The 144,179-nt window shown below is 36.7% G+C and overlaps 1 protein-coding gene across 2 annotated transcripts; it reads left to right on the top strand.

Moving 5' to 3' along the window:
- The first annotated feature begins 54,559 nt into the window (after positions 1–54,559).
- Positions 54,560–143,621, top strand: MMS22L (MMS22 like, DNA repair protein). Of its 2 annotated transcripts, none has more exons than XM_038133081.1 (25): positions 54,560–54,794; positions 56,050–56,109; positions 58,185–58,310; positions 61,491–61,543; positions 64,389–64,476; positions 64,578–64,755; positions 65,807–65,900; positions 67,862–67,992; positions 71,830–71,943; positions 73,014–73,193; positions 78,582–78,644; positions 83,968–84,087; positions 84,509–84,729; positions 87,118–87,627; positions 118,487–118,677; positions 121,067–121,217; positions 123,961–124,103; positions 124,873–125,015; positions 125,163–125,322; positions 128,330–128,499; positions 135,182–135,393; positions 137,702–137,868; positions 139,273–139,369; positions 140,476–140,643; positions 142,905–143,621. In XM_038133081.1, the coding sequence occupies exons 3-25, from the start codon at positions 58,267–58,269 to the stop codon at positions 142,987–142,989; spliced, it is 3,483 nt and encodes a 1,160-aa protein (XP_037989009.1). In that variant the 5' UTR covers positions 54,560–54,794; positions 56,050–56,109; positions 58,185–58,266; the 3' UTR covers positions 142,990–143,621. The 2 variants fall into 2 exon arrangements, with proteins under 2 accessions (XP_037989009.1, XP_037989008.1); XM_038133080.1 differs by having other exon boundaries at positions 55,922–56,109.
- The last annotated feature ends 558 nt before the right edge of the window (positions 143,622–144,179 follow it).

The following is a 144,179-nucleotide window of genomic DNA, read 5'->3' as shown; positions in this document are numbered from 1 at the left end:
AGAACTGAACATCATATCTGACCCATTAAAATACATTACATTTTCTTAAATAACATTCTCCTATTTCTCAAATAAACAAAACAGAAAACATAGAAACTAATTTTCAAACAAATTGATATTCATCCCATGAAATTTATGCAATCCAAATGTAAAATATTTAGGATAAGTTTCCAAGATCTACTGAGAAGGCAGCAAAGAGAAACATGGCAGTGCTGAGAGAGCCCACTCTACATTTTGCACACCTTCGGGATATTACTGATCTGTTACCATTCATCTCTTTTCACCTTCACTCTTTGTCTTCTGGAGAAGTTACATATGAAAAGACTTCTTTTTGGTAGTTTTACTTTTTTTTTTTTTTTCATGTTCTTAATTTAAATTTTGATCAGTTTTCCTTTGGAGTTGGTGGGACAGGTTGCCCTCTGAAGATGCCTCTCTCACTCAATTGCTCGCCTGCACGCCTTAAGTAAAATGTTTAAATTTGGGTAAGCCACTAAGTTGTAGCTAATCTGACTCACTGACAAGTGCAATAGTTCTTTATTAAGATTTTAAATCATCAAATAGATCAAATAATCAATATCCAATGCTGGGTTAAGTAAATGCCAAAAGAAACAGTAAAGAAATGGTTATTGGCCACATATCACAATATTTTTAGAAATAATTTTCAGGAAATTGAGCTAACAGTAAAGAGAGGTGTGTAGGATGATAAACAATGGGTTGAGTGAAACTCAACCACTTAGCTGAAGGGCTGTAAAATATACAGTTACAAATACAGTAATTTATGTAGTCTAGTGCATCAAAAGAGGTAACTGAAGCAAAACCCCATAATTTTCTTTGAAAAGCAATACTACAGGAAATTATAAATATCTATCTCAGTATAATTTAATTTCTTCATGTAGTACTTTTGTCACTAACAAAATTTTCATATACCACAAAATGGAAGCAAGGAATAGTATCTCTGTGTTCAAAATTTCAGTGAGACCACTCTTGTAACTCTTACTGAAATTGCAATGAACATGTGAAGTAAAAAATTTAGAAGCAAACTATGTAAGTGATGCAAGATCCTAAAAAAAAAAAGCAAAAATATGGGACCAAAGGTGCTCCAACTAGCTTATCAAAGGGAAAGTCAAAATTGTGGGCATTTACAAATGGAAAAAATACATCAGAGAAATAGCTGAACATGTACTTCATAAAAATTTTAAGGGATGTTATTTCATGCATGGGGAGTGGAAATAAATTCTTCAAGAGCAATCAGGCAAGCTAGAGATGAAAAGTTAAGGAATAGGAAAATCATCACTAGTGTGATGCCCAAATGTGGGAATCAAAAACTGCAACCAAGTTGGGTTTCTCTTTAAAGTTAACAGAAAGAACCAAGCAGCTCAGAGGACAATTCATCTCATCCTAAACAGAACCCTTAAATTACATGGAATGCATCTGGTCATACCTGTTTCTCTCCTCAGTAGAACAGGGGCAAAAATAACTAGCTCAGGCTGAGACATCTATGCTTTTTACCTCCAAAGTTAGGTGAGATGTATCCCAGCATGTATTGCTTTTTAGAGCCAGACTATCTTCAGCAGTTGCACTGTTATCACCAGAGAACTGATAATCTGTATTTTTCTTTCTCCTGGGGAGGAAACCTTATCCCTTTGCCTGAGAATGAGTGTAGAGGAGAAAGAAAGAGAGAAGTAGCTTAGGGCAGTAGTGCATAATCACTAGATTTTTCATTTCAGCTTTCAACTTGAAATTACAGTTCTAACTTCCATTTGTGACTGCTATGACTGTACTGAGATTAGCATCTACCATACCACTTTCTACAGCTGGTATCAGTGAAAATATTTATGCACACAGTGAGAGAAGAAAGGTATCTGCCAAAACCTGTGGGTGCCACTAAAAACATTTATTTCAAATCTGTGGGTTTTTGCAGTGCACAGCACAATGGTTTTCTGCTTTATTTCAAATCTGTGGTTTTTTTACAGTGCACAGCACAATGGTTTTCTGCTTACAGTTGGAAATACCAGGCACTTCCATAATACAAAAAAAGTAAAAATCATTTTTGCCCTGTAGTAGTAACTGTCCATCGCCCAAATTAAGCACTATAGATACAACAGAACTTCAGTTATGCCACCTCAGCAGCGTGAGAAATCTAGACTAATGAAGCCCCCCTGTAAGAGACATGGCTGTAAAGTCTAGTCTTAACTTTAAGCTCCCTTTAGATTTTCAGTAAACAGATAGAGTGCACATGAAAATAAAATCAAATAAAATAAAATACAAACATGTAGAGCTCCCTTAGGCCAAGCTTACAGATAGTAAACCAGTACAGAGTGTCAAAAGCTGATGGTAACAATCATTCTTAGGTACACTATTTGCTTGGAGATTATGGGATGCTACCAGAGCCAGACAACTGAAAACCAGATGGATTGTGAAGACTGCGCCAGGTCTTCTCAATAGAAATTTCTGAACGAGCTGCTCCTTCTCACCAATATTTGGCAGACAGTACTTAGGGGGTTTTTAATTGCCACTACTACAAAGCATAGAAAGGTTTTTTGAAGTCGATGGAATGCTGACCTCACTGAAGAAAGACCAGTTTTACCTTAGTTAATGAATAATAGTTGCCATTTTCTATAATTGTTCCCCCCCTTTACTGTCACAAATGGTCTTACAATAACAATCATAGTGCATAATCTGATGCAAGTGCTCTTAAAGAAATTTCTAGTAAAGGACTGCAGCCTCTGTGGGAGGTAACTGTCAGAATTATCTTAAACCACTACCTGTCTTCCACTACAATAGAAAAGGCCTTTAATCGAAATAATCCTTTTTCAAATGAGCAACTTTTTTTTCCTCTCTGCAATTCACTCATCTTAAAAAAAGCACTATAGCTTTTGTGCATAACTTAATTCATTCTTCAAGACAAGTACAAAATTTGTCACTGACATTTAGCGCCAGCCGTAGGCAATGGATAAAATGAACTAGTTAGCAATTTAACCTGTAAAAAAACAGAGTGGGATGAACAATTTTCTGCCATCAAAGCAAATGGCTAACATTTAGCAAGATTTTATTTTTATTTTTCAGCCCATCCCATCCTCAAGAAGAAAGAAGTCAGGCTAACATTTTTTCTGGGTCCTAAATCTTCCTCTCAGCCTATTTCTTTAATGGTTTAAAGTAAATGACTATCCAGAGGATAATTAGGCACTGTGCTGTCGCATCGTGTCAGGTCACAGCTGGATTTAGTCAGCATTAACCTTTGGGGAGAATTGGAATATCAGTATCATTTAAAATTAAAGACGTGTAAGCAGGCATTTCTGGAGATGTTAGAAAAGTAATTGTCTGTAAATTGTTTGACCTTGAGATTTAATTGCATGCACAACACACATTCTAGCAAGAACCCTGGACTGTGTTCATTCTCTTTCACCTCCGTACCTCTCACTTTGCAGAACCCATTAAGCTACCTGTGGATTTTTCTGTAAAATATTAAAGATTGTTTTATACCAAGAACAAAAGCTTTTAACCAAGAGCTCTTACAAACAAAATTGTTAAACAGCTGTATTATAGAACTCACCTATTTGAATTTCAGTCTTTTTATAAACTTAGAAATGTTTATATATACATAGAAAATACTCCTGTTTAACAGCTATGCTTAATTTTTATTCCTTTTTTTTTTTTTTTACTAACAAGTTTGCATATTATGCCTTACTCCCTTTTTTCCCTAATGAGACAGCTTATGCTTTCAAAGTCCCTCAAGCTAGGCAAATCTCTCCACTGCTTCCACTGTTAATAATGAAACTTCATAATTATACAAATCCAAGGTGGCCAATCAGCTTCTCAGGCTGAGCCTTCGGGTACCTCATGCATTATTTATGTGGCACTCAGGCCTGTGAACTCACTTTCTTATATTAGAAGCCTAATTAATATTTAATCACATGTAGAGAGGGCACAAAAAACTGTGCTAGTCCCCAAAAGAAGTGCAAGTAAAGCTGTACACAGGTGCTCCTTCGCTTGTATGTGCGTGCATGTGCATGCTGCAGTATGCACACTCAGACACGCACACTGATTAGAAACACAGATCAGAAATGATGCAAATCTTTGAAGATGCTAACATATGCCAAAAAAGACAAATATAGTTTTGATCCTGACTGTAAAAAAGCTTCCTCAGGTGATGCTGAAAACAGTTGAGGCTCTCCAGGAAGATTTCAGCATATGAAAACCAATGCCAAGGAAAACCTTTTAGGTTTCTTGGTTCTTATGTTTCTTTTTCCTCCTACATACCTACAGACATGCCCTATATATTCCTGCAGACAAACTCTCAATTCACACTGACACCGTGTCACCTACAGCAAAGCAGTGGTTACCACAGTCCATGAGAAAAAGTAGGAATACCTGCAAGTACACGGACATTTTGTGTTCATGTCATAGTTGCATCTTCCCTGGCACTGAGATGCTAGATAATCCCAGATGTAATCTTGCATAGCAAAGATAGTTCTTGAAAAAGCCTTATTGAGAATGATGGTGGTGATGATGATGATGATGATGATGATGATGATGATTTAAGGTGCAGAAGATGATATTTATTACTGGGTTTTTCATCTAGAGAACTTTCATGTCTGTTAATGCTGAAATATTTTCATCCTTACCTATTATTGCACTCCTACCTGCAAAATCTTCATTTGCCTGTTGCTTCTTTTTTGTCTATATACAGACTCTGACAGGTCACACTCCCTTAGAAAACCTTTTTGATTGGAAGGAAGAGCAATCCACATATAGAAAACTCTCTGAGCATGCAAGTCAAAGGAGTAAGAAAAATATCTATCTTATTATTGTAAATTCCAGTTAGCTTAACGCAGTTTAATATTAAACAAAATATTACATCACATTTATACTATTATTTGAATCAACATTTCCAAAGAAGCATTAACTTTACTGAGCTATTACCCTCTCAATACTACTGCAATTTCTCCTCACCATTGTCCAAACTTCCTCTTTAAAATTGCTTTGATTTGTATTTTCACTAGCACTGTCACCCCATAAACAGCAGCAAACGGGACTTATGGACTTTTTTCTCCATCATTTGCTATTAAAGCAATAATGTGTCCTTGAAATTAATTGATCTCATCAATGCACAGAATGGCTGTGAGAACCAGAGCTGGAAAAACCCAAGAAACTTTGGTTTGCTGGACAGAACAAGAGAATTAGGAAGGAGTGAGAGCTCTGGGTGAGGAGACTGGTGAGGCCACATGTGGAGTGCTGCAGTTCTGAGTTCCTCAGGACAAGAGAGATGTGGAGCTACTGGCCAGCCTGCAGTGAAGGGCCACTAAGATGATGATGATGGGACTGGGCATTTCACCTACAAGGAAACACTGAAAGAGCTCAGACTGTTTAGCCTGGAGGAGAGAAGGCTCAGGGGAACATGTGAAGTGAGGAAATGGATAAGAGGGGATCAGGGTCTTTTCAGTGGTGCCCCATGACAGGACAAGAAGCAATGGACAGACATCCTGAACTGCAATGAAACACACACATCCTGAATCACTAAGAAACACTCTTTTCTCTGTGAGATTGACCAAGTACTGGCACAAGCCACCCAGACTGGCTGAGGAATCTCCATTCTTGGAGATATGCAATATCTTCCCGGGCAACTGAGTCTATGTGGCCCTGCTTGAGCTGAGGGGTTGGACCAGATGACCTCCAGGAATTCCTTCCAACCTCAATCATGCACTAATTCTGCAAGAATTTTGTAGAAACTAAAAAAAAATAATTAAAGAAAATTGTAGAATTGTTTTTTGGTTGGTTTTTTTTTTTCTGGTATGTTTTATTTTTGTTTTATAATTTCCAAAGATATTTACACATTAAAAGATTATTTTCTGTCTGGCTGGTATATTTCATTTTGAAGAAAACCCTGTGAAAATTTCCTTTCCCATATTGAATGAAGTGTGCTACACAACTAAAATGTATTGTAATGGTAAAACAATTAAGTGAAGTACAAAATCATTGCAATGACCATTCAAATGAAGCAATCCTTTCTTCTCCTTCTAGTCTCACTTCTCTCTTAAAATCTGTGTTCCAAAGCTTAAATTTGTCATTACATCAACTTACAAAGTAAAGCCACCTATCAGTGTAGCCCCAAAACCAAGTTGAATCGCAATTTTGTCTCTGGAAACAACTTAATAGATGCAGAAAACTGTATAACTTCAAATGCCTGACATCGAATTTCTTAAAATCAAACTGTTCTTAAGAAACTAAGAACCTTCCAGAGTAAAATGATAGAAATAAATAATGTGGCCCTCCATGTAGTTCGTACATACATGGACCCCATGTAATATATGCACACACAATGTATTGACATCAGGTTGCTAAACACCTCTGTCAATAATCAAAAAAATAGATATTCATATATTAGCTTACTAATAAGTTTTAAATTAAACCAAAACCAAATTTATCTTGCCTTTTTTCTCCTTTCAGGGGAAAAATAGTGAGGCATAAAATGTAAGACATAAACCCAGTACTAAACATCTGGAAAATTAATAGAGTTTTGCAAACATTTTCCAGTGCTATAGTCCCAGAGGTACATGAACTGAGAAGAAACATTTGTTGTAGTTCCAGGGAGAGTTGGAAATTTCATAATTTTATTTCAGATATTTTCATTAAAAAAAAAAAAAACAACCACTAAAACACTGGCAACCATGTTTATACTATTTCCTTACAATGACTGGTATCCAGAATTTGAATTTAATATATATTATGGGAAACACTCCTTCATTAGCAAGACCTGGCTGAGTTACAGTAATTTTAGTTCTTTCAGTCATCTTACTTTTAAGCACTGTAGTTACTATTTTAACACCAGACCAAGTAAAATTAAGGACAGACAGAAAATAGAGGTAAAAAAGTATTTTTACTTTTTTTTCAAAAATCATCACAAAGTGGGTTGTTTTGGCAGTAATGTGAAAATACATTTTCTAATATATTTCCACATTGTGGTCATTTGTTTAATGGACCATTATTCCAGCAACTTCAAAGCTTAAACTTGCCCTAAGACCTGTCTACTAAACAGGACAATAGAGAGGAAAAAATATTTTAAAAATTAATCTAATATTACATTCCAGTTTCAATATGGGATTGTTCTATTAACTGTATTCTCTAATGGTCTGGTCAGCCTACCATTAAATTATTCAAATAAAGATGAGGGACCTGATTCTCAGCTGGCACATATCAGTACAGTTTCATTGATTTAAATAGGGCTATACCAATTTACATCTCCTGTGAATCATGCCCATCATTTCAATCAGAACGATTAAATGATTACTTTCCTTGTATATTAGCATAAATTGGTAATAACTAATGAGTGCTCATAATTCTCTGCCTTTTTGTAAGCCCTTCTCAAGCATAGGAGCATTCACGTGGTAGAAGGGTGAATACATTAACTGTTACCACATACTCAACTGAATAGTGATGAACAGCACAGACAAAACCACGGGAAAGATGTACAGTCCTTCTGAATCTACAACTCACAATGGTCAAAATATTCCAGACAATTTTCAGCTGAGATTACAAGAACAGATGCTGCCACATTACACTTGTACCAAATAATAATGATGCAATAACTGGCTGAACAGGGTATTAATTTTATGTTATAGATAGACTAATGTGACTTTGAAAGCAAACATGACTGCAGAAGCAGAATATTTGAGGAAAGTATTATTTCTATTAACAACAATAGGATTTATTAGTAATTTCCATGCTAAAGAAAACATCAGCTATAACATTCAGGCTAGATATTAGGAAAAGCTTTTTCACCCAGAGGGCACTTAGGCACTGCAATGCTCCCCAGGGAAGTGGTCAGAGCATCAAGTGTTTGGGCAATGCTCTCAGGCACATGGTGTGACTCTTGGGACTTTCCTGTGCAGGGCCAGAAGTTGGACTTAGATGATCCTTGTGTGTCCCTTCCAACTTAGGATATTCTATGATCACATACGTAAACAAGTGAAAAACAATGAAAGCTCATTCCGTATTATGTCTTAAAAACCTTGATGGTCTTTTCAAATCATCATGTATTCATCAGCTGTGTTATCAAACAGCACCACCCAAGTTGTGCTTTTCCCCAGTCACTACTGTTTTAGACCTCAGTGTGAAGTCTCAAAGCGAGGGACTGTTCCTCACTTTGCCAAAAGTGAAACAAGAAGACTTTCTGGACACTTCAGTAGCTCCACAGAATGCCAGAGAGAAGAGTAACAGAAGTACCCCTCACAATTCCAGAATCCTCCTCCTTCTACAAAAATAATAGATTTTCTTGCACATCAGTCCAAGGCAAAGGAATTAACTACTCTGATAATCGAAACCTGTAACAAATATCTTCCCCCTGCCTCCCCTAGCCCCATTTAAAAAGCTTGGTATATCAACTACACATGGAGAAAATAAATTTTAAAGTAGTAATTTAAATGTAATATATTCTTTCTATATAAATAAAAGCAGTAGAATGGGATGGGGGAGGGGAAATGAGGACAAATGCCCATCCCATAGAGTTAGGACATGTAAATTAATAGTAATTCTTGAATGGGATCTATTAAACCCATATCCAGCTCAGCAAGAACCATCCCCATAGTTTCTTTAGATTTTGTGTATTTTGACTTTTAAAGATACCATAATATTAAAGGTGTATATCATAAAATAAGAGTAATTAATACACTGACAAACATTATGTTGTATCTGCTCTGCTTACAGCTTGCAAAATCTCCAGGGAAGCTTAATAAGGAAAATGCAGGCTTTGGAAAAAAAAAGTAATAATGAAACCACTAAAAACTTCTCTGGACTGGAAAAGGAAATTTTAAAAAAAAGAAGAATCAAAGAGAAAGGGCAATTGAAAAAAAAAAAAAAAAGAAGAAGAACAAGAAGAAGATAAGAAAGAAAAAATAGGGAGAAAAATATGAATCTAACTTTGCTCACAGTCAAAATGTCATTCAGCATTCTTGCTTTCATTTCTAAAAAGTATCTGTATTAAACCCATTTTTATTAAAAGTGGGGTTTGCTGCCCAGCTTGACTTTACCTTCTGAATACATATATATATACAGACATACAATCAATTTTTGATTCATGATCAGAATAATTCATTTCAAATCTTCATTTTTTTAAATCCATGCTTGGAGTTTCTATATAAGTTTAGATATATCAAGACCTTGAACTACACTTCAGGTTTTCCCAGTGTTTCAAGAACAAATTCTTGGATATAACACTCAAACCCCATGTACCTTTTATATCATACTTTCCAGAGTTTTGCTGATGAAAACAAATACTCAATATATCTAGGAAACTTTGTTGAAAATTAAATTTGTAACATACCTGCATTTATACACTTAGGTAAGTATATACAGGGGGTGTTTATCAAACACACACTCATCTATGCATTACACTTATGTATATATATTTATATATATACACACATATGTGTGTATGTATTTACCAAAGTCTTCAAAACTGGTTCAGCAATTAAATAGCAGGCTTTAAGTAAAGACTTGTAGACTTGAGCACAGTCTACATTACAACAGTGATAAAAACAAAGAAATTTGGTTTACTCAAATTTCAACAATGTGAAAGGATACTAACATACACTTGATTATAATGTATACCTCTGATATGTAACTATATTTAACATCTGCTGTCTTCTCTAATCTTTACTAAGTGTATTGCTATCACCTAGAAATGAAAAACGTACAACCAAAGTAAGCATTTCTTTGCAAAATATTTTGAATACGTTAGAACTGATGATACTCTCCTACATGCTGGGGGTATCTTCAGAGTTTCTAATGAGTGTTTTGATTTACCGAAACTTTAAGTCAGTGGTTTTAAGTTTAAGAGAAATCGTAACAGTAAGTTTTAAAAAACCTCTTCACTACACTGTTTTCATTGGTAAGTTAGAGCTGGTACAGAATGTGAAATGAAATACTATTGCAACCAATGTCAAAAGTTTACCACTTTGGATTTCATACACTAAATGCCATTCAAGAGTGTATTCCAGTGTGATACCTAATTGGTAGCCTTTTTCACACTTGCAATTTTCCTACTTTGTTGCCAAGCATCCGCATATTAATAAGTAACACCATTTAATGAGAGGAAAAAATCCAATGCAACACACTTAACTCACTGCCTTTATCCACTGTATCATAGTAAAAGTGAACTCTGATGCCAAAGGGAAGTTAGGCCTTTAAACTGCAACTCTAAATTGCAGCTAACATGCTGAAGCAAGGATGTCACAGTTACACATAATTACCATTTCTACAGGAGTCTGTTTCCTGTGGTGACAGTATCATATTTAAAAGATAGCATTTTCAGTCTTTGATGTCACTTTTGTCATACAAAACTGTTTTTTTCACCAAGAGCCCTATTCAGCAGTCCAGCCTTATCCAGTAAAGCACTTAAGGATATGTCTAGATCCCATTTAACTTAGGTACATAATTAGGATATTTTTTATGGGAACTTAAAATAGGAGGCAAACTCCTAACTGCAATACTAATACTCCTGACTACCTAGGAACTTTAGTCACAACAAATTTTATCACATTTTACAGGGTTTTTTTTCAAATAATATTTCAGTATCATCTTGTCTTATCACATAGCACATGCTGTAAGCTTATTAGAAGCCAACAAAAAGTTTGAAAAAAAATTAAGCTTAATCATATTTGAATCTTTAATACTTTACCAGTGCTCCTCATGGCTTAAAGACCATAAGCTTTAAATACCACAGAAGCTTTTTTTTCCACATATGAAATAGGAATGCTTAGAAAGGTATCTGCTTATAGAAAAGGTTGTAAAACAGAAATGCACAGGAGGAAAACCCTTCCTACATCTCCCGCATTTCTCTCCCCATCTTTTGCTTTTTATTATTCATAATCACTGTAATAAAAAATGTGTTTTTCTAGATAAATATTACTGAACAAAGGATACAGTGTGACTTCCTCTGTTATACTACCAAATATCTTCCCATCAACCTAGCTCTAAATAGTGCCCTGATTATATATCAACTGAAACTGTTCCCCTTGTACAAAGTACCTCCATGCTACTCAAACCCTGAAGAAACCCTTTTTTGCTACCCTGTCATTGAAGACACCCTTTAAAGAAATACTGTCTAATACCTCAGTGTTGTTTGTTGGGCTTTTTTTATTAGCATCCTCAATACAACAGCCTGTGGCAATTTTAATATTCAAATACTAAGGGGAACACAGTAGGAAGGTTGTGTCATTGTCATTCTAACAGAAAACTGGGTGCAGTTTCTCCTGGGGGACCTTCAGTGATTTCCATGACTAGGGTAGACCATAGTGGATGTTGAAGCACATGTAATGCACTGCCTCCTCTTCATAAGCTCATTACATTTTCTCTCTTAGGATAATTTCTTACAGCTACAGCACAGAAATGAAAATTTAGAAATGTTTTTTTCCATTTCTCACTGGGCCTCAGACTTCCTGTGTGGATCTTGAACAAATTGTTTTACTTACTCTACCTCTGCTTTTCACATCTGAGAAGCAGAGATAAAAGCAAAAGGAGCACTTCAAGGCTTAATTCATTAAAATTGGCAAAGAACTTTCAGGTCAATGAATGAAGGCTGCAACAGATTAACATATTAAAAGTTTTAATAATTTATTTGTGATCTACTTCAACTGATGCAATGTGCTTCTAGACTAGAAGCAACAGGAAAATTTAACACTGAGTCACTGGTATACATGTCCAGTTTTGCAGACCAGTAACAGAAACAGTAAATGAAAGATATTGATGTGTTTCTTCTATTTGGACTGTGTCCCAAGGTACTAACACACAGCTCAGGAATAACCTTCTTCCAACAGAAAGTTAAAATAAAGCTAGATGTAATATAAATACACACTTCATGTTTATACACACATACACAGTACATATACAGAAAATATGTGCATTGAGATGCTATTCCAAAGGAAGAAAAACATTTTTCCTTTATTGCGTTACAAGGCCATAATTTCTCAAGCTCGGTGATAAATACTGTAGAAATGCTCTGGGAAAAAATGCCTGTAATTAACAAATGTGCAATTTTATGTCAGATCCTTTGTTTAATACATGTCTTCATATTAATGCACTGTGATTAAAAGAAAATAAAACAGATAGCAGAGGAAGAGAAGACATATTTTTATTTTTTAAAATAATAAAATCTCCTTTATTCCAATAGCATTTTTCCTCTGGATTTTTTCCTTTTAAAAATAAAAATTCCATTTTCCTGTCTGAATTCAAAATGATTGACTGGAGCACAATATTAAGTAATAAATAAAACAGTCCCAGTGGCTGAAAGACTCCTGAATAAAGAGAAAATTATTTTTGGATTTTCCTTCTGATCAGATATGAAATATTCTGAAACGCCACCTCTATAATTTGATAAAAAGCTTGATATCCCCAAATGAAAATAGGATTCAGCACTTTCATTTTTCTGTCTCTAAAGGAACCTCTAGGTAAACTGATTTTAAAAAAATGAAAATCTCAAGCATAAAGGTGGGAGTAATGAAGCAAGTTTAAATATGCGCTGACCTTTGAAATGAACTGCATTCCATGTTGTTTGGCCAAGAAGCTGGCTGTGTTGCTGTCTCCATCAATTTCCACAGCATAAAAGATGTGGGTTTTGGAGCTGCCCTGCTCTCTGGTGGATGTTGATAGGCATCGCCGCAAATACACCAGTGCTGATAGTAACAGCCATATGTTCATTGCTCTGAAATATTAAAAAGAAATCCACAAGGGATAAAAGTGTAAGCATCTTCTTTTGTTATTGTTGTTCACAGTGAGGATTTACCCAGAGGTGGCTGTATTTTATTTTCCTCTTCTTTAGATAAAAAAAATGAAGTCTTAGATTTTTTAAAATTTAGTTTCAATATTAAACTAAAAAGATAAAAGCAAAACATAACATTATTTTGGGACTCTAAGAGGCTTATGCTGTTTGACAGTATCTAAAAGCTAAGTGATATTGAGCCATATGATTTTATTCACACAAATTCAAAAATTAAAACATAAACTACTTTGCAGCTTTACTTACATTAATATTTTCTTTTTCCACTCCTGTTTTATTATACAAGTTTGACTAGTTTTATCCAGTGGTTTGCCAATCTCAAGCTGTTCACTAAATCTGAAGGTCAAACGGCATTCTCTGAAAAATTTCAGTGTTCAATATCAAAATGGAAGATGATCACTTCAATGTATAGCAATTTTAATAACAATTACTAATCTAAATATCTGAATATCTGGTCTAAGTCCTTTTGTAATATATTCTATGAAATATCAGTTTAAAATGGAGTCTTATGATCACAAATTGCCTAGAAAAATGAATTACAGAAAAGATGACAAAGTCAAGATTATGCATATGAGAAATACTACAGGTATCTTAATTAGGCATTATTAATATCTGGTTGAAAGTTTATTCTGTACATGCTTACTCTTAGGCACTAGATCCTGGTTTTAAAAGTATGGCAGTAGCAAATAACAAAATGATCCTGAGTAATATACTGGTGTTGCATCTGTGATAAAACAACAAGAAGGACATCTTTTAACTAGATGTGATATTAGGCGTAAACAGTGGTAGAGATCCAATTTACTTTTCCACCTACATTCCCCTTTGTTTAGGTACATTTTAAGAGCTGTACAACATCAGAATTTAAAAATTATTTTGAAATGTATGGGACAATATAGTTTTGCACGTCATGGGCAGCCATGTTCATTTATATTCTTGTAGTGTTTGCAGCACTTATAATTCAAACAGTCTTTTGAAACAGCAGTTAGATATAAATTAAATTTGAATATATATACTTCTGTCTTTCCTCAGACACATCTTTCAGATGCATCCTTCTTGAAAGTCCAAGAATTAGGACAAAACAGCCAGTGACTGAATTCCACTCCACACCCAAGATTAGCTCTTTTTAACATTAGGCACAAATTAAGGTGCGACAGATAAAAACAGTTAATCTCATATCTTGCAGTCCACAATAATATAAACCTATGATCTTTAATAAACACTGCCATGCTGAAAAAATATACTGAAAGTATCTGCACAGTTAGATCTAAAAAACAGATCTTGAATGAGATCCTACCAGTTAGCTACTTCTGATAAGGTCTAGTAAAGCCTATTATATGGAATCCCTATAACTTCATTAGAGTGTTTCGGGATGCTGATTACTATCAAAAGCACAGACAAAGCCTTACAAGGCATTTTTACAGGCAGACGTAAGCAATCTAAATTTCCAAAGTCCCTCCTCAAATCTTAATTATGCACTAGCATTGGGCACTAGCAATTTTCCACACTGTTTTCCGGGGCTAAGGATTGAGATGGTGGGAACTGCAATTTATTTTTGTTGTCTAGCTAAGCAATCAGATTACAGCTCCATGAAATGAGCTCCAGTAATCAATGGAAAGGAAGCCATGAAGATTATGAAAGATTAAGTTTCAGCTCCCACCTGTAAGAAGATGAAAATTTCACCTAATGTTATCCAGGACAATGCACAAGGCTAAAGGATATTTTTTTAGCTTTGTGTTTCTTCTTCTAATGCCAGTCTACTTTGTATGGGATATTTACCTAAATGGTGATAGAATCAGAACAAAACAAAACAAAAAAGACATTACTGTTAAACCTACTGCAAACATGATTCAGACTGGATTTCAACCAAAGTCTTTTCCTACCAATTCTAATGCAGCCTAAAGGCATTTTGATCTCCACAGCCAGGTTAGGGCAATGTAGTTGGTCTGTATCTGGAGTAAGTCAGAGACTGAGGAGGATATAGAGGAATTGGGACTGCAAAGAGAATTAAGAAAAAACCTGAACAAATTGATGATGTATATCCACCCTGTATAATTCATGCAGTATAAAACATTTCCAGAACAAAAGATCAAAATCAGTCTACCTAGAACAACTTAGATCACCAGAGCTTTCTTTTAGATAAAGGAAAATACAGGCTCATTCTCCTGTAGAGAGATGCAATGGTAGAACCTCATATTTTTCAGGAAAGGACTGACACCTTTGAGGTATTGGTAAAAGTGTTTTGGAGATATTTCTATCCTCTGATACTATATTGCTCAACATTTTCTTTGCTGTTCTTCAAATCAAAGTATTTTGCTTGTAATAAATTAGAGATCTGCAGAACTTACTCATTTTTTTCAAGGTGAAAATTTCCATAAAATTACTAACCAGTAATCTACTAACGGTAGATTCTTGCTTTCCAAAAAAAGTATAAATCCATCCTAGAAAGCAGGGTTGGTAAACCCACTCAAACAACTTCAAAGGCAAACTCAGCAATTCAAAGAATATTTCACAGGTATAAGTAATAATCTAACAACTTCAAATGGCACTGAAGAAAACGTTAACAAGTGTAGTTTCATCTACACCAATTATTTGCTCCCAAAAAGAAAGTGGGTGGGGAGACTACATTATTTTACCTTTAAAAGAATTCAGCCTACTTCCTTTGCAGAAAATTTTGGGTCTCAGTCATAATCACAGAATCACTGCATATTCTGAGTAGGACAGGACCTACAAAGATCAAGTCCAACTCCTAAACGAATGGCCCACATGGGGATTGAACCCACAATCTTGGCACCATGACCACAATGCACTAACCAATTGAACTAATCTCAGAACTAATATCAGCATATGAAAATTTACCCAAACTTGGCCACAAGGCAATAAGATTTTGAAATTTGTAATCACAAGGGCAGGAGAGACATGTAGCAGCTGAAAACCAAACTCATTAATAATTCCACCTGCACAAAGTATTCACCACCCCAAGACTTTTCCTATATTTCTCCAAAATTGCACTTTTTTGCTATATTCCAATCCATATTATGGGGAAACAAAGAGATTTTCTTGCCTATACTCTCCAAAGGCAGTACTAACAGAGGGTAAATTGGAGAGAGAAGAATCTGTGTGTCAGTAGAATGAAAGAAAGACTAGAAAGGGCATAAGTAAAACTCCTGATTTATGTTAGAGGCCTTGGATTCACTGATTAGGATGGCTAGGACTGAGAGCTAAGCACCTGAGCAGTGGGATTATTGCGTGAAAACAAAAGAGGGTTCAGAAAAACTACCATGCCATGAACTGAGTGAGAGACTGAAATAAAAAAACTATTTGCCTAGGTGGACTGAGTGGGACCTCAGTGGAGAAAAAGTCAGCTAGTTCAAGTGATTCAAAGCACAACTGGTTAAACAGAAGGAAAAAAGAAGTGTCAGGAATGAGAGTGAGTGTGAAAATGTCCAGCATTACATGACTTGGGAAGAGACAGATCAGAGAAGGGAAGAGCCGAACAAGTGCAGGAAATGTGCAATCAAGATTACTGAGGTAAAGAGACCTGGGGAAAAAAGAAAGAAGGAAAAAGAACAAATGGTAAGTAAAACTCAGCCAGGCTGTAAAGAACCAACCAGAAGACTCCATAACCTTCAGACTAGCTGTTCTCTACAGCCTGGAACCAAATCCTTAGTTCCCAATCTCACCATTCCACTGAAACTGGAAAACACAATGGAACTACACGTCTTAATTCCACCTGCTGGGCCACAGGGATAGTTAAAGCTTTGTTCTTGGAAGGGTGTGAGTTTGTTTCTTCAAAGAGCAACATTGTCTTCCTTGGAGGTAACGAATGCCAACACACATTCCATGAGGAAATTAGCAAGTGCCAAAGGATGGCATTTCCACTCAAAACACCCTTCTAAGAGAACTCCCAGTATTAATTAATCATACATAGAACACATCACATTAAAAAAATTTTGTTAAATCTGGCATTCCAAAATGCCAAATTGAGACTACTTGTCTAAACTCTAAATAGAGGGTAAGAGGTATTTTTAAAAGGCTAGGAAGAAGGACAGTAGAAGTCCTGGAAGCAGTCAGGATTCATTCAGGGTTTATAATAATAAGCTCACCCATGGCTGATTGCATACAACACAGTTTCTTCAGCATCTGCCTTTATTCAAGTTTCACAGTAAATATGATATATTCTAAAGTGGGCTCTTGAGAGCTAGTAAATAGTGACATCCATTATTAATGTTGTACAGGGTGAGAGATCCTGTACAGGTCAGTGCTTCAACCTGCCTTAATCCTCTGTTCCTACAGCAACAGATTTTTAAGAAAATGCTTTGGTTTCACCAGCAAAGATTAAAATTTACTTATGTACACTGGAACACAATTTAATTTCACTAACCTATCAAGAAAGAAGATTCATAATTTTATTAAATTCTATTGGCGGGAGGACAAGGACAGATTTAAATTCTTTCTTTTGGTGCGACAAATACTGCAGTGTTATGCAACTGAAATTTCACAAAATTAATGAAAACCTTAGAATTTTCGAACTGCACATATGCAAGAAAAGAATAGGTTTATTTTTAATAGCATGATATATTTAAGAACAAAATAAAAATATAAATTAAACAGAAAATATAATTTAAACACACAATTTGTGTTCCATTAGCAGAATCTAATTATAAAATAGAAAAATAATTTTAAACTCCAACTCCACTGTTATTTTGGGTCTAGGTTAGGAATATGAGATACTATCATATAATAAAAATGATACACAGTTTCTGTATTAAACAAAAGGGTAGAGTGAGGACTGAGACTGGATTTTTAACAGGTCTTTACTCAGTAGACCAGCTAGGACCAATGCTACAGCAGTAGTTTCTGCCAGAAAGTTTCTATCATTAAGTGCTTTCTATCATTAAGTGCTTGTCATAACAAAGAGCATTTGAAATAATACTGAATCTCTCCTAGAGGGTCAGTAGCAGATGAGCACCATGTTCAAAAATCACTAGTCTTGAGAGTGTTCTGGATTTGTTATAACAAAGATTTATGTTTAGATTTTAAATATGATATAATAAACCACACAACAAATTACTAGCTTCCTGATGTTATTACAAAACACACACCTATGTCTTTGAATTTTAATTTTGCTAGTTTGGCCCATACACACCAAAAAAAAAAGACAGTACTTGTGTTTAGTCAGATAAAGAAAAATAACCAGACGAAAATCTAAATTTCTTAAGGTGATTGAAGCTAAATCTAGTCCAATCACATTTAATAGTAAAGACCAGTGAAAACCACCAGATGCATTTGCAAAAATATTGAAAAAAAGCAATCAAATCTAAAATAAATAAAAAAAAAAAAAGAGAGAGAGAGAAGTAGTAAGGGAAGGATGTTAATTAAAAATTTGGGTTATTTGGGTTTCTTCTCCTATCATCCTCCACTGAGAAAAAAAATATCCCCTTTAATTGTAATAAGACATTCTACAGATCTTGAAAAAACCCTGCAAAACAGCTGAACTACATGCACTCTGTGAATTATGAACAGTTTTCTTACAGGCTTTGTATCTTATGCTGACCAAGCCCAGTTTTGCTCCAGTTTATGAAACATGACAAGACCACAGATAAAGTTGATCTATGCTGCAGGCTATTTGTGTTGTCTACTCAGATGGAATGTCATAATGCCATGAGCCCAAATACTGTCCCTTCTTTGGTTTTCTTCATTTGTTTTACTGAAGTTTTATAAAACCAGAGACAAGCACAAGATTCGAATTTATGGCATTGCTTCTCCCACCTAAGAATAAGCACTAAACCATGAGGGTGTATTCAGAAGAATCTCCTGTGATGTCTGAGACCTGCAGAGACAGCATGTGCTATTTATTTTTGGGTTTTTTTTCACTGAGAAATCTCTGATGTGAAGAGTATGTAATAATGCACACACCATTTTATTGCATTTTTTTGAGAGATTTGTTTTTGTTTTAAAATTTATTGGTACTGGCAACCACCATTTAAAGGATTATCTTAAAAACTGTCAGCATTTCAGCATTTCCCAGCTTCATCAAACACTATTGACTGTATTAGAAACTGAATAGAGTTGAATTACTGATGATACAGCTTGAAGTTTACCACCTTTTCAGAGGATGTCACTGAGCACCAAGAAATTAACAAATTCTGTAGAGTGTTTAATCTTGGAAACAGGGGTATTGGTGATCAAGTGCATTTTTTTTCTTTATTTGCTTCCCTTTCTGTTGGAAAATAAGAAACAGGACAAATACATACCACTCCTCAGCCAATTCAGTCTCAAAATGCTTTATAAACCACATGCACAATAACACAAGAATAATAAATAGAAAATACTAAAAATACAAAAACATAGTTACCTTGGAGTTTGGACAGGTAAAATTGTTTATTAAAAGACTGAAATACAATAAACTCCTGGAAACAAATGGGAGAAATTAGTTCTATGTAATCATCTCGTTAATGTGCATTAAGTGGTACTACTCTAGCCATGTCTTCTAACAGTACAAATATGTACAGTTTATAATAAGTGTTGCTATCTTCTAGTAGACTAAATTTAATATTTGAGGGAAAAATTATAAGCTTTCAGGTATTCAAAACTTTCCTCCAGCCTAAAGTAGAAATACCAATCTTTCAAATTAAATAAAAGTTAAGAAAAAGTGCTTTGGTTTTTAATTTAATCAAATCAATTGAATTTACTAAAAGATAATAGAGCTCATAAATATGAAGCAGAGAAATATTACAAAGGGAAAGACAATACATTTGTTTGGTCCTATGGGACAGAGAGATGGAGAGGAAAAGAGTCACAAGTAATTTATTGTCTGTGCAGCATGGAAAGGTTATCCTAGGGTGGCAAAAAATATAATGTGCCATAAAACCAATGTCTCTGTTGAGTCCATGGTTTTTAGTGCCCAGCAGAGTTATGAATTTTAGTTCCAGAATTATCTTCTGAAGGTATTTTGTATGTTTCCCTTGAGCAGCAGGGCTGAGAGGTTGAAGATGAAGTGGCTGTTCTGGATTAAAGCAAATGTGACGAAGCTATGCAAGCTGGAATTCAAAATCCTATAAGGTTTGTATAGCTATGCTACTTCAAGGTTCTATTTAATTGCCAAAAGTGGGCACTCCCAGAAACAAAAGTGATGCAAAGCTCCTGCTTAAGTAATTTTCAACAGTTAAAATAGTGTGAAATAGCCTTAAGCAAGTCTTAAATGATAGCAGGAAACTATTTAACTATGATGGTGATATAACCTATATAGAAAATGGAAAGTTTATACCCAATATTGAGAGCTTGTCCTCTGCTGTGAGAAAATAGAGAGAAAACTCAGAAAAAGTCTTGAGACAATATTTTCCCTAGCATAAGTTCAATAACCTTCTCAGCTTGTTTTAAAGGACTTTCAGAATACATATTAACCTCAGGGTCAGGAAAAATGAGGAATGGCTCAAAACTCTTTGTTTAGAAGTACATTTTCCCAGTGTATGCAGTGCCATAACGATTTCAAATATTTTGAAACAATAGTTGAAGGCTCCAAGATTTCTTTACTGAAGCACCACAAGCAGTGTTTGTACTCAGGAAGCATTCCAAGCTGAAGTTCTTCGAGGGATCTTTTAGGGTTTTTTAGAGAGTAAATTTCAGCTGCTAAACCGTATGTCAGACATGCTACACTGTAGAGGTTTAACCACTCACTGGGTGGTTATGCCACCCTTAAAATTGCCAAATTATGCTATCACTCCATGGATGATATAATAGATAAATTAAGTGTTCTAAATTACATAGGCTGTCACACTCACTTCTGTGTGCTTCTTTGCTAGTCAGTAATAAGGTTGGAAAAATTTCTATGGAAGGATACAGATATCTGAGGATATCAAAGAGGAGAAAGAACAGATCCTCCACTATACTACTTCCAGAAATGAGAAGAAGAAACAAAATTGAAAAAGATGGGAGTAGACAAATTAATGTTACACATTTAATACACAGAAAATACATTTGAAGTTTTTTTAATAAATATGAAAATTAAAACAGACTAAACAGGAGGTATAGTGGAACTGTACAAGCACATTATATTAACAGTGGGAAAATGCTTAAGTGACTGAGTCAAACGCTTCAAAAGTTTCTAAGGGCCTAGAATGAAACTTCCTAAGACAGTTAACCATCATATCCACAAAATGTATCTTCATGAAAACCAGCAGTCTTAATACCCAGCCAAAGATGAACCACTTAAGCACTTCGAATAAAACCCTTTTGCTGCTAGACCAATAAACCTCTACCTCGCCCTCCAAACAGTTTGAGCTAATCAAGCCTCTTTCAAGGTATTGTCTTTAATGTCAACCATGCTTAAATGTCAACCTATGTGTAGAATAGGTTTTCCTTTCTGCAAAATCAACAGGTTTTTGGTCTCCTTTATAGTAAGACTCAATCAATCCAGCACCACCTATTAACTAGTTAAAAGCTGCAAATTAATAGGTTTGGGTTTTTTCCCCCTTAGAGTGATTCAGAAATACCTCTTTCATGTTAATGCCTATGGTATTATGGTACATGGAGCAACAAAATATTTTTACGTTTGAGTTTTGGGCATTCATTGTCACTGCCAAGACACTTGCTGGCATGAATTTTTATCAAAAGATACTCTACCTACAAATTTTCTGCCTTTCTGTGAAAAACAACAGATACTTAAAGCAACAGCAAATCAAAAATTCAGGATGACTCATACAACAATATACTCTCCCAGAGTCACCAAACAAAAAATGCTGAGCAATTCTTTAAACATTTACTTCTCTTATTTTTTTTCCAACCATCAAGGTTACAAGAATCAGTCATTCCACACAGTTTTGTGTATGCCCCATCCACAGAAACACTGAAGGCCAGGTTGGTTGTGGCTTCAAGCAATCTAATCCAGTTGAAGATGTACCTGCTCATCGCATATGGGTTGGAAAGGACGACTATAAAAAGTTCTTTACAATCCAAAATATTCTATGATTTTGTAGCTCATAGAAAACAGACACTGTGTGATATTGTAAAAACTGTATTAAACTTCATAATCTATCAAGAGGTCTTTGCAGCATGCAAAAAAAATGAACTGCAATTTTGAGAACTTTTGAACATATGTAAATCAGAAAGCATTTGTTGTTAGTTAAAAAAAGGAAAGAAAAATAATAAAATGTGATATAATTAAAAAATCAAAATATGAATAACAAAACATGATGAAAACTCATTCTTTCTACACAGAATGGATGTGGGGAAAGTTTTGTTAAAGAAATAAAGTGTTTCTTTGTTTGAAATTACTGTATAACAGAATTAGTAGCTCAGAGTGTTAGGCAGTCTGATTCCCGATATCAAATGGTTTGCCAAGCCTTTCTCCCCACAACAGATTTACCATTATTATGAAGACAAGGGTTTAAGATTACCAATGATGAAAATTACCTGATATGCAAATATTTAGCAGCTATTCAATTTATTGGAACAATGTAATCTTTACTATCATCACTAAGAAAATTTCAACCAGATGAATATTTCTTTCTTGTAACAATAAAGAAAAAGAAAAAACAACTTTCATTTTCTTCAATGGATTCATTACTACAGATCATTCCCCTGAGAAATATTCCATACAATCATAAAGGATACCAAAATCTGAATCTTGCCTAAGAGTCAAGAAGAGTTGGAAGGGCTTCAGAATCAGCTTTAGCTCAGCAGTGATTTCTGCAGCCAATTAAACAGTGGAATTGATGGACTCTGAGAATGCCATATGCTGCCCTCTGCTGAAAAGATGATCATTATGACTTGAGGTCTTATGGCTGGAAGGTCTGACAGACGGGAAAAATAAGTGGAGGATCCTCTGATTTCAGGGATGTGGATAATTCCTTTAGGGAGAAAGAAAGATTAAATGCTCACCTGGGCAAAGAAAAATTTCACAGAACATATGGTGTGTATATATATATATATATATATATATATATAAAAATTATCCTGACAAGAACACGAAGTCAGCAAATTGGTTATTAGAAATATAACTACTGAGAATTACATTGATTATATTCATAAAAGTCCTTAAAATGGCTACCCATCAAGCCATTTAGATCTAACATGTGACATATTTTAAAGACATTATAATGTAATGAGGAGAGTCTTTCTGAGTGTTTTTTTTTTTTTACCCTGTTCCCTCTGTGGTTTCTAATTGGTGCATACATATTTCAAAGTTGAGAAATTTAGCAATTATACCTCTGTTAGATTAATTATAAAATATTTACATTCTAAAATATTTTTACTTTTCACAGACATGTTTTACTTTTCACACATGTTAAAGTGGGTGGGAGGGAAAAGAGCAACAACACAAAAAGGAGAACTGGGTACTTATCTAATACTTGGAGTATCATTTGCTGCATTACCAAAAATATTTAAATTAAAGAGGATTCTACTACATGACAACCAGGGAAGAATTGTTGATGGATCATCAGCAGTCATGTTTGGAATACTCTTGTGTTTGATCATCTGTAGAGATACAGACTTAGTCAGACAAAATATTTATATAATCATATACATATATATATGTATATATGTATATATACTTCAGCACCTGGAACATCTCTTCCTCTTCCTTGTTGATGTTGCCTCTACTGTTTCTCTCTCTGTTTCACTTTTTTTTCCTCCTTCCTCCTCTTTCTGTTTGGTATTTTCTGCCCTTTCTTAAACATGTTTGTGTTATTTGGGGAGCTGCCAAACACAAGTTGTGTTGGTTTTGCACAGCCTGGGTCTTGGTATGGGGAGGGGCACAGAGGTGGCTTCTGTGAGAAGCTGCTGGAAGCTTCCACCATGTCTGGCAGAGCCAATCCCTGATGGCTCTGAAGATGGACATGCTGCTGGCCAAGGCTGGGCCAATTGGAGATGATGGTCATACCTCTGTGATAACACGTTTAAGAAGAAATCAAAACAAAGTTTGGGCCCCAGTTTTAAGTCCAACCTGAGTAGGAATGAGAATTTGTGAGAGGAGAGCAACATGCAGCCACCAAGGTCAGCAGAGAAGGAGGGGCAGGAGGTGCTCCAGGCGCCAGAGCTGAGATTCCCCTGCAGGCCGTGGTGGGACCACGGCAAAGCAGCTGTGCCTCTGCAGCCCTTGGGGATCCACAAGGGATCCAGAGATCCACCCCAGCCTGTGGGGGAGGTGCCCATGCCAGAATGAGTGGATGCCTAGATGAGGCTGTGATCCAGTGGGAGACCCATGCAGAGAGAGGAAGGCCCTGCTCCCAGGCTGGAGCAACCTATCCTTGAAAGACTGCAACCCATGGAAGAGTGACCCACACTGCAGGAGTTAGAGGGGTACTGCTGTTCATGGGATGGACTTCTGTTGCAGCAGTTTTGGGAGGGCTGTTGCTTGTGAGCCACGTTGAAGAAGTTCATGGAGAACTGTCTCCTGTGAGAGGGACCCCATGGTGCAGCAGGGAAAGGATTTCTCTCCCTGAGCAGCACAAGAAACCACAGGTGATACATTGACCAAAACCCCCACTCCCTGTCTTCCTGCACTATCAGTGGGAAGGAAGGAGGAGTTGGGGAGGAAAAGGTGTTTTCAAGGGCTTATTTTACTTCTTATTATCCTCCTCTGATTTTGTTAGTAATAAATTTACTTAATACCTCTAAGCTGAGCCTGTTTTGCCCTGGGAGATTTTACTCCTGGTCCATATCCCAACTCATGAACCCTTCATCAAATTTTCTATCCTCTGCCCAGCTGTAGCAGAGGAGAGTGAGAGAACAGCTTTCATGGGTGTCTGGCTTTTGGCCAATGTCAAACCACGACACTTGTGTGGATAGCTGAGCTTTGGCCAGCTCTGGGTTTATTGGAGAGCTGTGTAGGAATACTTTGGCAGTTTTCACTGTAAAAATTGTAGCATCTTCCTGGAACCCATATTGCAACCTGTGCTGCTAAACATATTCATAAATTATGTGAAAGCTGGAAGTTTATAGAGTTTACTCACTTTAGATGCTAAAGTAATGGTTGTTTCAAATATCACTATATTGTCTGACTATGGCAATTAGGGAGCAGACACAAATTCAATACAAACAGATATAAATGCACAGACCAAATGAAAAAAAATCCTGGCTTTACATACACAGTGATAGACTCTGAAGTATATACTCTTAAACAGCAAGACCTTTGGAGTTAGATCACTCTCTGGAAATATCAGGAATATGCTTAATAGTAGTTAAAAAAGGCAAAGAGAAAAATTATTATGATTACTATTATTGCCACAAAATACATAAAAAGCACAGCTCAATCTAAATAGGGTGTATAAATTTGGTGGTCCTTCTTACCACAAAAATAATGACATATAATTGGATAAGGTACAGAAAAGGAAAGAGAATGGATCAAAGTTGACACAATTTCTGTACAAAGAATGACCAGAATTCTTTAGCCTAGAAAAGAAATGGGGACATACCAAAGACCTTCCATTAAAACTGTCATTAAGAACGTGAAAGAAAACCTTTTTTTGCTGTCCCTCCCCATAGAAGCAGTAGGAAAAAAATAAGGGAAAATAGCTAACAGAAGATTCAAAACAAACAGAAGAAGATAATCCTTCAAACACATCCATAGAACCAGGGGTGCTAAATTTCACTCAAACATGTCAAATTATTCACAGGGAAACAAAATTCTACCAAGGGCTATGAAAATTAAAAATCTCTAAGAAAAATATCTCCCTACTTCAGGAGATCTCTAAGCTCGGATTCTCATACCAAGATATATACAACTTAGATCAAAAATGTACATTTGAAATAGAGAACTTTGACTCAGTGGCTCAAACATAGATATTTCAGACACCTAGGGTATCTGAGACCTGGGGCTGGCAGACATGAGACTAGAGGAAATGAGTCCTTCTGGAGTGACAGCTGGAGGCTAGCTTCAATGTGGTAGGGCATTTCAAATAGCACTAGACACTTCTATTTTGATTATTAAATCCTACCTTATATATTGAAAGAAGTAGCTCAGATTTACAGAGTCTGAAATGTCAGTTAAACACATTTTGATTCATAAGAGTTTGGTAGCCAGTAAACATACCTTTTATGTCAAAGCATGCTGTCGGTCAAAGAACCTCCAATAATTAATGTTTATTGTCTAAGCCCTGCTTATCAGCAAACTATAGCAGCTGATTTTTTAAAACAATCACATCCAAACTACATCCATTTGCACTGTGTAACACTATTATTTTTTAAAGTCCTCTTAGAATTTAATACTTTTCCAAATTTACGTTAAGAACAGAGAAGTAGATATTTATCACAGATGAACATTTCAGCTTCAGCTATCACAGGTACCTTGATAAATTAATACAATGTTATTTGGATTACACATCATTCATTCAAAATAGAGTTATAGCCACCAATCCAGAAGTTATTCCGCCTCCCTGTACCTTTGACTAACAACACTATGGTACTTCATGAACATCCACTATTCCTTCCCGGGAAACTCCAGGTTCAATTGATGCTCAGGAGGAATCTGCTCTGATAGAAAACCATGATTGCAAGTAGAATTTTTATTTCATTTGCTGCAGCACCTGGAAACTGTGTAATAAACAACTGCACAATTGAAAAGAAGCTATCATGATCAAAACAAGTGATAGCTTCTCTGGAAAACTTGGATTGTGTTCCCCTGCTGCATGCCTTAAAACCATTGATAAGGCACTTAAATGGAGCCTTTCTGAGGCATCATTAATTGTGCCCACACATATCCCATTCCAACTTATTCCTTAAATATCTTTTGCAAAAATGCTGATAACATAGTTGTAAATGTAATCCAGAAGAGTTCTGCTTTCAACACACAGAAGTTAATATACAGCATATAACATTAAGTACCCTGAAAAATTAGGTTGTAAGGTTTATTTTTTTTTCAATTTGTATATCCTAGATTATTTTATATGGATAAAACCACTTTCTTTACCACTTTCTTTCCTCCCTCATTTCACTAGAAGACTATAGAAATAAAATAATTAAGACTATGAAGACTCAGACATTGAGCAGCATGAAAATGCAGTAATTCAGAGCAAAAATGAGCAACACAAAAGGCCGAAGGTTATATGTCAAACAACAGGCCAACAAAGCTGAAATACATTTATAACTGAGACCTGTATTTAATATCCACATATTTAATCTCAATTGCACAGATTGCAGTCAGGGAGTAAGCACTGGAATTCACTTAACTGTCAGGGAGTGAAGAGTTCAAGAGTGTCTGGTCATGAAAAAAAGTAGTGGATGGACATGAAAAGGAGTTACAAAGAATCAGGAGAAGCCTAAGAGTAGCTGGGCAAAAACTGGAAAAAAGAAGTCACAAGGAGAAATGAGATAAACACTCATTTTAATACCTGTACTATATCAGAAAGCCACATGGAGAGTAGGGAGGAAAATTTGCTAAGATGCTAGCAAAAGGTGAAACTGGACATGGCTATGAAAGAGACTGAAAAATGGGAGAAGTATTTGGAGTAAGAACTAGACTGGCTACATAGGAAATGTGGAACTGTATATGCAAAGCAGAAAGGAGATTTGATGAAGACAGTGGATACACAGGCAAATACAACTCTTACACTTCTCATCTCTCTGTTTCAGCTTCTCAGCTTAAAGCTACCTTCCAAAAAGTCTTTTTCACAATTACTTTCTACTTTATCCTCCAGTTCCCATTCAGTTTCTCTTTCAATCTTTTAAGACTCAGCAGACGTGTTGTTTTCAACCTCAAGCTGATCCAAGCACCAGCAGCCAGGCCAGGGCTCGCAGGGGCCCAACTGAAAAGAATTGCATTGCAAATCACAGAGCTGATGCCTCATTGCTATTCTGACTCAGAACTGCTCTAAAAAGAAAATTTATTCTGAGGTAGAGCTAGGTCAGTAGGAATGTCCCAGGTACAAACTGATGAGACAACTGCATGTCTGGGGTGGATGCACAAGCTCTTAGTTAGATGTAGGAGATGCAAAGGGGAGAAATATATTCAGCTGCCATCTCTTATAATTACAAACTATGAAAGTATAGAGCATGTTTAGTGATTATGATAGAGAATTAGAAATTAACTTCCAGGAAGTCCCTGCTGACTATACATACACTGAGCACACAAACCCCAGTTTTTCAAAAGATAAATCTTGAAGGAAGGGAATAGGGAAGGAAAAATCAAATGCGGAAGGTTTGGGTAGAGACTTCTGCAACTGTAAACCAAGTCATACTCCTGATGTAGCAGCTAGTCCTATGTCAAAGCACAAGAACCACAAAGTATTTAAATTAAAAATAAGATTATTTTTTCCCCCTTTCTTTTTAGTTTCTTTTTATTCAATGACTGAGCCATTTTGCTCTAGTGACCGTAACAAAGTAGCTGAGGCAAACATCAGCATGAAATTTTTTGCATCAAATTTTTAAACTTATGCAAGTTTCAAATAAATGGAAATTGGCCTGTAATACTACTGATCCTATATCCATATCTGTTACACTCTTCCTTGGGAAATACTGTTCCTTTGCAAATACCAAACTATTTGTAATTATCATATGATTCTGTCTTTTGGAAAGAAAATGTTTTAGAAACATTTTACCACATGATACATAATAACTTCATCCTTAATGCCATCCATTTTTTAACTTCACTTCGATGCCTGTCTGTAATATTGACATAAGCTACAATGAAGATCCCAGAGATGGCATATTTGTACTCCAAAATAAGTTGAAAAGTAATTTAATCATATTCTAGAAATTCTTTATGGACTGCCTTTTGAAAAATTCTTTAACATTCATTATTCACCAGGAGAAAGAGCAGAAATTTAAGATTATCTTTTTCAAGGAAAAAAGAATTTTGTTTTTTAAAATTGTAATCAGCAAAACTGGAAAAAACTTGCATCATTATTGTCTTGGTAGGCAAGAGGTGCCATTGAAAGGTCAAAGCGATTCTTTGCTCTAGTTAAGAACTAAAAGAAGATACTCTGATGTACACTAATGAACTCATGCCTCTACTCAGCTTTACATGAAATACTTACATATTTATTCTGGCAGACAGAAAAAATCACTTTCTTTCTATGTAGTAAAAGTATTCTCAGGGAGAGGAGGAAAAGCAAATTTGTCATTCCTGACACAAAGGAAGAAAGTGCACTAAGATCTCCCATATCTGAGCTGAAGATTCTAGCATGTGAACTCTCACACAAAATGGATAGGGCAACACAACTATCATTTACATTTTCAGTCCAGTCCTTGCCCTTTTTTTAAATTTTTTCTACTTTTCCTGAAGGCTGTTGTTTGGGTAAGTCCATCCCAAACTGTGATTTGCTTTAAATAAACCAAAAGCAGAGACCTAGACAGCATTTAAGTAAACAAAAAATGCAGTAGGTTTCTGATTTTTTAAAAGAAAGCTTCTCCTGGAATTAGTAGCCTAAAAAAGACTTAGCATCAAGGAAGAATGCAACAACGTATGATTTAGTGTCACTAGAGGTGACAACAGAGCTGTAAACTACAAACACCTAAAAGCTTACAATACAAGCTGTCAAGCAAAGAACTCCCTGCAGGTTTAGACCATCTGGATAGCTCCAAACTTTTCTTAATCTCAGTCAAAAAAGAACATGAACATGGATATTTAAACAGTGGAATCTCAAACAGGAATGGAGACACTACTTAGCATCAGCTACTTAGGTATTCAAGTAACACATCCAATTTCTGCATCCACAAATCAAAAATAACGTCAGTAAGTAGCCAAGTATTCACAATATAACCATCAAAGTACTCAAAAACATGACCTAAAGTGAGAGAATCAAGAAATTTCACCTGCTTAGTATAATGGATAGCTATATTAAAGTCTATAAATATATACACAGGAAGACAAAATTCATTTCAATCTCACAGACGGAAGCATAACAAGACCCAGGGGCTACAAATTGAAGACAGACAAACTTAGAGTTAACATCTTAATTACCAATGATAAGTACCTCATTGAAAATTGTGACAGACACTCCCATCCTTGAAGTATGCTTTTTAAAAAGAAAGGTAGAGAGGTTTTTTATCTTTAGAGAGACATGACCTAGTTCAAATGGGAAGAAACTAAGACAGCTATGAGGTCTCTGTTGTACAGTATGCCAGGCTAGATGATCACAGTACTCCCTTCTGGCTTTTTAATCCATGAAACTGTGTACATTTCCATTTCAATGAAACTGCATCTTTCAATAAGCATTTTTTAAAGGAACAGCTTTCCAGTGAGCTCAAGTTATGCCTTGAAGGCATAGCACTCTTTTGGTGGAAGCTTGTGAAAAACTTCTGGATAGCACAATATGGTGTTACTCTGAATGGAGGAAGCATTCAGTCCTTTCTGAAGCAGAGCTGGGACCAAGTACAGAATACAGTAGAAACTGCTTTGTTTAACATATTAATTTGAAAACTAACTCTTTGCAGCATCACACTGAATCAGTTTAAGCCCTCGGTTCCACCATCATTTCATGACTTTCACAATCGCTTGGCATAACCTAATTTTTCGGTTGTGTTTACCAGATACTTTTTCTTAAATCACCATAGAATGGGGGGGGGGGGGGTCTAATGTAAAAGTATTACACTGGAATACATTTGGATTGAGACTCTGATTTCATTTCTTCTAAAAGGAGTTCTATTTTTGTGCATCAAACTACATGGAAACCTGAAACAGAAAAGATAAATGGATAACACTGGGCAGTTCACACAGAATATTTTTATTGCACCAAGACAAATCACTAGGGCAGACACAGCCTTCAGAGACCCTCTGGTTATGTCAATCTAACCAGTTCATTATTTTCCATTTGAGTTAAATCATCACTTTATAATATTAGATAATAAAAGATTTTTTAAAATCCACCTCACTATAGGATTTTGGAGTTTTGAAGTCACTTATTTTGACAGTTAGTAATAAATTTAAACTAATCTGTTTTCAGTACAGGGCACAGAATGTTACTTATTCATATCTATTTCATTTTCTAACAACATTTTCCATTTCATTATTATGTTCTTGTGATTTTTATGATCTCATTTCAGATGTGTAAGGAACCAGACCAAAAAAAAAAAAGAAGATAATTCTGACTGCTGACACACAGAAGTAAAACTATAGATCCTTTACATTACAATAATTTTTTTTTCTGCAGGTAATATAACAAAGTGCAGAAACCTTCAAGTTCAATGACATAATAGCAGCTTAAATGCAGTTACCCAATAAACACAGTGTATAAAGATTTAAAACGCAAGCATATCTTAAAGGTACAAAGGATAATCAGAATAGTTTACTACCTTCTGAAAAGATCTCATTATTTTGTGAGTCAGTCTCTGACTGCAATTTGTATGTGTGCATGCTCCATAATCACATTTAACCTTGAGAAAATCCTGCATCTGTTACATGCTTTCAGCAGGGAGTACTTGCTCTAGTAAGTCTGAAAACCAGATCTGACTTTATACTTCCTGTGATGCCAACAACAACTTATGCAATTATTTGTCTGCTTTTAGATTAGTGTTTGTGAATAACTTCTTATGCCAGCTATTAGTTGTTATCTTTTTGTTAATATTTTTCATCATCATATCTGTAGAGGTCACTGTGATAGAAAGGGCAAATCATAGAGAAAATATCTGTAGTCATGAATAAAGAGTTTGAAAATAACACTATTTCTTTTTCACTGTTTAATCCACAATGTTACCTCTCATGGTCTGACCTCAACTGTGTAACAATACCTGATAAGAGCATAAGAATAGCAACAACCACATGTTTCTCCATAATTGCTGTTTGTCAGCCATTTCTTCAGCATTAACAACGTTCTAGACAACTCAAGGTCAACTATATCTTATGCTAAGGAAAAACACCCTTCCTATCAAAAGAAATGGGCCAGCCAACCAAATCCACTGCCAGCTTCCAGATGAGTGCTTGATTCTGGCTCCGTTTTGCACCCACAACTAAGGAAAGCAAAGCCATTCGGTAAATTCTGCCAGTATGAAATGGCAATCAAAGCAACTGAAAATATTACCAACACTGTTTTCCCCTTTACACTCAACTTTGTGTTTTTGCACAGTGTTTCAATTCAGAGAGTTAAACAAGTCCCTGAGATGACCTTCTGTATAGATCTGACCTTAAAAAAGTTCTAGAGGCTGTTGATATGAAGACAATTCTCTAACAATTTCTAGCATATATTAAAAAGTACAAAATTATGTATCACAAATTTTCCACCTTCAATCCTATTAAATTTACCGTTGAAACTGATAAGAAATATTAACCTAAAAAGAAATTAAATAATATGGTGTTACAGGTTTGACTATGACCCATACTAGGCACACAAGGGTTGAAGAATTTAACCAAGTATTGTCTTAGAAGAACTGCTTGCAAAAGACACAGAAATACAATGAAATCCACTTAGAGAGACCTTTGCAAGGAAAGTGGCCATATATCACCAATTCCAAAAATAATGTATCTTGGGGATATAAATAGAAATTACTGCTTGCCACTTTTACCAAGTGCTAGATAAAACTGTATGAAAGGAAGCATTCTATAGTTTGATTTCTCTTACACTAAAATGATTATATTTTATTCATTCTCCATAACTAGACATTTCTAATAACAAAAACAATAGTTCTCAATATTTTGTAGGAAAATTAAAACAAACTCATGAAAAAGCTATCAGATCGGGTTAGAAGCATAAAAGAATATTGCTTTATTCAAAGATACAAATGTCATTCTAAAAAATTTTGATTTTTTTTTCATTAGAAAATTACTTTCAAATTTAATACTGGACTATTCATCCTTTCTGTGGAGTACTAAAAGACAAGATTAATATATTCCAATCTTTTGATGGAAGATTTTTCAAGAAAGATTTAGACGGGTCTAATGCCATGAAGCATTTGGCAAAACATTGATTGACCTTATGCATCAATTGTTTCGTGTCTTTTGGCACTGAAACTGTTTTTTCTTCAGCTCCACAACAACATGACCTCTGTTTCACTGCCAAAGCAGACCGTGACATTAAGAAAAGAAATTCTGGTGGTAGCAGATATTAGGGCATCAAAAATGGCAGATTCAACATTATCAGTCTCATGATAACATTGCAGTGTGCTGATGGAATTTCCCCCCAAAAAATTGTTCAATATCAACCCACGGTTGCTCATAAAAATTGTGCCATCTACTTTTCATCAATCTGAATGCAATGCCATTCAGATTGAAAAATTCCAAAACTTGCAAAAAGGTATCTGGGTTTTTCCTAGCTAAAGAACTATTGGTAACAAAGATGTGTGTCTCAACAGGCAGACATCAACTAATGAAGCTTGACATCATGCTAAACACACTATTATAAGTAACCTATGAAGCTTTACAAAGATTAAGTGATAAGAGCTACAAGCTCTGCTCAGTCCAAGTTCCAGGTTTAGAATTATGATGTGCATTAACCAAATTTGTTTGGACTCCATACAACAGGGCTTAAGTCTTGTCACTATAATAATTCAGTGTATAATTAAATGCCAAATTCTTAGCTCAGTCTCTTCCATGTATTAAAAAAGAAAAGGACATTCTGATGATAGAAAATCTAGGTATAAAGGTATCATTGTAATTAAATCATGTAGCACAATAAATGTGTAACATATAAAACATGTTTGTTGAACCTACCTGTTGTTTCAGCTATTGTAAAGTGACAGTCTACCAACAGAATCCCAATGTCTAGAGCTATTTGGCTGACAATGTAACCACTGAAGGTCTCAGTGTTATGTGTAAGTGAATACATAACACAGACTAGGAAAGATCTAAAAGATGACAACACAAACCAAAGAGAAAAAAGATTTAGGATTTAGAGACAACAAAGACTAAAACAACATTACCTCTAAAATTTCTTTCTTATATTAAATTTAATGATTTGAAGATTTGAAGTTTTGTATATCTACACAGTACACAGGGAAATATATGCCTTTAACTCTACATATTTTGATTGTATCTCATTTTCCTGACACTCTTCTTCTGTTTGGGTCTCAAGCTCACCATGAACATGTGGTGCTTAATTTTAATATGTGTGTAGCTCCAATGAAGTCACAATGAGGTGTTTGGTATATGGGTGTCTTTAGTATGTAGCCTCCCTAAAGGAATCATTTCACATCTTTATATAAACATCTCCTAGAGTAAAGTAGTGATTTAATGTGGGACATTGAGGCAATTATAAGCTTAATTCAACAGCTTAACAAACTAAACTAAACTAAACAAGAGTAGTATGTTTACATTGTATAATACCGTTAATCAGGTATAAAAATATAATATCTTCTCTAAAGGACAATTATTAGGTTTTTAAAAACTCTTTCTAAAGCAGAAAAAATATTATCCAAGACATTTGTTTGTTAGATTTCTGTTGAAATTACGTTAGAAAATTCCCTCAGAAACACTTAATGTAATGCAGCTATTCCAGAATAAGAGAAGGTATTTGCTCAGCAGGGTGCTGATACCATGAAGGGAATAAAGATTTCTTTACATTATCTTTTCCAGCGTTCTTTAGAATCACACAATACAACTACCTGGCAGCATACATACTCTATTCAATATTTTGAATGGGAGAAATAGAAAAGTTATGCAACTCCAAAAGTGTGATCAAGTCATGTGATGCAGGGGGGGTGTATTGCACTGGTAAGTGATAATAAGTCCTTTTTGCTAAAATTTCCTTTTAAATTTGTTAAGTGCAGTAAGGATGTTTCAGGATTTTTCCTTTGTTTGCCCCTTCAGAATTACAGCAATAATCACAGCACACCTTAAAGTACAGAATTAGATCTTTCATCTTTAAATGTTTTGCCTTTACAGATTAATTCTATAGCTAGGCTGAGGCCATATGAGAAACATGTAAATCATCACTAAAAACATCTTGGTGCTCCTATTGTCTTCTATGTCAGCCAGGCACCAACAAAGAAGTCAAAATTAATGAAGTAGTCATGCTTTTATTTGTGACTACAAGCTACACTGACTTATAGCAATGATTAAATAATCTTGATTTTATGGAAAATATGCATTGGAACTAAACTGCACACTTATTTTTTTCTGAAATAAATCTGACTAGAAGTATGAAGCAGACTTACTGCTTCTACAAGAGTCTTTTCAAAGTGGATGTGAAAAACATAATTCTCCTCTCAGCAATGCTTAGCTAAGACAGTAAGTAAAGAACGAACACACCTTGGTATGCATCGCATCAAACTTTCGGTATGCATGACACTGGAACTTTTCCTCTGCTTATTTCCTCCAAAGGAAACCATTAGAAGACATTTCTTCTATAAGCTAAGACAGCATTACTTCACTGGAAAACGCAAGTTACAATGCCCTTTATTGCCAGTGTTTGTTACTCAAGATTATTAGGAATATGCAATCAGAAATAGTAAGTTTAATGTAACATGTATTAACTTTAGCTGAATTTACAGGATCACAGAATGTCTGAGGTTGAAATGGGCTTCTGGAGGTCATCTGGTCCACCCCCACGCTTAAGCAGGCCCATCTACTCTACTGCAGTCATACAAGCATCCTACATCTCAATGATCCCAACAAGACAATATCCCTGCAACTGCATATAAATGTCTAATTTTTCTCATATTTATTCTCCACACTAGTGTACAGACCATCGTACAGACATGTCAGCATGCTGATTTCTGAGTCTGGGTTGTTGTTTTTTTTTCCATAATGCCACTTTTCTATAAGGCACTTCCTTGTTTATACACAAATGCTTGAAATGCCCCCACTTTAGCCTTTTTTTTTGTTAATTTTGTGCTCCCTTTCAGTCACATCACCCCAAACTTTTTGCTGTTAACCCTGACCATCGCTCTCTTGCAGGGCTGGTGGTAACTCTTGTGCTTGTTGACCTGCGTATTTGAAAGCCCTAATTATCAGGTCAGACATTCTGCTGGCAAAGATACCTTTGGCCTGCTTATGGAGGTGGATTCCAATCTTTTCCAAGTAGGTGTTGGTCCTCAAGTAGGGTCCCTTGGTCATAGAAACCCAATCTCAATTGCCACCAACAGCTCTATAACCAAACCTTGATGTGCAGTATCCTTGCAGCCCTCCCTTTCCTTGCAAGATTGAGAACAAGAGCTGGGCCCCCACATTGCTGAATATATCCTCCAGAGCTCTGCAGTCAGTTTTGATACTCCCCAGACTGCCACCAGCAGTATCACTGGTACCCACATGGAAAAACAACAGCCACAGGTCTGCACAAGCTTTGGCAACACAGCCCCGAATCCAGATCTCAGGCAAGCAGATAATTTCTCTAGATGACAGGTTGGGCTGGCAAACAGTTGTCTCCAGCCCCCACTGCATAGAAGGTTCCTACTTCTATCACTCCCCATTTCCTCCTATCAGCCTTGCATAGCTCGGGGTCAGCGGGCCAAGAAGCTTTGCTGGAAAGCACACAAGATGAGGATCCTCTTCATCTTTGAAGATGAGGATCCTCTTCATCTTTGAAGAATCTCTTTTTACTCCTGCCAAAGCCTGTTTTCTGTCACTAGGTATCCACTGTGCAACCACATTGTTAACTCCAGAACCAACAGTTCCAACTTCCAAGGCACTGTTTAGTCAATCTCCTATAGAAGGCACTAATCCCTGCATTTTTCTTTCACAGAAACTACATCACAGATTATGCACATGAAATATATTTAGGTTTTGAACATTATTGATTAAGAGGGTGTTAAAAGGACACTTCCTGTGTTATATTGATACTCTGAGTTACATGATTTATTATTTCTATGAAAGGGCTGTGGTTACCAGACAAGCATTTATTATGAGGTTGTAAAAATAACTGAAATAAACAAAATAAGTATATTCAATATTGCAAACTTAGTTTTGTGTAGTGAGTCTTCCAAAGAATTAATGTTTGATATATGAGCCAATTAGACAAAAAGAACCATTCAATTTACTTTATAACAAATACATTTTATTCAAAATGCCCTTGAAAGCAACTATACACATTCTGAGTATATAGTGTTCCTTCCTATATACTCTCTAATTCTTGCCAATGAAATTAGTCTTTATTGATTTCCTAGCTCACTAACAAAAATGTCAAAAGAGAAGAGATAAATGAAAATAGTACTGACCTCAGTTCCTCAGTTTTGTACTTTTTGTTCCTCTTTACATATATGACAACTTTATTCATAAAGTCATTTTTTGTGCTTTTTTTTTTTTTCAGATGTTCCAGTCTGTCTAACACAGTATTTAAGAACATCAGGGTCTCACCGGAGATTTTAGTATTATCTGCTGAGGCTTACCTTTAGTTAGTTTAATGTGTTTTAATACTGCACAGACCAGTGTGGAAATATCCTGCAAATTTTACGTTCATCTCCATCACATGTAATCTGGACCCAGGTCACTTGGCACAATTGAACCCTATGATATTCCCATGGGCTCACTCCTAGAGCTTGTCCCGATCCCTCTGGATGGCATCCCATCCTTCAGGCATGTGAGCAGTACCACACAGCTTGGTGTCACCTGCAGACTTGCTGAGGATGTACTCAATTCCGTTGTCTGTGACACTGATAGGGACATTTAATAGCACTAGCCCCAGTACAGACCCCTGAGGGACACCACTAGTCACCAGCGTCCACCAGGATGTGGAGTCACTGGCAACTTTGCATTATTCTTGCATTTTGTCATGTCCCTATGTTGGGAATCAAACTCTTTCATTTGCTGCCAACTCTTTTTTCATTGCACAGTTGAAGGGACAAATACCCAAAAAATCCCCAACCAAAATTGAAACAAACTCCACTTCATTCTTATTTTCCTTCAGTTCTTCTAAGAAAATCAGTCATTTCCTTCAGTTGCACCGTTTTGTTTGCTCATAAATCTGTGAATTTTAGAGATAAAATAATAAAGGAAGTTTATAAGATCTTTCAATATAGCCTCTTCAGCACACTCCCTATCTTTTGTAACTTTTTAGCAATTATACATTGGGTATGGGTTTGTTTGGTTTTTTTTAATTAAGAGTATTCTCCACTGATCAAGAAACTCATGAGATTACTTTTGATTTTACTTGTAGGTAATACAGCTACTAATTACGTAAGAAGAAGTATCTTGTAAAATATTATTGAATTACTTCATTTTTTTAGAATTATTAATTTATGCAAAATTAGGTTAGAGTGCCCATGTTTGATAATGTAGAAAGATGTGCAGATGACAATAGAAAAAGTATGTGCGGTTATACTATGAATTTTAATCTTGTCTTTGAAAATTCCTCTAATTTTTGGTCACATAAACACACAGACAAACAAAAAAAAGGTAGAAAAGGAGCAATTTGATGACTGAACATAAGTGAAAAAAGTCTTAATTACTTATCTATTATGTAATTAGGATGACATTGAAGGGGATCAGAGATCTCTAGAGAACAATAATGTAGCCAACTATACACAATCACACACACATATCTACAAATATGTACACTTACCCTATACTTCTGCATATACATACATTTGTTATGTAAAATTAGGTCCTGCTATTTTTCCACAAGACCATAGCTATAAGTCTATGTTGGCCAGGGAACTGCTTCAACAACTTTCAAGTTGCTCTTTGAATTGTTCTTCCTTCATGCACTACATTTTTGCCAACATTGTACGAAATACAAAAACTTCGTACTTAAAGTACTTATGTAAATTCACAGAAAAATAGCTAAAGACCTTCAAGAAGAAGCCCCAGTAACTTCCAGTCTAAAGTCTGTTCCAGTTGTCATGGTATTAACACAACTTAGAACTTAACAAGCTGTGCTTTATAGAATCACAGGATGGGTGAGTTTGGAAGGTACCACAGTGGATCATCTGCTCCAGCCTGCCTGCCCAAGCAGGATCATCCTAGAGCACATGGCACAGCATTTTACCCAGACAGTTCTTGAATATCTCCAGTCAGGGAGACTCCACAACCTCTCTGATCAATCTGTTCCAGTGCTCAGTCACCTGCACAGTAGAGAAGTCCTTCCTCATATTCAGATGGAATTTCCTGTGCATCAATTTCTGCCTATTGGTTGGTTGTCCACTGGCCAGTAAGTCCTTCTCTGAAGAGCTGCTTTCCAGCAGGTCAGCCTCCAGCCTGTGCTGGTACTGGTGTTATTCTTCCCTAGGTGCAGGACTCTGCATTACATTTCTACTGATTACCTTGTCAGGATTCGCAGAACTATGTCACACATATGTGCTATTGAGATTCAAGAATGAAATCTCAAACTGGATTTAAATATTTCCCCTTAGTACACAATTTATATACTTTCTTTTTCTCCATGCTGTTCCTTTTGATTAAAAAAAAAAAATATATATATATATACACACACACTTTGACAGACTAAAGATGTCTAAACACTTATTTCTAAGTGTTGAAGGATTTGAAACAGGTAACATTGCAATACACATTAAAAGACTTATTTATTTTACTTTCCAGTATATTTGATTTTCAGGCCCACCTTGAAAATCTTTATTTTCAAGAAGCTAGGATGGAAGAGCTAGAGGAAAAAAGGCACTTGAAGATTAAAAAGATAAACTGGGGCAACCTTAAGATTTCTTAAGTCATACCATCAAGAGTTTTTCTAAAAAATAACTGTAAAAGTTAAAAGGTATAAGATGGAAATATCAGAAAGCTTAGATTTCAATACAGAAAACAGAACCTCCATTACATTTAGTTTTTAAAAAGCACTGAGAAAGCAGTAAGTCCACTCAACGATTCCCAAAAATAAAACGTGTATCAGTCACTTTCATTGATAAAAGAGGTAAGAAGCTTCAGTCACACAACTGACACAATCAGAAAAAAAGATATTGTGAGAAGAGCCACAGAAATTTTTAAGAATGTAAGAGTGCTTTTTTCCTTGAAAAATTAATTTCAACATACATAATATAAAATACTCCCCCAAAATACACTGTAAATGCCTGTGATATTGTAAAAGGAATATTTCTTCCAGTGTTCTTTAGGTGAAGAATCCTAGAAAATTTTAAGAATCTGGAATATGAACAGGTCTTGCATGTAGAGTTTTATTACTGTATAAAATCTGCACATGCATGCATCAGTGAATCTGATTTAAATAAAGACATTTTTCTGCCTATTTTTTCAGGGCTACATTGTAGGTAATGCCTGCATATTTACCTGTATAATTACAATACTCCCTAACTCTGAACCATCAACCACAATGTAAAACATAGCAATACAAAATAGTGCTCAACACAAAATCTTTGGATCTGCTAACATATATTTCTGTGTGTGTGGAGTCTCATTCTCTTTGATGGATCACGACTGGTACGTAAAATTCCATTCTAGATGACTGCTAAATTTCTCGACGAGGTTATCAGATTGGGGCATTTAAATTCAGCCAAAGCAGCAGATGTTTTGTGTTAGTTCAGTGGCTATTCATGAGCACATATAACAGGTACCAGAGGAGTTGTTATCAAAGATGATTCTATTAAAGTACTACTACCAACTGTCAACTTTTTACTATTTATCACTTCATGTTTGTAGATATATTCCAATATTTTTTCTTTTCCTAGATTAAGAAAATTGATGACCCAGAGAAAACATAAAATGACATAATTTTAGATAAAATTTCTAAAGATTTTTAAAGCAATAAGAAAGAAACCTGATGCTTTTTAAAAGCTCAGAAAATGTCTGCCTGGCAATAATTGCTGATTTTTTTTATTTTTTTTTGCTATTGATGATGAAAGAATTAAGGAAAAGGAATGGATTATTTGGAGCTAGGAAAGCAAATAATCCATTGCAAAATAATAAAATAATCACTTGGAAAAAGAAAACAGTGAATACTGTAGACCACAAAATAATAGAGATATGAAGAGCACAGGATAGTAAGGAAATAGGAATGCAGGGCATGTGGTTCAGTTTTCTAGGGTAAGAGTAGAAAGAAACATCAGTAATAGCTTCCCATCAGAAGCTCTTACTCCTAAAAGCCTGGCACCTGACCTGATTCTTCAGGGTATGGATCAGGTTTCTATGAATAAGAAATAATGAGTATATTTAAATTAGTTTAAATGAAAGAAACACCATATCTTTACTAAGACACCAAGCTTGGCAGCATTTTTGTAGACTCAGAGAGAACAAAAAGCTCCTTGAACCAAAGACTATTGTTCCTTTTTACATGGTTTTCTGAAAAAAATGAGCTGCTTTGCTCAGCTCCTCTTGATCACTTCCAGTAACCAATTCCATCTAAGTCCAATACATGGGAAAAGGTCTCAAAGATTTAACATTCCTACAAACTTTGTGAAAGCAGATAGCTGTATTGATTGCCTGCTAGCTACAAGAAAAAGAAAATGCAACATGAATACAACTTTTACTTCGTAGTATAAACCTCACTTCTCATTAAAGGCCCCCTTTTCAAATGGATTCTTTTTGTTTAATACAGGTTAAGTTTATATTGCAACCTGAGTATTACTCAATTAAAATATCAGCCCACAAATCCAAACCCATAGGCAATATGGATTAATTTAGTCTTACAGGACTATTTCTTAAACCAAAACTCTCTAATTCAAAGCATAAAATCAACCAATATGCTGCTCATTCCACTCTCTCCATCTCTTTGGCATGCAGCCCACCACTCTTTCTTCTTCTCCCTTGCACTAAGAATCTGGCATCCCTGCCTGCAGTGTGGCTCAGCACCCACTGGCTCCCCCATCATCCCTCTCAGACTATTGAACAACCTGGTAGTTAAAACGTGCTACATGAAAACACAGATGTGATCACACTTAGGGATTTCTGCAGATCTCAGTGCTGCCCATCTGCACTGAGAGCGTACCAAGTACCTCTCCCAAAACATATCAGACACCTCCAAAGATGAAGGCAGTATTTCACTGCCACCCTTTTTATCACTAGATTTTAACAGACATTGAAGAGAAGCAAGAGTGTGGTGGTCGCAGCAGGTATCTAAATGCAAGAACCTAAATTTAAGGGGAAATTAAGATCATAGTAACATATATGTGCTGAGTTTAAAGGATGTGCTGGTTTAGGCAACTGTAAGAGCACTGATTGCCATTGTCTGCCATTATCTAGTTTTTACGTACCAAACTTCCACAAATCTCGTTTTAAGGACTATATCAGGCAATTTAGTTCTCACTGCTTTTGATCATCAAGAATCATGCCCATAAAAATATCCAAAAATGGTATGGAATTGAAGTATCTTTAATATCTTCTACTTTTTCTAACATTCCGTCAAAAAATGCTGCAAATAACTAGCAAAATGTGCAAATGTGTAAGGAAATGTGCATTTTGCTACTATGCCACACTGTTTTCTTTGCAATAGGAAGCTCATCTATTCTTTGGATCAGATTTTTGTATAACAGTTGCTTTAAGAACATTTGAATGGGATCAGATCAAAAGTCCAACTGGCTCAGTATCCAATATAGGTTGAAAGCAGCAGTTGGAGAACACTGTTAGTAACAAGACATGGATGATATCACTTCTGTTATTACTGTAACTTAACTATGCAGAATTTAAATGGGAAAAATCTCATATCAGACTGTTGTATGATACTGAGCCTCCCACGACAATTTACTTGGCTTTATTAACAATGTTTTTAGTTGAGCTGGAATGAGAGAAAGTTCATAAACATTTTACTAGTTAACACTGGTAAAATAAAATACTGCTTTGTCTTGTCAACTAATAATATTTTGGGAAGCATTAACATTTTAAACCTCAAGTTTCAAAAATCTACTATTCAAAATGAATATGGAGAGAGATTGCAATTTGTATTTGCAACAGTGGATACTGCGAAGACATCCCAAATATTCTTTCAGATCCAGGTATGTCCTGAAGCAGAAGTAGACAGCAGTATTGCATCACCACAAAGCTGTGTTCAATTTAGCTGCTGTGTTAAGATGTACAATACAGCAGCTTGGAAAAAACAATATGCTAGTTCAGTGCTATTCTTTTTAAGATCCTAGCCAGTGTACTTGCACTTCAAATATAACACAACCAGCTTGATTTGATCCTCAGTTTAGGGTCAGAAAGAATCTTGTGGGTTAATTATCATACTGTTTATTTATAATGGATAGGTGGCTTTTGTGTAGCTGTGATTATCTCATATATCTAGCTGATTCCCTGCTATTAATAGCTTGCTCTAAGAAGTATTAAGATACAGTATTGATTTCAAAAAGATTAAACCACTGTGCTAATATACAAGAGATTATTCAATTAGTAAAGATGACTGGCAACATTTATCTAAAAATGCTCCCAGTTCTATGGTGAATATCTAAAGTATAACTTAGCTAAATACATAAAATCAAAACCAAAATACTCAAAAGCAGTCAAAAATGTTAATTCGAAAATGTCAGGAACAAGAAACAATTTCCACAAAAAAAAGGTTCAGAAAACCTGATCTTGAAGTATCTCAAACTGCTGTTACTAAATAACCAGCTGTTATTTCTTAAAAACTCTAAAATAAATCTATTTTTAATTAAATTGCCAGATTTTTACTGTAAGTTCTCCAACACATTCTGTTCCATAAACAGAAATTTATGTCATCCAGCTGCTTTACTGAGCAGTACAAAGGTGTTGTCTGTTGGTAAATACCCAAAAAGTTGAATTACTGTCAAACTGTGATATGCATTCTCTTTTTCAAGTTTCTTGGTGAGTTTCCTGTCAGCTTTCTTTTTAATTGCTTCTGCACAATTTATGATATCATGCCTTCCTTTAAAAAAATAAATTCAGCTTAACTAGGCTCTAGATGAGGTCAAAACTATTTTCATCATTTCAACCAACAATATTGTCTGTGGTGTTCATTATGCCAAACAAACAAACAATTTTTTTTTCCTTTTATTAGTGTAGGAAGAATTTCTTCTCAAATATCTGTCTATTCAAACATCTGCCTCAGTGAGCAGCTGTCCATCACACTGAAATAAAACTGTAAATTTTCACCACTATTGCAAATGATCAATTCATAGGGTTTGTTTGGGTTTTTTTACTAAGAACCATATTTGTTCATGCACCAGGACAACGGACTATGCAGGAACTTTTCCCATCAAAGTGCAGGGTCAGTCAAATGTGCTCAGAGTGGTGAGGACTGCTTATAATTCATCCCTTGGTGAAACACAAATACTATTCATTCAATGCACCTCTGAAAACTTGGGTTGGTTTTGGTTTTTTTTTTCCCAAAGAAAAAGTGATAAGAGAGGTCCATTGACTCAGCTCTTCCTCTAAGATGGGCTTTCACAACCTCCTGGAATGTTCATCTTGAATTTGTACTCCGTGTTGAAGTGGGAGAGGTTATTTTTCTAATGTAGTCCGAAAAAGGATAGACATACACTGAAAACCACATCAGTCTGAGCAGGGGATAAATTACAATATCTTTGGAGTGTTGTTTTACTGGGTAAGGTTGACTAAAAGCATCTAGCTCTAAATGTAATTACAGCACAATTTTACAGCTTTTACCAACCTACTTGAAATTATTAGGTCTAATCTGTTATATGACACCACTGCATAATTTTCATTTTTCAAATAGAGTGGCTTCCTTATTTTGGTAAGTATTGTTAAATCTATTAGAATATGCAACATGCAATTAGGTATGATTCATTACTCATGCCCAGTAGTTAATTTGAGACACATTTTCCAATACAGTTTTCATGATAAGGTATTTTCATTTCTCTAGTTTTAGCTTGCTGTGAGACAGCTGTCAATTCATTCTCATTGCTCTCTACTTTTATTGCTCCAAGCTTAAACTGCATATGTCAGACTGACAACAAGGAAAGTTTAATGTACTTCTAAGTCTTGCAAGCATGCCTGGAAAATTGCAACACAAAACTCTCATCAGGAAACCTGAAAGTCTGTCAAATATATATATATATAATTCCTTTCAGCTTCTGTGTGTGTGTTTATTAAAAATAGTGGAGACAGAATAAAATTTAAGAGATTTTACAGAATGGAAAACTACTTCAGACAGACAAACTTCCTCTTCTCTCTTGCTAGAAAGAAATTTCCCTCTAGAGATTTCAGATCTAGTCATCAAACACCATCCTCACCCTTCTATCTAGTATAACTTTTCTCTGCCAAAAGGTTTAATTCAACTCCTATTCACACCCTACCATGGATATCTGGAGATAGGATCACCACAATAGCATTATTTGCAGTTATCATACAGACTGAGGCCTTCGAAGGTTAGATACCAGATAAAGGAACAAAACTCTTCTGTTTTTTATCCATGACTGACAGACACTGCATAATAGCTCCTTTGTACAGTCATGTTAAAGTTTGTTATTATGAACTCTTCAGCCAGAATGCCTGTTTCAGCTATATTTATTTGAGTTGTTGCTGTCAAAACAAAGATTACATCATTTTACACCCATGTTTTACAAATTAGGTAGTCAGGACATCTGCAAAATGAAGGCTAAGCTCATTTACTTTGGCAAAGGCTTTGATATCAACTGATAAAAACAGTATCTGTATACAGTGTTCTTAGTGTACTGGCTAACAGCTCATATTTGGACAATGTACTGATTTCTAGCTACCTGTACTGATTTCTAGCTACATTTTTAAAAGCATTTGTTTTTACTGGTTCCTGTTATGTTTTGGAATGTGTTTAAAAAGAAAGGTCATCCTTTCTTCACTAATCACTTTTTCCGAGGGGAAAAAAAAACAATACAAACCCCACAAACTTAATAGGAAATCATTCTATAAATATATTTTTAGTATAAGTAGCTAAAAAATAGTTTTGTGACACAGTTCAGACAGCCTTATCCCACACACTGAAGTAAGCACCATGGCTAATGAAATCTAAATGGGTGAGGAAAAGCTTCAGGGCTATATGATGGTGTTTCTACCAAGTTCTAAGAAACAGAGCAATGGGAAATCATATTTAAGATGTGCAAAACCTTTGCATGAATACAAAAACATGACCTAAAATAAATAAAAAAGTAAAAAAACACTAGAGAACACAATTTGAATTCAAAGGCTTCAATGCAGAGCTACTTCTAATAATTAGCACTTTGACAAATTTCTCTTGCAAATCTTGAAACAGAGTTTTAAAAAGATGTTTTAGGTAAAAGATGCTTCACAGGCAGCTTATTAAATGAACCCTTCTGCAAAGTGTTCATCATTTTAAAAATCAACTCTTTCTCCATCTCCTTCAAGAATCTCACTACACAGATGCTCATCAGAACTCCTTTATGATGACCATTAGAAACACTGTTGCTCATACCAACCTGTTTTTATACATTTGCTCAGGTCCTAGAGTATCTAGGACCCTCCCAGTGTCTTTAAACAATCCTGAGGTGTCACTGGTGTGCTTTAATGACACACAAAGAGACAAAATCTGCATGAAAATTCATACTGCCCAAAGAGATTTGAACTTTAGATTCTGTAAAAAGTAGGAAGGTTTCTTTTTCTATTACACAGCTGAGGAATGGAGATGCAAGAATGAAGTAAGTTCCTGAAATCATGCAGATGAGCTATGTAGAATGAGAAACTGAATATAAACCATGGCCTTTCAATTTTCATTTTTTTCTAATTTTTCATTTTTTGCTAATTATATCTGTTTCCTAAGTTGATAAAGGAGGACCTGAGATATGCAGAGCACTTTCTTCCTTCCACTCTGTAATCTTCAGAGGGGCAAAAAAAATCAACATGTTTTTAAACACAAAATCTTTGAAGCTATGCTAAGTATCCAATAGTCATCAGAATTTTTTTTTTTGGTCAGGTTAAATTGAGGCAAAGAGCACAAAGCACTGAGAATAGGAAAAGGGAGTATTTCTGAGATTGCACAAAGATTGTGCAAGAATGGACAAAATAATGTGGTGTTGGAAACTGCAGCTGAAGCTCATTGGAGATCCACTTTCTTGAATTATTTCTGTAATTCTCAAATGATGCTACTCAAAGCTAGCTATTTTTTTTTTTATACACATCTTTGAGTGCCTTTGTATGATATCCACATTTACATCCACACAAAACATTGATCCACTTTCTAAACTTACAGCCTCTGGACAAGCCAGGAGAAAGAGCTTTGCTGACTAGCAAAGTGGGAGCCCAGCCTTTTGTCCCAACACTAGACAGTTTGAGGTGGAGAGTGATAGCTGGAGTCAGAGAACTGCACCACTTTGAAATTAGCTGCCTTCATTCAAATACTGTCAACTAAAAATCTCTGCGATGGTGGCAAAGCAAATATTCTGGTTTAAAAAAATCTGCATCAAAAAGTTTGTGATATGGTTTAGCCAGAGCTTTCTGCTAAGCTTCATATTGGACTGCATGGTTGTGCCTTCCACTTCTCTAAGTACACCTTCATATTTGATACTACCAACACAGTACACCAAAATGCTGATAGACAGCTGCACCACAACCACTCAGCTAAAGCCATTCCTTCTAGAAAAACTACCCCAAACCCCTCAGTCTACAGCTGGACTGACACAATCCTTCATCTGGACCAACAGTCTGTATTGTCACTGTGTACCACACACCAGAAAGAATTTATGTACCTGAGAGACATAAATTCTTCTGAATAATTTTATTGGCCCTAGGGTCTCTCTGACAGAGACTATATATTGGACAAGCAAAGATAGTAAACAGAGGGCACTGAACAGAAATATTTTGATGATAAGTTCTGCTCTGCTTGTAGGTGGCCCCTTTATTTCTCGGTTTTCTTGTGCCCTAACCCATCAACTTCCTAGAATCCAGATGAAATTCTATTGCAAAGAAGTTGCTAAAAGTTGAAAAGCCTGTGTTACTAGGGGTTAGAAGGGTTGCAGTTAAAATTATTAACTTCACATACTTTTTGTATTCCTGCTATTAGAAAGAGTCTAAACCCCTTTGTTATGTCCTCTCTAGAAGCACAGAAAAAACCCTTGTTCTCACCAATGATCTTGCAATCTAAATCTGCAAGACACAAGAAATGGGATACTTCAAGAAAACAATGAAAAAAAGATAATGTGATATGAAGATTTCAAGGACTGTTTAAACACATGTAGAAACAAAACAAGAATTTTAAGGAGGTATACTTTGGGAATAACAAAAGCCTGATGAGCTTCAAAAAGAGTAAGGGGAAAAGCATAAAAACAGAAAAATTAGCATACAAGAAATGAAAACTTAGGCTTAATGAGGATATGAAGTAGTTCCTTGGATGAGAGTCAGTATAGAAAATAAGTATAGATGATAACACAGAAGAAAAGGCACTTGGAAGCAGCGAGATGCTTTTGTACAGTATCAAGTATTCCTACTACTTTTTTTTTCGGCCTACTACAGATACAGATAAGAGCTGCAAAGTTTTATGGATTTACATTTTACAGAAGATTGAGTATTTGAACTCATCCAGTATATTATTTCCAGCTTGACTTTGCAAAAAAAAAGCCAAACTGGTTTATATTATGAATACTTATTGCTATTCTATTTTACATAATATATACATAGGTTTATACATAAGTTGGAATTCTTAATAGTGAGTCAATTATGGAATTTTACAGACTAGAATGCATATGTTCTACTTGTGAAATATTTCCTAGAAAGCATTAATGAATATAAATTCATTTGAGATTTCTATCAGATATTCTGACTACTGTCATTCTATTGGCATACATGTTTCAGTGGTGAAACAGATAAATTTGGAATTAAAAGTATTATCAATAACCCTCTTTACACTCTCAGTATATACTTCCTTCAGTCAACTTTCTTCTTTGTCAATCAAGTTAGAACAAAGACTCAAAATGAAGACATCTTGGCATATGTATCTCTCATTCCTTCTCTAATGTAGTACTCCCACTGGCTTTCATGGGAATTATGCATATGAAAAGACTGCATTATTAGGCTAGATTAAGAGAAGACATTTAGAAATACTTAACTCATCATACCACTTCAGAACCTAATATTTATAATGGTACTTAAGCCTGGAGCAATATAAACAAAAGTATAAAATGCAAGTCCTGGAAATACACTATGGATGGATTTTTCTTAACTTTTTTCAATAGAATTGAACAGAGTTAAAACTATTTTTCTTGCTTTTTGATATATGAACAAACAAAGAAATACAAATCAGATCACTCCAACAGACTTGCAATATTCCTAAACCAGAGAAGTCACATATCAGTAAGAGGACAGTAAAAGTTAAAAATACATTGCAGATATATGAACTAGATGCCTGTGTAACCATGTAAAGGTCCTCAAATTTTTTCTTGGTATGCCTATGTCTTTTTTAACCTATTAAACCTGATCTTCTGGAAGCACAGCCAGTCATCTTTAATTCTTCAGACACATGATTTCCATTTTGACTTCATAATTGTTATTCTCCTTCTATGCCATGACAACTCAAGGATAGTATGAACTATGTTCCTCTGACCCAGGAAATATGTTGGGCCCTTCCTTTCTCCGAGCTAAAACTGACTGGACCTCCACTTTAACAGATTGGGTAGACAACAACTGGCACTTTCCCAGATGCATAGCTCAGATGTAGAGCCAATCTTCTAGGCTAGTTAGAATGGGATAACTTTCTAAATGTTTTCTTTTTTTTTAGCCTAAAACACACTGCTGCACAGTTAACCATGGACTGTTATTTTTGATTGCTAGTAATACCCTTGCCACTTTTGTAAAAAAGTATTCTTACCTGCCTGTAATACTGCCCCAAATTCAGATTGTCTAATCTGACTGGAAAAGTTCAGATTTTAACTTCTAACCACCCATGTACTTTATAACATGAGCATTATAAAATTTTGACTCTGCAAATAGTACTTCGACTCTGCAATAGTACTTCGACAACTTGAAACAATCCTGAGGATTGAACATTTCAGATATCCTTTGCAGCTGGACAGCTCACATCCGGACATCACTAATCAGGTCAGTCACAGGTACTTATCTTGTGAGATATGGATAATGGAAACAACATCCATAAAGACTCCTGCTAGAAGCATAAATCCTTGAATTAAAAACCTGTTCAAACACATGCTGCACCTTTTCCAATTGTATTGTACATACTCTAGATTGTATCCTGAGTTAACAGATGTCTTTGTACCCACCACGTGCAAGTAATTTTCTCAGGGAAAACTAGAATTTCTTAAGAAGTAACAACCCCATTTCACTAAATGAAAATATAGAACTTATATGGCATATGAAATTGCACCTAAGTCTAGAACACTGCATTTCAAGAAAGTAGAAATAATGAGAGCCCGGATCACAGCAAAAAAATTAAAGAAATAAAAGAATAATATTGGGGTTTTTTTTCTATAAAGAAGAAAACAAAAACCAGGGATTGTTTAAAAGAATAACACGGTGGAAACATGACTGAGAATCTCAAATATGCGTCTGGGGCAAAGAGGAAAATAAAAATCCCTGTAACTACTAACTAACCAAAGTTAATGGGTTCAAATAATTTACTTTTCACAGGGTAATTTTAAGATCAGAAAGCACAAAAAACATTATAATGGGAAGACTAGTGAAATGCTGGAACAGATAACTTTCTTAGGTGAGTAATCATAACAAATCTTTAGGCAGACAGGCAAGTGCTCACTTAAAAAGACAACTTTTATTGATCGTGGCTTTGGAGGAAGAGGGAGAGGGCAGGTATGACACCTTTAGGGAATGAGTTTCAGTTGTATGATTCCATGCTGAAGTGACTGAATAAATGCAGCTGTGTAGTGAGTGACCCACTTGCTGTGGGATCTTGACTTGGAAGGAAAGTCTTTCTTCTGGAAAAGACCAAATCAAGTTTTTCATGTATACAATCACTTGGATTCTGATACAATCTATGAATCACCTAGCTACATTGATCAAATCTGCAGCTTCTTGATTCAACAGTTTAATGATAATGACTTTCAGGGCTGGACTATATACAACCAATATCTGATCCAGTCATGGGATATAGGATTTTGCTTCCTAAAAGCAATTACTTAGTAATGTCCCATGGCCTTGAGGCCAAGCAACACCAGCAGCAGCTGCTAATAACACTGAATTCCAGATGTAGACTCTGCTGAAAAATGTAAAGGAATTAGTTTTACAATATTTTGCTTTAGTACTCCAAGTTCTTGTTATCATATCTCTACTTTACTATGAAATTGGGATCTTTAGTGTTTTGTTTGTTTGTTTTTAATTTAAGCCTAACTTTTTATGGGCAGATAACTTTAATAATTAGAATCACAATCCTGTAAAAAGGCCACAAGTCTTTGGAGAGCTAACACAAAGTAAAGAACCTTCTCTAGTCAGATATTTTGCTTCCAATAAAAAAAAGTCTGATTAATGGGAGGGAGAACACAGGACGAATGTACAGCTCCCAGTCTGATTAGCTAAGTATGGAAAAACTACCATTTTCCAACTTCATTTCAATATTCTTGCCTATTATTCTATAATAAGCAGTGTGTAGAAGTAGGAAAGTTACATAGCCATACTTATTCCCTGCAATGATCCAAGTAAATGATCCAAGGCAAAAGAACAAACCTGCATCACAGTTCATCTTCCAGATGGTGAGAACTAAACTATTAGAAAATAAAGTTTCTAAAATGTATAAAGACCATGACAGCTGAAATAGGTACACTGGCAATACAGCGAGTCTCAGGTGTTCCCAAAGTTTCTACACATAACAAAGTAGCTCCCATTCAAAACCACCGTAATTGGACAAAGTCACGAACGCCAGAGCTTCAAATGAAATCCTTTAAAACACATCTCACCTATACATGATTGCTTCCTGACAGTGTGTACATTACTGCCCTTTTCACAACCACTACAAAGAGGCACCAAACGCAGCTCCGCCTCCACCCTCCGATCAGTAAAGTTGCCAAAAACACGGGCCCGGAGTGAAAGGAGCCCGGGCTGCCCCTTCGGGCTGTCCGGGGCGTACTTACCATGCCGGGCTAGTTTGGGAGACTTTCTTCCCCTCCCCCTGCACCTACGCACAATGAGGGAGAATGGAGAGCAGTTTCAGCATTAAATTTGAACTTCCCTGCTTTTGTTAGCATGAGTCACCACCTTAACATTATCTCAGCTGTAGACTTTTATCTGTGAATATCTAAGCCCTGTCTTGTGGAAAACTAATTACTGAGCCACTGAGAGGCTTCATAATGTCCTGCATTTAAGTCCTGAACATCATACATAATGCATAGGAAGCAGTCGCTGCACTCTGATTACAGAACACTGTCATTAAGAGAGCAAATTAAAGATGTGAATAATTCACTGGCTGAGCTTATTGTCAGTGCTGCATTGTGAAATTAGAATTTCTAATAAGTACTGCAATTTTTTTAACCCAATTAACACAGAGAACATCTTGAGTCTGATTAGTACAATAAAAATTATTACCTTATTCTTTTGCTTCACAACAGCCAAATTAAATACTGTACTTAATTATGCAGCATTCATCGCTTCTGTGCTAGAAATAATAATAATAAAAAATTCTCACTATCGCTTTAATAAGACTTCCAATATTTAGAGTGCAACTGAAAAATAGAGCATATGAATCTCCGGCACAATTTCTTATCACAAAGTTACTGGCTTTTTTTTTTTTACAGACTTTGAAAATAGGGTTTAATATCAGCAGCCGACCATGATGTCACTGCTGAAGTCTTCTCTGGAAACAAAAAGGTATTCAAAAAAAATCCCACAAAACGACCCTTCTGAACAAGCTCTGAATATATATTGTGAATTAACTTTCTCTGGGTTGATGTGAAGGCAGGGAAAAAAAAGCTTTACCACTCACTGCCTTGAAATCTAATACACAAATATACAAACATAGAAACATGTATACACACACACACACACACACTCATATATATATATATATATAGATTGTTTCAGAAAAGATGCTTAGGAAATATACTAGGAAAAAAACCGAGCTGGATCAGCTCTCTTACCTCAGTTCCCTCTTGGCATGGGATAGATAACATCCTTTCATCCCAGAAAGGAGAAAAGTCCGATTCAACATCCAGCATGTTGATTTTTCCCCACACGATGCCTGCTGCCATGTTAAATAAAGAAAATGATCACTGAGGATGCAGCTTTTGTCTCCAAATATTTGAATACTGCCTTTTAGTGACAAGGATCCCAGGAACCTTCGCACATCTGGCAGCAGACACCACTGGCTGCAGCTGCTGCAATGGGATTTTTCCTCAACCCTATTTCATTTCCAGCTCCTTTTTCTTCCCCATCCTGAGGAAGTTTAATCACCAAGCATGGCTGGGGAAGAAAAAAAGAAGGAAAAAAAAAAAAAAAAAGAAAGGTGGCATTGCAATCACAAGCTTTCTTGGTTTTGTCCTAGAGACAGGGACTGCAGCAACCACCTTGCATCTTTGTCTAGTTATTTTAGCATGTGCGTGAAAGAGGGGAGGAAAAAAAAGACTGAAAATTATTCAGGCATAATGCAATAGACATAAAGAGACAAAAAGACAAGGAGAGAAAGAGAGGGGAAGAGAAAGAGGGAGAGTGAGGGAGGGAGAGGAAACAGAAAGACTAAGAGAGGGAGAGGGGGCTGTCAGTGCAGATAAATCTGCATATGGAAATCAGGGTTATCCTGGGTACAGTTTTATTTAACCATGATGTACTGTTTTTTTAATTAGACAGGAATTTAAAGAAGGAAATGAGAGATTCTTACAGACACAGGAGCAAACGAAGCATTTTAAATCACAGCAAAGCTTTCAGAGCAAGCTGTAGCAGCAACAGCAAAACTTTTTATAGCAACTTTCTTACTAGAAGGAAGTTTCATGCACTGCTGCTATTTTGCACCCAAAATCCAGGCAAAAATGGAAAAGCATTCATTTTGAAACAAAATCAAACCACAGCAATCCAAAATAACACAACACTTTTTTTAAAAAAGAAAAGACCCAGAAGCCTCTAGGTGCACAGCATGCACTTTAAGCTAAGTTATGCCAGGCACAGGTTTTAGGACTTTGCCCTGGCCCCCATTCTGTGGTGACTGTCACACCCAATGGGGATGCTGCAGTAAATGATAGGAGTGATACCTAGCTTGAATTCCAAATGCACTGAACACCACTTCCCAAGCTTATGAGAATTGTGTGTGTTTGGGGATATGAGCATTACCTTGCAGACATAGGAAGGTTGGATCTCCATATGTAAGACATCAGAAAAGACCAGGAGAACCTCATGCCCATCTCTGTGAGGAAACATGGGAATGACTGAACTGAGAAAACTGAGGAGAAGGGAAGTGAGGTTCAGGTAAAATCTAGACAAGAAAGACACCAGAGAAAGGCAGGGGACAGGGACAGGCAACACAAGGGAAGTTACAGGAAGATGGGCCGAGACTATTTGTAACAGCAGGTAGAGACAGGACAAGGGGGAATGGGTTCAATTTGAAAGAGAATAGGTTTAGATTAGGTGTTAAGAAGACATTCTTTACTGTAAGGATGGTTTGGCACTGGAACAGGTTGAACAGCAATGTTCATCCCTGGAGGGGTTCTAGCCGAGGCTGGACGAGGCTCTCAACACCCTGGTGTAGTTGAAGTCACCACAGGAGGGCTGGAAGAAGATGATCTTTAAGGTGCCTTCCAACCCAAGCCATTCTATGATTCTATGATTCCATGATTCTGTGAGCACAAGGGAGGCAGCTGAACAGCAGGGGCAAGACGGTGGCGTTCATGAGCGAGGTAGCCAGAAACCGCTTGTGCCGGCCGGACCGCCAAGGGACACCCAGCGGAGCAGGGAAACCCAGCGGCCTGTCCGTCAGGCCTGGGAGGAGCGGCGGGCGGGACGGGGAGGAGGTGTGGGCGGGGCGGGACGGGGAGAGGAGGCGGGAGAGGAAGGGGGAGAGAGAGAGGGCGGGAGCCGGGGCAGGCGCCGCCGCGCCGGGGAGGAGGCGGAGCGGGAGGAGGAAGCGCGGCCGGGGAGGAGCGGCCGGCGGCCAATGGGCGCCTTGGCGCCTGCGCGGTGCGCGGTTGGCGGCGGCGCGCGGGCCGTACGGAACGGGCCCGGGCGCGGGAGGGCAGCGCCGGCCCGGGGCCCGGCGGGGAAGCGCCTCCGGGCACAGGGCGGCGGAGCGGGGCCGAGGCGTCACGCGTGCGGGTCGCGTTCGTGGGCGCGCCCCGGCGGCCCGCCGCGCTGCTCCCGCCGCTTTGCAGCTCCTGCCCGCGGATTGCAGCCGCCTGGAAGGTTCTGCTTGGAGGGCAAGGAGGTGGAGGTGCTTAAAGTGCTTAATTGTTTCCGGCGCATCAGGGATGTGGTAGACAGGTATGGAACTGATGGGAGTTGTGGCCGGCAAGAGGTGCCCTCTTATGTAACTGTTTCCCCAGGGATTTCTGTGGTGTCGGGTGATTTTGGTTCCCCGAACTGAACAGGCCCTCCTTAAGAGGAGAGCTCTTGTGGTTGAGGGCATTCCCTTCAGCTGCCTCACAGCTGTCCCAGCACCCGTACGTAGGGTCTTGCTGTAAACTGGAGCACAGAAGTCATTCTTTCTCTACTTTCCCAGCCGCCTGCTCAGCAGGAATATGAATGGATGTGAGAAAGTAGAATGGAAACTGTTTTCTTCTTTTTTTCCCCTCTTATATATCCCCTTATATTTTCCCCTTATATCCCGCTTATATTTTCCCCTTATATATCCCCTTCTTTTTTTTTTTTTTCTTTATATTTTAGTTAAGCCTCTGTACTACCAACCTCTAGCCATTGTGTAGACTAGTTCTGGGAAGAGCCATATCAGAATCTACCAGCAAAGAAGTTGAAAACTTCAATTTAGCGTTTTAGTTATATTGTTTGCATATTTTTATAGGACCCTCTGACACCTGTTGCCTAGTTCTGCTCTTTTAGTATATTGTATAAAATATGGGTACACTAATATTAATTGTATAGTGAACTTCTTTTGGACATGGTAATCCTTCTTTTGTTTCTCTTTTTTCAGATTCCTAGGTAGTTAGATTTTTTTAAATAATATTGTGAGCCTGTAATACATGATGTACTTCCATAGCATAGCTACTCTGGTCATAAAATGAAGTGTTGCTGGAAGCTTTGTAATGCATTCCTGCCTCGTGTTATAACCTACTGCTAGTCTAACCTCATCATGAATTAATTTAGAGAGCTTAAACCAGAAGAAAATGTTTAGGGTTTTTCTTAAGTCACTGATGTGTCTTCTTGAGCAGGCTCTGTACAACAAGGAAGATGTGGTTGCACAAAGGTGCAGAATTGTGTGACAGGGCATAATTGCCCTTCTTGGTGGTATCTCTCAGCTTTTACTTCAGTGTTACAGTTGGTCAGATCTATGTCCTCACTTCAGCTGAAGGATGACATGGAGTTGTAACAATGAGAAATTTATTTGAAGAAATGCTATGACTATTTTTGTATTTTAACTATTTTTTTTGGGCCAGGTGGAAGCAATGGAGGATGACTTTGGGGCTTCCTCCACATCCCCATTTCTCACTGAAAGCTTGGAGCTGGCGATGGAAGTGGAGCATGAGAACTCAAGGCCATCTTTCTTTTCTTGTGCTTTTGACAGCCAAAATGGAGGGAGAAGGTTCTCTGCAGAGTCTTATTTAGCAAGTGGGTCTCTTAAGAGGTATGGGATTTTTTTGAATTACAAATATAAAAGCCTTCTAGGATGTTCTTTCCACTCATGTGTGGTGCTGACAGGTTCCAAATCAGTTTGTTCTCCAGCTCTTCTGATCCTGAAATCACATTGATGATTCCAAAGTGGGAAGCGCTGTTGTGTTGATAAACAGCTTTGAACGCTGCTCTAGATGCAGTTCTTGGCTTTCTGAACTTTTAAGACACTGTAATGGACATTTACAAGCCTGTTAGGATAATTCAAAACTGGCCTGTTGGGCAGCAGCATCTGAGATCACTTGAATTTATGAGGAGGCTTCAGCACTGCTTTTCCCAGTCATGTGCTTTATTAAATACTGGCCATTTTTCTCTCTTTTCCACTCTGCCTGGCTTCCCCAAATTGCTAGAGCTGGCCCTAGTAGCTTTAAGACCATCTTTCTCAAAGCTTCACCTTTGCATGTGTTCTGGATTTAAGGTTCTGAAGTCATAGGCATAGCAAATAAGTATTTTCTGTGAGATTTTAAAGCGTCACTTTGGTTCAATTGTTATTTGCCTTATTGTCTGTCATTCAGCTTAGTTTTCTGGGCTGTTTGCTCATCTCACAAGGATTGTCTTGTTTTTCCTACAAAAGCCTAATTTTTCTGTCTGTCCTCCCACCAAGCTTTGTATTTTGCGTTGTTACTTTTTTTTCCACAGTGTTTTCTGTAAAGTCTTTGGGGGGGGGTCCAGTACACCTCCCCCTTTCTCTGCCTTATTTATCATATTTTTTAGTTGCATCAGGGCATGTTCATTCAAATTTACATCTAGTAGATGATTGAGGGATCCTGTATCTGCATGAATATATCAGTAGTGGATTCCGCATTGACAAAGAAACATTTCACCTGAAATTGTTTCTATCATTGAAACTCACTGAGACAGGTTTCCCAGTCACGTTGGTTGTGATAACACTGTTTTTCCACTGTGTATTTATGTTGTCTACCTGGATTGCAAAGTCCTGGAAAAGCCTTCGTGTGAGGGACTCTCTGTCATCGTTGCCTGGAACTGGAGTAGCTGGATTTAATTGCTAGAGGCTTCAAAACAGTCCAGTGTTCAGGAAGTTAGCAAGTGAACTAAAGTGTTATGGGAGGTTGAGCCCATTATTCAGCAGATTCTCTTTTTGCCTCTGAGAATGAAATTGGAAATAGTGCATAGTTCAAGCAGAATATGAATTTGGTGTGTATTGGAGTATGTATTTGGTGTGTAGTGGAAACTAGGTGCTCGCCTAGTATATATTTTTAATTTTTAAAATAAAAATAGTTTTTACATATTAGAGAATTGAGCTTCATCTGTGTGGGATTATTTTATGAAAGGCAGTGGGAAAATTATAAAATAATTTACCATGCTGTCATGCAGTTTGCTGCCATTTTTTTTATGCATGTTAATTAAACATTTCTTTTATTTGTACAGTTATGATGTTTTAACAACACAGGTGTCTGATTTTTCTCCACTTTGAGTAAAATGGTAATTCTAGTGTTATTTAATTTTTCTTTAGCAAGAGCAAAGAGTAATCATGGCCTAGTGTTAGCTTGAGTTATAGTGACAAGGTCTCATTTTGACCCTCATCTGTTCATCTGCTTAAAAGTGTGCTTTTAGCAGTGTGTTCAGTATAATTATTATTAAATGTATGTAAATGAACAAATGTATTCTCTAGCATTAGTTGCTAGGTATGTAGTGTGCCTTGAGACGGATCTCAAGCATACAGAGCAGTGTGTTATCTTCTTACATAGGAGCCTCTTCACAGTCTGTGTGTCATGTCTCAGCCCCTTTGTCAGTATGAAAATATGTCAAGGGGGTAACCTGGTAATTTTTGTTTCCAAAATCTACTGTGACCTGTGACTATATCCTGTTTTTATGCTTTTGAAGCTAGGAGTTGTTGTATTTCTATAGATAATATTGCTCTAAAAGGTACAACTGTCTTTGAGACATCTGTCATGCACATGTTGCTGATATATTCAGGAAGTATTGGTGGTACATAAGCCAGCTATAGATATTGTACGCCATAGATTTATTACTGGAAAATGTATGAATGTTGTTGGCTCTGTTTTGCAGGGTTTTGCTGAGACTAGATCCTTCTCCAAATGACTATGAAGAAGATACAGTGGAATTGTTTGGCTTTCAGTGGGTTACTGAAATGGCATTAGTTGAATCCTGTGGATTTCTCTTTGGATTACTTAGGTACGATAACATTGTATTTTTTAATTAATCCACATCCGTAATTGTACCTGCTGTAAGGGTGTAACAAACGTCACATTTTTAAAAGTAACATCATAAAAGACTGTGGGCTGTGCAATGCATCTAAAAAAAGATTAATGCTGTCTGTTTAATGCTCCAGTAAGTGATGGATAAGACACAGATGGAATTGCAGGAAGAAGTACATTGTGTCACAGATTCTTAATATTATGTGACTTATTATTCTAAGTAGTGTGATGCATATCTGAGGCATCACCAGATAAAAAAAAAATTAAGTGTAGTTATTACAACAGAGTGTTGGGGTTAATTTAGAAGGCTCTAGCTTCAGAATTATATGAATAGACTATATAAGATTTCCTTGAATGAGATTGTGCTACCCATATAATTGAAGTTGTCTTTTGAAGATTTTTAGTCCTTTTTTGTGCATAAAGGAAAGTGGAGGTTAAAAATCAAATACTGTAAATGCTGGATGCAGTGCTTTCTTCAATTGTTTGGATTAGGATGCCTTCAGCAATCTCTTCAGATACAGTTACTCAGTGTTTGCCTAATTCAATGTAGATGCTTAATCTGGTCAATGCAAATACACAGATCACTGATAATCCTCTTTGCTACTGATAATCCTCAGGATGTACAGCACATACAGAGAGTGGATGGGAGAGGAGCTTTTGTATGATTTCACAAATGTATGTGGTGTATTCCATCGTTCCTTTCATTGCGGGGATTCTTCCATCCCTTTAGGATATGACCAAGGGCATGATGTGCAACATGATTAATAGGGTCTGGCTTGTTGGAACATGGTGACATAGATGACTGGAAGTGTATTAAAAGCACTATTGTTTAGCTTTGCTTGTTTGATGCAAGCTTTGGCCTCACTGTGTTTTTAAAAAAACCCCAAAGTGATAAAGTGGGAGATAGGGGTATAATTTAGTTAAAAGTTTCAGTATTTAGTCTGATTTTTTAACTGTTTATTAGCATAAAATCACTGGACAGTGACACAGGAATGTTGAATTAAATGCCTATTTTTAAAGTTTTTTCCCTGTAATGTAAATTGCTCTGTAATTGTAATAGAAATGAACATAAGGCATAATGCGGTTTTTAAGTTATTCAAGCTATACATTCTTTAAAACCTACTGACCTGGTAGGAATAATGGATTTCAGCTAACTCTTGGCCGAGTGTTTGGTTGCTATGTTGTCTTTCGGTGTGACAAGTTCCTCTGCAAAGGGGGATGTCTCTGCAAAGACACTCAGTTCATTTGTTCAGTCATAAAATGGAACAGTTTTGTTTGTAGAGCAGTTGACAACTGAAAGCAGAAAAACTCCTTTTTCCACTGTGGAAATTGAATATGTTAAGTACAAGTTACAATAGTTTTTGAGGATAGGGTGGCTGTAAATAGTTTATTTTATGAAGTACAGTTAATATCTGTGTTTAAATATATGCTTACAGAAAGCGGAACTCTTTTAATGTCTGGGAATATACTTAATATTGTAATTAAAAATTATTTACGGTTTTTAACTATTGTAATAAATAATAATATACTGCAGAACTGCAAGTTAAAATAGTAATTGCATAATAAATATTTTACTTATGGGTTTTCATGTCATAGAAGTGTGAGTCAAAGTGAATGACACTAAGTAACCGTTTAAGTGGGTATATTAAGATAATATGTCTTTGATTAAAAAACAGAAGTAGCAGTTTATATGTCAGAATCTGTATTTGCAAATCAAATGATTTAATGATTAACAGCCATGAAGATCAATCCTTGAGGTACGAATGCAAATTGAAACTAAAATGATTTATTTAAATAATGGTACTTTTTGTTATGTTTCTTGTGCCCAGTTTGTGCTTTAATTTTATCAGCCCACTTTGTTCTGTCTTTGTCAATTCACTGGGAGAGTATTTTTCTTTTTTTTTTTTTTCTGTGTTGCTCCTTTCTGGTACCTTCTTTCTCTAAACACCAGTCTCAACAGCCCTGTTTCATAAAACCTTCCTGCTTCAGACTTCCTTCCTTTTTGCATGATTGAAATCCTTGAAAAATCCAGGCAGAAATTCATCTTTGATTTCAAAATAGACAAAAAACTCTACAACCCACCTAAGTGATAGAAGGGTAGCTGACATGGCTTTATCCAAGAAAACAAGATAGAGGGAATGAAGATCATTTTACTGTCTGTGTGCACTTTAATATGCAAGTTACAACCTGTAGTTTGTCTTTTAGATGCTTCTTGTGTCTTTTGAATGCTTCCTAGTTTTCAGGGTTTTTTTCATAAGAACATTTGATTTGTGTTAGATCCAAGTAGCCTATTTTAGAATCCTTCAGTAGTTATTGCTTTGACTGTATAAGAAATGAGGCAGAGAGCTCCCTCCTCAATTTATGCAGCATTTTCTTTCAAAAGTCTGTCTGACACAGTTGTGCTTTTCATATATTCAGTTTAGTACTGCTTTATCTCTGTGGAGATTCTGCTGGAAGACCACTTGCAAATAACAGTTGTTAACAGAATATAGCTGAGTATTTACCTATGTTCCAGCTTTTTTTTTTAACTATTAATTTGCAGTGGCATTTGGCTTCTTCAAAAATATTCTTTTTCCTCTCTGAAACTGAACAGAGCTTTTACTTTTCTACAGACGCCTCCTTTTACTCTACTCTGTTTGTTGTTTATGCTTTGTGCTGGAGTTAAGGAGCCATCCACCCTAAGCAGGAATGGGAGAAGCTGCAGCCAGGATGTACTAATGCACATTCACAAGTGGATTAATTTAGTGTGTACTGAGTGTATGCCATGAGGGCTAACTTTTAGGTTTAGTATGTGGTCAAATATGAAGCTAGTTATGCTTGTGGTAAAGTAACTTACAAGGATTGGCTTTTGGGGGTTTTTGTCTGTATTGTTGTTTTTTGCCTTCCCCAATATTCAGCCAATTGTTTGGGGATTTTTTTGCTTTGTTTAATGATTTATGAACATGTGCAACATCTATTCAGTGTCATCCCTTCACAGCTGGATATCCATTGCCTTTCACTAAAACTGTTTTCTAAGTTACATTTCCATAAGCTTTTTCAGGGCTACAAAGCAAGAAACAGCTCTTATCTTTCTTTGTCCTATTTTGCGCTTACTAAAATGGATTTAAACAACTTTTACCTATATAAATACCATAAATCTTTGTATTCCTTTAATTAGACAACAGATCTACAGACTGGAAAACCTAGCACAAATGAGTTCGTCTGATTTTGGTAAGTTTTACAAATTGAATTTGACATTGTGATAGGTAACTGACTTACCTTTCATTAAAGAAGTAAATTCTCAGAGATCACGCTTGTGCTTTGACTCTTGGCCAAGGGGTTTTGGAGTGTGCCTCAGAACAGCTCCTTTATAAGCAGCATAAAACTGCAGTAAAGGTAGAAATATAGGCAACCAGGGGAGGTAAAATAGTAGGGAAATAGATAGTGGAAATGCTGGGAGTCAGTTTGGAGCCAGATTTGCCTGGTAGTAGTACCTTTTTAATGGTAGATGGACAGAGTGATCCTTAGTGGGGCATTTTGCATTAATTTGACTTAAGGTGTCACCCCTGGAACAGAATTTGGCAAAACTATTAACTTTTAATTAAAACCAGAAAATTTCATTGATCATCCCAACAATTATTTTAGTTACAAAGGTAGTAGCTTGGATTTTTTCAGTGTTTCATTGGCTTACGTTTTAATGAGTCAGTTAGATTTGCTTAGTTTTGAGTTATTTACAAACTTAGTTTATCTTTGCAGTAGGATCGATAAAACGGGATCACTACAAAATGCTTTCTTTCAATTAAGTACTGAGGCATGAGAAGCAGCATGTTTCTGAAGGATTATTGCAGCCTTGGGCTTATTGTAAGTTGAGGGCTGAATTACTTAGCAAGTTGAGAAGTTCAGTAATTACTCAGAAATAAACTGTTCATAGTGTCGTCTCATTATAGATAACATGATAGTGTTCTATGAGTGAATATTTTTACACATTACTATTACTTTTTTATATTGTGATGTTCTGCCATTTAAATCATTGATGTGACTTTATCATCAAGCTTCTTTCATATTCAGTTATTGATAGTATCCAAAAAAATCTAATTTTTTTGATGTAAATGGAAATAGCCTGTTTTAAATTACATTTGAACTTTTACATAGTAGCTGGACATCGAGAAACTGGTAGGTTTTTTTCACTTAAATCTAAGCCCTGCTTTGTTGCCTTCTCTTCTTTGTATCCCATTCTTCCACTTGTCAATTAAGCTAGTAAAATGAAGAACTTGAATTTTGCGCTTTGCACCAGGCTTTCTTTCTGAATCAGAGCAAGTCACTGATTCAGCTGTGACTCAATTCCCCCTTATAGAAGTGGGCTAGTAGTAGAAGGGTGTCATGAGCATTGAGGTATTTAAATGGTCAGCAGGGTGATGTTAGTTATTATTGATGTCTTAAATAAATGTGCTGTTACCACTGTTTAAACCCCACTTAAAAGTTTTGGCTCAGTAAATCTATGTTGTACTGTGTGTTTATATAGATATCAATATTTTACATTAAATTTCATTTCCCATCAGTCTTGATGAGCTTTGGAGACTTTGTACTGAGAACTGTGTAATGTAGAAGGCATGTGAAAATACTGTAATATAAAATTCTGCTTAAACAGAGCTTCTGAGAATTTAGACTACAGTATTTGTTATTGCTACAAATCAGCAGTAATATCTATAAATAATTACTTTAGGAGGATCAATTCACTCTGTTCTAAACTTGTGGTTCATTACCATGGCAGATACTATGGCTTCTGGTGGGATGCAGGTTGGCTGTACACTGGAATATTCTGGTGCTTGTACCAGTTAGTTTGCTTTGGTCATTGAGTGTTGTTGCTCAAAAGATGTTGGGGTAGGCTTGTATGCACAAAGCTTTATTTTTGGGGTCTGTAACAAGTGTCATATATGAACTTCCAGGTTAATTGGAGGAGATGGGAGAAAACAAAAGGGAAGTGAGAACAAGATCAAAAAATGGGAAGACTCCCCAGTGGTTAGCTGGGGAGAGGAGCAAGGAGAACTGTCTTTCCATGGTTGTGCAGTCCAGTGTAGTAGGTGACCAAGAGTTTTGGCCATGCGTCTCCTCTAGGGTGATGCACTTTCGTTTGGTCCTGCTTAAGGTCCTCATTTGATGCTTGCATTGAAGATGCTCTGAATAATCATCATGTGTTGTAATTAAGTACACATGTTGCAGGCTGACTGCTTGCTAAGCTTTTGTGTGTATATATAGTTGGGCAGTAGTTATTTGGTATTTAAATTACCGTATTCTGTTTGTTGTGCTCCAAGTTTCATCTTTCTCTAATATAAGCTGAAAGCTATAAGGCAAGGTGTAGGAATAAATAAGGAGTGATTCTCACACAGTGGCAATGACTTCCAGTGAATCTCTGCTCTAATGGGGGTGTTTGAGCTTGTAGGTGCAAGGTGAGGATGGTACCACCATGAGAACAACAGCTTCAGAGAACAAGGGAAGGGAGACATATAGCCAGAATAACTGCCTGAAAGCATAGAGAGCTGCAAGTGAAAGGCAGGACTGTGAATGGATGGCTCTTAGCATTATACAGCTGAAGGTTCTGTGCAACAATGATGCTCCCAAGGAAAAGTCACAAAGCATATTTACAAATAAGTTCACCTTATTGAACTTATTTCTACCTTATTATTGAACCTTATCACAGTTAAAGTCTGTCAAGGGAGAAGGGTACTGATAAATTGTTTTACCCAGGTCTTTACTGAAGGCATCTTGGAAGCAGTCAGGAAGCAAGGCAGTAGGGCTGAATGATTTCTTGTAGCACTGAGAGTACTTACCCTCACCTTTCCTGAGGGTCTTCTTTTCTATCTGTATCTGGATATGTGCCTGAGATGATAAGACAAAGAATGGATCTCTTTGGCAAGGTGACATTTAGAAATGGGTGTTTCCCATCAGTCACCTCCCAGCTTGTCCTCAGAGGATGTCTTTCCAGTGGTCTGGTCTGATTACTGTGAAGAATGCAAATGTTAAACAAGTCATGGTGTGCTTGTCATCTGCTTTAAGCTACTGGTCTCTTTTACTTCAGGTCAAGCTGCACACTTGCACTCTGAAGCAGAGAGCATCAGGCATCAATGTCTTAAGTTTTTGCATTATGTGAAAGTTTTCATCTTCAGGTGAGATTTACACACATTTTACTAAATTGGGTACTGAGCTTTGTGTAGGTGCTACTTACCTGTTTTCTGATTGTGTGTATTGTATTCTTCTGTACATTCAGGTATCTGGAACCCCCTAAGGTGGAAAATGATGGAGTGCTGCATCCTTATGAAGAACTAGAAGCTCAGTTACCCTCACTGTTGGTGGAAGAGCTTCATGCTTTGACCGTGCATGTTGGTCACCTTTGTGAACTTCCTAGTAATGTTCTGGCAGCATTTACTGTTCAAAATCAGGCAAAGGTTGGTGTCTTTTTATAATTTTAATTTTTTATGTGGCATTATGTATTCAGCTTGAAAAATTTTGGCTTAATATAAGTTAATATTTTTGGTTTGTTTTTTTTTTTTTTTCTTCATTAAGTGCCATCCTGTATTTGGTAAACACAACAGATGAGATCTGGATTTTCTGTTGTTGTTTTACTTATCTATTTTTGTTCTATACCTTTAGAATTCTTCCTATAGTATACAAATGATAATACCAATTACAGGTAGATAAGTAGGCTTGAATTAGCATAGCTTGTTTAAAAATTCCTTGGTGTTTGTCTGTAGTAATATTTAAAATTTCTGAGCATCCCAGTAGGAGGGGTATTTCTTTAAAAATACATTCTGAATCTGACTCAGAATGGGAAAAGATCTTTTCTAAAAGAAAAATGCAGATGTGGAAGGAGGCACAGCAGCAGGAATTTCTGGTTTATGTTGTATAAACTAGTATATGGAGGGGAATGATCCATTGAGAAGCAGCATTTTGGATCTTTGTTTAGCTTGTCAGTAGCAGTTGAGCTGATTGAAAACAATAATTTCAAGTAAACTTTCAGGAAGAGAATACTAAAATTTTGGAGTTATTTTAAGAGTTCACTTTAGCAATTTTTGTGCAAAATAATGCTTCTCTGTAAAGAAAATGTTAACTAAGGATATTGTACTTTGTCAAGCTTGAATCAAAACTTCATAAATAGACTCTTACAGACAGAATTATAATGAAGCTTTTTGTTTGTTTCTTTTTTTTTTCTTGAACTGAATGGTGTTTTTATGTTACATTGTATTTGGTCATAGATGTTCATAATGTTCATTGCAGTCTTAGAATGTCATGTCCAACCATTACTCCAGCACCTCCACATTCTCCACTAAACCATATCCCCAAATGCCACATCCACATGTTTTTGAACACTTCCAGAAATAGTGATTCCACTGCTGAACCTGGGCAGGTTGCTCCAAAGCCTGACCACCCTGTCTTAGCACAGTATCCAGAATTCACTAAAGAAATGTTAATTATAAGTAAATGTATTTTTAATCACAGGTCTTTCCTCCATCATGGCACTTACTACATCTCCATTTGGATATTAAATGGCTAGTATTAGAAGTTCTTCATGTACTAGGTGAAAAACTGAAGAGTAAGTATGCAGGCTTTTTCTTGAACTTACTCTTTTACATATGACTTACCTAATTTTCCCATCTTGAATAGTCCTGAATCAAAACTACTTTTGGTAGTTTTTAAGCATAGCTGTGTTTAATGGGGTAAACTCAGATATGGTAAAGGTATGTTCTTTGAGAATCTTAGTGCAGCTCAAATTAAATAAAATTGTATTAGGAATTTGCTGTGTCAAAACAAAGATCAGAGTTCTTACTCAACTGATGCAACATACTAAATATTTAATAACAGTGCACTTCTTGACATCACAAATAAAAATGCATTTGCAGATATCCAGAATGCATAACAATGAATGGCAATTTGATGACAACAATATAGAAAAAGTGTCCAGGCATGGACCGGAACAAGGATTCTCAGAGGAGAGAATTTGTATTGCTAACCATGTGCGACACTAAGAAAATATTGGGTAAAAGAAGAAGCCTCAATCAGAGGAGCTTATACAAGTACAGAAAGAAAAGGGCAAGGCAATATCTTTTAAAAAAAAATTTATAAGGCTTTAAAAGGGCAAAAAGTAAGTTGATAAGAGTAAGCTGTTCATAGAAGTTAGATTAAAAAGGTCATAGAATGCAATTGAAAAACTCAATTTCAGAGTAGTTCAGTTTGCTGAAGAATTGTTAAAATACAGAAGAGAACTTTATTTGCTTTGTGAGGCTTATATCTGTTTTCCATGTCCATTCTGCCAAAATAAATCACAAAAGTGTGTTTTCTTTTATAATTGATGTGTCACTGCAACCATACCTTCCCTCACACCACCCGATTATAAGTTGTGAATATAAATTCTACATAGGAATTGCAATAGTTGAAGTAATGTTGAGGTACAGAAGGAAGGCACTATATGCTTACCCCAGTAACTGGTGTTGAATCTGAACTCTTGGATTAGCTTTTGCCTGTTCCTAGTGCTGTCACAACACAGCCTTGCTCCTATTAACACATTTTCTCTGTTTCTACATTACTGTATAGTATGTAGGTTGGCTTTTTGTTCCATAATTCTAAGTTTCTTTTATGATCCATTGTGAGATAGTCTGTTTGCCTTTTTTGGAGCATTTTGGAGAAAGGATAGTGAAACTGTTGGAGGCAATTTATTTTCCAGAATTCAATATTTATTTCTAGATAATGTTCTGAGTTATAATGCAGTCATCTATCTTTGTAAGAGAAAGCTCGTGATTTTTAACAACAAAATTTACTAGTCAAGACAGTAATTTCTCTACATACATTATCTTGTATTCTTATGTGCTTAAAATTTCCTAGGTTTTTTATCTCATTCTGTAAAGTGTTCTGTGTGGAAACTTCACACTGCTGAGACTAGTGGCAGGATAGTGGATTCAGGGCTTGACCTTATATTTCCAGGAATAAAATACAGGCTCATTCTACGTATGTCTGCTCCACTGATGTCAAGGGAGATGTACTGTTGAAAAGCTTGTGGGATAAGATCTTACAGCCTCTAACTTCACCATTTTATCTGTTAATGCCTACAAATGCTCAAGTTGGAACATGATCATGCCAGCTTTCTACATCAACACATCCAAAGGAAAGTGTTAGACCTCTCCAGAATTGTTTGTCATCAACTTGCATATCTGCAAAACATGTCATGATTCCAGAACATGTGCACTGCCTCGTGACAAAGAGGAACTTGCAGATAAATAAATCTTTATTCCTCTGCAAAATCTGTGCCAATAAAAGGCTGTAAAGTGCCAAGCTTTTTTACTGTCAACCTGAATAATACCAGATTTCAGTGCAAAGAAGAAGGAGATTAGCTTGAATTTAGGATGAGCTTTCTCACATGAATTTATAAATTAAAATTACATACAGGTCAACAAGCACATTCTAAAATATATATATATCTTAGAAGAGAAATGCTGTCTGGTTTATATTGCTAGAACCGAACCTGGAACTAAACGATTCTACTTTTCTTTTGTATTTTAGGACAAGTTGTATATGCTAACCATTTCATTAATCTAACTGGAGAGAATCTAACCAATATCAGTTTATTTGAAAAACACTCTGGAAATCTCATATCTGATTTAATAAAGTTGGCCATCAACAAATACACGAAGGTAACTCTTTTTCCTTATACAGGCCATGGGCATTTAGATGCTCGTACTGGGAACCATATGAATTGGGTATTGCACCAGTGCCTAGATGACTTCTTAGTGCTTAGTTGTAAATGTTATGTATGGCTTTGTATTTCCATGTTTTAAAGAGTGTTATTTGTTAGGAGCTCAAATTGTGTTATATTTATTCATGACCATCTGGCAGTTGAATGAGACGGTAATATTGAAATGCACTGTGTACAGAGCAGAAGTGAGTGCCACATTTTCTAAGTTCAGTGTTCCAGGTTTAATGCCAAACATGGCACAGTCTAAAAGGTTTAGATAAATGCAAAAAAAAAAAAAGTCTTTTCAAACTCTCTGAACAGGAACAAAAAGAGGATAACTCTAATCCTGGCAGTAAGCTAACTGGACACTTAGAGAATGTCATATTACGGTTTATTGTTGCAGTGTGCCTATTTCCACCACCTCATCTTTCTGTTACAGCACTTCTGCATTTGTCATGGGAAAACTTTTCTGTGTCTTCTTTTTTCCTTTTTCTTTCCTTCTATAGCTGCAGTATTTTTCTCACTTGTTTTGAGCACTCCAGAGCTAGAAAGGCATAATAGCTCCATATAGCAGCCAGTAAAAGAGCTGTGTAATCTTGGTGTCATTGTGAAACCTGCTTTAGATGGACATGTGTGATCCATGAATGCAGGACTGAACTCTGAGGAAAAAATAGCAGTGACCACTGTATAATTTATGTTTTCCTAGTACAAAAGCATAAGAAATAGAGTCCTTCTTCATGTTACTTTTGAGGGTGGGGGAGATGGCTGTACAACTCTTTGATAACTGTTCTTTTAAAATACCATCCTGTAGAAAACTGTTACCTTTTAAAATCAGTTTTGATCTATTAAATTTAGATAATAGTGCAACCTTCTCCCCTAACAAAAGGCAAATAGATGAGAATAATATTTTATAACAGAAGATTCAAGTAGTATCTGTCTAACACAGTGCTTGATGGTAGGCTTGAAAATGTCAGATGATAAAATGACAGATTCTACATACTTTCACAGAGCCACGTTACAAAGAGAGAAGATTGTTTTGCCACTGCTTTTTCTTAAGCTTACTCTAGGTGTGGGCCACACTGCTTGAATTAGTTCTATTTGAGATTAATTTCTGAAGTGAAGCTTGTGCTCGAGCTGGTGGCTTCTGTAGTATGCAACCTTTCTGTCATCCCATAATGGAAAAAGCATCCCTCAAAATTGTTGAAAATGCAACTAATACCCCTAGTAGGTGGCACTATCAGCTCATCACTAAAACATGTCCTTGGGCTTTTGGCTGAGAACACATTTGTGGATATCCTTGGAAAGGGGGACATAAACTCTGGTGTTCCAGACTCATATTTTCAGATTGATTTCTTGGGCAGCTCTGATATCAAGGTGCTTGACTTGGATCATGTACTGACTCCAGTGTGCTCTGAGATGTGTTTGGCAGAGAAACACAGATCTGTGGATATCTTTCTTCTGTCTTTAGCAGCCACACCTCTGGCACCAGAGCTGTATTGTCCCAACAGCACCACAGTTTTGGGTTTTAAACATTCTTACCAAGATACTGAAATGAGGATGTTGTGAGAGGAAATATGGAATATCTCTGAAGAAAGCAGTGTCATGGCTATCCTTAGTCTAAGCAATATCTGTATGGTGTCTTGCTTTGATACTACTACCCAGGTTCTATCCTGAACAGATATGCACATTTCCTGTGGGAAAGATCCTGCAAGGATCTTGGAGAACAGCACAGTAACAGATGGAAACAGTAGATGAAGAAACCTTGCTGCAACAACTGGTAGTCCACATAGCAAGCATGAAACTCATTTCTAAGATAGTTACTATGCCTAATACTTCTATAAAAACCTCCAGTGTTGCAGTGCATCTGTAATAAGTAGACTGCTCATTTCCAGTGGATCTGTTTTGCTCTTTGGTAGTGAGTCATAACCAGAGTTATTTTTGAGGCACTTCAGTTTTGGAAAGTTAGTAGTTAAATAATGAGTTTTTTCAAGGGGCTTTAGTGGCTGTACTGTTTATTCTCAAGATAATATTTACATAAAATTAGTTCAGGTTGTTGAGAAATTCCTGTAACAGGTCCTTAACTAAAAGTGTGAGGAGAGAGAAATACTGTGAGTATATGTAGAAAGTGAATAAAGCATTATTTAAAATAGATCAGGTCTACCATGCAAATTTCATAGGATAAAGAGGATTCTTGAGAGAGAGAAAAAACAAGTTGTTTCTCTTTTATATATGAATGTAAGTTCATATTTATAATTAAAATGATTTAAACCTGATTTGGACCTGTATGAAACTGTAGTTGTAAACATATTCTAAAGATGGATAATAAATAAGAACTTTGCATCCTAATTCAATATTACACAGATTAGAAATGATTTGTGATATACTTGTTGCTCTAACTGTGAAAGTGTAGATTTTTAGTCGTTCACTCCCACTTCTATAATGTCTCACACAGCCACTGCTGTCACTGGCATTGCATATTTTGATTTAATTTTTAATTTACACTGTTATGTTTCCAAATTCCGGAATTATTTTATATGCCAGTGTGACTTGAGAATAGCTGTGTGTGAATGCATCAGAAAAAACATGAGGATATAAAAATTTAGGTTCTACCTCATCAGATGTGGATGGCTAGGAGTTAGTTGGCTAAACTAGTCACCTGAGGTACTTTTTATTGTAATAGAAGGTTAACAGCTGTTCTGCAGTGAGATTAATCTTTCTGGTACCTATTTCCTTCTGTTTGCTTTAGAGAGGTGTAGGTTGGTTATTCAAACTAGGACTACTCATTGTTTAGGGATAAAATGAGTATAAGCTGCTTTGTTTTCCCTCTTTTCTTTCTGCATTTCTGCCATTGTGTCCTTGCTTGAAGGTAAAAAATGCTGAACTGAGCTATTTAAGCAAAGCTTTTCTCACATTTTTTGCCACCTCTGAATACTGTTCAGTGGGCTCGTGTGTCTGAGGATAGAGTAAGTGAAATTTTATCTATAGTATGTTTATTTCAAATACAGGTCTGGTAGATCTTAAAATCATTAAAGCATACAGAGTTTTCTTATGTATTTAGCACTTCCTTTTGCTGTTTTGTTTTGTTTCACAATTGAGAGAATGTAAAATTGAAAGATGAATCACAAGAAGACTATTTTGCATTTGAAATGCATCAGTCTGAGTGAATTTTGTTAAATATGGAATAGTAATCAAGTAATGTACATGACTTGAAATATGCTGTTTTCTGCATATTAAAAGAATGCCTTGCAGTAAATTTACCGAAAAGCAGATTTTGTGAAATGTTGTGGGAACATTAACATCCTCATCATGCCAACAACAACATATTCTACTAGCATTATGCCTAGTCATTAAGGATATTTCAGTTAAAAATAACAATAATAGCTGGTAAATAATTTGAAATCTTTTTCTGCTCAAGAACATCAAGAAAATGTAATCAATCATTTTCTTTTTCCTACTATCAGACAATGAATTAGTATTTATTGTAACTTCTTTTCATTTAGGACATGGAATGCCATTTTTATCCGATTAAATAATGTCTGAGAGTGGATCAGAAGAAACTAGGAAACAGCACAACCTGTAATTTATGTAGAATTAGGAAAGAGTCTGTGTTGTATGAGAGCGATATTTGGGATGTTAGTGAAATAATGCACCTTTGAATGTGTAATTGTAGCTATATTATTTACCTGAAAAAAACCCTCAAACCAAACCGCCAAGACAAGAAGAAATATTAATATATAAAGCACCATTTCAAAAATGAATACTTCTGTGAATAATTTTATTCTATATTCTCTTTCAGGTGCGACCTTCTGAGGCTCTTACCAGTAGCCATTATTCCTGTACCTGCATTAAAGAACTATGGATTCTACTTATTCAATTGCTGGACCACAGAAATAAAGGGTCTAATACAGAGGTAAAGCAGTACTGTTGCATATGCAGTACAGTCACCAGATGTTCCTATATGGCCATGAATGCACAGATCCGATGGTAGAACTGAACTCAAATTTGCTCCAGGAGAACTGCATGCTAACTGTGATGCCTTGGGTCGCTGTCTTGAATGTGCATGAAATCCTGACTCTAGGTTTGCAGTGTGCTGTTGGGTTATGACCTTGGGCATTGATAAGGAGCACTCCTAGAGCTAAAGAAAGCAAAGCAAAGGAATATACTGTGAAAGTTCTAGTCTTTTTATGGAAGAGCAAAATACAAAAAGTCATGTTTACCTGTTTTTAAAAAAATTTATTTGCAGTTTCTGTGGTATGTCACACAATGAGTCATCTCCAGGCATTAGAAAAATCATGGGTACAGTCAGAACAATGATCCAGCTAGCTCATGTTTCTGTCTTTGTTACCAGGAGCCAGCTAAGGTGGGTGAAATACAAATGCAAACAAGTTCCAGAGAGCTTCCTTAAAAGTAGGAAAGAGAGGCACAGGCTGTAAGAAGTAGTAATATTGTGATATAGGCAAGGGTCTGAGTCAATGAGAATTAATCAGTTTCTCAGTGCTGGAACAGACTGTGACAAAACAGGGAACTGGAATCTCTGCTGTCTTTCAGATTGATTCTCTACCACCTACTGTATTCCTCTTGGTTAGGATAGTCTGGCACTAGAAGTTTTTAAAAAATATGTTATAGCAATTCTTCATTAAAGAACTCTAGTCTTTCTCTTGTGAGTGTTGGGGCACCATCCTGTCTGCATGTCATCAATCCATCAGCTTGTAGTTCTGCCTGTGAAGTATTGCACTGCTGACCCAAGCCTGTTCTTTCACATTGCTTTCTACTGACATTTGAGAGAGGACTTTCTAAGGTAGTCCTGAGTTTTCTATGGTAATACTCACAACTGCTTTTTTGTTATTTTCTTTAAATGACTGTCATCTTGCTTGTTCTCTGTAAAAGCAAATTAATCAATAGGACAGTGTTGTAGAGAAAACTGTTAACATAAGTTTTGTTATTGATGACAGTTCAAATTACCTTTTGCATTTTCTACAGTGTTTCTGGAGCTTGGTGAACACAACCCTAAAGAATATCTTTGAACAGCCAAGTACTTCTGCAAGTGTGTCTGGGTTTGACACAGTTCCATGTAAAGACCCATTGAGTTTTAGCTGGTGGATGATGAGTCATCTGGCACCACTCTACCAGTTTGACCGTAATGGAAATCTAGATGAAAAGGTAAGTATGCTTTTTTCTAAATATCTAAGAGTTATTAGAATTGATTTTGATCTCTTTGGTTATTTTTGTTGACAGAAAACAGTTTGTTTTGTAATGCACGAATTCTCATACTCCTTAAAAGAAGTCGTTTTTAGGTTGGAAGTGTTAAGATGTGCTTTGTACAAGTCGGTAGATGTTCTAGGAGCCCCAGACATATTCATGTTACATACCAGATATTCAGTAGAGAACTGTGTGAAGGAAACTTGAAATATCCCAACTAGTTAGTAGCACATATACTTAATGATGTAGCATATGTTTTAAGATTGTCTGCCTGCAGCATAAATGCTTCACTGGATTTGTTGTTTTAGGAATTGAGCTCATGAGTTTGTGGTTTATGAACTATAAACCTCAAACACTGACTGTGTAACTATTAATGCCACTTATTTTTCTAAAGTGATAGCTCTGCTCTGGATAAATTTCAATCTGTCTAGTTGCATTACCTTTGCATCACAGCCATAACATCATAAGATGTATATATATTTGTGTATACAGCTTTATTTTTATGTTGATATGCTACCAATAGACACTGTCTAATAACTTGAATTCAAGTTTTGGTTTAGAAGCTTGCTAAGTGCAAGTTTCCTACATTTATATGTTTTGACATGTATATAAGTGGAAAATTTTTCTTAATTGTCTATGGAGGAAGCTTGTTAGAGGCCAGTGAGGTGGATGAAGACCCAGAAACTGGGGTTTGGAGTGTTTTTGGTGTAGTATGTTTTGCTTGGGGTTTTTTTCCCCAACAGTGGTTTTTGCATTAGGGAGACTCTGGTCATGCCATCCTCTGTCATTTCTCCTTCTGTTCTTTGTGCTGTTACTGTTATTATTTTTTTCTGTTTGTTTTGGGGTTTTTTGTTAGGATTTTTTTTGTTGGGTTTTTTTCTGGGGGGGGAGGGTGTGCTGGTGGTCTCTTTGTTTGATTTTGGGATTTTTTAGTGTGGTGGCTTTTTTAAACTTTAGGCTGCATTGCCCATATTCCCTAATTTTCCAAGCATATACTGTGTGGCATCTTCCACAAACTGGGCTTAATTGCCCTTTATTGTGAATTGTCTTTAATTATTTGTGATTTAACAGTGTGTATTAAAACTGGAAAGGCCGTACCTTCTTTCTGTTAAAATTGGTACTGTGATTTCCATTCCTGATTTAGGACGAAAGGTTAAAACCTGGAAATGTGTTTGTGAAGTGCAAATCTGTAAGAAGGGAAGAATGATTGTGCAGGTTGAGCAATTTTGGTAACTTAAAATCCCTCTCTTTGTCTTTAGATCTTTAAAAGCAGTAAGTCTGTAAATTGAGAATGAAGGAAAAGAGTTGACATTCTGAGAATGCTTACAATCCTAAGTAAAATAAGAATTACTTGGATTTTCTAATCTGCAAATTTGTTTAAAAAAATTTAAATGTAGCAAAGGTGCGTTCATTCGGTCCTTGAATACTTCATTAAAAAACTGATGACCATGTCTGTTTGCTAGAGGGATGTGGGATGCTTATGCTTCTTCTGTTTGCCGGTTTACAAATCCTTTAGAAGGCCGTGACAGGCTGCTTGTTATCATGTGGCAAAATGAAGCAACTTCTTGCACATTTATACAGTGTAAAGTTGCAGACCAGGTCTGATTGTTACTCTGAAGGTTATCCCAATCTTCCCTAGGTTTTGCATGTTACTGCATGGTGGGGGAGAGGGACACAGTCCAGAGAGGATTATAGAGGGACCTTGCAAGATAGAATTACTACACTTCTGCTTCTTAGTGGAATGTAGAAAGTGAGAAAAGGTTATTCCCAGGTGAAATACAGAAATCGGTGTGAAGTGCACATTTATACTGGGTTTCTTATATTTAATGCCCTAATCCAAATATACAGTGATACTGATTACTTTTATCAATGGGGCTTTTTTCCTGTATCTCACTCTGATAGATACTCTGTATTTAGCCTCATGAGAGATTATTTTTTGCCCCAGGCACTATATTATTTACAGAAGCCAAAATAATATGTAGAATGGAAAAAAGGATTCCTGTTGTTCTTATTTTAAAATAGGAGTCTGAGACACAGTGACAGGAAGAGACTTGCCCAAGATTAAATAATACTTTTCCTTTAGACCCCACCTGGGAGAAGAGAATTTCCAAGTCTTGATTTGTAAATCATGAGACCATCCTGTGCATGCTTCTCTTGATGTTTCCAGTAGTCTTTATGTTCAAACTGTTAGCTCTGCTTTGCATTTCTGAGTTACTGTGAGTTTGTCCAGGGATCCCTGTTCTCGTACAAAAAAAAATCTTATCAGTAACATCTTACCCACCGCAGTATTATAATCTGTCATAGACAAGTTGGTGGTAACCATCCCTTTAGGTCCTGTTCCCCTCCTTGAATTGCAACCTCAAAATATTTTTTGAAAATTATAAGATAAAACAGTCTGTGATATGAATTTGTGAAGTCAGTAGAATTACATGAGGACTCTCTTGTCCTGTTTTTTTGATTAAACATATGATGCAATGGCATTGCACATGCTTTCTTTTAATTAACTGTGATCAGAGGTGGGAGTGTGATGTGCCATAATGATGGTTATTCATGTGCTCTGTAGCAAAAATTGCCTCTAAGCCTATGTCATCTGTGGAAGATTTTCTATTTTTTAATGTGGTCTGCATGGCTGTAAGGTTGTTATGAAAGCTTTTAAAATTCCAAATAGGTTTCAGACTTGCTTCTTTTTATTTTTTCTCCCTTTAGCTCATAAAACACAATTTCAAATATGCAATGATTCATATATATTGAATATATATTTCACATACTTGAAACATTTTTAAACTAGAAAGTTTTGGACAGGTTTCTTAGAGACTGTTCTGAGCGATGTACAGTACATGTCTCTTTCCATATTCCCCTGTTCAGGTCCCACTTCACTCTTCTGAAAAGTAGGATTTGTATATTTGAAACTCAGATGGGACCTGATGAGAAAATATGCCACTTCTGAACATAGCAGGGGTCAATTTTAATATCCTGTAGGCTAAGGTAATATAGGCAGAGTTACTTGGGGCTAAGAATTCTTGCCTTTGAATAGAATAATCTGAAATGACTATGTGGCAAGATATGCAAACATGGACTTCCAGCTAAGAAGCCTAATATGGCTTTTCCAGGAACTCAGCTGTTAGTGCTTTCAAAAGTTTCTTCCTGCAAACTCAGCTCAAGTTTTTGGTTTTAGCAGCACTTCTATGCACTGTGAAGTCTCCAGGTTCTGTTGATTTCTAGGACTCTCTGGGGGTGAAAGGAAGATGTTTTAAGACACACGGTTTGGAGTCAAAGATGTAGGTTCTATGTATGTTTTGACATGGACAGATTGTAAACAATGGTAAACAGGTGCTGTGCCGTATTGCCAGTGCAGTAGGGAATACTGTTTGGATATAAATCTATTGGGATTTGAATGAAGCAAATCTGTTAAAAAATAGATACAATTGTAACTAAAAAGAGTGCAGCAGGTGGTTGGTGTCCTTCTTTCCTGAGTTTGGACTGAACTTGGGTGCACTCTTGTAATCAATCCCAGTTGGTGTCAGGAGTTTGCCCTAGATTACTCCAAGATCTTGTAAGGTGATCTGCATACTGCAGGCGAGCTGGAACTTTGGCAGTAAACACCTGTTGTATAAAACATGTGTCCTTGGTTTATGGTACTGCTAAAAACATGTCCTAAGCAGGCTGATTGAAGCATTCAGTGCTCTCACAGACATTTAGCATAACTCTAATATCTACTTATTGCTGCCAAAACTGGCCTTTTAGCAGTTCCTTAGCTTTCCTTGAAATCTGCAGTAGGATGTTGCCCTTGTGTAGGCATTCACATAACATCAGGCTCTAAAATACAGTCAAAAATCAAATGTACATAATGGCCAGATTTGTCTGGAAATGCTGATGTTTCACTTCCTGAGTCTACCTGTTACTGAAGTGCTGCCTTTACTCCTTGACTATCTGTTGATGCAATGTCCTCCTGACACGGTGGTAGCTCTGGTTTCATGATACAGAGCCTTTGGCATCAATAACAGCTTAAATCCTGTTCACCACCCTAGGCATGATATGCCGTCTGCTGTTCTGGCACAATTTTTGGTGTCCATTTCCTGGGGCCGAAGATAGGCTCTATTCCCTTTTTCATTCTTTCCTCCTCTCCTAAAGCTCTGTGTTGATTCACTGTTCTGGCTTGGAGGCCCTCAAAAAGAAGTACCACAACAACTGAGCGGGGGCATGCCATAGCTGTGAGGGCAAAAAGAGGAGCTCAGGATGAGGAAGAAGCAGTGGGAATTTCTTAACTGATAAGGGTCAAGTTCCTGAATCATGAAATCACAGCTTTAGTGTACCTTTCTGTAGATCTGTCCTTTCATTTATGTTTGTTCCATAAGCAGTCTATGGGCTGTGAGTTGCTATCATTGCCTGTCTTTCACTATTCTCTTTTTCTTGTGGCGCAAAAATGTAAAGTCACCAAGCAGTCAAATAGTTGGATGAGTACTAGTGCATATTTTAAAATAACTAATTTTTTAAATTATCTTGGTACTTTCTGGAGTTCTATGTGAAACTGTCATCAAGCCGCACCATTAACCAGTTTAATCAGTAGCAGAGGAGGATGGAGCACAATGGTGTTGCTGCTGAAAAGTAGTTATATTTCAATTACCAAGGCATAAAATGCTCTTTATTGTAAATTCTAAGCTGGCTTTTAAAGGACAGCTATCTGTGGAATAATGTACAAGGCTTAACAGCTGTGGTAGTGGAGAGAACAAGTAAGGCAGGACAATGATGGAAGTACTGTGTTCACACATCTACTTATCTACAGAGGCTCTATACGTAGCTGTATGTAAGAGATGATTGTTGCATCTCCTAGAAATGTAAGTATATTGGCCTTGTTGCCTTTTTTTTTTCCTCCTGAGAAAATGGCCTTAGTTGCAAAGCCTTCTACCCTTTTCTTTCCAGCTTTGCATAAATAGATGAAAAAGAAAAAAGCAAGAAAATGTGAGATTATATCTTTTCTTCCTTCTTACTCTTTATAGCTTTTTTTTTTAGAGATCATTAAAGAAACTTTTAGGTATACTGCTTCGGCTAATAACAAATGCCTGATTCTGTTGCATTTCCATTAAAAGTGAAGGTTGGGATTGCAAATGATTCACCTAAAGTGGTTCAAGTTGCATACTTCTTATTTTTATTAGCTTTCTGAGGGCTAATTTTTAGGACAGATATCAATTACATTCATATAACAAAAAAGCTCTTTTTGGTGATGACTACTGTACGCTGTCATAAAATTAAATATTTCTGGAAATATTTTGTCTGCTTACTTTTGTGTTATTACATAGTGCTTTCTGTAAAGGATACAAATGCTATTTCATGCTGATAATTATTTTTCAGAAACAGAAGGAATCCAATTGGAAATTTGTGGAGGAACTCCTTAAAAAATCCACTGATGCTCAAGTAAGTGTATAAAGAAAAGAATAATGAACAAGGAAAGTGTCAGGGGATGCTTTCAGGGAAAGACAGTGCATGAAACAAAGTCCAACTAACAAGTGTATTTTTGGAGTTGTAGTGTTTTTATCACTGGTAAATGAACAACCTTGACATAGCTAAACTATGACAGTGTACAGTTCCCTCCTTGTTAGCAGTTCCACTTGCTTTAAAGTGCTTGTGCTTGATGCTAAATTGTCAGATAAAGAAAAAAGATAATTATCCTGGAAGGGTAGTATATGGCTTCTTAGACAAGATGTATTCAGAATAAGAACTGGATGCTTAGAAAATGTAAATCAGATACTGAATGTAAGGATATCAAGTTGAGGAGACATGATGAAGGAGATAGTCAGTTGCATTGAAAATTCAGCTATATCCTCATCACAGCAGGAAGGTGACTTGCCTTGCTGAGCAATTTGTCTTACAGGCTTGAATCAAACTCTTACTGATAAGGTTCTAGTTTCTGAGCACTCATTTCATACCTTATCATTTTTCTTTCTGCAGAACTGTTAATGCAATGCTTCATGGCCCAGAGGTCAGAATTGACCTCCTTTTAATATGCTTTTAAATATGCTGTTCATCAAGTTTTTAAAATAAGTTACATTGTAGCTCTGTAAATTTGTTCTGAAGTTGCATGGTACAAATTGCAAATGTTGCATTAGCAATGCCTGTAAAAATAATTTCTTTATTTTTGTATGTTTAAGACAAGAATAAACATGTTTATTTTTTCATTTGGTACACAAAATTAAGAAAACTCCTGCAAAGTTCTGTTGTTGAAAGCAGAAGGGGAATCAGTTTTTTCAGTTTTTTTAAATTAAGTAACTGTCTTGCTCATGGAGTTGCAACAACTGTAGTTAAAGCTGGAATATGGAACAATACTTGTTACAACTTTTCGACGAGAAAATATTTCTGGCTGTTAAGACAGTTGAAATGATAGCATGATTTTTCAGATTTTTAATACTCTAAACATAAACTCTAATGCTTGGTTATGTAGTTGTAGTCTTTCAGCTTAAAAGATTAAGTCTTTTTGAATGATTTTACAGTATATGACTGAAAATACAAACTGTGTATATACATTAAAATCACAAGTGATGACATTACTTATTGTATGCTTACCATTCTGTGAGAGAAATTGGAGAGATTTAGATAAGATGCATAAAAACTGAGTAGCTTTTTAGCCACCTTCCTGTGTGCATCTTCTGTAAGGCAGCAACCTGAGACACATTTGTAGTTAATGTTCTTTTCTTTAAAACAATCCCCTTTTCTTGTGAGTGTTTATTATTTTGAATAAAGATTACTCTGAAGCAGAACATACATAAAATACTCAGTTTTTGATGCTTCTGTTAAAAAAGTACTGAACTGTGGACAGTTTGGAAAGGCAGCTAAGTGGCCAAGTTCAGAAGACTTGCATATTGAGTCAGTCATGATGCAGTTATATGAAGCAAATGTGTTTTAATTTCCAAAGGCAACCACTGTTTGAATTAAAACAAACCCTCATTTGCCAAAGATGTGGTTGTAACTATTACCAACCATCTAAGGAGCCATCTAGTTTATTTCCTTTTTTTATTTGTTCATTATTTTTTCTTGCATTATGGAGTTAGCTGCCCAAGGGAAGTGCTCCTTGGGGAACATTAATTCCTAAATGTGCATGCACAAGTGAATGGAGTACTTTATTAAAACATGCATCCTGCTCCTTATTCCTGCACAGCAGCCTTCTTGACAGCATCTAGGAAGGAGAGTTCTTTTTGCCAGTAGACATGGCCATCTCCTCTGTTGATCTGGCAGCTTGAAGTGGCCACTCCCACCTTTTATCTTATCCTTTTGCATCTCTTAAGTATTTTTGAGTCCAGAAAATGTAGTAATGAGAAGCACAATGAGATATCAAGAACTCAGTAGTGAAACGGAGCGTTGAAAAGTGGGAAAAAGCAAAACTGATAATAGTACTCTTTGAATGAACAGCAGGACAGAATTGATGATACTGCCTATTAACACTTGGCATGAATTTGTTAGTTAATCCTATCTGAGCCATCCTTTTTAGCATATAGCCTGTTATCTACTAAAGATGCGCAGCAATAGCTGTGCAAAATAAATTAAAAGAAATAATAGTGCTGAATTGCCCATTTGCTAGAGAGGGCAGGAGGTGGTAGTTAAAAACTTTGTTTTAGGTATATGGCAACTTAAAAACTAACCATATTTAGTACTATGTTCATCAGCCTCATAATTTTGTGCTTGTTGCTCCCTAATTTCCCTATAGCTTGTAGACTGTGCATGCTCAGAAGAGTGGCAATTTACACTGAATGGGCAGGGGGAATGAAGAAGAAATCAAGTATGTGTAGTTTTGTGGGTTCAAAAGCATCTGAAAAAGGTGCTGAACATGCATTTGTAAGGTAAATTGATAATCTCCTACCAATGACTGTTAATGTCTCTTCATGTGAGCTTCAAATTCTATGTTATGAAAAGATGATTCAATAGGTGTTGTTGCAGCCACTGAGGGTAACAGAGCATCACGAACCAGCAGAAGCTGGAGCTAGCTTTAACATCCTTAGAACAGCTAAGTATTGGGATACAAAAATGCCTAACCAGTGATCAGTCTGCAGCATTTTGGTAGTTTCAGTAGTACTGTTGTGTTTATTGGTCAACATGCAGGCAGTAGAGAGCCTAAGGCATGTTAATCCAGGATATGCTGGATTTTGATTGTGATGAGGACCCCCAGAAGATTGTGCTGCGTGTCCAGGTGAAAGTGGTTGAGGGGTGCCCCAATGCCCTGTTCCCAACAGGACCTCCTTCAAGATTCAGTCAGCCTGCTGCTGAGCAAGGAAAAGATGTCAAGGTGCTGTTCATCCTACAGGATCAATAGTGATGGGAACCAAAAGCACCCTGTGAGAAGATAGGAGCAATCATGGATACCTGGGAAAATGTAGTGGGCTTCTGCCTTGGATATATCCTTTCAGCTTCAAACAGTTGACCAACAGCTGAGTTTTTCAGACACAAATTGCTCTTTTTTTAAATTCCAGGGGGATAAGAGTTGAAGAAAATTGCTCACGTGAAAAAAGTCCCAGTTCTATCAGTAAAAAAGGGCATTTTTTTGGAAACTAGTTGTATGAGTTTTTTCCTGCCTTTTCTATAATTTGGAATTCTCATCCAAAAGCAGAAAAAAAGCTGGTTTACAATTCTTTTTGTACTACAAAATGAAAATTGTTGTTGTAGTAATATTATCATAATTTTATTTGTCTACTAGGCAACATCAAACTGACTAGATTTATGGGTTGTCAGTATAAGAAGAAATATGTGTTTATGAAGTTTTATTGTGAGAATCAAAAGCTTTTTAGTTTGCAAGAACTAATAGCAGTCTGTCTTATTAGACTTCTCATTTTAGAAAAAAAAAGCTTTGTGCTGTTTCATTTCTGCCTCAATTTTGTTATACTTTCACTGTATTTTTTGTTTAATTCTACCTTAGGAGAGATAGAGAAGTATTTCTTGGGTTTCTAGGAAAAGCAATTTTGTTACTACAGTAGGAGGTCATAAGAGAAAAATGTTATGTTTAGATAGTGCTATCATTTTGATAGTATCAGGTGTTCCTCCCTTCTGTGATAAATTAAAAGCTGACTACCTCAAGAGTTCTGATAGTATTTCCAGCAGTGCAAGAGACCATTTTAAGCAAAAAGAGCAATGAGAGAATCTATTAATCCCAGGGATATTTGAAGTCTGGATACTCTTTTGTATTAAATTTGAGATAAAGCCTTCAGTGCTATCTTGTTTTTGGAAACTGTTCTAAAACAATTGTTTGACAGATAGATAATGGTTCAAATTGAAGCTGCTCAAGGGCTGTGTTTACTGTTGAATTAATTTAACTGAAGCAGTCATTGTTTGTTGAATTAGATCCTAAACATAGGCCTAGATTCAAAATACAACTTCAAGACTAAGCATTCCCTTTCTGGAAGTTTTTTGAATGGTGTGTGTTTTGGTTTTTTGTTTTTGTGTTTGTTTTGGTTTTCTTACAGCCTTGTAACTGGGTAGATCTCTCTAGAGAAATAGCTATGTCCAGCTGCAGTTTTCTTAGTTTTACATGAAGATTCTTGCTTTTATTCATTAAAAACAAGAGCAGCTGTTCTGTCCCTTGTTTTTTGCGCAAGATTTGTTTTTTTTGGGGAAGTCTATTGAATTAATAGTTATGTCATATATTAAAAAAATACTTGAGTATTACCTTTCATTGTGTAGGCATTTTATTACATTTGAATTTCTATTCTGGATATTTTTAATGAGTCTTTACTGGAAAGTTACTTTCCTATTTCATTGGGTTTTGTATCTTACAAATAATGTCTTGAATATATATTTTTCTATGGCAACTGAAAATGTCTTTTCAATTTTCAAGTTGTATTAGGAATGTACCACTAATATGCCCTACATTAACTGTTCATGAGAAAAGAAGGTAGACGTGGTTAGAAGTTGTTGTAGGTGATTGTATACTTGTTTGCAGTGTTGTGATAAAGTGTAGCAACTCAAGTTTTCCACATGAATGTATAGCCAGGTTTTAAGTTAACTCATTAACTTATAACTAACAAGTTAATGAGTTAGACTCAGTTGTGTGGCATTGAAAACAGGAAAAAAACCCACTCAAAGACATAGTAGAAGTAGCCTTGTGAGTAAATCATATCCATGTAATAATTTGGTTTGGAAAGGACCTTAAAGGTCATCTACTTCCCACACCCCTGCCATGGGGTACAGGTGTTAGACTGACTCACACATGTAAAAGTCTACTCTTAACTGCTCACTAGTTGGTCCATTAAACCACTTTTGCAGGCAGTGGAGACAATAAAACCCTTACAGGAATTATCACCCTAAAGTAGATGCCTAAAATAGCCTGGGTTAAACACATGATTTTATTTCAGAGCATGAAGCTCTTAATATCCTACCTCCCATGAAAGTTCTGTTTTGTTGTTACCAAAAGCTGGATGAAAATAATTCCACTTTCATTATCCCACAATTACTACCTGGATGCTTCACTGTGTTCAAATAGTTTGCTATTTCCTGTTTTCTTTCCTATGAATCTTTTCAGAAGTCTTTCCTAGCCTATATGATTCTGTGATTCTTTGATTCTGGGATGAACCAGGATTGGCTGGTTTGGAGGGTGCAATTGTCAGCTTTTATCTTCGAGTTTGTTGCTTGTATTAGAAGATGCATTTACTCAACAGTATATAATTGAAAATATATTTTATATTAGGAAATTACTTTGAATAGTCTGGTAGTACTGGTTGTATGTATCCTACAATTAATTTCTTACTTCCTTTTCAAGACTGGTGTGTTGGAAGAACACTTACGAATGCACCTTCAGTGCTGTTTGACTTTGTGTAGTTTTTGGGATTTGAACCTATCTATTGTCACCATACTCTGGGATTATTACAGCAAGAATCTGGTAAGTAGATGAATGTATAAAAATGTAGAATTGCATGTAGACAGTCCTTGATTTTTGCCGATTAATTCTGATTTTCCTGTAGCCAAGCTTGATTGCTCTACTTGGGTAAAGCTACCTAATCAATGACAGTATCCTTAAATTTGCTATGTTTGTGTAATGAAATCATGTTTAAATTTGTTATGGTCCATTACATTATGAAATAATAAAATATGACAATTATTTTAAATCCTATTTTTCATCAGGACTACTCAGTTTAAGGTCTTGTAAAAATACTTTGCACATAGTTACAATGCACTTTTATTGTTTTAGACGTGGTAGAAATATATCCTTTTATTCCTGTGACGGAGTGCATCTTGCTGCCTTTATAATATTGGCATTTGTTGTTATTTATAATATTTTCTGTTTTCATCTATTCTTTTAGAACAGCTGCTTTACTGTTCCTTGGCTTGGTCTGAAGGATCTGGCAAATATTAGTAAGACTTCTTTGTCAATGCTTGACTTGGTGAAACGCTGCTGCTGTGAACAGCGGGTCCCTTCTCTGTACAACTCCAGCAACAGTTACTTCATTTTCCTCAGCATCTTGGCACGGATTATGAAAGAAGAAAATAATGGTGTGCATCCCTGGAAACAAATTAAAGGACGGTATGGATGCTATTTAGTTTGTCTCATTTTGTAACAAATGTGGTGGGTTAGGGGCCCTTCCAGTCACATGTGAGGCAGAGGGTATTCTGCTTTTGACAAAGTAAAGGGGGTGAGGGATCCAGGGTGACTCATAATTTGAAGAAAGCAGTTGTTCCCTAAAGTTTCTGTTGCCAGCTGAGGCTGTAACTGGGTCCAAGAATCACCTTGGCATCCATAGAGTGGGATGATTTACCTCATCCCACTGGCCAGGAATTTGGTAGACTGGCAACCAGTGCAGTGGTACAACCCAGTTGCCAGACAGATAATGTAATTAAAGCACAGAAATTGTGTTTGAGCTGCATGTAAGCCATGTGTTGTTCAAGAACATGCAGACTGACACTTGCTAGACCTGCATTTTCATTTAAATATTTTCTTTTCAGTGGTTTTCAAAATCTCTCATAATGTATTTGTGAGGATTTTAATATTTCTATTTCACTTATTCTTGGAACATACTAATTAGTACAGTCAGTCATAATATAAAAAACCATAAAATATATATGCTCTACATGAAACCCTTGATGTTTTAGGTGTGTACTAATCTGTAAGACTTTTCTTATAGCAATGAGATAGCAGTTGTAATAATTACTACAGACTTAAAAATTTTTTTTTCATTTGATAGAGAAAACAGAAATAGTTCTGGTTTAGGCTTTTGAGTTTTTTAAAAAGATTTTCTTGAGTATTAATATAATTAATTAAAACTTTATTAAGCTTTAGTGAGATCCTCATGTACACAACTAATAAGCATTAAAAAATGCCCATGTGTATACACAAAGTTGTGTTTTTCTTCCAGAAAAGAAAGGTTATCTTGGCTGTCAGAAAAGAACAGTATGTCTAATGTATATGAACACTTCAGAAGTTATTGTAGTCACTAAAGTTTGGCTTTATGAATCACTGCAACTACATAGGAACAAATATGTTGTTGGATTTTGTATCAGCGTCTTGCTTTTTAAAAAAAATTAATTGGCCTACTCTGTTCTTACTGAAATAAAATTATACTTACAATTTTGTGCTCTTATAGCTTTCCGTAATTTAAGAGGGGGAGTAATAACATACAACAGACAGTGCATCAGTCTGCTGAACCAGTTTTCTTCATTTCTACCTTGAAAAAATCAATTACTCAAGTAGCAAAATTTAACAGCCTACAGCTATGATTTTGGGATGGACTCTGTTTTCAGTAGCTAACCAAGCATTAATTGATGCATGAAAAATATAAATGCCTGTCAGTAGTAATTTACTACTAAACAACATTAATTGGATTTGCTGTAATTTTTGGTGGCTAGATTTGATAACCTCAACACCACTTCCAACTGTTTTCCAGGTGACAGAATAGGAAAACATCATTTATGGATGTTTAACTATTGTAGGTGGAACTTATTTTAAATTAAAGGTGAAGGATATACCCAAAGTTTTAAACACAATAATCAAAAAGTTATGCCATTTTCATCTTACTCCTCTGTTTTAGGAATGGTGATTTTTAAGTAAAAGTCCACATCCAAGCAAAGGTCCCAGAAAAGATCTCTTTGTATGGGCTTTTTCCTTTTTGGCAACCACTTTAAAGTTTCAAAGTCTCAGTGCTTGTCACCATCAGCTGTGTATGACTTGAGCATTATCCTGTAAGCAATGCAGATAAAGTTTCATAACATCTTTCTACCTGGAGAGAGGTTTCTCTTCCAAATGCCTCAGTTTCTCTGTTTTCTTTCAAACCTGAGCATACCATAGGTGAACAGTACGAGTTGATACAGACTTTGGCAAAGCACTGTGGAGAAAAGGAGTTTTCCAACAGAAATCTTCCTTTTACTGCAGTGATGTTTTGGTAGGTGAGACTTTGATCACTGCAGCTGCAGCATTGTAACATAATAGCAGAAACCAGTAGCTGATTTCCAGGTGGAAATCAAGAAGTTTCCAGGGAAGAAGTTGGTGTACAGGAATGGTTTGCTGCTGCAAGGAGATGCCTCTTGACAGCTCCCTTTCCTAGGAGCCCTCATGGGCTAAACTTGATTGATTTGAAGGCACATATGGAGGACATCCATCGCAGACAGAGCAGAGTCTGCTCATAACATTGTGCTCAGCTTGGTTCTAGAGGTTAGATAAGGGGGAAGGGTTAGGCTGCGCCTCCAACTGGAAACAATGTGTGCCTTAAATCAAAAGCAGAAACTTAAAGAGCATGTTTGTTCCAGTAACCATAAGAGTAATGAGAAAAAGAGTATTTAAAATTTAAGGGTTACTGGAAGCAGGTAACAAAAAACTAAAAGCATGAAAATACAATTTTAGTCACTCAAGAAGATAGAAAATTGCATACTTTAAGGAACTTTCTCTTTCCTGGTTTTTTTTTTTGGTTTGTTTTTGTAGAATTTATTCCAAGTTCCATCGGAAAAGAATGCAGGAGCTGACAGAAGTGGGGCTGCAGAACTTCTTTAACCTGTTCCTCATGCTGGCAATTATTGTGGAGACAGAAGATATAGTGAATCGGGTGTTGGATCTTTTGGATTTCTTGACTCCATCCTCCATCACCACAGCTCGGAGAGCTCTCATATGGAGAGGTCATTTTGCTTTCCTTTTAATTTATGTTGAGAAGAATATGGACATTAGTGCCCTGGCCGAGAAAATCTCAAATGCTTTCCGTGAGAAGGCAAAGGAGTTTTTAGTAACCAAAAATGACCACACACAGAGACAAAATCTCTGGACTCTGCTATCAACCTACATTGATGGGGTCCAGGAAGTGTTTGAAACCAGCTGCTACTTGAGCCTTTCTGAGGAAAAGTTGTTAAATGATGGCTTTACGATGCTGCTGCCTGCATGTCGAGGAGCTGAGCTGAGCATGGTGCTGAATTTTCTTCAGGTTGTTCTAGCCAGACTTCGGTAAGTTACTTAGTTAAGTTGTGGATTTAGACTAACATTTTGTTTTTAGGGTCAAACTGTAGTTCCTATTATTTTTTTTTACCAAAATTGAGTAAGTGCAAAGAGAAATCTCTGAAGAGCTATGAATGGTATGTTAAATTTCAAAATTCACCAATACATCAGTGCATACAGAATCTTTGAAATGTTTTCTTATTATTTCAGGAGATTAGGTTTGACATCCTGATGTTTTGTTATGAATTGGTGTCTCTTCGGAAAGTCATCCAGTTGCTTCTATTTCAGAAAATATAATATTTTCTTTGGTACAGGAAACTTGGAAATTATTGTCTGTGTTAATTACATTAATTGGGGGGGTGTTGTTTTTTTGTTTTTGTTTCTTCATTGAATGTATTCTGTTTTTCAGACTTTTCATTCTTTTTTTTTTCTCTTTTACCAAGGTTGCATTCAAATTCTACAGTTATGGAGATTTAAATACTTGTCTGGGGTTCAATAGGGAAGAAAGAAATCATATTTTACCACTTTCAAGCAATTTTACTTTGATGTACTAGTTCATTTTTCAACATCCACAGTGCCCTTCAATAAGCATATTTTTTTGTCTACTGATGCCTTTGAGAAGCAGTCCTCCAGTTTGAAGCCAAAAGTTTTTTTTTTCATAAGATACTAAGAGGTAGCTATTGATCTGCCATTACTTCAAATGTGCAAGACTGAAATATGTGTAAAGAGCTCTGGAAGAGTACATAATAGGAATTCTGAGGCCCATATGCAAGATCTCTCTTTAAGTAGGTTCTTTGTTATTGTCTAGTAGTTTGACTGCAGCTGTCAATAGCTTATAGATCCAAAGACAACTGTTTTTCAGGCAGTCTTTTGAAAAAAGATGAAGCACAAAACTAAGTTTGGTTGATTTATTATTTATTATTTCAGTTCAACTGGATGTATTTCCTGGAATAAATTGGAGGCTTCAAAAATACTTTGACATTTTCTCTATTAGCTAATACACAGCATTTGCTGTGTTGTTTTTAAAGATGAAATAGGGAGAAATTTCAGACTGGTGAAAAAATTGTCTATTTTATAACTTGGCATTATTTTTAAGCTTCCCGGGACAGGAGCTTATGTGGCCTTCTTGTAACACAGAGAAGAGGGCATGGAAGTTCAATCTAGACTTCTCAGGTCATCACAGAAAAGGTACAGGACAGTATTAGTACTTTTTTTTACAAAAAGTAGTTCTGCTGAAATATTTGAATTGCCAACATGCTCAAATAGTAATTGGTATCAGATAGATTTTTAGAACCTTGCTTTTAACCGTTATTTCAGTTTCTTTATTTATACATTTGGTTACTGCTACCAGCCTGTTTATCTTATCTTCAGAGGAACTAAATTCCTTAACACTTATGAAATACTTTGATCTTCAAGGTGCATGGAACAGGAAAATGTTAGTGATTTTCCTGTCTCGACAGACTCTCTGAAGTCAATCAGTCAGTCCTCTGTTGCCATGCAAATAAAACAACACTAAAACCATTTTTTTTTTTGGTTCAGAGATATGGATGACTTTTTGCTAACCAGATACTAAAATGTTACTGAATTGACCAGACTGGTTAGGCCTGGTCTGTTTTCAAACTCAGAAAAGGATGAAATGCTTGTTTTTAAAATCCAGGCTTGTATAAGATAGTAGGCCTTACATAAATAAAATTTTTCTGTATGCTGCACTCTTAATAATGTTATAACTGTATGACAGGGAATTTACAGGTAGGAAGGAAGTGAGATCACTGATTAAAGAGACAAGCAGCTCCCTCTAGGCTGTTAGGAAATAATAACTTCATATGTTACTTTCTGTTAACCCCAGATGATGGCTCACAGGAGCATTCTTTATTGCTGATTAAGTAGCATTATGAAAATACTGACTTGGTTGTGTTAACTAAGTGCCTCAATATTTAAAGCTTAAAATGTCAAATAGTTTTAGCAGTCCCCTTTAACCTATCTTGTTGGATTGCTGGAATCTCATTCCAGGTTTCCCAGTTGTTTTAATTTGAGGATACTGTAAAAATTCTAGTCTTTCATTGTCAGAGTGAGATGTAGCCAAAAGCTCTTCTTTAATTATAGCTATTCATGCTACTGTGGTTAAGGGTCTGTCAGCATTTCCATTATAAACCTTTATTTTCAAGGGTTTGTAACATAGCAGTGAAAACTTGCTCTGGGCTAAAACTTGGCATACAAGGATTTGAAAGTGCACTTGTTTTCTTTCTTTCTTTCTGTTTTCTTAAAAGACATCTGAAAAGAGACCCCCACCTTCACTATTTTTACACCACAGTTTTAAAATAACCCTTTCCAGCTTTTTCTTGTATTCTTCTTGTCTTCTAGAAAAGTACAGGTAGCTTTTGATTGTTGTATTTACCTATGGTTAGACTATTTTAAATAATGTTTCTTAAACCACTTTTTAAATTGATTGTTATAATTTTGATTATTTTGGGATCCATATATTCAAATAGAACTATGTCTTGGCAGGAGAATTCATTTTTATCAGTTTTTGCTACACGGTGAGTGGGTAATTGGAATCAAATGCTACTTGCTGGCACTTGCAAGTATTTGATCTTCATAGTAAGATTCACTGTGAAGTGTAAGATTGTGTTTTAATACAGTCTCCTTTTAAAAAGCATGTAAAATAAACAGTAAATAATCAAGAAACTCCCCTAAATCAAAATGTGAACTGCTTCCTTCCTATGTTTCCTTATTCTGCTTCTAGCTCAGACATAAGTTTTTTCCTTTTTTTTTTTTTTTTTCTGTTTTTACACAGTGGTTTAAAATCCTTATTGTTTTGTTTTGGTTTTATTTTGGTTTTTTTTTACTGAAAGGTAAATGTGGGATGTTTGCCCATGTGTGCTTTCGTTTGTTCCAAATCTCTAGCATTATCTGTCATCTGAGTGCCTCGTGCCACAAAAAGAAGCCCTAGGTTAATAAAAATACAGGCATTAAATAGGTTTGACGGAACTTGCTGTAAAAATGGGTACAAGGCTCGGAGAATTTGGCTGTAGGGTCTGGTGTTGCAATATGTTATACTTAAAAGAAGTGTTTAAAACATTGTAAAATGTTTTGTATTGTAATGGGGTATAGCTTTGACATGAGCTTTCTCTTATTATTGTTGTCCTGGCATTTGGGTTTTGTTGAGTGCTAGCACAGAGGACTATAAAATGTGAGTAGATATTCTGCTGTGCTCCAAACATCTTTGCTTAGTTTCAGGGAGACTTGGTACTGATTCCTGTAGGAGAAATGAGAAGTACCACTAACCTAATACCATAATAAGTGGTAATTTTACTTTGAAAGCCGTTTTTGTGCATTTGTGCCTATTTATACTTTTTTGCTAATTTTTGAAAATTTCAATGTATAAATTTTATAAGCTGTTACAACAATATTGACCAAGTTAACTATCTTTAGTAGAAAGTTACATTAATAATTGGGCCATGGGTAACAGGAGAACTGAATGTTTCTATCTGTTTGAGTGTGTTTAGCCTTGAGGTTGTGAGAGAAACCACAATAGGAATGGATTATCCAGTATATCTTTGCTATGGAAATGTACAGTCATTTGTAATTTTTTTTTGAGTTATACTTGCCATCAAAACAGCCTGTGGGAAGCTTTTTTGAGACCAACAGAAGCATCTCTCCCCCTCTCTGTTACTGTGTAAGTCAGTAGATAAGCTCAGGAGGAGAACAGAAAGGTCCACCCTCCTTCTTTTCTTCCCCCTCAGGGGTTATAGTGTTAGTCTTTGTAAAATCTTTTTTCTGATGTTGAGCTTCTGAAAACTGTATTCAGAATAGTTTGGAAGATCGTGAGTCTTTGCTTACCCATCCCATCCTGTGAGGGTATTTAGAGCTACCAGCTGTGATGTCCTGATAAGCACAGAAGGCAACTCTGTGACTAAGCCACTGAACTGAGAGTCAGAAGATGGTGGCTTAGCTCTAAGGGCTCTCACTCTTAACAAATGACCACTAAAAGTTGCTGTGAACTTTATTCACCTGTGTGAAAAAAAGGAAATAAATCCTTCCTTTTTCACTTTGCAGCAAATATCCTATGCTTGGGGAGCAAGCATGCCTTGCTATGTTAACTTGACCTATCTTTTAAAGTACTTTTACTGGTTTTTTTTGAAGTTCGGGTGATCCATTAACAAAACTGGTGATTAAATGAGTGTAATGAAAATCTAGTCTCTAAATGCTCTAATGTATGAGAAGCAAACGCAGATCTAGAATATAGCAGCATTTTGAGAGGTTTCCTATGTCTAAATCCCTAAAAATAATCTGTTAACACTTTCTGAGGGATTACAGTGTGTCTTCTTAGCTACAGTTGTTGCCTTAAGGTGTGGCTCTGGTAATTAACACTGAATTTTCTTTTCTTCTTCTTACTTTGTGGGATTTGAGGTCTTTTTTCAGGTTTTTATTGGAGACTAAAATAATGTTTTACAAATTTGTCCCTTGTATTTTGACCTTCAAAGCTGACTAGCTAAAACTATTGTGTGTTTTGATTGTTTCTCCTCTGCTCTGAGAGTATTACTGTGTAAAGAAATGAAATGAGGCGGCAGCATGCACTGGAAATGTGTCCCTAAATACTTTGCGTATAGAAAGTTCCTGTATATGTCTGTCAATGGTTCAGGTTTGCAAGAATTTTCACCTCCCCTTCTCAGTGCCCATTTTCTTGAATCAGTAGGTAGACATGTGAAAGTTTAACTATTGATTAACATTAATTTCACAGTGATGTTAAGGGTGTAATAGAGAGCATCTGCCTTAGAAGGAGGGCAGCAAGGCTGGAAGGTATGTCCTGTGAGGAGTGGCTGAGGTTTTGGGGCTTGTCTGGTTTGGAGAAAAGGAGGCTGAGGCATGATCCTCTTGCTCTCAACAGATTCCTGAGAAGGGGAAGTGGACAGGGAGATGCTGAGCTGTTCTTCTTGGCCTCCACTAATAGGACATGTGGCAATGGTTCAAAGCTGCACCAGGGGAGGGCTTAAACTGGACATTAGGAAGCATTTCTTTACTGAGAGAATGGTCAGACACTTTAACAACCTTTCTAGAGAAGTGATTGTTACCCCAAGCCTGTCAGTGTTTAGGAGGAAATTGGACAATGCCCTTAATAATTTGCTTTAGCTCTTGATCAGCTCTGAATTACTAAGGCAGCTGGACTAGATGGTCATTTTACATCCTTTGTATTATATTAGAATATTCTATTATAATAGAATATTCTATTCTACTGTTCTATTCTAGAATCACTTTGGAGCAAATTGAAACATTTAAAGCTATCAAAAAACCTTCTAATTGTTGATACCCCAAAAGAGTCAGTCTTGGTAGACACCCAAAGCTAAAGAAACTCACTCAAGTCTAGTACTCAGACATGAATCATGAAGATACACAGTTCAATCCCCTGTGCTACAGATGGAAACACTTTTTGTGTTCCATTGTATCCATTTTATCTTCCAAAAATTAATCCACATAAGCTTTCTGTAGCCTGCCTGACAACAGTACAAGACTTCTGTTGTGAAACAGTAAATCCATGAAAAAAAGAGTAAAATCATATCCAGGTGTACTGAGAACCTGCTGCTTGGGACCCTGCAGTTGTTTAGAGAAATATATGCTCCCTGAAGGACATAAAGCACAGATTTGTTTTCTGATGGAAGTGTCTTACTTCTGAAACTATTTTCCCTAAATTAACTTTGATCTCGGTTTTCCTTTTATTCTTCACATGAGGTGTGAGAATGGCTTTTCATATGGAGTGGGGTTTTTTTGTTGTGGATGTTAAACAAAAGAAATATTTTTGCCAATAAAATCATTATATGCAAGTAGCCTTCTAATCTCTTAATTTTGATTGTTTCTTCGTTACCTTACAAGATCTATATTTCTTCTCTCTTTAGGATATCTCATGTCAGATTTAAGGCTTATTTAAAATGAACAGAAAGCTGAAGCAATTTTCTTTATTCCATTTCAGTCTCCTAAGGCCTATTTCCCCCTGGTGAGCTCATAGCAACAGGGGGGTTTAAGGGAATTCAGCTTTCTGCAAATTAATGTCTCACATCATGAAAATTCAGGACCTTTTTTTTTTCTATGTCTTGAAAAAGTAATACAGTGAGTGCGAGTATTATTTCTTGCCAGCGGGTGGAAGATGAATGATTTTGTCACAGTTTTACTGCTTGATGAGCAGTGTCCTGAGGGTCAGGCTTAAGTCTGTGTCACTATGCTGCTCATTACTCTTGAGCTAAATAAGGGCTGATTGGATCTAAATTGCCTAGCACATGGGCCGCAGATGAGCTCAGTGAGTAGGGGATGACCTGCTATTCAGGCTGGGAGTAACCCCGGTGTGCAAATGCTGCATTAGAACACCGTGGGAGAATGAGAGGCTACCGACCGCTGCCAGCAAAAGAAATCGAAATGTAAAAACTCTTTGATGCTGCAATGTTAGAATTTGAAATGTAGGAAGTGACAGGTTGATGGTACTTATCAGCTTTGGCTGGATTAGAGAACAGTGTCATCTTGCTTATATAATGACAGAAGAATGAAGCCCGCTCCCAAGTACTTTGCGGTGCGGAGCTGCTGCTGGCAGAGCCAATGCTGCCTCCTACTGACAGCCTGCGCGGGAGGATGGAGCGGCCACGGGCGGCTGGCTCCGCGCCCAGGGCTCGGCCGCCCCGCCTGCCCAGGTGCCCAGCTGTGCCCGGGGGTTCTGGGCTCTCAGTAGAGAATCAGAAACCTGACTGATTAAATAGCAAGTGTACATTGTGGGACAACGGCAAGCCCCTGTCTTGGATGTGTCAAGGATGTTTAGATGAGTCAATTACGTGCACTGAACCAGACACATCTGGCTCTGCTTCACCCAGAATATTTCCCTTTCTGCTCTTCTCTGCATTGCTAGCCCTTGAGCTGGGAGTTGATATCTCTGGAGAGGAGAATTAATTTGTGCCTATGTGTTTTAAAGAAAGTAGACCTCTAAAGTGGAGGAAAAAATCTGAACCAACTCCAAGGAGAATCCTTATGCTAACCATACAGATAAATGTACTTGTCTTAATGGAGGAAAATGAAAAGCAAGGAAAGCACCTGCTGGGTGCTGGACAAGACAACATAGATTGAAGCACCTTGTGCAGTTCTGAAAGATTCAGTTCAGTGGTTCAGTAGAACAAGCTTTTGGATTTTGTTCCCCCCCCCCCCCCACCATCACTCATACTTTGGCAGCTGGGTAATAGCTACAGTGACGAGAAATAGCCACTTGCTTAGTTTTTTTTTTCCAAATTTGTTTCAGATTCTGTTACTGACAGCTGTAACCTACCAGCATCAACTCTTACTACCAACTTCTGGGACTGTCTAAACAGCAAAAACAATTTGGTGTGTTTACTTGAAAGCAATGACTAAACGAAGAGAAGGGACGAAACTCAATACATTGTGCTTTCTGTTTACTTTTTAGTGTTTTTCTGGGTATATACTGTTTGAGTCTTCATCCCTTAGGATGCTTTTGCTTATGATTGCATTTCTTCTTATTCTAGAAACAACTTCTAGTGTACTCATTCCTGGGTATCCTAAGGAAAAAAAAAGGCAGAAAAAAGAAAACAGCAGCTTAAAAGTAGAAACAACTTTTATGTAAAATGGTGTGGCTATGGGAATGAGAGAAAAATCATCGGTAACACTTCCGTGTTACTTGTGTAATCTTAGTATTATCAGTGTTTAATGGCATTTGTTCAGATCACTGAAAATGAAGAACTGTTTAGCACAAGTAGTTGTACTAGATGAAAAAAATTTAGGGTTTGAGTTTGTATGTAGCCAGAAATTAGAGGGTATTCGTCTGTATTCAAATGGTAAACAAAGCCAGAGTTTAAAATTTGATGTTTTGAAATAAATTACCATCAACAGGAGTAAATAGTGAAGGTAGAGTGCTGAAATTTGGAAAAAACACATGGAAATAGAACATGGAATGCTTGACTTGCAGCCATATTGTCAAAGTGTGGGGAGGTGAGAGAAACAGGGCATCTCTACATCTGGGGTTTGTTGAAGTGAGGTAGCTGCCATTGCTCTTACCCCATTTCTGCCCTGCCTTGTAGACTTTGCTGCCTGCCTGCTTAGCACAGATTCCTGCAAGGTCCAGTATTGTCCCTCCACTAGCACAGTTGCCACCTAGTGCAGGGGGGAAAAGCTGGAATTGTTTGTGGATTCCCTTGTATCTTGTAAGGAGTGGGAAGTGAACCTGGTACTTATGATTTCATCTGTGTTTACAAGATGTTTATTTATGTGAGTTTCTAAGACAATAGTATCTGCAAGAAAATCTGAAATTTGACTGAAATCTATGGGCTAACTAACTTTTAACAGTGACTTTTTTTATGCACACAGCCTAAATGATACTACAAAGCAGGACCTAATGTGACTCTGCTTTAGGAAAAAACAACAACAAAAAGGTTAAATATTGTTGTGAAGTGTGTTAATAAAACTCCTGCAGGTGAGAAGAGCTGCTTATTCTGTCTTTAGCTGCAGTGGTCTGTATGCAGTTCTGGATATGTCATTTTACAAAATATTTATGAATAAATTGAAAATTGGAGAGAGTCACGGAAATGAATGACTAGAGTAGGCAGTTTGCATAAGTTTGGAAGTGATTTCAGCTACGAAGAGTTGAGGGGAGACATGCTTGAACTTACCCACTATGTAAAAGGATCTTACAGGTTTTCTGCTGTTCTTCATGCTACTGAAGAGAGCCTCTGTTAATTTTGGACAGAAGTTTAAAGTGGTTATTTAGAGTAGGCTGCAAATGTAGCACTCTTGCAGGCTTCAAGAGAGACTTGTGGAATCAAACTTAGTTATTTCCTTTTTACATATTTTTAGATATTTTTAAAATTTTCCTGTTGGGGGAGAAAAATTGAACCTGTTTAGTGCTACTGTAGCCTACTTGTTCTTGGAATTTCTGGAGTGGGAGTATAAAGATGGCTTCTACTGTATGCGCTGGACAGTGGCCTTGCTGAAAAGAGTGATGGGTTTTTGGTGGTTTTGTGTTTGAGTCTTGAAATCTGTCTAGAAAGTCACTTTGCAAATGCTTTTTTAGGCATTGATACAGGACATGTAGATGTGCATTGCTTTGCTTTATTTGGCTTGGAGCAAGTCCAAGTGTCACTAATTGCCAGTGGCTAAATGTACAGCTTTCTTTACAGTGGCACTAAAACAGGGACAGTGAAAATGTGTTTAACGGGAAATGAGTCCAAAATAGTGGGTCACCATATATATCCTCCCTAAAAACAAACTGGAAAGAGGAAGGCATGCTCTGCAACATGTTCATAGTGCGTCATCTCAGGATCTGGTGGGGACCTCTTCATGTCACTTCTTTTTTTGGGAGGAGCAAGTAGAGAAAGGTAAAAGCAGTTTGTGGTTTACATAGTTGTCTGATAAGCTGAAGGTGCTGTCTATTCCCCCTTTCACAACCAGAAGGCCCTGTTTATCTCTAATTGGGGTTAATTAAAGCCTGAGGGCAGTACTGAGCCCCTGTCAATGACTGTAAGGTACAGACATACTCCAGGCTGCAGCCCCTTACTGTAGGGAAGGGGGAGGTAACCATGGGCTTGTCACAGGCTCTGATAATGCACATGTGCTAATGCTTCTGAAAATACAGGCATGAACTTATTTTTGGTCAGATAGTTCTGTTCATTCATTAATTTCTGGCTGTTATCAAAGAATTGTATGAAATATCTGGTTTAATGTGCATGCTTGCAAATCTGTTTTAAGAGGCAGAAAGCTCCTGGCTCTCTCTGTGGTAATGCAGGGGCTGCACAGGCAGCCACAGCAGCCATTATGCACACAGCAGGAGCATCCTGCTGCCAGGGATGTGTCAACCTTCACTGAGGGGCAGGAGAAGGGAAGAACAGGCAAGTACAGATGTGCTTGCCAGGACAATGAGATTTCCATCTACTGCTTTTTGCAGTCTTGTTTTCCTTAGAAAAAGTCAACCATAAGAATAAAACAGAGTATTTTCATTGTTATTCTTTTGTTTTTCTGGACATGAATATATTGGTTAGCTATTGGAGATGTGCCTTTGGAAATACTTCACTAAGTGTTCCACATATCTGCCAATTAAAAACGTTTCAGAGCTGCTAAAGATTTGCTCCAAGGGAATTCCTCTGATTCACACCACACCTATTTCTATTAAAGGGTATTCTACAACAGCTTGAATTGGTGAGGAAAAACTGTGTGTATTTGTCCAGTGTGTTACATTTATGTGGACTTTTGTATTAGGTGCAAAGATGACATCAGAAAGAGTAATGTACTGCAATCATCTCTTAAATAATAATTAACTGTAACACAACCATGATCATCCAAACATCATAGGGAGAGAGAATATATTCACACAATCAAGGGATTTCACAATATAATTATTAGGCACTGGGGAGGTGTGACCCTGTTTAGGGTAACGGGAAACTGTGGTTAATTGATGCTAGGATAATCAGATTTTTGCTAGTTTATTGTCCTGAGACCCTAGGCTTTGCAAGAATATGTGTGGATGCACTGAGGAAAAGGAGGAAACCCCAAGCATATGAAATTACAAGCCTAAAAGTGAATCTTGAAGCTATGCTTACATTATCTTGTCTTGCTGTACTGAATTACTGCTATGATTATAAGTGTTGAGAAATCATTTATATTGTCTGTAAATCATCCCCATTTTACATCACAGTGAAAATTCAATACATCTTGATTCCGAGTAGTTTGTAAAGGTATCTATTTTCCCACGACATGAAAAATGATTAGCTTTTTTCCAAGTCAAACTCAAAAATTGAAGGTGTTCTTTTCTTGCAGCCAAGAAATTTTTGTTGTTTTCTTTCCTGAAAGAAAATCTTTGATATGTGTACGGTCTGAACATTTCAACAGAAAATACAGTGGATGCAGTCCCCCTTGAGCTTCATTGTCTTCTCCAAATTTAGAACGTGAGATAAGAAAATGGCATCAAGTAGCACCAGGGAAAGCTTTGGTTGGGTATTAGGAAAAAGTTCTTCATGGGAAGGGTTGTCAAGCACTGGAACAGGCTGCCCATGAGGTATTTAAATAAAGGAGATGTGGCACTTGGGGAAATGGTTTGCTGGTGGACTTGGCAGTGCTGGGTTAATGTTTGGACTTGATGATGTCTTTCCAACCTAAAGGTTCCGTGATTCTGTGAGGATGTAAAACAGAATTTCTTTTCATTGAAGTTCATTATGAAAGTGTTTCCTCTGCACTGCTGTGATACTGAACCTCTGGAATTTCCAGCAGTTCAACCTGCCAAGATTTGAAGACTAAGTGTAGCATTGCTACCGTCTCTTACAAAAAGTTTGTCTCTTGCTCTTCTTTTTCCCCGTACTCTTTTTCCTGTTCTTTCTTGAAACAGAGTAATTTCTGAAAACTCTTCAGCAATCCTATCTCCATGTAAATTAATACTGTAAATTGTGCTGCTAGTGGGGTGGAGGGGAGTAGTAAGAGTGGGTGGGGGGAGAGAAGAATTAAAATCATTCCAATAAATGGTTTAATTTATGCCTCAGCAGTTAAGCATGCTCCTGGTTAACAGAAATACCCTTCAGCTACACAGGATTTGGGAGGGTTGGAGGGCACTCATTTGCACATAAATAGCCATTAACTGATAAATTCCCAGAGGTCTCCTGTTGCATGCTAGTGGTTCTGACCTACTTAGCTAGCTTAAATTTGTTTTACAGAATTATTATAATTCCATCCTTGGTACTTAAACTTTGTGATTAATGCATGCCTCACAATACAATTAAAGTATAATTACACAGTTTTACAGTTTGCTATCATGGTGTTATTATTATTACAAAGAGCTGGATTTTGCAAATATTAGAAGAATTAGAGTTCTGATACCCATCACTTTGCTGTTATTAAGTGATTATGTTAAATGGGACCCCTTTATGTCTGAAGAATGAAGTGGAGAGAGGGGAATCATTAACTAGCACATCAGATGGTTTCTAAGTGATTGAGGAAGAGATGTGTGGTGAGTTTTTTACACATCTGTAGATGATAGGTGCAAATACCTTTTGTTCATCTTTTCCAGCTGCCTATGACATGCTCTAGCACATCTGTGCTGTAGTGCTTGAAAAAGTTTCAGAATAAACGTCTCTGTAATAAAAATCATTTGTATGTGTTTAACTTTGATTTTATTCTACTTAATTGAATCTTCTTATTACAAGAACTTTTTTTCATACTCTTATAAAAACATGAGCAGCCAGATACAGATGTTCAATAGATAGGGTAGGGTGTGCCTGCAAAGATGATACAGATCTTTCTCTTGTGCTCTGTAAACCTGGAGCAGTTCTCTGTGAGGGATCTTACTGACTTTTCAATTTGTGCATGACTGTGCTGCATATTTATACTGGCTGCAAATAACAGTAAGTCACAAACACTGCTATTTTTACCATAAATGTAAGGGTTACCTGGCCTTTCTTATTTTTCAGACCAAACTTTTTTTCTCTGGCTACTACTCATTCCTCAAGGAATGATCCAAGAATCAGTAATGTTACTTGTGTAGGACCTAAAAAAATTGCTGCTGTGGTGCGTAATTCTTATTACATCAGTTTGCTTTTTTTTTCCCCAATGCAGCTGTTTCAGAAAACTTAAGTCTTTACATTAATGATTAATATAATTAGCAATTAAAAGGACTGGAAAATATTCTTAATTTTTTCCTTAATCCATTGTAAGTAAAAAATATAATTTTACTCTGTTTATCTGCGCATATATGCTATATTGCAGAGTTCAGTGGTGGGAAATGGATCAGTTGATGCATTTTCTGACTTACACATTCTGTTCTTATAAAGCTCTATGCTTATACTATAATATTTTTTATCTGTAATTCCAACTGGAGTGAAAACTCCAAATGTGATACAGAAATCAAATGTTGCATCTTCTAGTCTTATTTGATCCAGTGCCTTGGTTTTCATTTTTGCTTAGTTTAAAAAGACTTGTTGTTTATGTGGTTTTCCAGTTTTCCTAAGTTGTGCTATTCATTTCCTCAACAATAAAAATATTTCTTCTTTTTAATTCCAGAGAACACAAAGAGTAAAAGGCAAATAGAAATCTCTTTCTTAGAATTACTGCTTTCACATCTGTATTTTTTTTGTCTGTATTTATGCTGCTACAATGATATAATCTCTACTTTTGCTGTTATCATTTGAGTTCAGCAAACATTGGTCATTATTACTGATGCATGAAAGCATTCAAACAGGTAGCCAGTAATTATACTTGGAAAAGTGTACTATATTTCAAGGCTCCCTGCTTGAATATTCGTGAATTGGTTTTATTTCTAGTCTTTAAAAAATAATACTGCATTGAAGTGATTTAAATCATTTTCATGTGGCACTGCAAAAATGCAAAGGCACATTACCAGAAAGAAATGGTCAGCAATAAGAGCTGTTTTGCAAAGTTGGCTTGCAACAGCTACAACACTATGTGTAGAAAACAGTTATCCTGTAATAATAAGACTAATGAATTCAGAAATCCATTGATTGAACTGGCTCTGGGTAGATTATGTGCAGTCTTGCTTCAAGGAGAGGAATTTATGAAATGTTTGCCGCATCCAGCAAGCACTGCTGCTATAATACAGCTGCCTCCTCAGTGGTTTGCTTTGATCCTGTGGAATGAAAGGACAGGAGGATCAGCTCAGGTCTAAATGAGATTACAGCTGGTTCGGCAGCTTATCTGGTCTAATGCCAACTAGTGTGGCTTTGCACGTCCTAAGGGGTTTACAACAGAAACTGTTTATTGAGTATCATCGGTTTACTCAACACAAGCAGGCTAATCCTTCCCAGCCTCAGCATGTTGTAGGATTGTGTATGAGCCAAACCAAAAGCTGGTGCAGCCAGGGCCTCCAGAGCCCTTTGTCTCGCTTCATATTGATTTTTTTTACCTGTGTTAAAGACAGTAAAAAATAAAACCAATAACCAGCCCTATTGTGAGCAAAAGGTTAATCTGACCTAAAAATCTTATAAAAGCATCTTTTAACCCTAAAAGGGATGGTAGCCTTTCTCTGACTTTTTTACTCAAGGGATTTTCTAGTTTAGGGCTTTGAAGAGCAAAATAGGAAAAACAGCTGCAACATTTAACTCTGTGTCTTGAAGTATCTCTGAATTCTGTCAGCAGCTGCATAGAAAACTTTTGAAGTTATTTGTGACATTGTTAATAATATGTGTCTACTTTTGGTAGGTGATGCTGCATGGCAAGGACATGACATGCTGAACATAGGCAGAGTAGTAGGAGCTGGTAGGTGTCCCAGGGTTCATGCTGGTTTTTCACTATAGTGATTTTTATGTAAAAAAACATCAGAAAACACCTTCATCAGCTACTTTCTCAGTGAAAAAACAAATATTGCAAACTAGGCAAGTGCATCTTAAGAAATTAGGTAACAAACAGGCACATAAAATCAGAATGTTTTAAAAAAATTATGTGCTGCAAATTTTTAAACAACATGTCTGTCTATTTTTATATTAAATACAATACAATATTGCAAAACCAGCACAATTTCATACAATCCTATTTTATTGAACATATTTTTTGTCTGAGGTGAGTCTTTTGGAAGGCATTACAGCATGTGTCATTATAATCAAATGTTTTTTATAGTATAGAAAAATATTAGATTAAGCTTCAGGAAGCCTTGCACAGTAGTAGCAATATATTTACACTGAAAAGAAACATGGTAAGTTATCAAACCTATGTTGTTGGAATTATTGCTAAATACTTTTTTGTATATTGTGCATATTTTTGGGAGTAATTAAATTGCTTTTGTCATGATGCGGAAAAGAGACTTTGTTGGCACGCCTATCTGTCATCAACTGCATGTGACAGACTTAAATTGGAAACTGTTTGAAGGCTGTTGATTGCTATGTAAAAGAAAAGATGACAATAACTTGAGGAGTTATCAATGGCTCTTTTCTGTTTACTTCACCTAATTGGAATGAATGCCTGTTTAAGAGATATGTAAGCAAAGAAGTTACCATGGACACCATATAGAAGCATTAGGAGTGTTTTATGGAGAAATTGCTAAAAATGTGAATGATAAATGTGAACTTTAATAATACTTAAGCCTAATAGATAAGATGTGGACAAGTTTCAAATGTAGTAATTGTTCATTTACTTGTATTCTATCAAATCTGGCCTTAAAGCAATAGGCTGCTCTCATGTAGTGTTACATTTTAGCATGTTTGAAGATAAAAACTACTGTCGATGATTGCTCAAAGTCTGTTCAATCATCTGAACAGTGCAAATCACAGCATTTTGTCAGACTGTGAGAAGTTTTGCCTGGATAATGCTTCCCACACACGCAGGTCGCAAGATAAATTATGTGCACAGTTTTGCAGCATAGCTGGTGCTGGAAGTTAAATGGATGCCCAGTGGTAGAACTTGTAAAACATTTTCCTGTTAACACTACCAAGCAGAATTGATATTGTTGATGGTACCTTTGATCTAATAAATGATCAGTTTTAACAGTGATTTTTACTGTGTTTCAGAGGGGATGATGATGTAAGTTTAGCAAGCCTGCCATTCTTCCTGGGTGACAGATTAGCTCTGTATTACCCAGTGTTGGGAACAATGTTACTACGGGATGTTACCTACCAAAGTAATCACCTCCACTAAAAAGATACATTACACCGTGTCCTTTCCTGCAACAGATACTCCATAAGGAACTAAATTGATTTTGCAGGAAGGAAATTAAATACTTTGTTTTGGAATTTGGAAACAAGTTAGTTCATTATCTTGAGTACAAGTTTCCCTGCCTTCCAAAATCTGTTTTCTCTCTTGAGAGGAAGTTTTTCCTAAACCACTTACAGTATAGGACTCCGAGCAGCTTGCTAGAGAGTATCCGTATGCATATGGGTTTCGGTTTTTTGCAAAGACAGCTAGAGAAGCTGGAGCAAGAGAGTTTCATTTTAGAAAAGAAAAACTTTATTTGAACTACAGTTCCTCTCTCTGTTACCATCTTGTTTTAAATTAAGAGTATCAGACTTTCAGCCTTAAAATGAGTTGTGTGATAATACCGACTGTTACAGGTGTAATGGTAAGATAGGTCTGTTACTGGAAATTATTTCAGAAGGTCTGAAGAGAGAACTGTGGGTAGTAGTACTTTTAGTTGGTTTGTTTTCATTATTTGGGTTTTAATATCTAATATTTTGATACTCTCCTCAGGACTTAGTGCAGTTATCCTCAGAGTCCATGTCACGTGTCCTGATCCCATCAGAAAATTTTAACTGGGGTGGCTCCAACTCAGCATATGAATATCTGCAGCCAGAATAACAATTTTACCAGTTTGTCTTTGCTTCTTTGTACTTGAGCCTGAGTGAGGACATGCTCAATGAAAGAAACTGCATTTCTAAAGCTGTGCTAGATAATGGAAGACATTGGAAAAGTTGTCCTCAGTGAATGTTTCACACAATTTGTTGAACTTCGAATTTTATTATTTTTAATTTTTTTTTTATAGCATGGCTAAAAATAATTTTAATGATTTTTGCATAGCCAAATTTTACCATCACATTTCTAAGACTGTAAACTCCTTCAAAATTATCTGTATTCTTCTGATATATTTGAATGAAAAACTGTGAGCTGAAAGAGAAATCTATAGTAGAGTATGTGGGTGTCTCTTCCCCAGTGTGGGGAGTTCATCAGCACTGGGAGTCTGATTAACCACTGGGGTCTGAATTGTAAGAAATTATCTGTTTAGCGTCAACCTTTAAACTTTAATTTTTATTTCAGCTATCTGTACTGTGTTACAAATTATTTCTAAAAGTGTAAACAATAGTTTAGAGAAGAGATGAACCTGTCCCATCATTATAATTCTCTGTCAGCTACTGCTGATCTCAGAGTCCCACGGAAGAGCTAGAGGCAGGATTTTGGAAATGACTATACCTAAAACTGGATTTCAGTGCTGGCCTTTCAGCATCCTTACTTGGCATTCCAGTCACACTATATAGTCATCGTTTCTCATGAAATTTTTTTCTGAGAAAAAAAAGACAGTAAGGACTTGGTAAAAAAGACTTAGCTTGTAAAAATTCAGAAAATATGTTGTATCTGAGTCTGGGCTGTTGTGTAGCTATAGACAGCTACATTTCATTGCCCTCCTGGTGTTCTGCAAGAATAAGGTTCAAATAAATTATGTTGTATAAGTAAGCAGCATATTGGGTTCCCAGTAAAAGAAAAGCATTGACATACCAATTTAAGTTGAGCAGAGGATGAACAAGATCATTAGGGGGCAGGAGCAAATGCTCTTACAAGGAGAGACAGAGAAAGATGAGGTTTTCATCCTTAGCAAGGAGAATAGTAGGTAAGATGGAATCAGATGCATCACAAAGGTTGTAGGAATCATTGGACTGAGATTGTGAGGAAAAAGGTTTTTATTAGAGATATGGATAACATTTTCACAGGCATTGGAACAAACTTCTAAGACAGGTTGTAGAATTTCGCTCCTTAGTTTATTGAAGATTGGCTTGCTTTGAGCCAAGGGTTGTGCCTCTGGGGGTCCCTTCCAAAAAGGGTTTTTTCTGTGACTTTAGCTTTTAATAAAAAATGCACAAAAGAAAACCAACAAGTGGCAAAATACAAATGGAAATCCTGTTTAACACAATGTCTAGAGTATGTTGAATTCTAGAAGTACTGCTTAAATGGAAGAGTTTTATGAAAGATACCTATTTGCAATCTGCAGTTTGTCTGTTTATTAAGTAACATGGCTTATAAAAGCACTTGCTCCTCACTTCAGCATTCCAGTTTCTCAGATAATCTGGCATTCTGATTCTCACTGTAAATTATATTCATGTATGAGTCATTTTATAGTGACGTGGAAGGTTTCCATATGCCTTCATCAGGGATTTCAGCAAGAAATGCACCCTTGCCACCAAGAATCTGGGTGGCATCCTGTGCTGCAGTAGGCAGAGCATTACCAGCTGGTTCAGGTGGGAACCCTTCCCCTCTGCTCATGGCGAGGCCACAGCTGGGACTGCTGTGTCTAGTTCTGGGCTGCTCAATACAAGAGAGATTTGGACATATTGGGTAGGGCCCAGTGAAGGACTGCAGAGAGGATTTTGGGACTGGAGCATCTCTTTTGTGAGGAAAGGCTGAGGGAATCAGAACTGTTCAGCCTGGTCTGGCGAAGGGGGTTTTTATCAATAAATAGAACTATCTGAGGGGAGGGTGCAAAGAGGATGGAGCCAGGCTATTACTGGTGCCCAGTGACAAGACCAGAGGCACAGGAGAGTCCCTCTGAACATCACAAACACTTTTATTTTCATTGTGAGGGTGACTGAGCACTGGTACAGGTTGTCTAGAGACATTGTGGAGTCTCCATACCAGGAACTATTCAACAGCAATCTGGATGTGGTCATGGGCAGTCAGCTTCTGCAAGCAAGGAGGTCACTCAGAAGGTCTGGATGGGGTTGAGTGGATCTTTCTTTTGATTATTTTGAAGGAAGATACACTTTAACATGGAACAAATGGTGCTAAACTTTTTAGCTGTGACCCTCGAGTCTTTGGTTGTAACTGTTCTGCTCTGATGGCAAGAAGGAAGAATCATGGTACCAGCAGTGATGTGGTTCTTTTCATATGAACACCTAACAGTTAACACTTTCTGTTCCCTATGTGGCAGGTATTAGCATTTATGTTCCTAATAAAGTCTGAACTTGAATAAATATAACCTGAAGTGATCTGGGCTCCCAGTTCTTTCAAATATAAAATAGCTTGGAAACAAAATCTCCTGTTTAAAAAAAAAAAAAAAAAACAAAAAAAACCAAAACTAACTTTGGCTTTAAGTTACAGAACTGTAATGACAGTTTCTCATTTCTTTAAGAAATATTTTATATAAAAGATTATTAGTGTTTTTTTAAATAAAGAACTTAACAAAATCTTCAAAACCAAAGGCTAAAGTGTCTCATGGTCAGGGCAGATCACAGAACTTCCAATGATTTCTGTATGCCTTCTCCTTCCTATCAGTGGTGAATGAGTATGTCTTGTGTTTTCCTTTTGAACTATTGTTTTGTGAGGTGACAGGAAATTTATTGGGAAATTTTGTCTTAATAAAACTAATTGTAGTGTTGCAAAAGATTTCTATTCAAAATAAGGTTTTTAAAAATTGAATTGCAGCTATTTTAAGTTCTGTGATATGGCAATGACTTAAAAATAATAAATTTTGTTTAGGTAGGGATATTTTGCATATATGTGAACTAAAAAAGGGGAATACAACAGCCTAGAATAGTATCAATTTCAATGCAGCTTGTTACATTTTTTTCTTTTATTTTTCTTTGTTCTTTCAGTGGATTAAAAAATTCTGTGTCTGACCTGTACTGAAAGTCTGCTTAGGGAAACTAAATGTCTTTTTATCTCTATTTTTTCTGTTGTTTCTTCAACAGAACTGAGCAGGCACCTGTTCAAAGCAACAAGATGACCCCCAGTGCCTTGAATAGTGCAGAATCTAGGAGAGACTACTTGGCTGAGATCTGTGAATGGCTAAGCCCTTATGCTAAAATGAGTACCTGGACACTCTCTTCTAGGACTTTAGATTTTGGGACAGCAAAGGGTCACTTTGTTTGCTTGCGCCTTGCAGTTTGTATTTTGTATTACATTCACACAGGAAACTGCAATCTTAGCATATGCCTGCATAGTACAGGGGAGAAGCTGGCATGGCTGAACACTGGGGAAGGTAATGAAGGAAAATTGCAGTTGGGCTCAAATCAGGTGTCTGTTTTTCCCAAAGTATTCCACAAACTGAAATGTGAACTGGTGCACTGAATTAACACAATTGTGCTGTCTTTGCTGCTCTTGCAACCTTATCTTTTCTAAATGTGATTAGGAAAAGAAAGTGGCTCTCTAACACAAATTTGCTAGGGTGGCTGTGGCAGATGTAATATTCCCCCACAGCAGACCTAGACAAAGCAAGCTCAGGCTCTGTTGCTTGCATTTAAATTACGGTCATAACAACTTGTCTTTTCAGTGATGCAGTTAAACCCACTGAGAAGGGTTAAGGAGAAAGTGCTAAGTAACATTCTGCAGCTTTGAATGTTTGGCTTTTCTGTACCTTCGTGTTTTAGAGTTGTGTGTCCGTTCTTGTTAATATCTTTATTTTGTCTTTGAGAATGGTAAGGATGTTGGGGATTTCTTGTTCTCCCCATGTATTTTAAAAGTATTACTGAGCGCACACAACATGCTGTCACAGTGAACGCAGGGTTCTCTATTACTGTGCTTAGCTATAGAGAGGATTATATTAAACTCTGTAACCTTGCTGGAGCACCTCTGTACATTGCTGCTATATTGATAATCTTCACATGATTCAGTTGCAGTTGAAAATATTTTATTCACAACTTTAACACTTTCAATCCCAGTGAAGATTAGAATCTTATATCAGGAGATGAGTCCCTCGATGGGCAGATAATTTTTCAAATTTTTAAAATTTATTTGTTAATGTAGCCTTGCAACTGTTGTCTCAGACATTTCTTCACTTAGGCATATAGAGGGAATCATCATCAAGCCTAGCCACTCAAAAATTGGTAAAACAATTTATTGGTGAATGAATTAGTGGTTAACTATGAGGTTCTTATGCTGTTTAATTGTTTACAAAATAGTAAATGCTTTTGGAAAATATGTGTTCTGTAAGAAGAACACAAGTTGGAGTAACTAAGAAAAACATTTCCTAGTGTTCCCCATTCACAAATTGTCTATGAATCAATAAATTGAAGGAGCAACATAAGATTTGTTGACATTTTCTGTCATTAATGCAGGCCTAGTAATGAACAGCTTTCCTCTAAAATCTGATGTTACATGCATAGAAAAATCATTGGAACTTATTGCCCCATCTTTAGTATTACACATTATAAAATCAGAATTTTGGTGACACTTGTACTTGATGTCTTTAAAGTAAAGAGAATCCAGTCAGTAGAAAATAATTCCAACTTTGATTTTCTTTAGTTTGTCCATGATTATATTATATGCGAGTTGTTTTTCAAATCCTTGCTGTTTCTTGTAATTTAGTAGGAGTTCCTTCAGGTAGACTGCTGACCCATTTCTCCATTTATGTAAGACTTTCATCAAACAATCAGTGGAAAGTTCTTGTAAGTGTTTATATGGAGTATCCGTTTGGATCTCATGATTGTGTCATCTCTTTGGCCTGCATCATTGCAAGTCTCACTGAGGATCCAAGTCTCTTTTCTGTGTAAGTGCATGGGGTAAAGGTCACTGCATGAAGAATAGGGTAAAAGAAGTGGTAGAAGTGGTATAATATATATGTTATAGTATAATATATATAATATATTATATATTGTATAATATATATAGTATATATACTATATATATAGTCTATATACTATATATAGAGTATAATGCAGTAGGGAGAACTGTCTCTGCTTGACACTTCGTTTGTGTATTTTATTATTTTCTTAGTTAAATTCTACAGAATTTGATGTGTGCCCGTTTTCCTCTTAGAAGAACAGCCACATTTCTTCCTGCAATTTCATGAGTTTAAAAACCCCATCTTCTTTTGTTCTCTTGTCTCTGCCGAGTCTGTAGGTGATATCTTGGGAACTTTCACTGCTCTTCAGCTTTGAGCAGGAATATTTGGGCTAGTACCACTTTGGCCTTTGTGAAACTTCTGCCATCCAGTAGGAAAAAAGTAAAGGAGTATATATGAATTAGACCTAGATTTTGAGTCTTTGTCACACCAATGTGTAGTTTCCTTCTAAAAGTCCAGAAAGTGAATTTCAAAAAAATATTTGAAGTTTCAAGGGATCGCTGTGTTTAGAAATGTTGCAGGTTGACAAAGTAACATCCCTTACTCTGAATGCTTGGTTTAAAAATTTTTGAAGAGCATTAGGTCATGGCTGCTTTTGCCAGTTTTAGTGATTCCTTGATTGGGAAGATTATTTAATCAGTGTGAACTTTGCTGGTTATATATCATAGCACATTATTGTTTTTATATTGCTGTGGGAAAAATGGCTGTCTTAAAAGCCTGAGACTTCCAATTCCATTTTTTCCTGTGGTACATACTGTTTGCTCTGTTACATCCAAATCGAAATAATTCAGTAAAGAACATAAATCTAGCAAATTCCTCTGTATTAGTTGGAGACAGAGCCCCATTTCTTGAATTGTATTTCTGTAAAGAAGTAACAGTTAAGTTGTGTATTAAAAAAATTTAGGAACTTGGACTTAAAATTTGAATAGTGTATGTTTGCCATTTTTGTGTATTATGGGATCAGTTGCAATGGTTGTGTTTTGTGGGGGAGCTTTTTGTTTGCTTTGTTTTGTTTTTAATGTAACCTTAAAGTTGGAAAACTATATATACTGGTTTTGATTTACTTTTAATTTTATGTCAAAATGTAGTCACTTGCTTTTAATTGTGTAGTCCATAGACTGATTTGCAGAAGATGCATGAAACAAAAAAAATTAAAAGCAGTAAAAAAAACTGCTTCTGAGAATATTAAAAAAATTATAAGCACTAGATTGCTTATCTGTTGGTAGTATAATTCTTTGATTACTAAATCTTGCATCATCTGTTTTAACACCCTCTCAGGTAATGTGAGAAGATATTACTGCCATACTTCACTATAACGTGTAAAGGGATCTGAAACATTTTCTCTTCTCTTCCCTATGTTTTAGTGAATATTTCAAGTAATATCTGAGAAATTAAATTTGGCCCTAGTTTTCAAATCAGCAGAAAGAAAAAAGTAGTGGTTTAAAGTAGTTACACACATTTTAAGAAGGTATCTTCAAAGAGCTTTATGTAGTTTGCTGAATAGGTTTAGTTATGAGAAAGGATCATTTTGTTGAAGGCATTTTCTGTTGGTGTTATTTAACTTGGGAAGGTGACCCTGAGCTAAATTGCAATGTGTAATTTGAATGCCCATGGGCTGCCCTTCATTGGCTTGATTGGGAGAGATTATCTGGATTTCTAATATACTTTAATTACTCTGCTTATATAAATTGTCACATTAGAATCTTCTTAACTGTTGAGTCTGTTCTGTCAATGATTCACTAACAATAGGAATATACTGGGCTCTTCCACTGAGATTTGAAGATTTATACCACCTATGGAAGAACTGGAATGGCTCTATTTAAACCTGCTGTATCTTCAGTAAGAAAGAGTATGTGCTCTGCTTCTACACAGGCAACAATTGATGTGTGGTAAATTGAAAGGATCTGTAGCCTTTTTTATTTTGTTAAAAGGCACTTTTTCAATTACGGCAACACAATGCAAAATGTATTTTAAGATGTTTGGGGGTGATGTATTCCTATTGTGTGTGTGGCAAAAAAAACAGTCTGAGTAGGAGTTATGGGTGGAGAAAGGCAGAGTGTCTTTTAGTGATGGTTAGCTAAGGTTTTACAGGGAAACAGTAGTAATTGAAATCGTAGACTGGGTCAGGTTGGAAGGGACCACAGTGGGGTCATCTGGAGGTGACCACAGTGGGGTCCAACCTCCCTGCTCAAGCAGGATCATTGTAGAGCTTATGGCACAGGATTGTGTACGAGCAGTTCTTCAGTATCCCCAGTGAGGGAGACTCCACAACCTCTCTGGGCAACCTGATCCAATGCTCAGTCACCTATACAATAAGAAAGTTCTTCCTCATGTTCAGGTGGAATTTTCTGTGCATCGGTTTCTTTCTACAGTGTGGTGGTGATGTTGGCTTCTTTTGACCTTTTATTCCTGGGTATCTCTCTGCCTGACAGCTCTGTTCAGGTGAGCTTAAAGGTTACCAGCACTTGGAAGAACCCTGCTCTCAAATGGTCCAGGGATCTTCCAAGATACAATGGTTAATGGCCTACAGTAACAGGTCCAGCTCACCAGCAGCTCATTTGACACATGTAGTGTATGTGTCTTGTACAACAAACCGCTCTTGCCTCCTCCCTGGGATTTTGTCTCCTGTTAACCTACAGAAAATGTAAAGAATTGAATCCAGTGTGTGTGTGGTGGGCCCAGAGACATCTGATTTAGTGTCATGAAAACAGAAATCTGTGTGTTTGGAACCACTTGTAGAGCCCAACTGCTAAATATATGTGCTTAAGTGTCTTGGGGTTTTGTTTTGTTTTGTTGTTTGTTTGTTATTTAAATCACAGGCAGCAAGCAGCTGCAGTGATGATATCAGCTTTCTACTGATTAGCATGTAATGTTGGGAGAGAAGAGTGTCCATTCCTTGTTCTGGGATTTCACATTTTTATCCAGTAACTGATTTAATGTAGAACTCACAATCAAAAGCAGAGCCCAAAATAGTATCAAAACTGGCCCCAGATGCCCTCCACCCTGATGCTGTGATTCATTGGTTGCTACATAAAGAAAAGTGTATTCTTTGTTTGAAAATACAAGTAGCTACTGCTGCACCTTATGCAACCTGCCTGGTTTTTTTTGGTTTGGATTTGTTGTGATCAAATTTCTGGGCCCCAGTAGACAGAGATTGAATCAGATGCTCAGCTCAAGGCTTTTGTGTAGATTAGTTGCAGGCATCTAGGGAACTTTCTGGTCAAAAGAGGGTGATCTGACTAAGTGAGCAGTTTGGGAATTATTATTCAGGAGTCTGATATCTGTTTGTGCCCTGCTTTTTAACCATTACATCCTTGTATCCCTTTGGATCTCATCCAAGAGACATCATGCTTCATGTTGTTCCTGATGAAGGCATGCTGTAGCAGTGATACTAATGGCATTGTGCAAGTCCACTATAAAGAACTTAAGTGCCATTGGTGAATTTAGGCATTTGATAAAATTCCTATGTACTAGAGTTCTGAGAAACATCCCTCTTCCCTTGTTAGCCCTCCCTACTCCTTAGCATAAGTCAGTAATCATCATACACATTCATAGCCAAGCATGTTATTTGGGCTTTCTTTTTTGAGTAAACATTTAAACGAATGGTTTGTTGAGGCAAATTAAAAGGAAAGGTGCACACTAAAACATCATTTAATAAATACTGAACTGCTAGGGGTAAGTTGATATTTGATAATATTGTGTCATGATTTTTCCACTTCTGCTTGCACACTCTGCTGTACAGTAGTACAGCTCTGTGGTGGTGGTGCTATTGTTATGGGTTACACAGTGCTGACACATTATAAACTGTGGGGTCTTTTTCCAAATGTTTCTTTTAATTGATAGGAAAATGTGGCTTTGGTCTTAAGTTTCTTGTCTTGCTTAGCTTTTTGAAATGTAGTTTTTAATTCCACAAAGTTGGGTGAAAATTCTGTGCACTTTGAGAGTTCCTACTGCAGTCGTACCAGTCTCAATATACTGGGTGCTATATAAAAGGATATAAAAAATAAACTGTATCCCAGAGAGCTTAGAAACAGATTTAAAAGAAGGCTTGGGTGTTTGAATCAGACTTGGGTAGAATTTAGTCACTTTCCTTCATGCATGTCTCACTGAAACAGACTGAATATGGAAGTGTCTGACAGTGTGTAGAGGACTCTGTTTTAAGCACCCAACTTCCCTAGGTACCAAAACACGTGCCCAGAGACATTAAGGCTGTTTTCATAGGCCTTAGCTGTTTAGCATCCAGCTTAGGCACTTTGAGGCCATAAAGTAGATGTTTTAGCACTTAAAATTCTTGTAAGCATGCTGTCAGTGCCCTCACTAAACATGCTGATAACCAGGAGTTCAGTGCGGAGCTCTGCCACTTGGCACACCTGCATTCATAACTGGGGCCAAGAGAAAGGAGGTTCACCTTTTCACACATTAGGTCTGGTGGTCACAATCATTCACCAGTGAAAAGAAAGCCAAAAGCCTTTATCATGAGATGCCTGAAACCCACATCTGTGATTTGCCACCACTCTCTGAGCTGCACCACCATGCAGTTAGTATGCCTTTTCTGTGAATCCAGATCCATTTCTTTTGCATGAATCTGCATTTGTAAGAGGTAGTATCCTACAGTTTGTTACTTGTATCTTGGCACAGTACTATGATACTGCATTGAAAGCAGACTTGAACCTAGATGCAACCATTTTGGTTTTGCCTTTTTGAGTGCCAGTACTACAGTTCAGACTGAAACTAGTTTTTTTTTATGTTTTAAAAAATCCTGTACAAAAGTATTTAACTCACTCTAAAAGTGTGTTTTCCATTACACTTTGTATGATATTTTATGGTATTGGAAGAGGTTGTGATTCAGAAAATGTTACATGTATTTGGTGTTAACTGCATATTTGAAGCACAGACAAAAAATAAATGCCTGTGAGCAAATTACTAAGTAGTTGAGCAGTTAATTTTTTAACATGAGAGTTGTTATCCATAGGCATCGATGAAATAGGTCCTATAGTTGCAATTTTCTATAACATGTAATTAAATGACATAGTAGTGAACTAGTTGAATACTCATACTGGATTTTCAAAGTTGTATGGAGGGCACACAAGGAACTTTTTTAGCTTAATTTTGGATAGATTTAGTTACTGGAAATGTGTGTGGCTTCTGCTGAAACCTTGCTTGCAATTCTGGTCACTGTAAATGGCAATTCTGGTGGTATGATAGGAAGAAGTCAGTAGAGGTATTAAAGAAGTATTGATGTTTTATGGCATTTGAAGAAAGTGAAATTGAATGAGTAGTTTTTAAGTAATTCTGAAATGTTGTTTGCTAAATATTGTTTGATTGCTAAAAGCTGAGTGTACTGTTTGTCTGAGACTGGATGTTTTTTGTCTTGAAAAACCTTGGAATCCCAGTGTCTATGTCTGGTGGAAGGGGCAGGCCAGACTTTGCAAAAGGTGAAGCAGTGCCCAGCTCCACCCCCAGGCCATCCCCATACCCTGGTTGAGCTGTCAATCGTGGCATCATCTGGGGACTTGAACAGAGAATAGATACTGACCTGTGGGAGCAAGGGCAGAGGAGGCCACAAAGTTGACAAGAGTACTGGAGCACCTCCCCTCCAAAGGCTGAGAAAGTTGGGGCTGTTCAGCCTGGAGAAAAGAAGGTTGTTTGGAGACCTCATGGCAACCTTCCAGTATCTGAAACGGCTGACAGGGAAACCAAAGAGGGACTCTGCATCAGGAACTGTTGTGATGTGACAAGGAGGAATGGATACAAACTGAAAGAGGGGAGATTTAAGTTACATATTAGGAAAAAAATTCTTAACTGTGAGGGTGGTGAGACACTAAAAAAGATTGACTGGAAAAGTTGTGCATGCCCCACAAGTATTCAAGGCCAAGTTGGATGGGGCTTTGGGCAACCTTGTCTAGTGGGAGCTATCTCTGTCCATGGAGGGGTGTAGGAAATAGGTCATCTTTAATGTCCCAGCCAACTGAAACAATTCTATGATTCCATGAACTGTGTTGATAATCTGAATTATGTAAAAGAGGGAGAATGTTTGGAAGGAAAATCTCAAAACTTAAATATTGTGCAAGTTCCGTTGATTTGACAAGGGCACAAAGCACTACCTCTCTTTGAATCTGATTGGCATGGTGCTTTGCTTCCTTTCACTTTGCCTGAGATTTTCTGGAAATAACTGATGACTGTAGTTAAAATTCTATGCATAAAAACCATTCACCATTTTAGTAAATACTCATAGATCTCTTATATCTTATATATATATGATACATACATATATATATTATATATATCTCTCATATATCTCATATATCTCTTCCCAATCTCACTAGTTTTATCCAAGTGTGTTGGTCCTTCAGGTGGTGGGTTTTAATTATTAATTTGTTTCAACATCAAAAGGTCATTCAGGTCCTTACTTGAGTTTAATCTTGGCTGTACTGGACAGCTGAGATTTGTTGATGCTGTGGCTGGCCTGCCTTGGACTGGGAGTCGAGGAGCTGGGAATACTGTCTGAAGAAACCAATGTCTGTATTCATAGCCCGTGAGACCCTGAGGGTGGTAGCTCCTGGCAATGCTGGTAGGAGAGAGCCCTTCTCTCATGTCGGGGAGTTCTGAACCCTTGTAGATCAAATTAAATGACATTGCATTAAGTCTGGATGCTATTATGCATCCAGTGCAGATTATAGACTAGTAGTAACTTGGAAGTTTCCATTATATAGGCAGGCTGATGAGTTTTGTGTTTTACTCTTCTGGCTTGACCTAAAGTTTGGCTCTGTTTTAGTAATGCAGGCTTGCAAGGGCATATTTTATGATTACAGTATCTGTATCCAGATAAATGGCTGCAATTCTGTACCCTAGGTGTAGGATATAGAAAGTAATCCTGTATGCTACTATTATACCTACACATCCAGCACAAACCTTTCACAAGCATTCCCTTCTTTAATAAACCCAGGGTTTATTTGATCTGATGTCAAAATAAAAAAAAACCAAAACAACAAAACACATATTTTTTAAAGAAATAGAAAATTCATTATGTCAAAGAAGTAAAAACCACACCAAGTTATTATATAATAATATAATAAGGCAACTGGTGGTTCCAGAGTTCTCAGCAGAATAGAAAATTAAATGTATAAAGTTTTAGAAATTGAATAATGTTGGATGGTATGCTTGTCTAGTGTTAGAAAAAAGTAGAAACCTGAATAAAAAGTAAAATTGCATTTATTCATATTTTAGTAGAGTTAAAAAATGTGCTAGTTTGTAGAAGTAGCTGGTTACTTCAGCTGCAGCATATATTGATGCCCCATCTATTCCAAGCATTTACCTTATTGCCAGCATTTGTGTAGGTTACTATGAATAAACATAAATACTGATTTGTACGTGTTGCCCTTCCACTGACACAGAGATATATTACCTTACTTTGGAAGTCTGTACACCTTCTACTTTGCATAGATGGCTAAAGGAGATGCAAGGCAACCGTCTTTGGAGAGGCAATTTAGAGGAGAGAAAAAGGTCTTTGTGCAGTTTTACAGTGTAATCTGGGTGTAAGTAGGGAAGAATTTGGTCCCAGAAGTTATATTCTCTGCATTATGAGGCATCATGTTTCCTTTCCTAACAAAAAAGAACAGAAAAGCCCTTTGTTTTTACTGTTAAACTTTTTCTTTTTGCAATAGTCAAAAATAATTTTTTTAACTTTTGTCTTTAGCCTTGCTTTTACCTTGTCATCATTTGACCTCTAGATCTCACTGTTTCTACATCCTTTTCTTTGTCCTTTTTTTCATAAGGGGATGCTCCCAAAGAAGTGTTGCTTGACTCTTTATGCTAATCTTGCTTCTATTTCAGTTCATGTTGACTTGGAGAATATGCCTTGTAAATAGGAATACCAACTGACATACTGAATATAATCCTCAGTTTCTAAGCATTGATTGTTTTCACAGCATCCTTAAAGGGTAAGCTGTCTCACTATCCAAATATCATGGCTGGGAAACTGAGGCTAACAAAGGCTGTATGATTTATGTGAAGCCACAGAGGGAATAAATGTTGGGTTTAGAATTCCTGGCTTCTACTCCTGTGTTTGGACTCATGCCATCTCTCAAAGAAATCCTTGATTCCTCCTAATGCTGCATACCTTTCCTTGTCTGTTAAATGTAGCCATTCGAAAAGTAGCTGGTACTCAATTCTCTCTGTCTGTCCTATTGAAACTAATGAATGCCTGCAGGCAGGCATAAGGTATCGTTACCTTTGACAGCCAGTATGTTTTATGTTTTAAATTATGTGTTGGGCAGAATTTTTGGATACTAATTTGATATAATGAGATGCGCTTCTAATATCAACCATAGTACGGGAAGGCCTTGCAGCCAACCTACTCTTTATTTAAAATTATTCCATTTCAGATGTCCTAATGAGTGCTGTGAGTTGTGTAATTCTTTCATAATTTTCCTCTATTCCCAGAAGGGAACTAGGAGCTGGATTTTTTCTATTTTTGTTTTGGTTTATTTCAAATTAGGGTAAGCATAAAATAAAGATCTAGGGGAAGATTTTTGTGAAACAGTTGCTATTGTGAGAATGGCAGTTAAGCAAAAAACATTGTAGTCTAGAAATGTTAATGTTAAGGCAATTCTCAATGCCTCTGCAGTTTGCCATTATCTTATAAATATCTTGACTCTGACTTTACAGTGCTGTTTATAGAATTTAATAAAGCAAATGTAATAATGCTGCTTGTGCTTTAATGCACAATCTCAATTGGGTTGACCAGAAGATAAATAGGAACAGGAATGATAGTGCGTTCCTACAGATTGTTTTTAATAAGCATGTTATTTAGTTGATCAGCCCGCTACTGTAATGCCTCCTATCCTGCTCTACCCGACAAATTTATTAATGTGTTGTTTCGCCCCCCCCCCATTTCTCAGAGAACATTGATTCCCTGCAGACATATCTCTATTAAACCTCTAGAAAGTCACAACTTCCAAATTAGATTAAGTAGCAGGAATGGTACTAGAAGAATCAAAGAAAATTGAGTGTGTTATTGAATTCATGCCACATTGTCTGAGGAAGAGATGGGAGTTATGTGTAGTGGTAACTTTTGTCTTTACTGTACTAACAAAGCTGTGGGCATTGCTGTCAAACCTAATTGTCTGCAGTGCATCAGGATAAAATGAATCTTTTATCTAAACTCGTACCTAGTGAGATTGTACAAGTGAGAAGTAGATTTCAGAAGGAAGCTTTACAATTGATCAAAATCATTTGCTATTATTTTCTGTACACAACTCAATCCTAAAAATCCTAGTGACAAAAATTTTAAAGAAGCACCTGCCTTTGGATTGGAAGCAGACTTGCTTGTCATGCTAACAGTTGCAAAATGCAGATATTAATTTTAAAGCTGCCAATTTCTCATTTTGATCTGACATATTAAAAAGCATATAATTAATGGTTGACATTAGTAATTAACATTAACTTTATGGTGCTTAATATGCCATCATTCATCCATCAAATAACTGGTATGCATAATGTCTTTGCATAAAGGTTTTAATTGCTCAAAATGATCCTTCAGTTCTCAGACTCTACGGTTTAAAGTAGCTGTAAATGCAGATTAAAAAGATGTGAATTTTTCATTTATTGTACGTAAACATTGTTTTTGTTTCTCCCTAGGAGCGTGCACGAACGTGTAAGCCAGGGACCTCAACTGGGAAGCACAGCCCCAGACGCACAGCTTCCATTAGCGGCTAAAGAGCACCACCTTGCTGTCGCCAGTGCTCTCTGGAGAAATTTCTTTCCCTACTTGAAGAGCCAGAGAATGTCACAGACGCCACCTTCCCCACAGCTTGCTGATACAGCTGCAGGTTAGCAGTGACCCTGCCTACTGGATTTGGTGCTGTTCTCTGGGTCACAAACTTTCAAGGAGTTTGTACTTTGGGATATTTCTCCTTTCATTTAATAACTTAAGTGTATATAAATGAAAAAAGTAGAATCTGTGCTAAATGTTTTGACAGAAGGAAGTATTGTAGTGTTGAATTCCTTAATAGGGTATAAACACATTGAGAATGCCGAAGAGGTTTGAAGCTACACAAACCTGACTTCTTTTTCACGACTAGACACAGATTATAATCAACATGCAAATGTTATACAGTATAAATAAGGATACTGTTTTTCACTGTATTCAAAATTTTCTTGTTTTTGTAGAAGTTTATTTGTGTTGAACTATTCATAATGGTTGAGATTCAAAGTAAATTTTCTAAAATATTTTTCTTTTGAAAGCAAGTTTTAAAAGGTTAGTGAGTTGACTGTTGCTTTTTGACAAACCGTTATGTTTTTGGTCATAAAACTATTTCATGATTCATTCTAATTAGTTGCCTTGCTTTACACTGAAGGCTTTTAATCTTGAAGTACAGCATTCCATATGAGTGTGAACTCCACATGCAACGAGTCAGTTTGGCAGTGAATAGAAAGATATCCCCGTTTGATCTTTCACATGAGTAGCTAACATGGCATTCTGCAGTTACAATGAAATCTTGTATCCAGTTAACTAAAATTTAGAAGAGTGAAACATAAAATATTTTTTCCCATCATGATATGAATTAGATAAAGTTACAAGCTCAGGAGTACTGGGCTGGTAATAGAAAAGCCTAAAGACCCTTCATTTGAAGCAGCTCTGTGGTAGTTAGGAGGCAGCATTAATGAAAGAGGCAGTGTGCAACAGTAGTGGTCTCACACTGCTGAAACGTGTGAGAAACAGCAATACAAATCAAAGGAGAAGGTTATTAATGTCAAAACTTTCATTCATTTCCTACAGTGACATAGATTTTTCTCTATTTTATATTGGCACAGTGAAATAGCAAGAGCAGCAAGCTATTATAAACTCCTCTGAGAAGGAGGGAAGTGCATTTGTGACCTGCTTTATAGAGATGTGTTATGTAGCACTACAGAGACAGGCAAACCTTTCCCATGCTGTTTGAGCTTCTTGCCTTAAGGTTGCAGCCCAGAGGAGAGAGAGAGCAGCTGGCACAGCTCTCCTGCTCCCCCTGCCAGGCAAACAGCCTGGGCCTCTCAGCACTGTTCTGCCTCCCATTTCTCCCCAGCTCTCTTATGGCTGATGCTGCAGAAATGAGGTGATAATCTGGAAGAAGGGTGGCACAAATTGTTTCCTCACCTAAGGAAGAGTAGGGACTCTGTATGACCCTATTGTTTATTCTGAGGCTCATAAAGAAATGGGAAGTCCTTCATGGCTAAAGGTTGTCTGTTAATTAAAACAATTTTATTGTTGTTTCTGAAAACTAGCCTTTTCTGTCTAATTTAAAGTCAGTTTGTCAATTCATGCAGGTTTATATTTATTTGAATTGGAGAATTTGGGAGCCCCTTTTTCATTGCCCTCCAAAGTCAGTTGTCCTGACTCATTGATGTTTTGAATTTCCTGTAACCCAATAACTGCTCAGCATTTAAGACTACATCTAGTTTCTGAGGTTTTATGCATTTGTCATTTGCAGTATTAATAATGCATTATATTTTTTATTCTGATACTGTTGGATACAGAATCTACAGTAGACTTTACAGAAACGGCAAAAGGTTATGCTTCATTAGGAAAATTCTGCACAGAGTACTGCCCCAGTTTCTAGATCTGCAGCAGTTACATGGAGATCCTTTGCAAGAGTAAATTTTTTCTGTAGTGCTTTATTTATACGGTAACTTTTGATACATGAAAGTCTTCTGACAATAGAGAGGTACCAGCTTTTACTGAGTGAATTCTTTCCAGATACAGTTTTTCACTGTGAGAAGTGTGTAAAAACAACAAAACAAATAAATAAAACTCAATCCTGTAAAGCACAGTAATACTTAAGTGTACAGGGCAAGATATAGTGGATGGAGGTAAGAAAAGGAAGTCAAGAAGATGAAAAAGCAGGTTTTAAGACATTGCAGAGGTGGTAAAACTATGCCTTCAGGATTTATAAACTGTGGTTTTGTGAATCTATTTAAAATTGCATGTGTTAGGATCCATTTTTCCTCCTTTGCCACACATGTGTCTTGATGATTTACAAACTGCTTGGGACAGAGACTACATTTTTAATGTGGATACAAACAATCACTGTTAGAACAGTTGCCTAGTTTTAATTGAGATTTCTGGTACTTCCAGACTCGCATTAGTAACTGTAATTAATTTTCAGTACTCTTTGTGGAATGGGGATTATACTGAGAAATTATTAAAATGGTGCCATGTTTTTCTCTCTTTAAAAACAGGTTTTACTCTCTTAGCTTTGGATATACCCAGCAAAGCCCTGTCAGATCTGCAGCCACAGCCTGTTCTGTCAATGATGCGGCTGTTTGGGTGGGATGACATGGTGTGGCCTCAGCTGGTGTCAAGATATTTAAGTCATCTAATTGAAAACAGGTGAAAAGTTGTGACTATTTGTTCTTCCAGTACCTTTTCATCCCTCATTAGGCTTGAGGGAAATCTTGCTTCAGACTGTAATGTTTCATTAAAATAGTCCAGATTCTTTGCATCTTCTCAAAGAGGATCAGCTAGTGCAGATTGCCCAGGACAATCCAGTCATATTTTTATATATCTGAGAAATTTTATTTTCACTAAGTAAGTCTCTGTGAACCTAAGATGCATGGGTGGTGGTTGTTTTTGTTGTGTGCTTTTTTTTTTTTGCCTGCCTTGCCCGCTTCTGAATCAGGTTTTGGAAGCAGGGGAGGTGAGAAAGGAGAGAGAAAGAGGGAATATTTCTGTGTTGGACTGTATTTGAAAGTGAAAAATGTTGCACATTTTTAGGGTACATAGTGTACTAAGGACAGTAACTGTAAATCAGGACATGGTAAAGATTATTTAAGTGTGATTGACAAAGATGAGGCTATGGCCTTCTTGTAGGGAGGTGTTAGAAAAGGTTGAATTTAGTTCCTTGTGTGTCAGTTTGGAGCTTGGGAAAGGAGTGTTCAATCCTCTGCTAAATTTCTCTTCTATGGTTTTTATAGAGTGAGTTTGATTCAAAGTTGCAGATACCTAGCATGTGCTGAATGAAATAAGAGTTGAATTAAATTCCTTTTATAATTTGAATTTTATAATTTTGAAATTTGTTGCCCTTTGGGTAAGGTCAAGAAAAAATTTTGATTCCTAAACTTGAATTTTGGTATTATTTAGCTCTTAGTTTAATTTCCAATTCTCTTCACTCAAGTCGGTGCTTGAAAGCAGTTACTTAAGTATTTGTCACCAATATTCATTAAGCACCTGACATATTGTTAACAATGTGTAATAGATACATTGTTATCCTGGCTCAGCTTCCTTGTGACAGGACAGTGAGTACCTAAGGTAAGATTTTTAGTAGAATATAGAGGTGTCACTGTTGTTTTGAAAGCACTTTTTTTTAGCATGATTCATGTACTTATTTACCTTACACAGTTTTATAGCAAAAGTTATCAAAGTATCTAAGTGCTGTGGTCTTAATACTTCATAGTTACTGTACTCTGGTAATTTTCCCATCAAACATTCTCAGTTAAGAAGTAAAAATATTCTTTTGTTTCCAATACTGCTATACTCTGCAAGCTCTGGCAACATACCCATGAGCTTTGGAATTTCTTCTGCAATAGAGCCTAACCTTTCCTCTCCAGATCCATGTTGTGTAGTGCATGATAGTGTTATAACCTCTCCAAACTAACTTTGAGCATGTGAATAAGCTCACTATTTTAAAAGGACCACCTGCCGTGCTTCCAGCAGGTAGTTATTGTTCCTTTTTAAGGATTAGGAGCATATTCCTTTCTAGTTCTAGGAAGATGCCTAAGTGGCCCACCTACCAGTAAGCAAGAGAAACAACAGTGAGACTACAACAGAAAGTGGTTTTGTCAGCCTTTGGGACCAAGTAGATTAGCTATGTACATCAAGATTACACGAGACTGAACTTCTTTACGTGATACTGCAAGTAGCATTTAGTCCATAGGCAACCTGTTTGTTCTCTTTTGGTCCTGGAATTCAGTGTTAATTTTTTATTTTATTTGCTTTCATTTGGTCTCCTTACTTATTTTGTTAATAGTACTTCAGCAGGGATGTTCAGACAAAATATACACAACAGATATTGCTGGTTTTAAGTAAATGAAGCAGAAAAACCCCTCAACTTCATTAATGTTGTTTAGTGAGAGGTAGAATCCAGTTTGGTTTCCATCTGGACCTTTGTTGACATTCTGTTGTAAGCATTAGTAAAAAATGAGTAGAAAATAGGTAGATTTACATGTACACATATCAAGAAAGAGTACAAGCCTTTTTCATTAGAGTTGAAGTATCTAGGACTGACCAGGGAGGAAGTCTCTCATATAAAAGGTGTAACTATTTTCAAGAAATATCCCTGACCTGAAGCACACATATACCTCATTTGATAATAATTGGGAATAGAGTGCAGCACACACCTGCTGTCTTTTAGCAAGGAGTTTCTCCAGAATTAATGATGCCAGGTTGATATGCTTGGGAAAAATGACTGCAGCAGCTACTCATGGTGGTGAGGCAAATAAAACTTTGGGAATACAGAGCAGTAGAGTACAGGGACTGTACATTGAGTGACTCTGGTCTGACACCTGACTGGTAGAATGGTAGCAAGTGTTTGAAAGCATATATAGCATTTTTATGTGGGAATGGACATACTTGTGTATGTATACATACCTAAATGAATATGTCTGTAAGCGTTCTGCCAAGTACAGCAGTTTTCTCTCTCATCTCCAAGGTGTCCTTTTATGTTTCCCTTTTGCATCTGTTTTGAAGGTGACATATCTTTATTTGCTAAAGCAGACCTCCTCTCCTCCATCTTTAATGTAGTTAGAACTAAGCAGACTTCAGAGTAGCGTGGGATACCTGGGCTGGCTTTATAAAGGCTGGAGCAGCATGAGCAGTGTCAATATGAAGTTCCAAGCTGATTCAGATAAACTATTTCCAGCATTGTACATTGTCAGTTTAGATAATACAGTCAAATCATCCATTTTTACAGTAAGGCATTTCCCATTGTGTGAATTTTCCTCCCTCTGTTTTTTTGTAGCCAAAACATATATACACGAGTGTATATGAATCTACAGCCAAATGAGACACTCTGTCACCTTTCTGCCTACTTTTATTAGATCTCTGTACCTTTTTTCTTTCTCTTCCCCCTACGCAGTTCACTGTGTGAAGCTTTTTCTAGCATGGGCTATACATCCTACGAAGCTTTGACAGTACGTTCATGGTTGCGCTGCATTTTGCAAATGTTCCTCGATCAACCGAGTGGCGCCTTGGCCAAGACAGATGCTGAGAGAACAGTTGGTAAGTGCTCACATTTCCCTCATGTTTGCAGTAACGGGGCTATATTGCAAAGCTGGCAAACATTTTCAGCTAATTACAAAATGTATTTTTGTTTGTATTCCTTTACTTTTACCTAATTACAAAATGTGTTTCTTTACACTGCTTGTGCTATTTATTGATAGTTTGCCTGCTCTGCATATGACAAATTTATCACAAACAAAGATAAAAGAGCTTGTTTCCTTGGAAGCAAAGAATAAAAACTTGCTCCCAAGGAGACAAGTTATTTTTCCCCCATGGAGAAACTGCTCTAAAAAAAGTGAAAATCTGAAGTAAATAGTCAGAAATCATGCTGTGAATGGCCTAAAAGAAAAAAAAAAGGGAGGGGTGGAGGAATCTAGCTGCAATTAATTCTCCCCCTTTTTACACTGGATACTTTGCTTTCTTAGAGCAATACTTCATCCCTTCTTCTAGAACCACTGTAGTTCTAATTATCTGTAGAACACGTCTTCCGGTCACTATTTCTCATACACATTTTGCAGATTTTGAAAAAAAGAAGAAACCCATCAGCTTGGTTAGCCATACTTAAAACTCTGTATTGTCTAATAAATTATAGTAGAAAAATAACTGATTAGGAATTGTTTTATTTATCTGGAGAGATGCAATTGGTTGCCAAGTACTTGTGTTTTTAATATTTTAAAATAATGCTTCACTTCATGATTTTGGGACTAAATTAAATCTAAAAGCATAACTGTATACTGTATTTACTGATGTGCTCTCTTGTAATAATCAGGAAAAGCCTACATGGAGCAGCTGACGGAAATGACAAGACTGATTTTTAAACTCTCAGAAGTAGAAAACATTCTTTTGACGGCTAATGTTGGACAGTCAGTTTTCAAGCAAGACCCAAAAAATGCTCTTGTCCAGTTCATTAAGGTACTGTACATCTACCCCGTGTTAGTTTTATAGGACAATTTCAGTGAAGAGACTATGTGTCATATTTCCAGTGCTGGAAAAGGAATTACTCACACAAGTCTCATGAGAGACTGATTTATATTTATTTCAATGTTTTTCTTTTCTCAGGCTGTTGGTAGAACCTACAGTGGTCTTCAAACACTCCCTGAGAAATCTGCCATGGTAGCAAAGACTCTGGAGTATTTGGGTGATGTGTTAAAGTACGTAAAACCCTATCTGAAGGCAAAAGGACCTCCAGAAGGTCTGCAGCTTACATACTGGATCATAGGTAATTATTTTATCCCTCTTATCTTTTAGGAAATAGTTTTAAAGAATCAGTAAAATAAATTTATATAACTTCTTTCTCCTCTATACTATCCAGATGTATATTTGCTCTGTACTATTTAACATTCAAAAAAAGGAAGTCACCAAGATGCTGCAGTTCGATTTTTTTTTCCCAGATTTTTTCTAGATCCTGATGTCTAACCTCCTTGTGGTTTTTGCTTATGGGGTTTTTTTCAATTACCCCTGCAAATCAGTATTTTCAAAAGTAAGATATTTTTGCATCTTTCATTACTGAAAACCACCTGTTCTACCTAAACAAACCCAGAAACAATGACAAGAGCTGGTTTCTGGCTCTTTAGCTATAGTGAGGATTGTCATAAGTCATAGCAGTTCCTGAAGTTAGAGCAATTTATACCCACAGTGGATCTGCTCTTCCCAGAGAGGGTCATGAGATATTTTTGTATGAGGTCTCTTATTGTTTCCTTCCTCTGCCTACTCATTTTAAACAGAAGTAATGAGCTCTGAGGTCTTCCTGTAGAACATACAAGTTGGTGTACACCCTTCTGAAAGAATTCCAAGTTTAGAGCCATGTGGATTGAGACAACATGCAGCTTTGGTGTTAGGTATCCAGGCTGTGGGGCATAGCCTGACTCACCAAACAAAACACTGTAGTAGTCACTCATTTGAATGGGTTTTTTCAATCACTGTGTAGTTATGGTAGAAGTGGAAGTGCAGCCAAGGAGTCATAGAATTCAGCAAACTGTAGGCAGATTTTGTTAGGGCCAATGTCGAGGGGTAAGGTAGAGTTTAAAACTATGGTTTTAGTGAGTTTAGGAAAAGGTTTTTCACCCAGAGGGGGATTGGGCACTGGAACAGGCTCCCCAGGGAAGTGGTCATGGCACCAGCCTGAGAGTTCAAAAAGTCTTTGGACAACACTCTCGGGCACATGATGGGACTTTTGGTGGGTGTCCCGTGCATGGCTGGGAGTTGGACTTGGTTATCCTTGTGGTTCCCTTTCATCTGAGGGTATTTTGTGATAAGCAGTATTATGACAGGCTGCATGGTATGTAGTGGAGTTATGTTAGTGGCCAAATTGGCTTAGGTATGTACTTCTCTTCTTTTTTGGAACTCCTCTGACAAGCACTCTGTACTTTACTAAAATGCAGTTCTAGCATTTGTTCATTAAATGTGGAACCACTGATAGGGTGGAAAAAGAAGAGTGCTTTAAATTATCAATGAATGTGCAAGTCTGACCCACTTACCTTTAAAAACAGAGTAAACCTTATGTATCTTGAAACAGAGATAATGATTTGCATGCATGCACAGTTTACATCATGATTCTAAGGAGCATGGGGAAAGCATGACCAAGATGCAGAAGGTGCACCAAACGTACTGGAATGAGAGTTTTTTAAAATACTCAATTTTTATATTGTGGGATCAGCATACTTCATTACACAGGATGTACATAAAATTAAACATTTTTAAATACCCAAATGTGGGTTGGAGCCTTGGAAAGTAATTTTAGATTGTTATTTTCCTTTTTAGATTGGTATTGTCCTTTTTGTTCTTAGCAGTAGGAAACAATTAATCTTCAGTCATGCTGTTGTGTGCAAGAAAATGTCTTTTTTTTATTTAAGGAAACATAAAGAAGGTTTAAAATGAAAAAAAAATTCAAATGTAGTTTGATCACTGCTTCACATTCTGCGGGCTTGTTAAATTATAAGAACAAAGCACAAAACTTAGCAAACAAACTAAACACCTCCTGTCTGTAGAAGGATTGTGTCTTGTACTGTCCCATACATCATGGCAGCGATAATAGAAGGAGTACTCTGAGCTGGAATGACCATGTTTCTTTCAAAGCAGGAAGCTTAGACAACATTATTAGAAGTATTGTTAGGTGATCGTTCTCTTTCTCTATGATTGATCATTGTGTTTTCTTTCACTCTGCAAGATTAATGTTGTTTTGCGTTGTTTTTAGAGATGATAATGAATGACTTTTATAGATTAATAATATCTTGTAACAGCCTACTTTTGATTTTCCATTATTTTCAAAGTCTTAAACATGTTTCCTTGGGATATTCCTGTATTTTCAACCCAGAAAACTTCTTCCTGCCTCTAATAAAATGTAAAGTTGAAAATGTCTACATAAGAATCTTGTTTTATTTAATGTGTGTTTTGAGTATTAACACTTCTGAGTACAGAGTTAGTTTTTCAAGAAAAATTACACCTCGCCTTCAGTAAAGATGTTTTTCAAAGTTGGGGTATTTACACATTAACACCTTTTTCCTTTTTTTTTTTCTGAAAGTCAAAAGAACAATCTTAAAACCGGCTCAAAGCTGAGCAAGTGATACATTATTGTGCTGAAAACAAGATGTTCTCTGAGGGTCTCAGTTTGTGAACTGAAAGCCCACAAAGACCTGGCAAGACTTGATGGAGTTGGCTGCCCCTCGTTCTTCTAACCTGCTGAAATTAAATGCAATTTTTGAAGCATATTTAATGTTTTGCTAACATTAGGTTGCTGTGTGAGTAGTTACTGATGTGGTGTTGCCACAGTGGTGTTAGACAAATGTAAAGGGAAGGCAAAGGCAGCATTTCTCTGCAAGAGGGATGAATGCACACAGCAAGGTAAATGTTCAAGTTCATGTGTGCTAATTGCAGTAGGGTTATGGATCAAGTTTAATTAAGTTTTCTGCAGGGATCTAAGAGACTCATCCTTTCTTTAGTATTGCTGTACTTTCCCTAAAGCATCTTCACTTGCCTGAAAACTCCTAACTCTGTTGTGTTGAATCAATATAGTATTTTATTTTGATGAACTGTAAATGCACTTTTGAGTTGTTTTGACTGGGTTTTTTTAACAGCGTGCCATGGAATGAGTACATAGGAGTGAGACAATTCAGTTGCTTTTGCTACTCTCAGATTATCTGATTTAACATAATTGCTTCTTAAGGCTTTCTTAATTATTTTTTCCTAACTGTAAATTGGTTTGGGATTTTTTGAATTTTTTTCAACAGGATGTCTGGTAAAGTTCTGTGCACCGATACTGGCTACTTCCAAGGCACAGCAACTCTTGTTTCGCATTGTGGATTGCTTACTGCTGCCACACTCTGTGCTCCAGCAGGACAAGGAGCTGCCTGTGGCTTTGCTGTCTGCCATTCAGGAAAGCCTGCCTCTTTATCTCCAGGTAAATAGCTCTATTATCAGCACACAAATGAATCTTCAGGAAAAGATTACTATTGCAGATGGTTTTTTTTCCCCTAGTTAACAAGCATTGACTGAATTTACCGAAGCAGTAAGAGAAGTTTTTTTCTTATAGAAGTGAAAGGAAAATTGCCACCCATTTGGCTTTCCTCATTGCAGGTAGCTATGCTGTAGTACACTCCAGAGCTTCTGGTCTCATCACTGCATATGGAAAACTTTTAGCCAACCTGCTGGTTACGTTGGTCTCCAATGTGACAGATTTCTCAAACAGTGCATCAAGTAATCATAATATGGAGTGAGAAAATTGTTAAGATGAAAGAACAAATATTTTAAATCATGCTTGACTTGGCTAACTGTAGATAGTTATAAATGAGATACCCCTTTTTTTGTTGTTCTTAGGAACAAAAGAAAATCCTTGATGTATTATACCACTGGTTTGTCTTAATACTTGGAGAATATGTTTTGCTAAATCAGGTTCCTGCTGCTTATGATTGCATGACTAAAGCCTTCTTCCCTATTATTCATCCTACTCTTCTCTCAGTTACCCTGTCACTCTTGAAACTCTGTAAAGCTTGTTGATGCTGTAGAAAGAGACTAATTTCTGCTGGTGACAAAGAGAAAAGACTATATTTTGAAAATAAATAAGTTGACATGTTTTCCTTATAAATCTTTGTGTCTTTTTTGCTTACCATTTTCCTTTCTCCCTAAGTCTTCATTTTGATTGCAGTCTTAACTCACTACTTTGCAGGATTGTATTGTGAAACAATGCAGTGGTGACATTGTAAACATCCCTTGAATTTATTAGTTTCAAAAGCAGTTCATTGTGATTGGAGGCATGTCATATGGAAGTGAAAATGGTTATGCAATGCTCTGCACAGTATGTTTTGCTTTATTGTTCTGTAGGTATTTTCAGAAGCTGTGTACATGTAGAGCCATCTGGACAATGGTATTAGCATGGACTGTGAGTGTCTGTTTGCTAATTTGGTATTTCAGTAGTAGAGCTAGTTTCTCTGGAGCCTGCATAGACAGATGTAATCTTCAGATGAAACCACTTGAGTTGGTTTTGAAGTCTTGAGTGTTGTGTACCCTTGTTTCCTGTTTTATTTGCCAGATTCTGACTTCCAGACCTCACTTTTGTACTCTTCATCAGTCTATTGCATTGTCCATGTGCTTTTCAGCTATGCTAGATGATCTTGTGTGACCAAATATTTTATTTTACACAGACACTGCTTGTAGAAAACAAGTAATTCTTTAATTTGATAAACACTTCTGGAGAGAAAAGAGGAAAATTAATGAGCTCTTTTTTTCTGTTTCAATATGACACTTTTTATTTTATTAATTTTTGTTTGTATTTACAAGATTCCAATATTTTTAAGTGTTTCAAAATGCTTCATTTATTCAAAAATACTTCCTTCTCTTTTATGTGGAAAAGTGGGAAAATTCCAAGTTAGAATCAACTCAAAAATATTTCAAGATCAGTTTAAAAACAACAAAACAATTACCCTTCTGAGATCATTTGAGATTGAATGGATTCTAGGCACTCTCTGACATCTCAAGTTATTGTTTCACAATTGGCTTAAAGCTACAGTCATTCCCTTTCACCACCATACACATTCTCATTTAATTTGCTTTAATGATTCTGTGAATAGCAATTTGTGACTTGAATCAAATAGTAACTAGCCTCACAAAACAAACAAAACCCAAAAACCCAAATGGGCATATCAGAAAAGTGATAAAACAGTATATATGGAAGGGAAGATGGAAAAACAGAATTCTTTGGGAATAACCTCACCTTGACTAACCTAAACTGCAGGTGAAATGTGTGATGAGGCCACTCCTGGGGAGCTGCCCTGTGCTCATTTGTGGAGGTAGAGCACTGGTATTTTAATGCAGGAGCCTTAATTCACCCTAATGTTAGACAAGCACTGTTCTGTAGATCTGTTCCTGTTCGTACTCCAGCTTACAACTTAATCCTTTCACAGTTACATGAAAATAAAGAAACAGGAACTTGGAGACCATGCAAAGCATCTTCTTATACATGCGAGTTCTTTATTCATAGTCCAAGTATAAAAGCCCTTGAGTGGAATTTCTACTCAGCAGCCTTTCCTTTTAATTTTTTTCTTTAGTCTTTTGAAAAGGTCTAGGCTCCATCTTTTTTTCTTCTTCAGTTCCTACAGTGTAGGCTTTTCCTGCTTCGCTCAAAAAAACTGCTTCAGATCTCAGAAAACATTTTAATTTTGCTAGCAGTGACCTGAAAAAACTTCCCTCTTTCCAGAGTAATTAACAGCTAATCTTAATGTGGTTTACTTGGTCCTTTTTGTGGATTTTAAAGGGGTTTGAAGTCAATCCTAGTAGCAGTTTATTTTACATATCCGCTGATGCAGCAATTTTATAAAATCCTATAGAATTCCTGAGTATTTTCATCCTTTAGGACAACATACAAAATCCTTCTCTCCACACAATGTAGTTTATTTCTACATAATTCATCAGAACCAATGACTGTGTTTCACCGTCCTTCACCACCCCAAACCTATAAATTTATTTGTTTCATTTTACACAAGCACACATAATTGTCAAAGGCACTAATTAAGACTGGATGTTGCATTTCTCTCTCCTCAGTTCAGACTGACTGTGTTTACTTGTTATGTTTGTGCTTATATAGAGCTTTGGGCTATACCCCTGCCTTGTGACAGTTTTTGGGCAACAGTTCTTGTCTCCACTGTACAGGGAGCTTATCAAGATTTTTTTTTTTTCCAACTCTGTCACTGATACTGCCTTGCTAAAATAGCTTAGCTCTAGGAACTTTTAAACTATGTTTTTGGGTTTTTTATCTTGCCTAAAGGGTTGCTGTCTGGGTACTATTTCTTTCACTGCACATCTGTTTTGATAATACTTGATGACCTAAGAAAGATTTTTATTGAGATATAAAAATTGCCTCAGAATTGTCTGAATGACTGACTTCAGGAAGTAAAGCTTGAAGAATGTGAATGAACAGCCATTTTACAATTGTATGGGACTGTTCCTAATTATGAGCTAGTGAGGTATGTAAAATTTAATCATAGTTATTTCACTACTGCAAAAAGAAGTTGAGATGATTTGTGTGGTAGTGGATTACTAAAATCTATCATAGATAGTTTCAGACCAATATTACTCTTGATGGATTTCTTGGAGAATGATTTGGAGGAATTTTAGTACACATTTACCATTAATATGGGAAAATACTCAAGCAGTGTAAGAAACTTGTTTTGGAGAAGAAATACTAGTTTAAATCTATCTTGCAGAATACAGTGTGGGTGCAGGGAATAAACATTGTTTATATAAGGACAGGGAAGGTAAGATACCCTGCTTGATTTATCAGTGTTCAAATACAGAAATCCTGTCCAAATACAAAAGATTTGTTTATTTCTGTCTTAATACTGAGAACAGCAAAAGAGCTTCATTCTGAGTAGTGCTTGGCCCATGCACTTCCCAGTGATTTTAATGGCTCTGTGCAGGCTCAGCATTTGTCAGAGATCAGACCTTAAAAGCCCTCCCATGAGCCACATCTGTGGTCCGGTATTTGAGCAAGCTTATTAGTACATTTTGTGAATTATAATATGTATTTAATAGGAATTGTACAACATTAATTGGTGGACAGCAGATTTATTCCAACAGCAGGACTTACAGTGTAAGTCATCATTAGGTAGCTTGGCATTTCTGCAGTGAATAGTTCCAGTAATCCACACTAATCAGTTCTTTGCTCTCCACAGGTGATTTACAGATATACAGATAAATCAGAAGAGGCAGCTCTGGCCACAAAAGGTTCCTGCAGTGAACACACACAGGAATCTGTTGCCTTTCTGCTAAAATGAAGAGCAGATGATGTCATGCTTCTCTGCTCCCCTTAAAATGTCCTTTTTTTTTTTTTTTTTTTTTTTTTTAATCTTAACCGCAGAAGATGGCTGAAGAACATAAGAACATAGTTAAGGAAAAGAAAGCAACTCTATCAACCATTTAAAGTCCATCTCCTTTGTAGGGATTGCCCTGGGTCTGATGTGATTGATTTAAAATCTCTGGTCCAGAATTGCAGTCCAGTTGCATGCGTGTTTCTTTTTTCTCTCATTTGAATGGTAAATTCCTTCGTCGTGCTTAATTACTGGTGGGATTTAAAGGAAGAAATTTCTGTGTGATTAGCTTGCAGTCACATCCTTGGCCAGCACTACCTAGGATGTTTTGCCATTGTAGCTGGAGATTTGCACCTACTGTGCAGTGTTGGTGGCCTTGTGCCACTTGGGATATGGTGTTGTCAGACCCTGTCCAGGTCTGTTGCTCTCTACACTTTTTAAGGAAAAGGAGGAGTCCAAAATGAAGAACACAGTGTTAACCTGAAGTCAGTAGGCCTTTTTGTCCAAGAGAGAAATACAAATTCTTTTCTAATTTTTGGGATGCAGTTTCCAAATCAATTTATTTCAGCCCAAAAACGAAAATGCTTTTATGAAGGATCAGGCTAGGTTTGTTGGTTCACTTTGAAATGAAACTATTAGACCTGCAAAAATTAGTCAGCATTCCCTCAGATATCTAAATTCTAATATTATTTTCTTTTTATTACAACCATTTAGTAAGTCTAGGATCATTCTTAAAAACAGTAATTCTTATTAGTTAATAACTGATATCTTCTTGATACTGTGTATCATTTGTTGATTCTGAGTTTGAAGAACTGTCTCATTTTAGCAACTGTCATTTGTTAGTTCTTCAGAGGTGCTGCCTTCTTCATGTATTCCTGCAGGTATCCTCTGTAAGGTTATGGTATTCTTTGTGTCCCTTTTGTCCAATAAATTAATACACTTTGTCATAGATGTCTGGGTTCTTTTAGTGTTAAAACACTAAGAGTTTAGAGTCTTAAGAGTGCCAGTTCCAATATTTGGATTATGGAATACTTACTGTCTTTCTGTATGAGCTTTACTGCAGAAAGCACAGGAACTCTTCTCCTGCTGCAATATCTTACTGAAAACATCAAACACTTAAATTTACACACTAAATAGTCTGTCATCTCTAGCAGTCTCTAAGTCTGCTACTTGCCTAGAAATATCAGACTTCTTCTTTTAAGAATTCTGATACAGCAGCAGCTTTTTCCTACAATAATTTACTCTATGTATACAAAAGGAGGAGAAAATCTCAAGTTTTACTCAAAGCCTCAGTTCAGAAAGTGTGGTTTTTATCATTGAGACTTGCCAGAATTATCAAGGAACCCCAAAAGTATGTAAGGTAAAATCCTTAAGCCAAATCTGCATTCAAGAGAGCCATCAAGTCTTCAGGCACCTCATTTCTTGAAATCACATGTTTCCTGTATTTGTTTACTGTGGAACCAAAAGTGGGAACTCAGCATTTCAAGACCCTCAGCTATGCCTCAGCCTGCATTTTTTTTTTCTGAATGTTCTGTCATGTTCACACAGACAGGTATAGATGAAAATGTTTCTGGGGAGTCAAAAAATGAGTTTTTTTGACTTCTATACAAAAAGCAACAGAAATACACTTTTTCCATAGCTGAGGAACAAAAGCAGCTTGACTTGATCTGTTCACTCTTATATTAGGGGCATTAGTTTACCTCAGCAACCATAAATATTCAGACAGATAGTCCTCCTACCAAAACCAGAGTCTGTATTGCAATGCTAATGGAAATTTGAAGTACTGTTGAAATTGCTGTCTAGGGAGCTCTGTGCTTGACCTTGTTTTACACCATTATTCTTGTTGGACAAAACTATTGTGAAAACTGAGTTCTCAAGAGGCTTCTGTTTGTGCTGCTGACTGTGACCCTTGAGATAGGAGATCACAGGACCTTTTCATTTTTTTCTCAGTGATTTGTTCTTCTTGCTCTCAGTAATCAGAGGAGGGGGAAGGACACAAGATCTTAACTTTCTCTTATGGGAACCCATTCCAGTAAGACTACTACTCTTTTTTTCAGGGATGGACCATATATATGTTCTATAACTACAGGTAGAGTTCAGATAAGCACTTTCTGGGCAAGTACTTTCATTATAGATTTTTCTCTGGATCAATGTAGCTTATATTGGATAAATCACAGCAGTTTTAGCCTTATCTTAAACAGAGTTTAAAACCTCCTCTAAATCCCTTATAAATGGTACCTAATTTACCCTAATTTGTTCATACTATGAGCAAATCTTTTCTTGTTGAAACTCAATTCTAAGTGCTCATTTTTCTGCTATATCATTTATACAAAAAATTCACGTGGTCCTTTACAAGCAGATGAGGTATTTATTCTTTCTGTCCCATCTTAAATCTTACGTGATTAACGTACTGTGTTAGACCACGTACAGGATTGAAAACAGAAATGAGAAGCTTTTGGGCGCAGAAGCTTTCCAGGTCTGAAATGCCAGTTTTGTTTTGAATTTGAAGGGGAGCTTGCATGTCCCAAAGCTCATCTTCCAATATATTAGTCTAATGAAAGATTTTTCTCTCCTTTGCAAGCCTTGCCCGCCTCTGTCTTCATTTGCAGATCATCATGTCTGCAGCAAATCAGCGATGCTTATTTGTCAGGCATAGTTGCTCTGTGTGCAGCAGTTTACACAGCATGTAGTGAGTGTTTAGCATACAGTTGGTAAAGATTTATTCAACTGTATTGGTAAAAATTTATTTAATTCCTCCCTTTCTAAAATTTTCTTCTACAGGGCCTGTCCTTCATATGTTGTCAGTCCCAAACACAGGGTGCCTATTTAAATCAACTCCTTGGCAGCATTATTCGCCACTATTTTGGACGATTCCTGCCTTCCTCCCCGACTGCGGCCGGTGCCGGGCAGCATCCTCTGCTCACTGCTTTAGGCAGCTCCATCACCGCCCCCCAGCTGCTCCGCCTCCGCAAGACCACTTTGCATGTCATAAGGTAAGGACCAGTGGGATATAAAGCATCACTTACTCAGGTTTCAGATTCATATTTCACAAATAGCTCATGAGCTCAGGCCTCTGCTTTCCTCTCAGCTGATGGTGCGGCTCTTGAAAGAGCCTGGGAGTTGCTGGGCAGGGAGGGAAAAGAGAGAGTTTATATATCAAGAGAGTAAAATTGGAAGGATGTGTGAGAGACTAAGTAAGGATAAAAGTTCTAGGCCACAACAAAAAATATTGCAGGAGGTCACATGAAAAGCAAGTCCTTTTCTAGAAAAATTATGCTCCAATAGACATCATCACATGTGTGTCTCAGGCTGTATTTAGGGGTACAGAATTGTAGTGCTTAGAGTTGCCACAGTTACCTGTGTATGGGGGGCCTTGTTGCTCTCTAAGTGTCAGAGCATACACAGGTCTGCCAGCTGCCCAGGGGACATGGAAAACTGGGGGTGTGGGAAGAGGAAGACCAGAGAGGCAAAGAGACAGTATTTGTTCACTGCGCTGTCACCACTCGCATGATATCAACAGCAGTTACAAATCTCTGTTCCTTCTGCTGAGAGGCTGACACTTGGTTTTATGTACTGCAGAACAGCGAACAATCTGTACTTTTTTTCCATGTTGGGATAGGATTTAAACCCCCTCAAATACAGGCCTATATCCACAGTAATTGGATCTTTATTTGTTAAAGAGTTGGTATACATGTTGATCAGAAAAAGAATTTCAGTGCCGATCTTAGGTGAATATGATAGGCAATCCTGAAAGTAAAGCCTGTATTTATCACCTATTAAGGGAGTCAATTAAGATTTCACAATCTTAGTTCTGAAATGTTTTTGAATACCCAAACTTTCTCATCTTATTAAAGTTATTTTTGGATGTGTGCATTCATGTGTGAACATGGGGATTGAGAGTGGAAAGTTCTGAAGGTGTAATGGCACTTGGTGATTTTTAAGATGTGAAACATTCCTTAGTGATCTGGGAAGAATGTGTTAGAACTGAGCAGCACTCTGGTTTGCAAAGTGCTGAGTGGTCACGAGGCAGTCACGGGGCCTGTACACAAATAGGTGCAGTTTGTTCACCACTTTGCTGTATTAAAGCAGTGAATGTATTGCTGCTGCAGAGAGGAAAGGGAACCACACCATCAGGATTGTATTATCCAGCTCAGAGAGCTCTTGTAGTGGAAGAACACACAAAAAAAATTTGTGGGAAATTTTCACAGTAATTAATGAGACAGAAGATTTCAGAGTTGCTAATATTAAATTAAGACAGACCAGATGATACAGAACTGTGGGTGTCACAGCTTTCATTGGCTAAGTCACACCAGTGCTCTGAAGCGGTGCAATGAAGTACACAGAGCTCTGAAAGTCACATTTCATTTGAAAGTTGTAGAAGCAGTCTTTACTGAGTTTTTAAGAAGGACGCTGTTTTTAAATTGATGCATTGCTCAGCCAACATATGTGCCTTGTTTGAGCAGGTAACAGTACCTAATATTAAATATCTTAAAATGTTTTTTTTTTGACGGTTCTGGGAGTGCTCTTGCTGACTGATGAATAAGTGCTGTGTTCTCTTTCATCTGCAAAACTTACTGTCTTCAGATTCCATTAATTTGTGGTGCCAAACCAACAGTAGTTCATATTCTTGTATTCTTTTGTGGAACATGAACAAATCTAAGTGTTAAAATTGGAACACTCCATATGTGTGATGTTAAAATTTGTTCTTGTTGCAGATTGACAGGTCACCTTTTATCCTTGCGCCAGATTTTATATTGGAGGTGTTTGTGTTAATTCTGACAGAACAAAATCAGTCATTGGCTGTCCTGTTACAACATACTGTTTACAAAAATCAAATAACAGTACCAGTGTAACAACAGAGCTGTTACCACAAGTATGATTGTGAGTTTGCAAAAGCACATAAAGCTAAATAATGTAATTAAATAACAGCTGTATTATGCATGTTGGTTTAGGATTTTAGAATCTTGATTCCTTCATGAATTCAATTATATTATGAAGCTACCTTTGTATTTAGCTTTTAATAGTCACACTTGGGTTTTTAACTGTAATTATGATGGCTCTTATTTCTCACTCCTCTCTGAACAGAAGAGTCAGAAGATATCACTGTCCTCTGACAAACTGGGAGTCATTGCTACGACTAAGATAAATAGAAGCCATTATTTAAGCCTAGATAAAGATAGAAATCTATGTAATAGGCCTCCTGCTGAAATATCACAGTTATTTTAAGGTATATGGTGCTTGCATTACATGGAAAAAAACCCCAAATCATAGACTTTGTTCTGGCTTGCTTTGTCTTCCCAGGGAAAACTACCTGCAGTTCAAAGGGCATGCTCCACCTCCTCGCTTGGCCTCTGTTCTTGCTTTTATTCTTGAAGTACTTCAGAGAACCCAGAGGACTGAACTGTGTGACATAGACTTGGTTCTCCCGGCTGTGTTGAAGTGCTTGGTACTGGTTAATGAGCTGCAAGGTGAGCTGTTTGTTTGCTTTAAGTACATCTCTCCACGCCTGCAAGATTTCTGCACTGCTGAGCATCTTTCATCCCAGTGTTTAAGACTCTCAGATGAGGTGAATAAAACAATCTGGCCAACTAAACTGGATGAGGCTATTTTTTTCATTAACTGGTCTGGGACTTCTGCCTCTCAGGCAGAGAAGCCCTGCCTCATTTAACTCTCTAATGAACTAATCAGCTTCTCAGGAATCTGAAGGCATTTCCTTTTTTCTCAGCCTTCCCATATAATCTCCTCCATTAGCAATTGTGGAACTTTTCTTCTACCTAAAGTTTTGAGACCAAATAAGACCAGTGTATTTCTCCCCATAGAGGCATTATAAATGGATTAAAAGTAGCATGTTGCTCTCTGAAGGTATCTTTGTGCCTTCTTTCTTCTTTTAAGCATGCTTTGTTTTGTAGCAAGAACATCTTTATTTTTAGGTACTTAAAGAATGAAGCACTCTTTTCCCCCCACCATTGTATAACAAATGCACCTGAGCTCAAAATTTCCATTTCTTGCTGTTAGAGAGGCATTAAGCAAAATTTGGATTCACCTCAGACTTCTCCTGGGAATTTTTTTCTGATAAAGTACTGTTTGATTCTGGTCTATAATAGTTTCGGGGACAAGATGGGCTTAGGAAATTGGCTCAGTCATCACCAATTTTCTTCCCCGTTTTGCCATCACAGCCATATCTGCTGAAAGCTGAGTACCCACCTTGCAATGTGCCAGGCAATGAGCTGGAAGTCCTGGGCTGCTGTAGCCACCAGCTCCCTACCTGCCTGAACAGGGCTCTGCCACAACCTTCTAGAAAAGTACTTGCAGCCCAGTTCCACCTTTATAAAGGAAGAGCTGTATCTTGCAACTTGGGTATTTATTTGGAAACAATTATTGAGAAAATAGTGGGGGAGGTTGTTGGGTTTTTTTCCCTTAAAAAAAAAGAGTTAGGGTGCATTTCAGAGCAATCTCCACCACTGAAAGTATGGAGTAGATCCACACAGTTTTGAGCAGGATACAATGCTGTGACTACCTTTCTTTTGAATCAAATAGGAATGCTTAAAGAATATAAGCAGAAGTTATATTTAAATAAAACCTCTATTTCCTCTAAATGTATATCTCTTGGGTTTAACTTAAAAAAACCAGTGTATTTAAAAATCTGTGTAAAGGATAATAGTGGTGAAAATAAGACTTTTGCATAAACCCATGACTCATTCTGTTCTTTATAGCCAATCTAACTAAGTGCTCTCACAATCATTTCACTTGCATCAAAGAAAGATTAAACCTTTTTTTTTTTTCTCATTTAAAAATTTTTGTCTTCATGAAAGACATTCTCCAGATGGTCAGTTCAAGAGCTCTGTGTGAATCTTGTGATTTTTCTTTTGCAGTTAAAAAAATATCTACAGACATTGTGCAGTACATGGTAGAAGGCTGCCAAGCAGGGTCAGGAGGAGAACATGCCACCCAGCTGACTTCTGTATTGAGGTAAGCAGAAAATATGCCAACTGGCAGCAAAGCTGCTGCAAGCCAATTGACAGCAAACATGTTTTCTTAAAATAACTAATTATCCTAACATGCTGCATTGTTGCTTGTTTATGGTATTTTAGTAATGGTACTTTTGGCACTGGATTTGAACACAGCTTTGTCAGAAAGCCAGAGCAGAAAAATAGATGTGAGAGGCATACCTGCTTCCTCATGGATGAGGTACTATTTTGATAGGCATATAGTTTTTCCTGTGATGGCAAAAACTCCTTGGGAATGCTGATGAAAGATACTGTGTGCCTAATTTGAAGTGCAGCTAATATTCACATAACAAGCTTAGCTATTTTTATTTGATTTTGTGACAATAATAGATTATTGTAATGTAAATTATCCTTATTTCATAGCTCTACAAAATGAATCCTGTATCTTGCATGGATACAGTAGAAGAGCTGCATGACCTGGCAGTCACAGACATTCTGCAAACCTTAAGCACTGCTGCTGTATTGGGCTAGGTCTGGGTGAAAGCCTTGAGAGAGACTCACTGAAAATAGAATGGGTGTTTGTGGGAATGCCAGTCTATAGGTGATATATCAGTTTCATGGGATGTGTCATCCCTAGGGTGCTAATTTTGATTTGAATGTAATCTGTGAGCCTTAAAGTCCTCAGGATGGCAAATGGATGTGCTTCCATCTAATGATCTGCCCTATTTAAGGTCCAGGGGAGCTTTATAAGAAATGCCAACATTGTTTCTGTAAATCTAAATCTAAAACTCTTGGTGTTTTAATATTTTTATTACAATTAATATTTATTAAATAAGAAGTGTATGGTTTAGTTTTGCATTCACACACATTACGAACAAGGCAGTCCTGGTGAAACAGCAGCGGAATCTGCCAAATTACTTGAAAATAAAATGTGTGGAATTTTTAACATTCGACTTCAAAACCATCCTTTGTTTAGAGAAAGTATTCCAGGTAGAGTATTCCAGTGTAACATTATGAAAATTGCTACGCAGCCAGATTGTTTGTTTCAATTAGACTCTACAGTTGTTGTTGGCATGTCCTCTGCATCTAGTTTTGACCCTGCATTAAATGCCCCTGTATCCCCCTCAGGCAGTTTATCCAGGACTACACTGCTGTCTACGATCACCGGGTTTTCAGCATCCTGGAAACAATGGCAGTCTTGGATCAGACTTTAGTTGCCAGCCTGATTCCCACAATCACACAGTCTCTGAAGGATTCTGAGCACAAACAAGGCCTTGGAAGAAATGCTGCACAGAGGTTTGATTTTCATTTAATATTATTTTTGACAATGAATAGTAAAGGTTTATTCTGTTGAAAGAAAGCAGTGTTGAGACAGCAGCACAGACACTCAAAAATGAGTGATTTTTAAGTGTTTTCAGCCAGAAATCTCCCTTAACTCAAGCCTTTCATGGTTTTAAGCCATCTATATTTGCTAAATATTTCCAGAGATGTTTTGATACTAGGGTCCACAGACTAGAGTAGAATTTTTGTGAAGCCAGGTTGTCTCTACAATGTATGTTGCAAAACAGAATTAAGAATTCCTTACCCAAAGAATTTTCCTGCTAGTCCCTGTTTTACAGGACTTTATGGGTCGTTTGTGAAATTATACCATAATCAGGTATGGTCTGAGATGCTTGCAAAATAAATACACCCAACTTTATATCAAGAGCTCTCTCATAATCTAAACTTAGAAGAGTTGTGGGTGTGTGATGGGCACAGAAGACTCACGCTTCCTCTGTTTGCCCCCCCAAAGAACTCAGGACAGAAATATTTGACACGTGAATGCATCTGGCATTAGGAGAAAATGGCACAGGAAGGGAGCAGCTCTGCAGGCATGGTGGTGTCTGGATGCAGATGCAGCACTGACCTTTCAGTGTCTATGCAAGTACTGCTAGAAAACTCCAGGAAGCTCTGCCTCGTGTGGCACCTGAGCCAAAAGGGCTCCTCCTGTTAGTGCTGCTCACTGGAAGGCTCTCCTGTGGTCTGGGCAAGGAACTGACCCCAGTGTTTGCATTGCTACACATCCTGGGACTACTCAAAGGGGAGAATCCACTCATGCCTCACACTGGGGAACTTTTGAGGTGTGTGTTGACAGGGCCTGGGCTATAAAAAGTCCAAAAGACAGAGTTGTGCAAGAATAACTCGTGAGACACTGAAGGGCTCTCACAGGGTATTCATCTTCCTTTTAATGAAAAATGTATTTAATTAGTTTGTAATTATATTGCTCACTTTTTACTATCCACTACCAACAACTGCATTTGCTTTTATTTAAGAGAATTTTCCCAGGATCAGCCTGATGTACAATTATATGTAGGATTTCCACATGACCTGCTTTTCATCCTTTGATATTGTTTCATAGCTAAAATTTTTGCTTGTTTTTCTTTTGATAAATACTGTTAATATGGTAACATTCATCCCATTATCTACAAAATGCTGAAAGCATGCAGGTTGGTTGATCTTCCTGAAATACATGCTTGGAGATTACTGAAGAGCTACATTTCCTTTATCCTCATCACTTAAACCATATATATAATCTAATCTGTTGTCAGTGTTTTCTATTAGTAATTTGTATTTAGAATGTGCTCCATTACCCAGCAGCCTGAGGTGATCCATGAGCATTTTATTGTAAGAACACTAACTTTCTCTCTTCAAGAACATCTGATTTTCTCTCTTCAGTCCTAGACTCTAAATAACATGATATTAACATATTCAGTGCAATTACTGTAGACATTAAAGTGCAAATCAGCATCTATGAAAGAAGTCAGGTGCAGAAGTTGCATTAAATGCTTATAGTGGTGATGTCCAGTGTTGTAATTGTAAGGAACTAGTATGAAAACTGCAGTTCTGTTTGCTCAAGTTAATATTTCATGACAAAAATAGATAATTAGAAAAGACCTAAATGTCAGAGGCAGTACTTTAACAATAATTACATTGTTTGGGTTGGAGAGTATTAGAATGAACTTAAGGTGAAAAGTCTCATCAACACATATACACTCTTCTGGAAAATCCACTTGAGTGACAGTTCCCTTCTGAATTTCAGGTTTATTTTAACAGTCATTGTCCTTGGTTGAGGATGGTGGTCTGAATCTGGTTCAGCGCTTGGGCTGCACCCAAGTGCGAGGGGCTCACATCACTGTGCTGTGATGAGAGTCACAGGAATTCCTTAGGCAGAAATGAGAGCAAACATCATCAAGTCTGAATGCTAATATCATCTAGGCCTTGGAAACTCCACGTTTTTAAATAAGGAACTTGTATTTCACAGCAGTTGACTAAACAAATAGGCTTCTAAGCAGCTCCACTACACTTCTAGCTGTAAACAGAGCAGTCCCTATTCTTCCTCTGATTTGGCCACGTTAAAGTCACAGCAAAAAAGTAGCTGAATAGGTGGGGGGAAGTTAAAATGTTTTAATATCTCAATATCTAAACAATGTATTTGGGAATTACACACTTTTACTCCTAGGATGTGTGAGATTATTGAAGTAACATGTTATATGTTTTGTTTTTTTTTTCCCCAACAGAGAAGCCTATAAGAGACTCTTATCTCACCTTGCAGAGGCTGGACAAAATGAGATACAAAAACTGGAAAATGAGACAGATCAGTAATGTGCTGGTGATTAATCCTTTCCTCTTGGACATTATGACATTGTTGGTACCTAAAACTACAGACTATGACACACTAGACAAGTTCTTTATCTTTACAATGGAAATACACGTATCAATTTTTGTGGTTTTTTTTCCCCAATTTATGTATTAATTTAAAAAAAAAACTTTTGACATTTTATTATTGTCATGCATTTGAAGACTGATTCAATATCCCAATGAAAAGCAATAGAAAGATTGAAAGCTAATTTATTACAGGTTCAAATATCTGTATGAACAGAGCCTATATTGCAACATACAAGACAGGATTTCAAAGAATTTCACAACTTGATTCACATTGAATGGGACCTGTCCCTCTTAATAGTGTATTTTGAAAATCTTATTCAGTCTGTTCTTAAGAAAATCATAATTTTGTAATTTCTAATTTATTATTTTAGTAGAATGGGAAAAACGTGTGCTCTCTAGTAGTCAACTTGTTGAATGCAGTGCATTCACCAGGGGTTGTGCCAGTGTGACAAAGCTTGTGTTAAGAGAGAGTATTTTTTTAATATGTTTATGTTGCACAGAATGTATATAGCTGTCTTTAACTTCCACCTGTATTAAAACATTTCAGTATTTCATCTTCCATTGTAAAACCTGTCTGGTTTTTTTTGTGGGTAATATAGGAAAAGGCAGGTTTAGATTTCCTGTTCCCTTCCTTTTCAATGCTATGTTCTTAAAGTTGATCTGTATTTGCCAGGGGTCCCAATGATCTTTTAATTAGTCATGACATTATTAGTTATCCACTTATACTAGGTGCGAAAGTTTGGAGGGAAAAGGAAGAGAGGACAGACTTCTAATTAAAATACTTATCATTTGATGATAGGCTAGTAATTATTCCTGTTTGTTAGGAAAGTTGTATCTTTCAAATATTTTGCTGTGTTGTGGATCTTTCCAGGGTGGATCTAGCTCTGTAACTTTTTCTACATTTTTTTTTCCTAAAGTGCTCAGGAAACTTTCATTAATGGCTATGGTATCTACACTTTTCACGTCCCTCAATAATCTGAAGCTTTCTGAAAATTTCTGAAACTACTTACTGGACTTTGGAGTGGGTTTGCCATTAATGGCAACACCAGTGAGCAGGCTCTTACTTCTAAACTTACTCACATTTTAATTTTACAATGTTAATGGGAAGGAAAAAATTATTTTTTATG

The sequence above is a fragment of the Motacilla alba genome, chromosome 3 (genome assembly GCF_015832195.1).
Source record: "Motacilla alba alba isolate MOTALB_02 chromosome 3, Motacilla_alba_V1.0_pri, whole genome shotgun sequence".
NCBI lineage: Eukaryota > Metazoa > Chordata > Aves > Passeriformes > Motacillidae > Motacilla > Motacilla alba.
This window is presented reverse-complemented; position numbering and strand designations above follow the sequence as displayed.

What these genes read in the sequence shown, in the direction of transcription:
- MMS22L (XM_038133080.1), top strand. Translation starts at nt 55,931, where the DNA reads ATGGAGGATGACTTTGGGGCTTCCTCCACATCCCCATTTCTCACTGAA. An exon ending in ACCACTTTGCATGTCATAAG is followed by an intron (nt 135,394 to 137,701) that starts GTAAGGACCAGT and finishes TTGTCTTCCCAG; the next exon opens with GGAAAACTACCTGCAGTTCA. An exon ending in GGAAGAAATGCTGCACAGAG is followed by an intron (nt 140,644 to 142,904) that starts GTTTGATTTTCA and finishes TTTCCCCAACAG; the next exon opens with AGAAGCCTATAAGAGACTCT.